Source organism: Nerophis ophidion, linkage group LG21 (assembly GCF_033978795.1).
Source record: "Nerophis ophidion isolate RoL-2023_Sa linkage group LG21, RoL_Noph_v1.0, whole genome shotgun sequence".
In the NCBI taxonomy this organism is placed as follows: domain Eukaryota; kingdom Metazoa; phylum Chordata; class Actinopteri; order Syngnathiformes; family Syngnathidae; genus Nerophis; species Nerophis ophidion.
This window is the reverse complement of record NC_084631.1, coordinates 1,669,351-1,813,529: the sequence shown is the minus strand read 5'-3', so window position 1 is coordinate 1,813,529 and position 144,179 is coordinate 1,669,351. Positions and strand designations below refer to the sequence as shown.

General features: G+C 40.7%; 5 protein-coding genes and 1 long non-coding RNA gene across 13 annotated transcripts in view; 2 read left to right on the top strand and 4 right to left on the bottom strand.

The window, feature by feature from the left end:
• Nucleotides 1-1,233: 1,233 nt before the first annotated feature.
• On the bottom strand, nt 1,234-15,691 carry LOC133539441 (uncharacterized). The gene is made up of 4 exons (XR_009803381.1): nt 15,500-15,691; nt 14,056-14,097; nt 4,314-4,383; nt 1,234-1,301 (listed from the first exon to the last, which is right to left on the bottom strand). It is a non-coding gene; the product is annotated as an uncharacterized LOC133539441 (long non-coding RNA).
• Nucleotides 15,692-40,377: 24,686 nt separating this feature from the next.
• cdca8 (cell division cycle associated 8) lies at nt 40,378-60,708 on the bottom strand. Its single transcript, XM_061881602.1, has 11 exons — nt 60,553-60,708; nt 57,691-57,777; nt 57,473-57,601; nt 51,129-51,169; nt 49,000-49,072; nt 47,810-47,868; nt 47,647-47,729; nt 42,380-42,478; nt 42,128-42,257; nt 40,861-40,947; nt 40,378-40,726 (listed from the first exon to the last, which is right to left on the bottom strand). Exons 2-11 carry the CDS (start codon nt 57,773-57,775, stop codon nt 40,691-40,693), a joined length of 822 nt encoding a protein of 273 aa, XP_061737586.1. The 5' UTR covers nt 57,776-57,777; nt 60,553-60,708; the 3' UTR covers nt 40,378-40,690.
• Nucleotides 60,709-64,100: 3,392 nt separating this feature from the next.
• On the top strand, nt 64,101-83,415 carry LOC133539579 (AFG2-interacting ribosome maturation factor-like). 2 transcript variants are annotated; one of them, XR_009803434.1, is made up of 5 exons: nt 64,101-64,498; nt 68,703-68,882; nt 68,951-69,069; nt 72,616-72,726; nt 82,507-83,415. XR_009803434.1 is itself a non-coding variant. In XM_061881601.1 (4 exons), exons 1-4 carry the CDS (start codon nt 64,230-64,232, stop codon nt 72,654-72,656), a joined length of 609 nt encoding a protein of 202 aa, XP_061737585.1. In that variant the 5' UTR covers nt 64,101-64,229; the 3' UTR covers nt 72,657-76,465. The 2 variants fall into 2 exon arrangements, 1 of the variants encoding a protein (XP_061737585.1); XM_061881601.1 differs by lacking the exon at nt 82,507-83,415 and having other exon boundaries at nt 72,616-76,465.
• LOC133539578 (claudin-7-like) lies at nt 74,480-76,024 on the bottom strand. The gene has a single exon (XM_061881600.1). The coding sequence runs from the start codon at nt 75,881-75,883 to the stop codon at nt 75,194-75,196; it is 690 nt and encodes a 229-aa protein (XP_061737584.1). The 5' UTR covers nt 75,884-76,024; the 3' UTR covers nt 74,480-75,193.
• Nucleotides 83,416-84,811: 1,396 nt separating the features above from the next.
• ago4 (argonaute RISC component 4) lies at nt 84,812-138,956 on the bottom strand. 6 transcript variants are annotated; one of them, XM_061881596.1, is made up of 20 exons: nt 138,731-138,956; nt 124,374-124,548; nt 124,118-124,238; nt 122,371-122,552; nt 121,950-122,086; nt 120,814-120,948; nt 119,632-119,673; nt 119,238-119,325; nt 112,348-112,495; nt 112,150-112,269; nt 106,272-106,433; nt 101,574-101,722; nt 96,946-97,130; nt 96,705-96,864; nt 96,289-96,460; nt 96,062-96,205; nt 94,620-94,754; nt 94,441-94,542; nt 91,660-91,859; nt 84,812-87,949 (listed from the first exon to the last, which is right to left on the bottom strand). In XM_061881596.1, the coding sequence occupies exons 1-20, from the start codon at nt 138,747-138,749 to the stop codon at nt 87,841-87,843; spliced, it is 2,685 nt and encodes an 894-aa protein (XP_061737580.1). In that variant the 5' UTR covers nt 138,750-138,956; the 3' UTR covers nt 84,812-87,840. The 6 variants fall into 6 exon arrangements, with proteins under 6 accessions (XP_061737580.1, XP_061737577.1, XP_061737579.1 ...); XM_061881593.1 differs by having other exon boundaries at nt 119,632-119,692; nt 120,815-120,948; XM_061881595.1 differs by having other exon boundaries at nt 101,574-101,707; nt 119,632-119,692; nt 120,815-120,948.
• A 4,820-nt stretch (nt 138,957-143,776) lies between these two features.
• LOC133539576 (claspin-like) overlaps nt 143,777-144,179 on the top strand; it is a 21,725-nt gene continuing 21,322 nt past the window's right edge. The window contains exon 1 of one of the 2 annotated variants that reach the window (XM_061881592.1): nt 143,777-144,051. In XM_061881592.1, coding sequence (XP_061737576.1) covers nt 144,025-144,051 — 27 coding nt within the window. In that variant the 5' untranslated portion in view covers nt 143,777-144,024. The remainder of the gene's footprint in view (nt 144,052-144,179) is intronic. The other variant, XM_061881591.1, reaches the window with a different exon arrangement.

The window sequence follows — 144,179 nt, the reverse complement described above, 5'->3', positions numbered from 1 at the left end:
GATTATTGCAAACTGCAAAGACTTTCAAAATATGCACTTAGTTTTTTCTAATACTTATTTTCACCACATTTTTAACCAAATCAACGACTTGCAGTTCAGTAAAATGTTTTAAAAATGTTCCTACATGACATTCTGACTACCAAATTGCCTATATACCGTATTTTTCGGACTATAAGTTGCAGTTTTTTTTCATAGTTTGGCCGGGGTTGCGACTTATACTTCGGAGCGACTTGTGTGTGAAATTTTTAACACATTACCGTAAAATATCAAATATTATTTATCTCATTCGCGGAAGAGACGAAATAAATGTCAGCAATCGTCCCACACACGTCAGCAATCGTCACACACACTTCAACCAATAAGAATTTGGCGGGGGAGGGTCGTGGCAGAAGTGCATTGTGGGTAATGGAATGCTAACTGCTATATGCTATAGCTGTAGCTGTAGCTATTAAAATGGATCATTTCATCGTTAGCGGTAACTTATAAAAACTGAGAAGGGCTGAACAAAAATGGCACTGAAAGGGAAATGATGTACTGCAGATTACAGGCTGGATGTAGTGAAATATGCAGCAGAAAACGACAGGAGGAAGCGGCGCATACCTTTGGAGTTGGCAGAGTTGTTTAGAAGAGACATCGAGGAAGAAGATTTCATGGGATTTAGCGATTAGGAGTGACATATTGTTTGGTAAACGTATAGTATGTTCTATATGTTATAGTTATTTGAATGACTCTTACCATAATATGTTACGTTAAAGGCCTACTGAAATGAGATGTTCTTATTTAAACGGGGATAGCAGGTCTGTTCTATGTGTCATACTTCATCATTTTGCGATATTGCCATATTTTGCTGAAAGGATTTAGTAGAGAACATCCACGATAAAGTTCGCAACTTTCGGTGCTAAGAGAAATGCCCTGCCTGTACCGGAAGTAGCAGACGATGACGTCACATGTTGACGGCTCCTCACATCCTCACTGTTCTTAATGGGAGCCTCCAACAAAAAGAGCTATTCGGACCGAGAAAACGACAATTTCCCCATTAATTTGAGCGAGGATGAAAGATTTGTGTTTGAGTATATTAATAGTGACGGACTAAAAAAAAAAAAACAATGAATAAAAAAAACGCGATTACATTGGGATGGATTCCAGACTTTTTTTAGACACATTTACTAGGATAATTCTGGGAAATCCCTTATCTTTCTATTGTGTTGCTAGTGTTTTAGTGAGTTAAATAGTACCTGATAGTCGGAGGTGTACGTCCACAGGTGTCTTGACGCGCAGTGTCTCAGGGGAGTCGACTGCAGCTGTACGGAAGGCACAAGCTCAGCTGATATCTGGTAAGTGGCGACTTTTTAACCACAATTTTCTCACCGAAACCTGCTGGTTGACATTCGGTAGGGATCCATGTCCGCTTGACTGCGCTCTGTTCCATAGTAAATTTTCACCTCCAGGAATTTTAAACAAGGAGTCACCGTGTGTTTGTGTGGCTAAAGGCTAAAGCTTACCAACTCCATCTTTCTACTGTGACTTCTCCAATATTAATTGAAGAAATTGCAAAACATTCAGCAACACAGATGTCCAAAATACTGTGTAATTATGCGGTTAAAGCAGACGACTTTTAGCTGTGTGTGTGCAGCGCTCATACTTCCTAAAAACTTGTGACGTCTTGCGTACACGTCATCATTACACGACGTTTCCAAGACGAAACTCGCGGGAAATTAAAAATTGTAATTTAGTAAACTAAAAAGACTGTATTGGCATGTGTTGCAATGTTATTATTTTATCATTGATATATAAACTATCAGACTGCGTGGTGGCTAGTAGTGGCTTTCAGTAGGACTTTAACATACCTGGCACCTTCTCAGTTTGTTATTTATGCCTCATATAATGTACACTTATTCAGCCTGTTCACAATTCTTGATTTATTTTAAATTGCCTTTCAAATGTCTATTCTTGGTGTTGGATTTTATTAAATAAATTTCCGCAGAAAATGCGACTTATACTCCAGTGCGACGTATATATGTTTTTTTCCTTCTTTATTATGCATTTTTGGCCGGTGCGACGTATACTCCGGAGCGATTTATAATCCGAAAAATACGGTACTCAAATGTAGGGGTATGTTCTTCAGCAAATGTTGTTTTAATCATTATTAACAGGTTTAGAGTGAGATTAATCTGATTAAAAAAATAACTTGACAGCAATAATAAAAAGAAAACACTAAAAAGTATTTTAAGTCCCAGCATTTTTTTTGACAGTGTACACAAGGTCATGTCTAGTAAACATATGAACTTAGGGATGGACTCTGTAATTTCTGTGTCTGCCGAACTACTTCTCATAAATGGTGCCTTTACACAACAAATGTGTGAGGCTTGTTCAGTGTTTTCTCCTCATCACACCGTGCTTTTGAAGTACCATTAGTATTTTGTCTCCTTTTAACAGTTTCTGTACTGTTCAAGTCCTGTCTTCAAGTGATAGAAAATAGACGTTTTCAAGTCGCTACCAACGACTTATGGCGGCGTGTTTTGCAGCTAAGCCTCCTCTCGTTTGGTCAGTGTCTGACTCTTTTAAATCTAAACAGAAGAGTTCCTCTTTACGGCACAATTTTGTCTTCGGGTTTCGTTGGTTTATCTTCCATCGTGGAGTCTGTCTCTGCAATATTGTTGACATCCACGGTCCCGTCGGCTCTTCTAACGTTCTTTCAAGGGACATAGAAATGTTCTGCAAATAGTTGCAACCCAGATGTTTAATTACGATGTAAACAATAGAAATGCATATTGTACTAGGTGTGCTAAAAAATACATCGGTTAAAAAAAAAAAACGTGACCTTTACTTATTACAATTCTAAATTGAGTAACAATTTAAGAATTTATTGAGTGTAAGCTTTTAATTTATTATATATATTATAATAAAATTATTTTTTATACATGTCTTTGTTAACACATTCTTCGAAAATATGTTTTTAAGGCCATTTCCGTGTTTACTCGCATGTACAGTCGTGGTATAAAGTTTGCATCCACTTGTAAAGAACAAAATGTCATGGCTGTCTTGAGTTTCCAATAATTTCTACAACTCTTATTTATTTGTGATAGAGTAAATGGAGCACATGTTGGTCTCAAAAATCATTCATGAAGTTTGGTTCTTTTATGAATTTATTATGGGTCTACTGAAAATGTGAGAGTCAAAAGTATACATACAGCAATGTTCATATTTGCTTACATGTCCCTTGGCAAGTTTCACTGCAATAAGGCACTTTTGGTAGCCATCCACAAGATTCTGCTTGAATTTTTGACCACTCCTCTCGACAAAATTGGTGCAGTTCAGCTGAATGTGTTGGTTTTCTGACATGAACTTGTTTCTTTAGCATTGTGCACACGTTTAAGTCAGGACTTTGGAAAGGCCATTCTAAAAAGTGAACTCTAGCCTCATTTAACAATTCCTTTACCACTTGACGTGTGTTTGGGGTCATTGTCCTGTTGGAACACCCAACTGCGCCCAAGATCCAAACTCTGGGCTGATGATTTTAGGATGTATTCCTCCTTTTGTATTGTCCCATTTACTCTGTAAAGCACTAGTTCCATTGGCAGCAAAACAGGCCCAGAGCATAATGCTACCACCACCATGCTTGACGGTGGACATGGTACTCCTGGGATTAAAGGCCTCACCTTTTCTCCTCCAAACACATTGCTGGGGGTTGAGGCCAAACAGCTCAATATTTGATCGCAACTCTATGACATTGAAGAGCTTTTGTAACCTGTTTTGAAAAGTTTTTTCTAAAATAATTTTTATACCAAATAAATTGTGATAATCAGTTTGAATCACACCAAGAATCTGGATCGAAACGTGAGCTGGTGATATTCAGATTGCAACATCAAAACTGCCCCGTTTTGCAAAACAAACGTCCACAATGGTTCTCAGGAGGATGAGAAAACAATGATTTGTTATGTGTACTAATCTGAATAAAATTAAAATCCACAAATTGAGGAAAAAATCTTTCATTTTTGAAACATTTAAGAAAAGGTATCAATACTGTCCTATAGTCACTTGATTTGATATCGATACAAAAATTTGGAGAATCCCCAAAGTCTAAAATTGAGCTCTTATGAAAAGACAAGGTAATTTTACAAAAACAAAGGGTATTTTGTCTGCAATTTTACTTCTTTTTTTTTAACTTTTCAACATTCTCTCTGCTTACATCCCTCTTTTCCTCCATCTTAGTTACACCCCACGCCCTTTGGTGTAAAGCCTATAAATCATATGGTGATAGATTAGCCCCGCTGGGGATGTCCCAACCCGAGGCTTGTGCAGGGCGTGCTCACCTGATACACTTCTTCTTTGTTCTGAGCCCACGTCACCGGGGGATATTTACATGAAGGCCACTGATACCAGCTTGGAAAAAGAGAAAAGAATAGGTTATATTCACAGGAGCACTCCAAGGACAATAAAAAAAAAAAAGACGACGATAACAGGTATTTCCAAGGGACGAAATTCCAGGTTATATTCAGACTCTGTACTCTGGTGGGACAAAAAGATATGGTTGTCTCTATTTATATTACAGCTTTGCAACAAAGGATGGGTCATCAAATTAAAGACGGTATAACAGTGAAAGCGAAGCAGGTTGCAATGTGAATGTGACCTCAATCTGTATTTTTTGTTGAGTTCCTTTACTACGGACGGACATGACCTTCATCCTGACATACGGTCTGTCGCCAGGGTGTGTGAGGGGCCTCGCACCAGCCATCACACAACTCTACCTGAACAGTGGCCATGGTTTGTTTGATTTCAACATTCCTTATGAGATACATGAAAGTGTACCTATCCCGCTCATTTCAGGGTTTTAGAAATTTACTGTATCCCAGTTGGGCACATCCATCCATTTTCTTCCACATATGTAAAGTCAGGTCGCGGGGGCAGCAGCGGAAGCACAGAAGCCCAGACTTCCCTCTCCCCAGCCCAGTGAAGGTACCAAACCCCACCAGTTTCATATGTGCATTCGCCGAAACCTTCTTTAGTCAAAAATAAAATGTTTTTTTTCTCAAATTCTAGACAAAGTTATATGTTTGTTTTACTGTTGCACAAAATGAACCGTGCATGAACATCATCTTGTTCAAAGAACAAAACCAACAGTGCATGAACGCACAACAAATTTTACAACTGTAAATCCGATGGAAAATTAGAGGGAATATTGTTTGGGGGTGTCCATAATACGGCAATAGGGAGAAGTTTTTATTTACACGATGAGTCGGGTGTGTCTTGACCTCTGGAACTGAAGCTACGCTGAACCCCTGAGGCCGACTCACCGAACCCCTAGGGTTCGATCGAACCCAGGTTAAGAACCACTGCCCCAGTCAATTCGTCCAGCTCCTCCCGAGGGATTCCGAGGCCTTCCCAGGCCAGCCGGGAGACATTGTTTTCCCAACGTGTCCTGAGTCTTACCTGTGCTTTAAACACCTCCCTAGGAAGGTGTTCGGGTGACATCCTGACCAGATGCCCGAACCACCACATTTGGCTCCTCTCGATGTGGAGGAGGAGCGGCTTTACTTTAAGCTCACCCCGAATGACAGAACTTCTCACCCTATCTCTAAGAGAGAGTCCCGCCACCCGTCAGAGGAAACTCATTTCTGCCGCTTGTACCGGTGATCTTGTTCTTTCGGTCACAACCCAAAGCTCATCACCATAGGTGAGGATGGGAACGTAGATTAACCGGAAAATTGAGAGCTTTGTCTTTTAGCTCAGCTCCTTCTTCACCACAACAGATTGACACAGCGTCCGCGTTATTTAAGATGCCACACCGATCTCGATCTCATGATCCACTCTTCCCTCACTCATTAACAAGACTTCGACGTACTTGAACTCCTCCACTCGGGGCAAGATCTCCTCCCCAACTCAGAGATGGCACTCCACCCTTTCCCAGGCGAGAACCACGGACTCGGAGGTGCTGATTCTCATCCCAGTCGCTTCACACTCGGCTGCGAACCGATCCAGTGAGAGGTAAAGATCCTGGCTAGATGAAGCCATCAGGACCACATCATCTGCAAAAAGCAGAGACCTAATCCTGCAGCCACCTAACCAGATCCCCTCAACGCTCCGACTGCGCCTAGAAATGCTGTCCATAAAAGTTATGAACAGAATCTGTGACAAAGGACAACCTTGGCGGAGTCCAACCCTCACTGGAAACTGGTCCGACTTACTGCCGGCAATGCGGACCAAGCAGGGGGGCACAATGGTATGTTTATTTTAATAATATATACGCCATAAATCTGTACAGAATAACCCTGTATTCTTCCCCTCTTGGTCATTTTTCCCCCCCTTCCCATTTCCAGCCTCCTCTTTTGCGATTGGTCAGAGAAGAACGAAAGAGATCAGTCTTTCGCTCCCCAGTAAACAAACATTTCCATTGCTACCATACCTTTGTTTAGATTCTATGGATATTCGGACCCGGGTATTATGCTGCCAATTCTAATACTGAGCAATCATGAGTGTGATTAGCCGATCCCAATATCAATACGGTGAATTTACATATGGTGATTGCTACTGACAGTTTAATAATATCAACAAAATAAAATAATTCCTTGTTGTCTTATATTACAAACAATTGTTTTAACAAAAAGTCAACAGTACACAATACCTGAACAAAGACTACAGTTTACTTTTTAAATCCTTTGGCGTTTCCCCTGAAAGTTCTCTAAATCCAGAGCAGGTAAGGTGGTTCCATCTACACTTTAACTTTACTAAGCACTCATTTCTTGCTTTTTAAAACTAGTTTAGCAGTTAGCTTAGCTATTAGCATGCCTGGTCCTGGCTTGCTCTCGGTTTGTATCATGTTCAGCCTCGTTTTCCAGCGATAATTATACGTGATGATACTTAAAATACTAAGAAATGCAGTTTATTTGCTGTAATGGAGATGATTACTAACAACTTAGGGGAGCGTCTCCACATTATGTGGAGACACATAATTAGCTGATAGCCGCCTGTCATCTGAGTGACTCAAAAAATAAATACCCTGTCAGCCAGAAGGGGTCAGCATTTGTGATTGGCATCAAAAGGCATTAATCTGGAATGGCAATCACATACTTTTTGCCTAAAATTGGCTGATACTGATCGATAAGCACATCTTTATTAAAACACACAATTTAAAAATAAACACTTTCTGGCTGCAATTTTCAAGAAAAATGACCAACAGTCATGGTGCTGCTCGACACCTAGCAAGCTGCCATTTTTGGACTTCTCAAAGTTGGGATAAGTCGAAAGATCTTTTTGAAATGTCGTGAAGTACACAAGCATTGAAAGTGGCATGACAATTAAATCATGCATAACTTAAAAAAAAACACACCGCGCTTAAATTGTTGAGTGCGGATTCCTAACAGGCCTTGAGGCACCGTAAGTACATAGTTGCTAAAAACTGTATACCGTGGAACGCCCATTTATGAACCTCTCATTGTACAAACATTTTGATTTCCGAACCACAGGCCGAATAAAAACATGTTATGGATTACGATCCTTGTCTCAGTGTCCGAACAAAATGTTGTGCTTGACGTCACAGGCATTGCGGGCGGGTTTATCGATCTCCGGGGCTCATTGTTTGTCCCCCGAGCAGCGTTGCTGTAAGCTACTGTGCTAATTGTTACTATGTGTCTTTTTTTACATGTTCTTTCGACATGTTTTGCCAGACATCACAGCCATTGCGGGCGGGTTTATCGATTTCCGATGCTCATTGTTTGTCTCTTGAGCAGCGCTGCTGTTAGCTACTGCGCTAATTTTTACTTTCTTTTTTTTATGTGTTCTTCTTTCAACATGTTTTGCCAGCTCATGAGTCCAAAGAAAGAAATGGACAAGCAATGTGTGGTTTGAAACATGCAGAAAGCATCCACAGCATTGTACAACAGTGCCTCTTCCCCCTGCACGCAAAGGTAAAGTGTGATTTTATTTTTAATTCTTATTCATTGTAGTAACCTGGCTGTTAAAGTTAAGGAGTTATTTTTATTTTAATATAACGATTGTAGCTGATATAGGCACCAGCGCCCCCCGCGACCCCAAAGGGAATAAGCGGCAGAAAATAGATGGATGGATAATTAGGACAGATCGGACAGTTATTGGGTTGTCATAAAATAGAAAGTTGATCAATCAAGCCCTTGTTATGTTTGTTTGATATGTAGTCCTGTATAGTGCTTGTATTGTACAAATTGTACAAATATTTACTCAAATATAGAGACTTTTGTAATGGTAAGAACCAACAATTAATATTTACTTTGTTTCTTATGGAGAAATTTGCTTCACTGTACGATTTTCTTCTATTTAAGATCAGTGTTCAAGAACCACTTGACATTCGTAAAGCGAGGTTCTACTATAGTCGATTCCCATGTGCTTAACTCGCCTGTTCCGTGTTGTCATTTTTGATCGCACCGCAAGTCGGTGTTTGCTGTTGATTTAATGGTGTGTCTCGCAGCTTGTCAAAGTTTTCCAGGTCCTGATTGGTTATTGCTTGGTCAAATACAATATCATCTTACACAAGAAAAGCTGAAATCCCATTGACCGTCTCTTGTTGGCAGGATGACACTTCCACATCATGTAAGACATACAGTACAGGGCAAAAGTTTGGACACCTTTTCATTCAACGCATTTTCTTTATTTTCCTGACTATTTACATTGTAGATTGTCACTGAAGGAATCAAAACAATGAATGAACACATGTGGAGCTATGTACTTAAAAAAAAGGTGAAATAAATGAAAACATGTTTTATATTCTAGTTTCTTCAAAATAGCCACCCTTTTGCTCTGATTACTGCTTTGCACACTCTTGGCATTCTCTGGAGGAGCTATCATGAATTGATTAACGTGGACCCCGACTTAAACAAGTTAAATAACGTATTCGGGTGTTACCATTTCGTGGTCAATTGTATGAAATGTGTACTGTACTGTGCAATCTACTAATAAAAGTTTTAATCAATCAATCAATTAAAAAAGCTTCAAGCACACCTGTGAAGTAATAAACATTTCAGGTGACTACCTCTTGAAGCTCATGGAGAGAATGCCAAGAGTGTGCAAAGCAGAAGTCCGAGTTCAGGAACTAGAACATGTTTTCAGTCATTTCCCTTTTTTTTGTTAAGTACATAACTCCACGTGTGTTCATTCGTAGTTTGGATGCCTTCAGTGACAATCTACAATGTAAATAGTCATGGAAATAAAGACAACGCATTGAATGAGAAGGTGTGTCCTATATTTTGGCCTGTACTGTATACAACATTTCAAACACGTAGTATAAATGGTTCAGATGTTCAACACAATATCCAACATCTATTACGGTCAATTCCTTCACAACATATGTTCAACATGTTGACACATACAATAATTTATGTGTTTATATCTTTTCAGTGCACTTATACGCGATCCCCTAATACACCGATGATAAAGCGTCAAGGTCGCTGGCTGACATCATAATTTGAGATGCTTGTCATAAGTCACTCACCATCAATTTTACCCTTAGACGGCTCTCACAATAAGATTAAATATTTATACCACACAGCGAACGTTTCACTGTTTCAACAGCACAAGTAGCAGCGTTTAACACAATGTCAGGTAGTTGTAACCTTTTCGTTAACGACTAATGACAGCCATTACAAGGACACTTGGCAGGTTGTTAAGGCTTGCTAGTACCTCTACACTCAATTATAACTTAACAATTACCAGGGTGCTCATCCAAATTCTAATGATAGGATTTATTGCTTGGCTCAGTCAAATAAGTAACCCCATGTTATAAAAAGTATATAAATGTTATTCAATATATTTGGGTTTTTATAGTAGTATTTTGGAACAGATTTAAATACATCTTATATGAAAAAAAAACTGGCCCTAATGCAACAATTTAGAAAAGTTCTACTACAACTACTTTATACATAAACACTTAAGATCTACAGTACAGGCCAAATGTTTGGACACACATTCTCATTTCAATCAGTTTTCTTTATTTTCATGACTATTTACATTGTTGATTGTATCTGAAGGCATCAAAACTATGACACCTGTGAAGTGAAAACCCTCTAGAAGCTCATCGAGAGAAAGCCAAGAGTTTGCAAAACAGTAAACAGAGCTAAGAATGACTATTTTGAAGAAACTAGAATACAAAACATGTTTTCCTTTCGACATATTGTACCATATGTCCCGGCAAGAAATCTGCGTTCAAAGGACTCCGGCTTATTAGTGATTCCCAGAGCCCAAAAAAGTCTGCGGGCTATGGAGCGTTTTCTCCTCGGGCTCCAGTACTCTGGAATGCCCTCCCGGTAACAGGTAGAGATGCTACCTCAGTAGAAGCATTTAAGTCTCACCTTAAAACTCATTTGTATACTCTAGCCTTTAAATAGACCGTCTTCTTAGACCAGTCTCTTTTAGACCTTATGGAGGGAGGGCAGGGGGGACAAGTCTGGTGGCCATGGATGAAGTACTGCCTGTCCAGAGTCGGGACCCAGGACGGACGGCTCTGTCACTGATGTCCCACTGGGGTGAGTTTTTCTTTGCCTTATGTGGGCTCTGTACCGAGGATGTCGTTGTGGTTTGTGCAGCCCTTTAAGACACTTGTGATTTAGGGCTATATAAATAAACATTGAGTGTGAATGTTGTCTGTCTATCTGTGTTGGCCCTGCGATGAGGCGGCGACTTGTCCAGGGTGTACCCTGCCTTCCGCCCGATTGTAGCTGAGATAGGCGCCAGCGCCCCCCGCGACCCCGAAAGGGAATAAGCGGTAGAAAATGGATGGATGGATGTTTTCAGTTATTTCCCCTTTTTTTCGTTAAGTTCATAACTCCACATGTGTTCATTCAGAGTTTTGATGCCTTCAATGACAAGCTATGATGTAATAGCCATGAAAATAAAGAAAACACATTGAATGAGAAGGTGTGTCCAAACTTTTGACCTGTACTGTATATCCCCACAAATTATTAGACGAACAATATTGCCAACATTTTGATTACTTTAGCACTATTAATCATAATGTATAATAAATCATGCAAGTAACCCTTTAAAACACAAGCTTATTTCTCATCAGTATTTAGAGACAAAGATTGTGGATGACTGACAAGAGGGTTTACTCTGTTGATTTAATTCTATTAAATAACGTGCTCAGGTGCTGAGAGTGATGCACAGACTGACCCTTTGCATCCTGTTTGAAAGCGAGAGAAAAACAGCAGTTTATCGACGCATAGAAAGTTAGAGATCATTTTCATTTATCATTCGGTTAATTTGTTTGTTTTTGGGTTTTTTTTAATCATATTGTCCCAAGCCTACATGTATTCCGTATTTTTTACAACTTTTTCCACCAATGGCCAAAAACAGAAAAAAAAATCTCAAACAAAATTTTGTATTAAAAAAAAAATATTACTTTTTGAATGAATAATAATTTTAGTTATTTCATGTAGTCTTTTGGAATTAATTTATAAAAGATATTTAACATCACTCTAACACAGGTGTGTGGAACACAGTTACACATCGCCACATCACAGTTACGGCTACTCACAGAAGGCCGCTTGTAACAATATATAATTTATGAATATAAATGTAGAAGAATTCACTTCATGAAATATAATTAATTGCTGTGCATTTGATTATTATATTTATATTTCATACACTGTAGCAAAAAAATCGATTTTGCAGTTAAGAAAAAACTGGCAGATGTCGTCACAACTTCACTGTAAAATGTACGATGTTTTACAGCGTATTACTGTAAATGGAAAAACGGTATCAGTTTATTATTTTACTGTAAAATCCTAGCAAATGAGCTGTCAGTTTTTTACTGTAAAATCTATTGTCATTTCTACAGTGTACAATTTGATGAATAATATATGAATAATAATATCAAGTGTATATTGTGGAGAGGCGGAGCCGGCGAACGAGCAGCGGGGCAGGGCACGTCTGAGCCCGGCACAAGATGGCGGCGGGGAAGCGGGGACGGCTCTTCAGTCGGCCGCGTCTCCGTCTCTCGTGTCTTGCTCTCTGTTGCTTCCGCTCTTCAGGCACTGCTGCGGCCTCTCCAACTCCTCCTCCCCTTTTATACATTGAGAAGAGATTCACCGACTGTGTACAGGTGCGCGACCCATGCACCTGAACTCGATCGTGTCGTCGCTCCCGGCACGCCCCGCCTCTCCACTCGGTCGCCGTCCCTGCCGCCATCTTGGGCTCCGACGTGCCCTGCCCTGCTGCTCGTTCTCCAGCTCCGCCTCTCCACATATATATTTGCACATATGTTATATTGCTATATTTAGTCCATTTATACCTGCATTGTCCTTTTCATCATTGTAACTGAGCTACTGTGTTGAACAATTTCCCTTGTGGATCATTATATTTTGTCTAAGTCTATAACTTGCTTTAATATAACTCAAGCAGATATTTTTTTTTTGATAGAATTTTGAAATTAATGATAGTATTATATTTGTTGCATCATTAGATGATACTGTTTAAATATACTAAATAGCATGCAGTACTTGCATTTCTGTCCGTCACAATGAAAATATTACATTTAATAAATGACTAAATGCATTATTGACTCATATTTCGCGGGCCGCATTTAATGTGGCGGGCTTAATCTGGCCCCCGGGCCTAGAGTTTGACACTTGTGTTCTAACATGATGAAACCCATTTATTCTGTCTCCTTGTTTGGCAAACTTTCCAATAATACTAACCTTTTTAAAGTCGGTAAAGAGAGTTGATATTTTGAATGTCGGATTTAACAACACAGGTGACACTTAAAATCTTACGCTTTGACTTAAAAGGAAGTTGACCATGAATTTAGCTTAAAAATGCATAACTTTCTTTATAATTATCACAGGAATGATCTTAATAAAACCAGTTCCATATAAATCAGGGGCCGGCAACCCAAAATGTTGAAAGAGCCATATTGGACCAACAATGCAAAAACAAATCTGTCTGGAGCCGCAAAAAATTAAAAGCCATATTACATACAGATAGTTTGTCATGAGATATAAATTGAATTAAGAGGACGTAAAGCATGGGTGTCAAACTCTGGCCCGCCGTGTAATTTAATTTGGCCCTTGAGGCAATATCAATTCAGCATTAGAGCTGGCCCGCCGGTGTTCTACAGCGTCGGTGCCGCTGTAACACCGCATTCACCGCTAATACTCATACTTGCCAACCCTCCTAATTTTCCCGGTAGACTCCCGAAGTTCAGTGCCCCTCCCGAAAATCTCCCGGGGCAACCATTCCCCCGAAGTTCTACCGATTTCCACCTGAACAACAATATTGGGGGCGTGCATTTAAGGCACTGCCTTTAGCGTTTTCTACAACCTGTCGTCACGTCCGCTTTTCCTCCATACTAACAGCGTGTCACATAATATTTGTGGCTTTTACACACACACACACACACACACACACAAGTGAATGCAATGCATACTTGGTCTACAGCCATACAGGTCACACTGAGGGTGGCCGTATAAACAACTTTAGCACTGTTACAAATATGCGCCACACTGTGAACCCACACCAAACAAGAATTACAAACATATTTCGGGTGAAAATCCGCACCGCAACACAACAGAACAAATACCCAGAAACCCTTGCAGCACTAACTCTTCCGGGAAACTTCCAGCAAACTGACCAATAATTAACTTTTTATTCATGCATTTTCTCTTGCTACTTCAAGGCTTGAATGTTTGGTTCATTCTTTGTTATTTTTTTTTCAAATGTTTCTATTAGCCTGTGGAAAAAAATTGATATTTACCTCAGAAGATTGCAAATAGAAAAAAGGGCATTAAATTTAAATTTTATTTGATATGCCATTGATATTTTTGTAATTATTATTATCATTATTTGAAACTGGATTTTGCATGTCACTAAAGTTATATAAGCCTTGATTGTTCAATATCCAATGCAAAACTTGTTTGGGTCCCTAGTAAAAGGTTAATTTGTTCGACCTTGGCCCGCGACTTTGTTCCGTTTCAAATTTTGGCCCACTCTGTATTTGAGTTTGACACCCCTGACTTAAAGGAAACTAAATGAGCCGCGGGTTGCGGACCCCTGATATAAATCGTCAATTTTTTAAAAAAATTACACAAATACCTAGTTATGGACTTTGCAGCTCATTTGCCCATGTCAGCCACCCTAGGAAACAGACAAAAATACAATCAAAACATTACAACAAGCAAAATAAAAACAGAGGTAAAAATAGTTATACATCCATCCATTTTGTACCACTTGTCCAGTTCATTTATTAGTAAATCACAGAGCAGTGTAAAATACGTATTATAATATAGAATATAAGAGAGTGGTGAGGACGGCGGGAAAGATGATCAGGACTCCTCTTCCTATATCCAGGAGATCGCAAAAAGCTGCTGCCTGACCAGGGCTCAGAAAATCTGCAAAGACTCCTCCCACACCCACCAAGAACTGTTTTCACTGCTGGACTCTAGGAAGAGGTTTCACAGCCTCAGAAGCAGAACCTCTAGGTCAGGGGTCGGGAACCTTTTTGGCTGAGAGAGCCATGGAAGCCAAATATTTTAAAATGTATTTCCGTGAGAGCCATATAATAATTTTTTAACACTGAACACAACTAAATGTGTGCATTTTTATGTAAAACCAAGATTAGGGTACAACACGTCTGTTATTCTTTTCAATAACATTTTTATTCTGAAGCTAACTAATAATGAATAAAATACTTCTTACCATACTTGACTTCTTGAACAGGTGAGGTAGAAAATGGATGGATGCATAAAAATGCATGAGAATTTTTTATATTTTGAATGTTATTTTTAACACTGGTTACCAGTGGAATTATTCATTACTTATTGTGTTAATCAATGTTAGCTAAAATTAATCTGAGAGCCAGATGCAGTCATCAAAAGAGCCACAGGTTCCCTACCCCTGCTCTAGGTTCTGTAACAGCTTTTTCCCTCAGGCCAAAAGACTCTTGAACGCATCATAATTAAAATATCTCCTCAATTACCCCCCAAAATGGATTAATTGGCTGGAATAAAAAGACAATATAACATACATCCATAAACCTGGATGCATATGCGAAAAGTGCAATATATTTATCTGTACAGTAATCTATTTATTTAGATCTGCACCTTATAGCTTTTTTTATCCTGCACTACCAAGATCTAATGCAACGAAATTTCGTTCTTATTTGTACTGTAAAGTTCAAATTTGAATGACAATAAAAAGGAAGTCTAACTCTAATAATGACAACCAAAAAGCACAGTCCTTTTTTTTTTCTTTTTAAGGGGGGAAAAAAATCATTTTCTCAGCACCTGTACTATGATTTCCCTATCAATTTAATAAATGAATATTTAAAAAATATTAGCAGAGTTAAATGAGCTAGCATTACTTCCACTGCTAAATTAGCATGTACCTTGTGGAAGGGATACTATATCCGCGTGTAGATTATCCCTCAAAAACGTACACCGAACTCATCCCATTTCTTATTTTTTTTATGTTTTAAAGACAACATTTGACAAGTAAAAAGACGTTTTTGACCACAAGTTAGGTGAGTAACTCTACTTACCTTGCTAGCTAGCTAGCTAGCTGCTGTTAAACTGCTGTAAATGGAATCTTCTGACATTTTACAGACTATTTATGATTCTTAATCCGGTAAAATTAATAAAGGATGATTACATTTTTTCAAGGTATGTCTAGCAACTTTACTAAAACGAGTGACGATGTATAAAACTTCAAAAGATGCAAACTTACAGCTCCAGTGCTTAACTGGCTTCAGGTGGCCAAATAACAACAGCTTGAATGTGATTGGCTGCTGCCTTGCAGGTGGGCGTGGCGAACTTGAAAAAAGCCAAATGATTGACAGGCGCTTCACATGAAATAAAGTATAAAACTCCCCTTAACAGCATGCATTAAGGATTTTATTGTTCTTTAAAGGGCAATAAAAAGAAACAAGGCATGTAATTGCATGCATAGTTAAAGGCCTACTGAAATGAGATGTTCTTATTTAAACGGGGATAGCAGGTCCATTCTATGTGTCATACTTCATCATTTTGCCATATTGCCATATTTTTGCTGAAAGGATTTAGTAGAGAACATCGATGATAAAGTTCGCAACTTTTGGTCGCTAATAAAAAAGCCTTGCCTGTACCGGAAGTAGCAGACGATGTGCGCGTGACGTCACGGGTTGTGGAGCTCCTCACATCTGAACATTGTTTACAATCATGGCCACCAGCAGCGAGAGTGATTCGAACCGAAAAAGCGACAATTTGCCCAGTGGGAGAGTGGCCGTGCGCAACCCGAGGGTCCCTGGTTCAATTCCCACCTAGTACCAACCTCGTCACGTCCGTTGTGTCCTGAGCAAGACACTTCACCCTTACTCCTGATGGGTGCTGGTTAGCGCCTTGCATAGCAGCTCCCTCCATCAGTGTGTGAATGTGTGTGTGAATGGGTAAATGTGGAAGTAGTGTCAAAGCGCTTTGAGTACCTTGAAGGTAGAAAAGCGCTATACAAGTACAACCCATTTATTTATTATTTATTATATTAATTTGTGCGAGGATGAAAGATTCGTGGATGAGGAAAGTGAGAGTGAAGGACTAGAAAAAAAAAAAGACGAGGGCAGTGGGAGCGATTCAGATGTTATTAGACACATTTACTAGGATAACTCTGGAAAATGCTTTTTGTGTTACCAGTATTTTAGTGAGATTATATGGTCGTACCTGAAAGTCGGAGGGGTGTGGCCACGGGTGTGAGACCGCCAGTGTCTTCAATGGAAGCCACGTTTCTCGACGAGGCAAGGCAGCCGGGCTGAGATTTATTTTTTTTCCCCCTCCTCCACGGTGTAAGCGTCCGACGGTCGGGGGCGGCCGTTGGGAGGAGGCAAGAAGAGAGTCCGCAGCTGCAGTAGGCGAGGCACGACGCAAGCTCTCCGCTCATAACTACGGTAAGAGCCGACTTAATACCACCATTTTCTCACCAAAACCTGCCGGTTGACAAGTGGTAGGGAACCATGTTCGCTTGACCGCTCTGTTCCATAGTAAAGCTTCACCATCAGCTTTCGGGAATGGAAACAAGGAAACACCGGCTGTGTTTGTGTGGCTAAAGGGGCGGCATGGCGTAGTGGGTAGAGCGGCCCTGCCAGAAACCTGAGGGTTGCAGGTCCGCTTCCCACCTATTGACATCCAAAATCGCTGCCGTTGTGTCCTTGGGCAGGACACTTCACCCTTGCCCCCGGTGCCGCTCACACTGGTGAATGAATGATGAATGAATGAATGATAGGTGGTGGTCGGAGGGGCCGTAGGCGCAAACTGGTAGCCACGCTTCCTTCAGTCTACCCCAGGGCAGCTGTGGCTACAAATGTAGCTTACCACCACCAGGTGTGAATGAATGATGGGTTCCCACTTCTCTGTGAGCGCTTTGAGTATCTAACAATAGGAAAGCGCGACATAAATCTAATCCATCATATTATTATTATTATAAAGGCGGCCGCTATACACCACTTCCCACCTACATCGTTCTTCTTTGACGTCTCCATTATTAATTGAACAAATTGCAAAAGATTCAGCAACACAGATGTCCAGAATACTGTGTAATTATGCGATTAAAGCAGACTACTTATAGCTGGGATCGGGCTGGAAAAAAATGTCAGCTACAATCCGTGACATCACGCGTGACGTTTTCAACAGGATACGTCGCGCGAAATTTAAAATTGCAATTTGGGACGGCGTGGCGCAGTGGGAGAGTGGCCGTGCGCAACCCGAGGGTCCCTGGTTCAAATCCCACCTAATACCAACCTCGTCACGTCCGTTGTGTCCTGAGCAAGACACTTCACCCTTGCTCCTGATGGGTGCTGGTTGGCGCCTTGCATAGCAGCTCCCTCCATCAGTGTGTGAATGTGTGTGTGAATGGGTAAATGTGGAAGTAGTGTCAAAGCGCTTTGAGTACCTTGAAGGTAGAAAAGCGCTATACAAGTACAACCCATTTATCATTTAATTTAGTAAACTAAAAAGGCCGTATTGGCATGTGTTGCAATGTTAATATTTCATCATTGATATATAAACTATCAGACTGCTTTCAGTAGGCCTTTAATGGCCAAGCACACACCCTTACATTTAATAATCTGGGGTTGCATTCCTCTTTTCCTCTGCAACTTTCCTCCTTCTGCAGCACACGAGGCGGTCGGGGGGGGCGATTTCCTCCAAGAGATCACCTGCAATCATGTACAATTCTCCGTGACAAGCTATAAGGCTTTTAATAAATGAAAATAAGAGGACATTTCTACCTGCAGACAGCAACCCGGAACCTTTTTGCGGGCTGCCTGTTAAAAGTGTCTCGCTCTGTATTATACTGTGGAGTTTTGCAGGGACCGCTCCAGATAAGAGTAAATAAAGTCTTTTATTGCTTTGATTCCTTCAAAGATAGGCCCGGCTGTGTAATATATCCACCTGGATATCAGGGGATTGGTGAAAAATAAGATCGGGAACCAAGGAAAGATGGTTTTTTTCTGCACTGTTGAGCAAAAAAAAAAAGCAATGTAGCACGTTATTTATTACACAAAACCTACAACAAATGGGGTTGTCGAATTAAAAATAAAATCGAGAAATGCATGGAGCTGTGTGGTGAACATGTTTTATCATAACCTGCACACCCCCGATAAAAGGGTCAAACTATTACTGCTCACAAACTGTAGAGTGCAGACGACATGTATTGATCTTGTATTAAAACTGCCAAATCCATACTTTTCCACACCTTTAAAAAATCTCTTTGTGCAGCACAGAGAACTGAAGTGCTTCGATTAATTTCTGACAGCACAGTATTTCGCCCTTTTTAAATGACTTTTTTTTTTTTACATATCCAAAGGGAGGAAAAGTCATTTATTAATCCCATATCAAATATATTGTTGATACTGATACTTTTTTCTTGTAAAGGAGAAAAACGTGTAAAGTTTAGTTTTTATTTGAAGGGACAATGCACAGAGAACTTAAGCTCAAAGACAGATTTGTTTGTGGAAGGGGGCGTGGCCTGCGGGTGAAAGACATATATATATATGCATCCATCCATTTTCTACCTCCTATTCCCTTTTTGGGGTCGTGGGGGGCGCTGGCGCCTATCTCAGCTACAATCGGGTGGAAGGCAGGGTACACCCTGGACAAGTCACCACCTCATCGCAGTATACAGTATACATACAGTGGGGCCAAAAAGTATTTAGTCAGCCAGCGATTGTGCAAGTTCTCCCACTTCAAATGATGACAGAGGTCTGTCATTTTCATCATAGGTACACTTCAACTGGGAGAGACAGAATGTGGAAAAAACACATCCAGGAATTCACATTGTAGGAATTTTGAAGAATTTATTTGTAAATGATGGTGGAAAATAAGTATTTGGTCAAGCATTCAAAGCTCTCACTGATGGAAGGAGGTTTTGGCTCCAAATCTCAGGATACATGGCCCCATTCATTCTTTCCTTAACACGGATCAATCGTCCTGTCCCCTTTGCAGAAAAACAGCCCCAAAGCATGATGTTTCCACCCCCATGCTTCACAGTAGGTATGGTGTTCTTGGGATGCAACTCAGTATTCTTCTTCCTCCAAACACGAGGAGTTGAGTTTATACCAAAATGGATACATGGATGATACAGCAGAGGATTGGGAGAATGTCATGTGGTCAGATGAAACCAAAATAGAACTTTTTGGTATAAACTCAACTCCTCGTGTTTGGAGGAAGAAGAATACTGAGTTGCATCCCAAGAACACCATACCTACTGTGAAGCATGGGGGTGGAAACCTCATGCTTTGGGGCTGTTTTTCTGCTAAGGGGACAGGACGATTGATCCGTGTTAAGGAAAGAATGAATGGGGCCATGTATCCTGAGATTTTCAGCCAAAACCTCCTTCCATCAGTGAGAGCTTTGAATGGTTGACCAAATACTTATTTTCCACCATCATTTACAAATAAATTCTTTGAAATTTCTACAATGTGATTTTTTTTTCTACATTCTGTCTCTCACAGTTGAAGTGTACCTATGATGAAAATGACAGACCTCTGTCATCATTTGAAGTGGGAGAACTTGCACAATCGCTGGCTGACTAAATACTTTTTTGCCCCACTGTATATATACATACATACATACATATATACAGTATACACATATATATATATATATATATATACACACACATATATATATATATATATATATATATATATATATATATACATATAGATATATATATAGATATAGATATATATATAGATATACCGGCCCCTAGACACATTATTTTCTCTAAATTTGGCCCCCCGTGTCAAAATAATTGCCCAGGCCTGCAGTAGAGAAGTTTGAAGTAGTAACACTTTTAACAGTTTCAAGGCCCAAATCCTTGGTTCTGATCAACTTGAGTGGAATTGTTTCATGCAACATTTCGCCAGCCTTGTCCTTGTCAATTAGCCGCGTACATTAAAGGCATCCTCTTGTTGACTCCTGACTCCAATTTGCACATCAGTGGGTTGTGATTTTCAAGCTCTGCAATTTCCTGAAGGCACTTGAGAGGCTAAGAAGGCGGCCATCTTTCAAACTTGTTTCAAGGCGGCCTCAGGCTGAGAGTCACCGCGGTACGACGTGAAGACTGTCAGTCGTGTTTTTATAGCTCTGCTGTGTTCGGGAAGATTTTGTTATCCACGAGGAACGTCTGTCCTTGCCGGAGAAGGGAGGTGTGTCTGTCTAAGACCGGGGTCAGCAACCCGCGGCTCTTTAGTGTTGCCATAGTGGCTCCGTGGACCTTTGTCAAAAATGTATGAAAAAGGAAAAAGATGAGGTAAAAAAGTGTGTTCTTTGTTTCAATATGGTTTCTTTAAGAGGACAAACATGACACATATCTTACTAATTGTTAAAAAGTCCACTTTTTATATTAAAAGGGGAACATTATCAGCAGACCTATGCAAGCGTCAATATATACCTTGATGGTGCAGAAAAAAGACCATCTATTTTTTTAACCGATTTCCGAACTCTAAATGGGTGAATTTTGGCAAATTAAACGCCTTTCTGTTTATCGGTCTTTTAGCGATGACGTCAGAAGGTGACGTCACCGAGGTAACACACCCGCCATTTTCATTTTCACATTACAAACACCGGGTCTCAGCTCTGTTATTTTCCGTTTTTTCCACAATTTTTTGGAACCTTGGAGACATCATGCCTGGTGGGTGTGTTGTCGGAGGGTGTAACAACACTAACAGGGAGGGATTCAAGTTGCACCACTGGCAAGAAATCTGCCGCCAGACCCCCATTGAATGTACCAGAGTGTCTCCACATTTGAGCGGCGATGCTAAGACAGACATGGCACAGAGATGTATGGATAACCTGCAGATGCATTTGCAACCATTAGGTCAACGAAATCACAAAGGTGAGTTTTGTTGATGTTGTTGACTTATGTGCTAATCAGACATATGTGGTCACGGCATGACTGCCAGCTAATCGATGCTAACATGCTACGCTAATCGATGTTAACATGCTATTTATGCTAGCTGTATGTACCTTGTGAAACTAGATACCCACATTTAATGCGAAACAAACACTTACCAATCGACGGATTTAAGTTGCTGTAGTGTCACAAGATGCGAAAGTCCTGATCGTTTGGTCCGCACATTTTACCGGCGATGCTAATAAGGCAGCCATTCTATGGGCCACTTCATTAGGTACACCCTTGCTATTGCCGAATAGCGTCAATAGCTATTCGCTCAATAGCTTGAATTTCTTCTTCAATTTCGTTTTCACTATCTGCCTCCATACTCCGACCATCTGTTTCAATACATGTGTAATCTGTTGAATCGCTTAAGTCGCTGAAATCAGAGTCTGAATCCGAGCTAATGTCGCTATATCTTGCTGTGGTAACCGCCATGTTGTTTGTATTGGCAGCCCTGTATGACGTCACAGGGAAATGGACAGTCGCATCGCAAATAGCGAAAATCAAGTACTTTAAAGCTTTATTTAGGGATATTCCGGGACTGGTAAAATTTTGACAAAAAAATCCAAAAATACAACAAGCCACTGGGAACTGATTTTTATTGTTTTTAACCCTTTTGAAATTGTGATAATGTTCCCCTTTAAACATGCATCACTGATGAGAGTATTTCGCAAGTACCGTTTTGTCCTACTAATTTCACGGTCCTTGAAGTAACCCTTGTTTGTTTACATGTACGACTTTCTCCGATGCTGCCGCAGAATGACGTGTTTTATGCCACTCCTTTATTTTGATAGTAGGCTATTATAGCTAATATAGACACTTACATCATGTGTTGCCTTCATTATAACACTTATATAAAACTTTTAGATAGTAGAAAGAAGGAAGAGGAGAGGATGAGACGACAAGAAGTTTATGTTGAAGAAGAAGTTGAAGATGAAGAAGTTTATATTGAAGAAAAAGAAGAAGAAGTTTAAGTTGAAGAAGAAGAAGAAGAAGTTTATGTTGAAGAAAAAGTGTAAGAAGATTATGATGATGATGATGAAAACGACAAAGAAAAGGGTGAAGAAAAAGGCAAAGAAATGGTTGTGGCTGACTCGCCAACTGAAGAGGACCACACAACGCCAGCAGAGGGCGAGGATGCTACTTCTCCACCAAAGGACAAAGACGAAAGGAAGGAAGAAAATGAAGAGAAGACAGGTGGGAGTCTTCACTTCCCGCCCCTTCAAAAAAGGGAGGGGGGAGTTGGCTTAGCCGGTTGGAGTTCCGGCTAGCGTCTGGCGATGGAGGTTTGTGGGGAGGCGCAGTCGACAGGCTGACGGCGGGGCAGTGCATGCTGCAGCCCTGCCCAAAATGGCGGCAAGGAGGCGGGGAATGCGGCGGAGCCGCGATCTAATTCAGGTGCGTGGCTCACACACTGGAAAACTAATAACCTTTCTCCTGATGCTGCATAAAAGGGGAGAAGGAGGAGAGATCCGGGCGGAAGGTGTTGGAGAGCCTGCAAGAACTGACGGAGAGCGGCAGCAGCGAAAGAGAGAGAGAACAGCGCACGAGAGACGACGACACGGCCGGCTGAAGGAGCGACCGAAGAGCAGGCAGCGGAGAGGAGCTGAAAGAGAGATACAAGCTGCAGAAAAGCTTTATTGAGAAATAAACAGTCAAACCTTGTGCAAAAGTGATGTCCTTCCTGGGTGGTCAGTGGAACCCGAGCGGCGACAGGGAAAGTCGTTCACACACTTATATAAGACTTTTACAGTCATTTTGATAGTAGACTATCATAGCTAATATATACACTTACATCATGTGTTGTCTTCATTATAACACTAATATAAGACGTTTAAAGTCATTTTGATAGTAAGCTAATATAGACACTTACATCATGTGTTGCCTTCATTATAACACTTATATAAAACTTTTAAAGTCATTTTGATAGTAGACTATTATAGCTAATATAGACACTTACATCATGTGTTGTCTTCATTGTAACACTTGTATCAGACTTTTAAAGTCATTTTGATTCTAGGCTAATATAGTTAATATAGAAACTTACGTCATGTGTTGCCTTCATTTCAAAACCTATAAAATATATATTTTTTTTTTGCTCCAATATGGCTGTGTCAACATTGTGGGTTGCCGCCCCCTATCCATCCATCCATTTTCTACCGCTTATTCCCTTTTGGGGTCGCGGGGGGGGCTGGCGCCTATCTCAGCTAAAATCGGGCGGAAGGCGGGGTACACCCTGGACAAGTCGCCACCTCATCGCAGGGCCAACACAGTCTAAGAAAATATAAAGGTGTCATGTTGTTATGAATGTGTTTAAAAAAAAAAAAGTTTGTTTATTTCACCGACGGCATTTATCTCACTTCCATCCGCAGCGACCGTCCTTTTTCCTGCATAAGCAGCCGCTGACGCCCACTGATTACAGAGGAGGGAGCAAATCAGTCCTGCTAATTAATGAACAAAATAGCATTGCGTTCATTTCAGCCGTGTTTCCCGTCCAATCAAAAACGGGGACTGACGATGATGACGGGCTTGAGTGCGAATAAACACTTTCCGTGTTTCAGTGGTGGCCGCCACGGGATGTGAAGGTCGACAGCTCTGTGATGCATGACAGCAGAAGAGCCGCTTCAGCATTTTTTTTTACACACACACACACACACACACACACACACACACACACACACACACACACACACACACACACACGCGCTTCAGCTTCCAAGAGCACAGATACACATCAGGAAAATGATGGGACCATCACCTTGACTCACACGTGTCTATTCATCTTACTGACACTGTGACACTGGATCTTATTAACGTCAGTGGGGGGGGTTTGGTTTTGTTATCGGCACAGAAAACATCTTTTACACACACGGTTCTAAGACAACAAGCAGACAATAGCTTGCATTTATTTATCAATTATATTCACCAGAACTACTCATTTTGTTTTGTCAGAGTTACACAATTCGGACAAATATGGCGATGTTCTGAGTATAAAGTACCAAAATATATGAATCTGCATTAGCTAAATAAAAAATAAAAAATAAAAAAATAAAAATTTTAAGCTAATATGCTAACGCTGACATTCCAAAATGGTAACGTTGGCATGCTAACAGTTAAATTATATCAAGTACCAAATTAAATGACTCTGAGATGTATACCTTTAAAATTAGGTTTAAAAAAAATGTAGCATGCTAACGTTAATATGCTAAAAGTTAGCACGTGTCAAATACCAAATTATGTGACTCTGAGGTTTTTCAAATTAGCTGAAAAATTTGGCCAAATAGCCAAAACATGTGCCAAATTAGCTACAAAAAAAAACTAGCATGTTTAAGTGCTAATGTTGGCATGCTAACCGTTGAAATGTGTCAAGTACTCTTAAGTTTTTTGAATTTGCTGAAAAATTTGGCCAAATAGCCAAAATGTGATTTAGGGCTATATAAGTAAACATTGATTGATTGATTGATATGTGCAAAATTAGCTTAAAAAACTAGCATGCTAACATTAGCATGCTGAAGTGCTAATGTAGGCATGCTAACAGTTGAAATGTGTCAAGTACCACATAATACAACTCTAAAATGTGAACGTGTAAAAATAACCATAAGAAAGTAACATGCTAATGTTAGCATGCAAAAGCTAAAGTGTGTTAAATACCAAATTATATGACTGAGGTGTATACTTTCAAACTTAGATGCAAAAAATGGAAAAAATAGAAAAAGTACCTGCCAAATTAGCTAAAACAAAACAGCTAATATGCTAACGTTGACATCCTAAAATGGTAATGTTGGTATGCTAACAGTTAAAATGTGTCAAGTACCAAATTACATGACTCTGAGATGTATGTCTTTAAAATTAGGTTTAAAAAAATGCAGCATGCTAACGTTAACATGCTAAAAGTTAGTCTGTGTCAAATACCCAATTATGTGACAGAGGTTTTTTAAATTAGATGGAAAATATCTACAAATAGCCAGAATATATGCCAAATTAGCTAAAAAAAAAAAAAGCTAGCATGTTAATTGTAGCATGCTTAAGTGCTAATGTTGGCATACTAACAGTTAAAATGCGTCAAGTACCAAATTACATGACTCGGAGATCTATACCTTTAAAATTAGGAGTAAAAATGTAGCATGCTAAAAGTTAGCATGTGTCAAATACTCTGAAGTTTTTAAAATTAGCTGGAAAATGTTGCCAAATAGCCAAAATATGTGCTAAATTGGCAAAAAAAAAAAAAAAAAGCTAGCGTGCAAATGTTTGCATGCTAATGGTGAAAAATGTGTCAAGTACTAATAAACAGTCAACACGTATTATTGTGTTTAAAGCCAAAAAGTCAGTGTTGTTTGCCGGTGTACAATTGTGATGTCATCAAACGAGGACAAAGCCATAACTCACCGTTGTCAACGCGCTGAAGACACTTTTCGAAGGTACCGTCTGAGGTCCGTCTGTACCGCCGAAGACTGATTAACGTCACATCGGTTGTGGCCTCGGCGCCGGCTCAAGCGCTTGACCTGGAAACAAGCGGTCAAGTACTCAGATCGGACTCTACGTAATGTTACAATACTCAATGGCAACAAAGCAAGAAGAAGGTGCTCGGAAGCAAAAAGCTCCATATTAGAAAACCAACTAGCTCGATGCTAATATACACTGGAATTGCCATAGACATGCTAAAGATTAGCTTTAGCGATTTTACACGTCGGCTTCAACGCCTCCAAATCTGGTCATGAAAACTCCAAATAAGAAGCACGTAATAAGAACAATACTTGCTGTGGAAAACATTTGCAGAGCTCAACACAAAAAAAAAAGATTGTCTGCCCTGAGATCGGTATGTTTATATACATATAATCCATATATAAATATATTTGTTTAATAAAACTTCCCAGTAAGGTTTATTCAGGTGTACTGGAGAGGAGGCTACGCCGGATAGTCCAACCTCAGATTCAGGAAGAACAGTGTGGTTTTGGTCCTGGTGGTGGAACTGTGGACCAGCTCTATACTCTGGGCAGGGTTCTTGAGGGTGCATGGGAGTTTGCCCAACCAGTCTACATGTGCTTTGTGGACTTGGAGAAGGCATTGGACCGTGTCCCTCGGGAAGTCCTGTGGGGAGTGCTCAGAGAGTATGGGGTATCGGACTGTCTGATTGTGGCGGTCCGCTCCCTGTATGATCAGTGTCAGAACTTGGTCCGCATTGCCGGCAGTAAGTGGAACACGTTTCCAGTGAGGGTTGGACTCCGCCAAGGCTGTCCTTTGTCACCCATTCTGTTCATAACTTTTATGGACAGAATTTCTAGGCGCAGTCAAGGCGTTGAGGGGTTCTGGTTTGGTGGCCGCAGGATTAGGTCTCTGCTTTTTGCAGATGATGTGGTCCTGATGGCTTCAGCTCTCACTGGATCGGTTCGCAGCCGAGTGTAAAGCGACCGGAATGAGAATCAGCACCTCCAAGTCCGAGTCCATGGTTCTCGCCCGGAAAAGGGTGGAATGCCATCTCCGGGTTGGGGAGGAGACCCTGCCCCAAGTGGAGGAGTTCAAGTACCTAGGAGTCTTGTTCACGAGTGAGGGAAGAGTGGATGGTGAGATCGACAGGCGGATCGGTGCGGCGTCTTCAGTAATGCGGACGTTGTATCGATCCGTTGTGGTGAAGAAGGAGCTGAGCCGGAAGGCAAAGCTCTCAATTTACCGGTCGATCTACGTTCCCATCCTCACCTATGGTCATGAGCTTTGGGTCATGACCGAAAGGATAAGATCACGGGTACAAGCGGCCCAAATGAGTTTGGGTCTCTCCCTTAGAGATAGGGTGAGAAGCTCTGCCATCCGGGAGGAACTCAAAGTAAAGCCGCTGCTCCTCCACATGGAGAGGAGCCAGATGAGGTGGTTCGGGCATCTGGTCAGGATGCCACCCGAACGCCTCCCTAGGGAGGTGTTTAGGGCACGTCCAACCGGTAGGAGGCCACGGGGAAGACCCAGGACACGTTGGGAAGACTATGTTTCCCGGCTGGCCTGGGAACGCCTCGGGATCCCCCGGGAAGAGCTAGACGAAGTGGCTGGGGAGAGGGAAGTCTGGGTTTCCCTGCTTAGGCTGTTGCCCCCGCGACCCGACCTCGGATAAGCGGAAGAAGATGGATGGATAATAAAACTTCTGCCTTGTATTAATGAATACTTAAGCTTACCACGCTACTGTACTTTAATGTTGGTCATTATGGTGGTACTTTGAGGGGAAAAAAGCTTGCGAACCACTGATCATGACGTTGTGTGTGTGTGTGTGTGTGTGTGTGTGTGTGTGTGTGTGTGTGTGTGTGTGTGTGTGTGTGTGTGTGTGTTTGTGTGTGTGTGTGTGTGTGCACGTTCCTGGGTCTGGGTTGTGTTGCAACTGTTGAAGCACAACCCCCTAATCATATCACTCACCACTGCATCTAATAAAAAAAAGGGCCTGGAAATGAAGATAAATTGATCCCCCAACATATTTCATCAGAGTTGGTCTGCCATGAATCCAAGAGACATGTGTTCATCAAGCCTTCCAAGAGGCCCCCTCGACCAATAGAAGTGTTACATGCCGTCACATGACTTTGTGTCCAAGGGAGACATATATATATATATATATATATATATATATATATATATATATATATATATATATATATATATATATACACACACACACACACACAATACATAATTTAGTTTATATGCCCGTGAAAGCCCATCCATCCATCCATTTTCTACCGCTTATTCCCTCTGGGGGCGCTGGTGCCTATCTCAGCTACAATCGGGCGGAAGGCGGGGTACACCCTGGACAAGTCGCCACTTCATCGCAGGGCCCACACAGATAGACAACATTCACACACTAGCCGATTGCACCTAAAGCATTAGATTGAGCGCCCTGGACTACGTGACGGTGGACAGACATTACTCGGCTTTGCAGTTGTCACCTTTGAGGGATAAAGTTTTTGATAAAAAGAATAGCGCCATCGCTCACTGGAAAATCTAATTGTTGAATCTATATGCAATTAAATGCACCGCTGACCATCTTGATGATTAATAGTTTAAGGTTGCTGACGTTGACGTTGCTTTTTTTTGTGCGGTGCAGTCTTTTACAAGCACAATAATAAACATGTGGACCATGCTACTCAATACATGCATTTTGTGTTTGACATACAGTAGAACAATTAATTACACCAAAAAAGATGGTCGTCATGAACAACCTAACTTTTGCTAATGCTTCAAGTAATTCATTAAGTTGAGTTCATGACGCGGTAAGTTTAGTTTAACATGTGGACATGTTTGTTACTGGATACTTTCTAATACTCTTCTGCTTTGGAGACTTGGTATGTGTAAGTAAGATGCAACTATAATTATTTGATACTTGTTTATCATGACAAATATCCTGATTGTTCCAAGACTCTTTTTGCATAGGCAGCTGATTGGGATTATTATTACAAATGGATGGATGGTGGAAGTCAAGGTGACAAGCACATATTTAAGTATTTATTTCTGATGACCAAAATAAAACGCTTGGAACATCTTGTTGCATGTTCCAATAATATTCAAATGGATGTATCGCGTATATCACCCAACCCTATGGGGGTGGCCACTTTAAATATCGTGGCGGACTACATAAAATTATACGGTAGACCACATTGAATATTGTGGGTGGCCACATAAAATTAAGTTAGGGGCCCAGATTTAATATGGTGGTGGACCACTTAAATGATGTGGCATGCCACGTAAATGATATGGGGAGCCACATTGAATATTGTGGCGGACCACGTAAAATGATATGGGGGGGCCACATTTATTATTGTCGTGGCCTACATAAAATGACGTGGCAGACCACATAAAATTATATGGTGGACCAAATTGAATATTGTGGCAGACCACAAAATTATGTGGGGAGCCACTTTTAATATTGTGGTGGACCACATAAAATTATGTGGGTGGCCACATTAAATACTATGGTGGGCCACATAAAATTAAGTTAGTGGCCCAGATTTAATATGGTGGTGGACCACTTAAATGATGTGGCATGCCACGTAAATGATATGGGGAGCCACATTGAATATTGTGGTGGACCACGTAAAATGATATGGGGGGGGGGGGCACATTTAATATTGTCGTGGTCTACATAAAATGATGTGGCGGACCACATAAAATGATATGGTGGACCAGATTGAATATTGTGGCGGACCACAAAATTATGTGGGGAGCCACTTTTAATATTGTGGTGGACCACATAAAATGATGTGGCAGACCACATAAAAATATATGGTGGACCACAATGAATATTGTGGTGGACCACATAAAATTAAGTTAGGGGGCCAGATTTAATATGGTGGTGGACCACTTAAATGATGTGGCATGCCACGTAAATGATATGGGGAGCCACATTGAATATTGTTGCGGACCACGTAAGATGATATGGGGGGGCCACATGTAGTATTGTTGTAGCCAACATAAAATGATGTGGCAGACCACATAAAATGATATGGTAGAACACATTGAATATTGTGGTGGACCACATAAAATTATGTGGGTGGCCACATAAAATTAAGTTATTGGGCCAGATTTAATATGGTGGTGGACCACTTAAATGATGTGGCATGCCACGTAAATGATATGGGGAGCCACATTGAATATTGTGGCGGACCACGTAAAATGATATGGGGGGGGGGGGCACATTTAATATTGTCGTGGCCTACATAAAATGATGTGGCAGACCACATAAAATGATATGGTGGACCAGATTGAATATTGTGGCGGACCACAAAATTATGTGGGGAGCCTCTTTTAATATTGTGGTGGACCACATAAAATGATGTGGCAGACCACATAAAAATATATGGTGGACCACAATGAATATTGTGGTGGACCACATAAAATTAAGTTAGGGGGCCAGATTTAATATGGTGGTGGACCACTTAAATGATGTGGCATGCCACGTAAATGATATGGGGAGCCACATTGAATATTGTTGCGGACCACGTAAGATGATATGGGGGGGCCACATGTAGTATTGTTGTAGCCAACATAAAATGATGTGGCAGACCACATAAAATTATATGGTAGACCACAATGAATATTGTGGTGGACCACATAAAATTATGTGGGTGGCCACATAAAATTAAGTTAGGGGCCCAGATTTAATATGGTGGTGGACCACTTAAATGATGTGGCATGCCACGTAAATGATATGGGGAGCCACATTGAATATTGTGGTGGACCACGTAAAATGATATGGGGGGGGGGGGCACATTTAATATTGTCGTGGTCTACATAAAATGATGTGGCGGACCACATAAAATGATATGGTGGACCAGATTGAATATTGTGGCGGACCACAAAATTATGTGGGGAGCCACTTTTAATATTGTGGTGGACCACATAAAATGATGTGGCAGACCACATAAAAATATATGGTGGACCACAATGAATATTGTGGTGGACCACATAAAATTAAGTTAGGGGGCCAGATTTAATATGGTGGTGGACCACTTAAATGATGTGGCATGCCACGTAAATGATATGGGGAGCCACATTGAATATTGTTGCGGACCACGTAAGATGATATGGGGGGGCCACATGTAGTATTGTTGTAGCCAACATAAAATGATGTGGCAGACCACATAAAATGATATGGTAGAACACATTGAATATTGTGGTGGACCACATAAAATTATGTGGGTGGCCACATAAAATTAAGTTATTGGGCCAGATTTAATATGGTGGTGGACCACTTAAATGATGTGGCATGCCACGTAAATGATATGGGGAGCCACATTGAATATTGTGGCGGACCACGTAAAATGATATGGGGGGGCCACTTTTAATATTGTCGTGGCCTACATAAAATGATGTGGCAGACCACATAAAATGATATGGTGGACCAGATTGAATATTGTGGCGGACCACAAAATTATGTGGGGAGCCTCTTTTAATATTGTGGTGGACCACATAAAATGATGTGGCAGACCACATAAAAATATATGGTGGACCACAATGAATATTGTGGTGGACCACATAAAATTAAGTTAGGGGGCCAGATTTAATATGGTGGTGGACCACTTAAATGATGTGGCATGCCACGTAAATGATATGGGGAGCCACATTGAATATTGTTGCGGACCACGTAAGATGATATGGGGGGGCCACATGTAGTATTGTTGTAGCCAACATAAAATGATGTGGCAGACCACATAAAATTATATGGTAGACCACAATGAATATTGTGGTGGACCATATAAAATTATGTGGGTGGCCACATAAAATTAAGTTAGGGGCCCAGATTTAATATGGTGGTGGACCACTTAAATGATGTGGCATGCCACGTACATGATATGGGGAGCCACATTGAATATTGTGGCGGACCACGTAAAATGATATGGGGGGGCCACTTTTAATATTGTCGTGGCCTACATAAAATGATGTGGTGGACCACATAAAATGATGTGGCAGACCACATAAAATGATATGGTAGACCACATGGAGTACTGTGTTGGACCACATAGAACAATGTGACAAGCCACATAAAATAAGTGACAAACCACATAAAATAAGTTAGTGGGCCAAATAATATAATGTTATGGCAGCACTTTGAATACTGTGGAAAACCATTTGAAATATTGTGTCAGGTCAGATCTGGCACCTGTATGGTTGAGATAAGTAACACAAACATTTTCCATTTTCTACCGTTTATTCCCTTTGGGGTGGCAGGGGGCGCTGGTGCCTATCCCAGCTACAATCGGGCGGAAGGCGGTGTACATGCTGGACAAGTTTCCGCCTCTCTCGCAGGGCTCACACATTTTTTTTTTCTTTTTAAATGATTATATTTCATGGACGTGTATTTTTAGGAACTATTTCTCCAGCGTTTAAATCAACATATTTTAAATTGTATTTATGAAATATGCAATTAGATCAGGGTCTTTATTTAATTGTGCATTTTATATGCAAATCTCACTGCTTCGTACATGACATTCGTTTCCTATTGGAGGTGGAATATTGAACGCGGTCCTTTATTTGGGTTTAGTGGGTTTTATCCGAGCGTGTCGTGTCAAAGGCGATAAAATGACCGGAAGCTGGATAACACAAGTTACTTGTGAAGTTGAAAAGAGGGAGTGTTTTGTTCAAGGACAGAGTGGAACCCTTTGTCTCCTTCCCGCTGTCCTAATGAATTGGTTTTAGCCTGTTTCGGAGCAAATTATCCATCCCTCCCCTCCTAATTTTCCAATTTGCTGTGTCATTTATAGCTAATTGAGGGCCGCACAGGGCTGCATTACTCTCACAAATAGGGCGATATAGTTTATCGGAGGTCTGCTTGATACAGAGGAGCCGGTAAAGCAAACATCAATTGTGAGACCATATAGAAGATGGGGATTTTCCCCGGAGGCTTTTTTTTGCAAAGAGGCTTTAATTATTTCTCAAAGGCAATCCCGGCCGTTGCTACTTGCTCCTCATTTTATGGCCTCTCCTCCTCGTCTGTCCTGTAATGGAGATAATTAATGAGGTGAGAATTCACTTTATTTCATCCCTGCTCTGTTGCCTCTTCCTGGAATTTACATCACATAAGAAATGAGAAGAGGTCCAGAATGAGGAGGAGAAAGGAGCAACTTTTAGGCGTCGGTAGACTTTGTAGATCATGATTATAACCAGAAAGGTAAAGATTGAAGCAAACTATTCTTGGTGGAACATCACGAAACTGTGTGTCCATTCTAACAAACTGTAATTATTATACATTTTTGATCCGTATACTTATTTTTTTTAAATCCATTTGACACAGAAAGACCACTCAACTGTTCACTTCACACATGGTCTCAAGAGTGGATGTGTGTAACAAAGTACCCTAGCTGTCTTCCCGGATGCAAATGCTCAAATATACATCCATCTTTTTCCACTTATCCGAGGTCAGGTCACGGGGGCAGCAGCCTAAGCAGGGAAGCCCAGACTTCCCTCTCCTCAGCAACTTTGCCCAGCTCCTCCCGGGCAACCCTAGGCATTCCCAGGCCAGCCGGGAGACAGTCTTCCCAACGTGTCCTGGGTCTTCCCCATGGCCTCCTACCGGTTGGACGTGCCCTAAACACCTCCCTAGGGAGGCGTTCGGGTGGCATCCTGACCAGATGCCCGAACCACCTCATCTGGCTCCTCTCCTTGTGGAGGAGCAGCGGCTCTTCTCATTGAAACACAAAGTTTTGTGATAATTTAAGATACGATTACTCTGACAACCACATTTCTAAGAAACAAATAAATAAACAAACATCCCCTGCAGAGGACGCTGGTTCTCACATTTACATTTCTACATAAAGGTTTGCATCACACAACAAATATCTTAGTGCTGAGGGCTGATCAGGAAGACCTCGAGCAAGTTTGTCACGGTGCCGTCAGCAAACCTGAGTTTTTATCTAACTTTATTTACGGCAGTAGATGTTTCCCTCCATCAGAACCCGGCTGGTCACCTGACCAACACAAGTCCACAAAGCAACATTGCGCCACTCACTCCTATTTACCAGTCAGCCGTTTCGCTTCGGCGACATTTTTCCCCGGCAAAAGGTGGGTGTCGACCCCGTGGTTGTTCTGGGTTGAATTGAGTGAGAGACAGTGGCAGGCGGCGGCGATGTAAGTACGGGAATAAATCGATTAGGGGGCAGCACTTGACGGATGGGGGTCTATAGGAGGCCTCGGCGCGCCGGAGAATTAATTTCTCCGGGAGAACATGCCCCCGCCAGGTTCATCTGTCTTGGTGGGAAGTTTGGCAGGTTCCCCAAGGCTGCCGGCTCAATTAACCAAAGGGCTCAGGGAGAAAATGGCGTTGTTGGGGAAAACCTCCTTGGTGGTTACAGGGGGAGCCAAGCAACCAACACTTTGGATGAGGGGGGTCTAATTGGTTTTCATTGAGGGGCCACATTGCAGTTCTGGCTGCTCTCAGAGGGCCGATTGCTACAGTGAATATATAAGAATTATATTATGTAATCGCCTCATTACGTTATTACACAATTCCCTATGGATCTCTATTGTTGACATACAAATTGATGGATAGCGTACTTGCTTTAGAAATCATAAACAAGGGAGATAAGGATAGAAAATGTTTCAAATAATATGTTACGAATACAGTGGCATCGCACCTTTTTCCAACAGAGACCTTATAATAAAAAGTCAAACAATGTTGATATTGGTGTTGTCCCGATACCAATATTTTGGTACCAGTACCAAAATGTATTTGATACTTTTCTAAATCAAGGGGACCACAAAAAATTACATTATTGGCTTTATTTTAACAAAATATCTTAGGGTACATTAAACATATGTTTATTATTGAAAGTTTGTCCTTACAATAGTTAACATACAAGACACCTTGCCTTTTATTAGTAAGCAAACAAAGGCTCCTAATTAGTCTGCATGCTAGTATTTTGTCAACATTATGAGGGACAAACTGTAAAAACGGATTATCAATCCACTTGTTCATTTACTGTTAATATCTGCTTACTTTCTCTTTTAACATGTTCTATCTACACTTCTGTTAAAATGTAATTATCACTTATTCTTCTGTTGTTTGACAATTTCCATTAGTTTTGGACGATACCACAAATGTAGGTATCGATCCGATACCAAGTAGTTACAGGATCATAGATTGGTCATGATTTAAGTCCTCTTGTGTCCAAGGACGTATTTCCTAAGTTTATAAACATAATACACATTTAAAAAAATAGAAGATGTTGCAATGCCCAAAAATATCGACGTAATCAATTAGTCGTAACGACCAGAATGTGCCTGTGCTTGGTATCATTACAGTGGATGTCAGGTGTAGATCCACCAATGGCGTTTGTTTACATTGTGATGTCGGTGAGCTACGGTGTGTAGTGAAGCATGTTTAGCCGTTCCTCGTCCTGCAGGGATGATACTTGCAAGAAACTTACTTTATTTGTCGCCATGGAGCAGGATTAGAGACTTACAAGTAGCTAAAACACTGCCGACGGCGGACTGATGTTAGCTGCTAGCTAGCTAGCCGTGTCTTAATGCACCTTCTCCTGAGGGCGTGTCAGTGTTGTAACTTCACCCTTATCGTTCGTTTTTAAGCCAATTGCGTCCATTCTACCTTTTCTGTCTACACACCGTGTCTGCTTGTAAGTACTCTGTGATTGTGCGCTGCCGAACATGCTCCTCTGTTGGTAAAACCAGCAGTGACAAGACGTGACTGACGCGGGATCGGTACATTTCAGAGACGGTATCGTAATTAAAAAATTATTCATTATTATCGGGGTACTATACTGGTACCACTACACTGTACAACCCTAGTATTGGAATTAAGCGATTGTTTTGTTGCGGTCCCCCCATTCACCATGTACAGAAATAGCATTATACAATAATGACTTTGTTGGCTTGAAACTAAAATATTGTCTTGAGTTTCATGTGTTGACGTAACGATAAAAATGAGTGATCCAGTTGTTGTCCGGACGAGTCGTTTTATTATACAGCTATTCAGAGTGCTAACTGCAAGCGACGGGCAGGTACACGGAATGTCGCAACTTGAAAAGGCCAACCTGAACACATTGCCACAGAGCAACTCCATTTTAAAAGGAGAGATAAAACAAAAGTAGTTAACAGAAGGAAAAATGATACCATACCATCCATCCATCTTCTACCGCTTGTCCCTTTTGGGGTTGCTGGAGCCTCTCAACTGCATTCGGGCGGAAGGCTGAGTACACCCTGGACAAGTCACAACCTCATTACAGGGCCAACAAAGATAGACAGACAACATTTACATTTACACACTAGGGCCAATTTAGTGTTGCCAATCAACCTATCCCCAGGTGCATGTCTTTGGAAGTGGGAGGAAGCCGGAGTACCCGGAGGGAACCCACACAGTCACGGGGAGAACATGCAAACTCCACACAGAAAGATCCCGAGCCCGAGATTGAACCCTGAACTACTCAGTACCTTCGTATTGTGAGGCAGACGCACTAACCCCTGTAGCAACGTGCTGCCCAGAAGTAAAATACATATTGAAAAAGTAAGTACAAATTACCCTTAGAACAATTTGTTAGATAAAACGCAGTTAAAAACAGTTTAAAGTCTCTCGCTGGGTTAAAAGCCAGTGAATAAAAAACGGGTTAAAGAAGGGTCTTAAAAGTAGCCAAAGAAAGGGCCTGTCTGACGTGGAGAGGGAGATGTTTCTAGAGTTTAGGACCCGCAAGCTTGTGCTTTGATTTGAGGACCTCCAGGATCACCTGACCTGAGGGACCAGGTGGGAACATAGAGGTGGAGCAGCTCAGAGACGTGGCAAGGCCACGTAAGGATTTAAAAAAGAGTAAAATAATTTAAAAAGACTCTAAAAGACACAGTCAGCCAGTGGAGGGAGGCTAAAACAGGAGTAATGTGCTCTCTTTTTCTTGTGTTAGTTAAAAGTCGGGCAGCTGCATTTTGGACCAGCTGACGTAAATACAAAATAAAAAAAGCTGGCTTTCACCACTGTACCAATCTTACAGTCCAATTTAAAAATCCCTGTCAATGCAAAAGCCCAGGTTGGTGACCGTGGACTTGAGCTGCAAAGTCAAGGAGCCAAAGTCAACAATACTGACATCCTCGGACAAGCAGAAATGCACAAAGCACCTGTAGTGACCAAAGGCGTCCAAAGGATGGCGCCACAGCACAAACAATAATAGTGTGAGAGTCCAGTCCATAGTGGATCTAACATAATAGTGTGAGAGTCCAGTCCATAGTGGATCTAACATAATAGTGTGAGAGTCCAGTCCATAGTGGATCTAACATAATAGTGTGAGAGTCCAGTCCATAGTGGATCTAACATAATAGTGTGAGAGTCCAGTCCATAGTGGATCCAACATAATAGTGTGAGAGTCCAGTCCATAGTGGATCTAACATAATAGTGTGAGAGTCCAGTCCATAGTGGATCTAACATAATAGTGTGAGTCCAGTCCATAGTGGATCTAACATAATAGTGTGAGAGTCCAGTCCATAGTGGATCTAACATAATAGTGTGAGAGTCCAGTCCATAGTGGATCTAACATAATAGTGTGAGAGTCCAGTCCATAGTGGATCTAACATAATAGTGTGAGAGTCCAGTCCATAGTGGATCTAACATAATAGTGTGAGAGTCCAGTCCATAGTGGATCTAACATAATAGTGTGAGAGTCCAGTCCATAGTGGATCTAACATAATAGTGTGAGAGTCCAGTCCATAGTGGATCTAACATAATAGTGTGAGAGTCCAGTCCATAGTGGATCCAACATAATAGTGTGAGAGTCCAGTCCATAGTGGATCTAACATAATAGTGTGAGAGTCCAGTCCATAGTGGATCTAACATAATAGTGTGAGTCCAGTCCATAGTGGATCTAACATAATAGTGTGAGAGTCCAGTCCATAGTGGATCTAACATAATAGTGTGAGAGTCCAGTCCATAGTGGATCTAACATAATAGTGTGAGAGTCCAGTCCATAGTGGATCTAACATAATAGTGTGAGAGTCCAGTCCATAGTGGATCTAACATAATAGTGTGAGAGTCCAGTCCATAGTGGATCTAACATAATAGTGTGAGAGTCCAGTCCATAGTGGATCTAACATAATAGTGTGAGGGTCCAGTCCATAGTGGATCTAACATAATAGTGTGAGAGTCCAGTCCATAGTGGATCTAACATAATAGTGTGAGAGTCCAGTCCATAGTGGATCTAACATAATAGTGTGAGAGTCCAGTCCATAGTGGATCTAACATAAAAGTGAGAGTCCAGTCTATAGTGGATCTAACATAATAGTGAGAGTCCAGTCCATAGTGGATCTAACATAATAGTGTGAGAGTCCAGTCCATTGTAGATCTAACATAATAGTGTGAGAGTCCAGTCCATAGTGGATCTAACATAATAGTGTGAGAGTCCAGTCCATAGTGGATCTAGCATAATATTGTGATAGTCCAGTCCATAGTTGATCTAACATAAAATTGTGAGAGTCCAGTCCATAGTGGATCTAACATAATAGTGAGAGTCCAGTCGATAGTGGATCTAGCATAATAGTGTGAGAGTCCAGTCCATAGTGGATCCAACATAATAGTGTGAGAGTCCAGTCCATAGTGGATCTAACATAATAGTGTGAGAGTCCAGTCCATAGTGGATCTAACATAATAGTGTGAGAGTCCAGTCCATAGTGGATCTAACATAAAAGTGAGACTCCAGTCTATAGTGGATCTAACATAATAGTGAGAGTCCAGTCCATAGTGGATCTAACATAATAGTGTGAGAGTCCAGTCCATTGTAGATCTAACATAATAGTGTGAGAGTCCAGTCCATAGTTGATCTAACATAAAATTGTGAGAGTCCAGTCCATAGTGGATCTAACATAATAGTGAGAGTCCAGTTAATAGTGGATCAAACATAATAGTGTGAGAGTCCAGTCCATAGTGGATCTAGCATAATAGTGAGTGTCTAGTCCATAGTGGATCTAACATAATAGTGTGAGAGTCCAGTCCATAGTGGATCTAGCATAATATTGTGATAGTCCAGTCCATAGTTGATCTAACATAAAATTGTGAGAGTCCAGTCCATAGTGGATCTAACATAATAGTGAGAGTCCAGTCCATAGTGGATCTAGCATAATAGTGTGAGAGTCCAGTCGATAGTGGATCTAGCATAATAGTGTGAGTCCAGTCCATAGTGGATCTAGCATAATAGTGTGTGAGTCCAGTCCATAGTGGATCTAACATAATAGTGAGAGTCCAGTCGATAGTGGATCTAGCATAATAGTGTGAGAGTCCAGTCCATAGTGGATCTAACATAATAGTGTGAGAGTCCAGTCCGTAGTGGACCTAAGATAATAGCGAGAGTCCAGTCCATAATGGACTGGACTCTGTATTAAATATAAATAAAAATATGCAAATATTTTGATGAAATTAAATGAAAAGAAAAAATATTTCAACAATACATTGTATTGTAATAATAGAGCTTCACAGCTTTTATTTTATTTACGGGGAAAATGTATTCGATTTGTGTAGAAGTCAGTCATCTTTAGCCATTTTGGGACAGGTTACCAACAAAAACAATGGTTGGAAGTATTAATGTTAACGTTTAATTTTCTTACACACATGGCTGTATTGTCTGGGCGTCCAATACCTCAAGTTGCAGTGCCTCATCCTGCACATCTCGGCGGGTGATTTATGGGCCGGCGTTGCTCCGTGACCTCAAAATCCGCCCCATCCATACCGCACCTGTCACTGCACCGCTACCCGCGTGCCGAGTGCAAACCGAGCCATCCGTGCAAAATGGCAATTTTCCACCCACCCAGGGAATAAGAAAAAGGATCCGACCCATTCACAGGCAAAACTGGATGGATCGGGGTATGTAGAGCAGGTGTGCAGGCTTTGCTAACAAGGGAGATGAACTGCATGCACTGCCGACCACAACATCTGTCGTTTGTGGGAATATGGAGGAGTTGTTTTTTTTTTGTAGCAGTTTGCACAGTGAGCGACAGCAGATGATGAAGTGCTTAATAGAGGTACAGATGGAAGGGGACAGGCTTTGTCTCGGTTTGGGGCAGAGTTGCGGTCCCGTGTCTTTTAGTAGCATATGACGCATTAGAATTTAGATGAAAGAGTTATAGTAGGCTCACCTATGGAGGCCCAAGGTGAGGCCTCGGCTGACCCACCCGGCTCTTTAAGGCGTAACGAGCGTCTAATTGGCAGTGTAATGTGCACCTGTAAGTCAGAGTGCAGCTTCCTCTGCCAGCAGCAGGACGGGCTGCCACTTTCCTGCCAAACAGCCATGTCACGCCATTCACCAACGTCCCTCTGTGCAAACAAAGTCATGAAAGGACAAGATAACTTCTGAACGTCAGCAAGAGTTGACTTATTTTTAAAGAAAGACTGTACAGACAAAAGCATGCCAACAGTAGTATTGTTATTCTCTTCCATAATTTAAAGATGGGAAAAACATTGACAGCAACTGCCCTGAAAAGAAAGCATGGTCAGCCACATCTAAATGCTGCCATCTAGTGGCCCTTTTCTGCGGAACAGCTGATACCTTCTTGCATGGACACAAGTTTTAATAAACACATTTTTTAAGTTGAATTTTTTTATCTTTTTTTATGTACATAAGTAAGAGAGCACATACAACCAACATCCAAAAGCAGCAGAAAAACACACAGTTTAAGATAATGAACCTTAAAATCCAATGCAGAACACAAAATCCTAAAATGGAATTAAAATGAGTTGATCACAAGCAGAGTGCCTCTATGGGTGAGGTTTAAAGAAAAGTGAAAGTCCTTATTTTGACAACATTTTCCAAAAAATTATAAAAATTTAAAAAAAGGTACTCAAATCAAGGAGCGATCTTGGTCAGTTGAATGCTTGACTCAGTGATGTGACTCGAGTCTGTGGGGAAAAGAGTGGAAGGGGTCAATTAAAATGAAACTCATGTTTACGTCTTCCTGTGCTTCAAATAAAACAAAAATCATGCTTCTTCTTTGCAAAGCTGATACTCTCAAGTGTTAGGGCATAAACCGTACCACCAAATGGCGAATGCTCTTCATGGCGCTTTCATCCAGCAAGGAAAGGTCCAGCGAGTCCATCTGACTCGCCAGCAGCGGCATCGTCTGAAACACCACATGACTGTGAATAACTATCTATTTTTTTTTAAAGGCCTACTGAAAGCCACTACTAGCGACCACGCAGTCTGATAGTTTATATATCAATGATGAAATATTAACATTGCAACACATGCCAATACGGCCGCTTTAGTTTACTAAATTGCAATTTTAAATTTCCTGCAGAGTTTCTTGTTGAAAACTCGGAATGATGATGCGAATGATTACGAGTGCGTGTGACGTCTCGGGTTGTAGCGGACATATTAGCCCAGCACCATCACACGGCTAAAAGTCGTCTCTTTTCATCGCATAATTACACAGTAATTTGGACATCTGCGTTGCTGAATCTTTTGCAATTTGTTCAATTAATAATGGAGACTATAAAAAAAGAATGCTGTTGGTGGAAAGCGGTGGATTGCAGCTGCCTTTAGCACCGAGACACAGCCGGTGATTCTTTGTTGTGAAGCTTTAACACAGAGCGGTCAAGCGAACATGTTTCTCTACGTCAACCAGCAGGTTTTTGGATGGGAAAATTGTGATATCAAGTCAGGTCTTACCGGAGACTTCAGTGGATTATGGGACCTCTGCCTGTAGCTGTCAAAATGGCATCTGTGATCTTGGCTCCTCCAGTGGCTTCTCTCTGAGACACTGGCGTTCACCGCAGCCATCCGACTTTCAGGTATGACTTTAGAATCTCACTAAAACACTATTAAAACAATAAGCAGATAAGGGATTTTCCAGAATTATCCTACTAAATGTGTCTAATTACATCTGAAACGCTACCACTGCTGCCGCCCGGAGCCGTCGCTTTTTCTTTTGGTGCCTCTCTCTAACTTTCCTCATCCACGAATCTTTCATCCTCGCTCAAATTAATGGGGAAATTGTCGCTTTCATGGTCCGAATAGCTCTTGCTGCTGGTGGCTATGATTGTAAACCATGTGAGGAGCCCTGCAACCCGTGACGTCACGTGCACATCGTCTGCTACTCCCGGTACAGGCAAGGCTTTTTTATTAGCGACCAAAAGTTGCGAACTTTATCGTCGATGTTCTCTACTAAATCCTTTCAGCAAAAATATGGCAATATCACAAAATGATCAAGAATGACACATAGAATGGACCTGCTATCCCCGTTTAAATAAGAAAATCTCATTTCAGTAGGCCTTTAAAACAACAATAGAGGGAGCACTTACCTCTCCGTTGCCGAGCGGGACGTTTATGACAACTTCCTGGCTGGGTGCCGCGATTGGCGAGCCGTTGACTGAAATGCTGTAGATTCTCTCCTTGTGGCGAGGGATTCTCACAGCGGGGGTCATAGGCAGCCTGAGGGGAAGAAAAGCACGAAATATGAGTGACCCAATATATTTAAAAGACCATTCAATGCAACTACAAGCTTAACTAACAGATCTAAACTGCTATCTCAAAAGTGGGGCTGTGGAGATTACCTTGGGTCAAAGCGTGGCGTGACAAGGGGAGTTGGGCCCATCAGATTTGATGCATCAAGCTGTGTCCTAATGGGGGTGACCAAGGCCAGCCTTGATGATCTAAATAAATAGACAGCACAAATCCAGCACACGCCATTTTGTTTTAGAGTTCCAATGAAAAAAGACCCCAACTGAATAATGTATAACTGGGGTTTCCAAACTTTTTCCAGTCTGACCCATTTTATACATTAAAAATGCAAACAACAATGTAGGTCTATGTATGCTAAGCTGTGAGTAACCACAACTTGACTATTTAGCTTGTTAGCTTTCTTTATCATAAACCAATGGGGTGTTATTGCATCAGGAACTAATTGATAGAACAGTAATTTTAATTATAAATGTGGATCCAAAATTGGAGCAGGAGACATCTGCGCAGGTGGACTGTACACCCTCTGAACAAGTCGTATACACACGAGAAGTAATGTTCCAAAGATCAACCAATAAAAAAACAATGCAAGGTTTGATTTGGAGGTGCACACAAAAACTCGGTTTGCAGGATCTGTTTGATTGATTGAATCTTTTATTAGTAGATTAAAGTTGGTACAAAATGCGGCTGCTAGACTTTTGACAAGAACAAGAAAGTTTGATCATATTACGCCTGTACTGTATATACCTTTATATACATATATACATACATATATACCTATACTGTATATACCTTTATATACATATATACATACATATATACCTATACTGTATATACCTTTATATACATATATACATACATATATACCTATACTGTATATACCTTTATATACATATATACATACATATATACCTGTACTGTATATACCTTTATATACATATATACATACATATATACCTGTACTGGCTCACCTGCACTGGCTTCCTGTGCACTTAAGATGTGACTTTAAGGTTTTACTACTTACGTATAAAATACTACACGGTCTAGCTCCATCCTATCTTGCCGATTGTATTGTACCATATGTCCCGGCAAGAAATCTGCCTTCAAAGGACTCCGGCTTATTAGTGATTCTTAAAGCCCAAAAAAAGTCTGCGGGCTATAGAGCGTTTTCCGTTCGGGCTCCAGTACTCTGGAATGCCCTCCCGGTAACAGTTCGGGATGCTACCTCAGTAGAAGCATTTAAGTCTCACCTTAAAACTCATTTGTATACTCTGGCTTTTAAATAGACCTCCTTTTTCTCCTATGTCCCTTCCTCCCTTGTGGAGGGGGTCTGGTCCGATGACCATTGATGAAGTACTGGCTGTCCAGAGTCAGGACCCAGGATGGACCGCTCGCCTGTGTATCGATTGGGGACATCTCTACGCTGCTGATCCGCCTCCACTTGGGATGGTTTCCTGTGGACGGGACTCTCGCTGCTGTCTTGGATCCGCTTTGAACTGAACTCTCGCGGCTGTGTTGGAGCCACTATGGATTGAACTTTAAAGTATCAAGTTAGACCCGCTCGACATCCATTGCTTTCGTTCCACTAGAAGTGTGTGGGGGGGGAGGGGGTGCCCACATTTGAGGTCCTCTCCAAGGTTTCTCATAGTCATCATTGTCACTGGCGTCCCACTAAATGTGAATTCTCCCTGCCCACTGGGTGTGAGTTTTCCTTGCCCTTATGTGGGTTCTTCCGAGGATGTCTTAGTCGTAATGCTTTGTAAAGTCCTTTGAGACATTTGTGATTTAGGGCTATATAAATAAACATTGATTGATTGATTGATTAATAGATTGCACAGTACAGTACATATTCCGTACAATTGACCACTAAATGGTAACACCCGAATAAGTTTTTCAACTTGTTTAAGTCGGGGTCCACATTAATCAATTCATGGTACAAATATATACTATCAGCATAATCATACTATATACATTGAATTATTTACATTATTTACAATCCGGTGGGGCTTCACGGTGGCAGAGGGGTTAGTGCGTCTGCCTCACAATACGAAGTTCCTGCAGTCCTGGGTTCAAATCCAGGCTCGGGATCTTTCTGTGTGGAGTTTGCATGTTCTCCCTGTGAATGCGTGGGTTCCCTCCGGGTACTCCGGCTTCCTCCCACCTCCAAAGACATGCACCTGGGGATAGGCCCCTCCCACTTCCAAAGACATGCACCTGGGGATAGGTTGATTGGCAACAATAAATGGTCCCTAGTGTGTGAATGTGAGTGTGAATGTTGTCTGTCTATCTGTGTTGGCCCTGCAATGAGGTGGCGACTTCCGCCCGATTGTAGCTGAGATAGGCGCCAGCGCCCCCCGCGACCCCAAAAGGGAATAAGCGGCAGAAAATGGATGGATGGACAATCTGGGGGGTGGGATGAGGAGCTTTGGTTGATATCAGTACTTCAGTCATCAACAATTGCATCAACAGAGAAATGGACATTGAAAACAATGTAGGTCTTACTTAGTAGGATATGTAGGAGGTGTTCTTTTAGTGACGTTTTGAAGGAGGATAGAGATGCACTTACTTTCACACCTGTTGGGAGTGCATTCCACATTGATGTGGCATAGAAGGAGAATGAGTTAAGACCTTTGTTGGATGGGAATCTGGGTTTAACGTGGTTTGTGGAGCTCCCCCTGGTGTTGTGGTTATGGCGGTCATTTACATTAAGGAAGTAGTTTGACATGTACTTCGGTATCAAGGAGGTGTAGCGGATTTTATAGACTAGGCTCAGTGCAAGTTGTTTTACTCTGTCCTCCACCCTGAGCCAGCCAACTTTGCAGAAGTGGGATGGAGTGAGGTGTGATCTGGGGTGGAGGGAAGTAGCTAGACACAGGAGCAGAATGCAGGGTTTTGGGACTGAATTCTAAACAGAAACCATTGAAAATATAATTTTTGGGCCTAAGAGCAGGGCTATTCAACTGGTGGCTCGGGGGCCAAATTCGGCCGGGGAATCAAACTATACCCTCACAAGTTTAGTGTAAAAGTTGGGAGACAAACATTTTTGCAACAATTTTCTTGTTGCAAAACATTAAATGTTTTGTATACCGTAAAAGCAGGTGAGCTTTGTTGGATTGCAAAAAAGAAAAACGTAGCAGCAAAGTTATTATTAACACACAAAAATAAGGTCTCTTCTAAAATGTTAAAACTTTGTCATTCATTTGTTTGTAGTGGCCCCGCCACATATCGCAACAGATACTTGGCGCTAGGGCTGGACGATATATCGATGTACTCGACATATCGTGGGTTTGTCTCTGTGCGATACAGAAAACGACTATCTCGTGATAGTCGAGTGTACGTTCTCACGCAGTTGCTTTTAGCTGCGGGCATTACACTACAGACTCTTCCCACTCTTTCTTGTGTCTCCTTCTCACAGACAGCAAGCGCACCTTCTCAAATACTGTCACATCATATGTCACATTCGTATATGCCCTCGCGGAGCCCAAAAGGTAGCAACATGGGTAACGTTAGCTGTGGTGTGCCAGTGGTAATACGAGAGAAAGAAGATGCCAATCTGGTAACAAATGAAGGAATAATTAATTCCCAAGAAAAACAGCAGGCGGTCCATCGTCTGGCTTCAAGTGGGAATATGTTAAACAGACTACAGTAATATGTCACGTGTGGGGCAAAAGTGTTGCTATAAAAAAGTAGCATTCCTGCTAATGTGTAGCATCATTTGAAAAGTCACCTGCTGGAGAATGAGGAGTGCTTGAAACTCTGCATGTCAACATCTCCGTTTTGTGCAACACTAACAAAATGCCGAGGCAACCATATCCACATCAACACCGTATGAAAAAAAAATAGTGAACATCATAAGGAGATCACGTCCGCAGTAGTAAGTATAGGGACGGCGTGGCGCAGTGGCCGTGCGCAACCCGAAGGTCCCTGGTTCAAATCCCACCTAGTACCAACCTCGTCACGCTCGTTGTGTCCTGAGCAAGACACTTCACCCTTGCTCCTGATGGGTGCTGGTTGGTGCCTTGCATGGCAGCTCCCTCCATCAGTGTGCGAATGTGTGTGTGTGAGTGGGTAAATGTGGAAGTAGTGTCAAAGCGCTTTGAGTACCTTGAAGGTAGAAAAGCGCTATACAAGTACAACCCATTTATCATTTATTTATTTATTTAACCCACCACATAGCGATTCAATTTCCTATTTTGCAGCTCATTTTTATTTGACAGTTATTGAAATATCTTGTGTGACATCATGCACAAAAGTGCACTTTATTTGTTTTAAACTATTGTAGTAGCGCTCTGTACAAAAAGTGCACTTTAATTTAGTGTTGTTTTGATGTCATCTTAGTGACATCATGCACAAAAGTGCACTCATAGCTATTTTTAAAATGTCTCTGACAATCTTGCACTTTCTGTGTTGAAATGACATGAATGTTTGTGCCACTGCTTAATAACTGTTTAATAAATAAAGTTTTGGTAAATTGACTTAATTGTTGTTTCCCTCTCTGCTTGAAAGTTTAAAATGAGCAAGTATGCAGTATGAAGAAGAATGTTTAAATGTAGACACACAGAATCATCATACTGCTGTGATTATATGCATCAAGTGTTCATTCAAGGCTAAGGCAAAATATTGAGATATTGATAAAAGTCCATATCGCCCAGCCCTACAGGTAACTGTTTTGATTTTGCACTTTAAGACTAAGAATAGCACTAAAACTAAGATGACTGCCAAAAAAAATGTGATGAAATCTGCTGAGATGAGTTTAAAGGAAAACTGTTCAAATAGTTAAGAATGTAAACATAAAATGGTCCGTAGTTCTGTAGTTTTATGAAAACGATGGTTTGACATGGAACAGATAATCATCCTTATTTTCTATTGGTAAAATCCATCCATCCATCCATTTCCTACCGCTTATTCCCTTTCGAGGTCGCGGGGGGCGCTGGCGCCTATCTCAGCTACAATCGGGCGGAAGGCAGGGTACACCCTGGACAAGTCGCCCCCTCATCGCAGGGCCAACACAGATAGACAGACAACATTCACACTCACATTCACACACACGGGCCAATTTAGTGTTGCCAATCAACCTATCCCCAGGTGCATAAATGTAAAATATATGGCACTTTAAAAATACCAACTGATGTCAGTTATATATATTTTGTTGAAAAGCCTGATTAGTCACCCTTTTAACAAGGTATAACTTGAAAGGATTGTGCATCTGTGAAATGAGCAACACAGGGACTCGTTCCTCCAAAAGTGGCACCTAAATCCCCTCAAATATTCTCCTGGGGGGTGTCTGTGTGGTCTCACTTTGCCAAAGTAGTTAAAACATTTTTTAAAAAGCAGAAAAAATTAAAAAGTTGAGGTGTCCTACCTTTTAATGGTGGTGTTCTGCTGGCAGATGGACACAGCCTTTGCTCGTTTTGACGTAGTTGGTGGTTTCCTTGTAGTTTTGCCCTGCATTGACGTGAAGGGGTTACACACACTGCACAGTGACGACTTGGACGTTTAGATTGTGCATAAAGTAAAACCTTTACCTTCCTCGAAGTCCTTGGGTTGTTTTCCTCGTCTTTAGCTGCACCCTTTTTCTTTTTAACTTTGGCTTAGAAACAAGAAAAAAAAACGTGTAATGAAATCCTTACTTTTTCTATAGAAAGCAGTATGCCACAACATGTCTTTTCAGAACACCTTAAAGGCCTACTGAAATGAGATGTTCTTATTTAAACGGGGATAGCAGGTCCATTCTATGTGTCATACTTCATCATTTCGCGATATTGCCACATATTTGCTGAAAGGATTTAGTAGAGAACATCCACGATAAAGTTTGCAACTTTTGGTCGCTAATAAAAAAGCCTTGCCTGTACCGGAAGTAGCAGATGTGCGCGTGACGTCACCGGTGTGAGGGCTCCTCACATCCGCACATTGTTTACAATCATAGCCACCAGCAGCTAGAGCGATTCGGACCATGAAAGTGACAATTTCCCCATTAATTTGAGCGAGGATGAAAGATTTGTGGATGAGGGTAGTGAGACTGAAGGACTAGAAAAAAATAATAATAATAAAAAAAGTTTTTAAAAAAAATTAAAAGGCGAGGACAGTGGGCCGACTTATTACCACAATTGTCTCACCAAAACCTGCCGGTTGACATGTGGTCGGGAACCATGTTCGCTTGACCGCTCTGTTCCGTAGTAAAGCTTCACCTTCGGGACTTTTAAAGAAGGAAACACCGGCTGTGTTTGTGTGGCTTAAGGCAGCCGCAATACACCGCTTCCCACCTACATCTTTCTACTTTGACGTCTCCATTATTAATTTAAATGTAAAAGATTCAGCAACACAGATGTCCAGAATACTGTGTAATTATGCGATTAAAGCAGACTACTTATAGCTTGGATCGGGCTGGAAAAAAATGTCAGCTACAACCCGAGACATCAAACGCATGCGTCATCATACCGCAACATTTCCAACAGGACACTTAGCGGGAAATTTAAAATTGCAATTTAGTAAACTAAAAAGGCCGCATTGGCATGTGTTGCAATGTTAATATTTCATCATTGATATATAAACTATCAGACTGTGTGGTCGCTAGTAGTGGCTTTCAGTAGGCCTTTAAAATCTGAGCCGAGGATGTCGGTGTGGTTTGTGCAGCCCTTTGAGACACTTGTGATTTAGGGCTATATAAATAAACATTGATTGATTGATTGAAAAAGACAAGCCAATGTGGTCATACATTTCCGGGCGGGGGTCTTGGCTGCATGGTCCTCGGCTACGACATTCTCCACAATGGCTGCCTCCGCTTCTCTCTGGGAACGAACAATAGAGATGAAAAATGAAAAAAGTTAAGAATATTAATTGTCACAACTGTGGACATAGTGTGTTGTTTAGGTGGGGTCTACATGTTAGCTTTAAGTTTCAGCAAGCATGTTTTTTTTTGTCTGTAATAAGGCCACGTGGCGCCACTGGCTTCCCTGATCGGGACCATACCAAACAGCGAGAAAAAGCTTACCATCAAGTGTTTGTTCCGCGCGTGTGTTTTTAATTTAATTTTAATTTTCCTGAGGGAACTCTACTGAAGAAATCAATTAAGTACTATCCATCTATCTCTTTAATTACAGTGGAACTTCACTTTAGGAACTAATTGATCTTGAACAGGGTTTGTAAATCAAGACGTTTGTAGAGTAAAGCAAATGTCTCTATAAGAAACAATGTAAATATAACTACCAGGTTCCAGACTCGACAAAAGTCTCTATATTAATGGAGGTTTGTACACTTTGAACCAAATATAAAGTGCTATACAGTACTGTATCTCCAACAAAGATGTGATGAATCAGTCTGTTTATTAACAAGCTGACCGTATTTGTAAGAAGGCCAATCAGAGGCTGTTTTTATTGAGGAAACTGAGGGTTTTTTAGGTTGATAAGACACTAATGAGCATGTTCTATTCATCTTGTATCGAGTCCATTTTAACACACAGTATTCTATCACTTCCTGGTTTGGTAACCTCAGTGTGGCCAATAAAAACAGACTAGGTGCTATAACCAAGGTGTGCCAAAAGACCATAGGCTCTACCTTGAAACCCCTGGCACCCTCTCTTCGTAGAGTTTAGACTCTTGCCCTCAGGATGTAAGTGCGCCCCTAGTAATAGAAAGGCCAAAAACAACCGGTACATAAGATCCTTTCTTCCCTCAGCTGTTGTTTTTATAAATGAGCTCCTTAAACAAGCTTAGCTGCTATGTAGTCACTTTAGTGGGATGCGATGTGTGATCACTTTTTATTGTATTACAAATGTTTTTTTGTTTTTAGCTCTATGATGTTTTGTATGTTGTATGTATTTTATGTATTTGTACCTGGTTTTTACTGCTGTACCTGGTTTTTACTGTTGTACCTGGTTTTTACTGTTGTACCTGGTTTTTAATGACTACCGCTGCAAGCCAAATCACCCCTCGGTGACAAAGATTTTCTAAGTCTAGATCTAAGCTAAAACAACAACAAGCTGAACTGTCTTGTATGCGCTGCTCTGCCAATAAGCGCACACACAGAAGTACCTTTAGTGCCCTCACAAACAATCAGAAATAACAAAAATCCTTAACTTTAACAACCACATTGCTACAATAACTCTAAAAACTAAAATCCACTTAAAATATATCAACATCGGCAAAGTTATATGATGAACTGCTCCTCACAAGAGTAGAGAAAGGAGCAGAGAGAGGTAAGGGGCAATGTGTGTGTGTGTGTGTGTGTGTGTGTGTGTGTGTGTGTGTGTGTGTGTGTGTGTGTGTGTGTGTGTTTTGGAAGAGGTGCTGCTGAACGAGAGGTCATCTTCTCCGCTGTGAAATAAGTCCGCTTTTGTTCATATTTTTATAGTAAAGTCTGTTCTCATCACAATTAAAAACATGCTGTGGTATGGAAGTGGCTTCCACAATCTCTTCAGAAGTGCTGCCAGCTGGACTCAGAATTAATGAACGAAGCATTTGTACATAGAGACATGGTTCGCACGCATAGGCATACTTGGCAGCTTCGTAAATCAAAAAGTTTTCAAATAGGAGGGTTTGTAAATCGAGGCTCCACTTTAGTGTTGATACATATTTTCTTTGGATTCATTTTTCTCCTGTTTTCAAGTAACAAGTTAAGAAAGTCCCTATATTCGTCGGTTAGTTTGACTTTACTTTCCTATGATGTTTGTTTTTTGAAAGGACTTTTTTGGTAGGTGTAAAGACTGCAAAGTAAGGCTTTTTTGAGTAAGGGATATAAAAAATACTGTTTGGGCCATGAGGGAAATATCTCCAACATGTGCTGCGCAAAAGTTGTAAACTATGAAGAGTAAATGATGATACGTGAAAGGATAGACGGTCATCTTACCTTTGCTTCGTCCACTGGCGGAGATTTGGCCTTCTCAGTCCCTGCACAGATTACATTTTTGTTTAAATTTGCTTAACCCCAATATTATCAGCAATCACAAGAAACATGTACAAAAAAGATGATTGGCGCTAACAAACAGGAGCGTCCGAGCACTCAAACACAGGAGTGATTCAAAAGAACAAACATTATACAATATGGAATCATCTCATTTGCATAATTGGCCTCTTGTTTTTTTGTGTTTTTTGTCTTTTGGTGCGGGCCCTTTAGGAACTGCGCAACAAGGAGTGGCACCTTCATGGCTCCTACGCTCATGTCATCGTGGTTTGTGCAGCCCTTCGAGGCCCCTGTGATAAACGGCTTTAAAATGGAAATTTGATTGATTGATGTACGATATCGGAGACTTATGTCTCCCTGGACGGATTCTTGCTCATCCACACGAATTGGACATTGGCCAGAGGCTGGTGGGCAGGATAGGACGTCTCTAGGTTGGTTTTTCTTGGATCCGTTCAGGTCGCTGAATGTTTTTTTTTCTTGCCTTACTTTTTAAAACAGCACTGCAATCACATCATTTCCCCATTGTGGGATAAATAAAGTCTATCCTATCCTACATTCCAACCTATTTGTTAGCATATAAATTACAGGTGCTGTTCATATTATTAGAATATCATGAAAAAGTTGATTTATTTCAGTAATTATATTCAGAAGGTGAAACTTACATATTATATCAATTCATTACACACATAGTGATATATTTGAAATATTTATTTCTTTAAATTTTGCTGATTAGTACAGACAATTACTAAAATTCCCAAATTCAGTGTCTCAGAAAATTAGAATATTAGTTACGACTAGTACCAAAAAATATTTTTTTGAAATGTGGGCCAACTGAAAAGTATGAACATGGAAAGTTTCAGCATGTACGGCAATCAATACTTAGTTGCAGCTCCTTTTGCCTGAATGTCTGCAGCAATACATGGAGTCCAGCAGTCTGTTGCACCCTCAGGTGTTATGAGAGCCCAGCTTGCTTTAATAGTGGCCTTCAGCTCTTCAGCATTGTTGGCTCTGGCATCTGGCATCTTCCGCTTCACAATACCACATAGCTTTTCTATGAGATTAAGGTCAGGGGAGTTTGCAGGCCAATCAAGAACAGGGATACCATGGTCCTTAAACCAGGTATTGGTAGATTTGGCACTGTGTGCAGGTGCCAAGTCATGTTGGAAAATGAAATCTTCACCTCCATAAAATTGGTCGGCAGCAGGCAGCATAAAGTGTTGTAAAACTTCCTGCTAGACTGCTGCATTGACCCTAGACCTCAGGAAACCCAGTGCACCAACACCAGCAGATGACATGGCACCCCAGACCATTACCCATTGTGGAAATTTGACACTGGACTTCAGGCAACGTGGATTCTGTGCCTCTCCTGTCTTCCTCCAGACTCTGTGATCTTGATTTCCAAAGGAGATACAAAATTTACTTTCATCTGAAAACATAACTTTGGACCACTCAGAAGCAGTCCAGTCCTTTTTGTCTTGAGCCCAGGCGAGACGCTTTTGACGTTGTCTCTTATTCAAATGTGGCTTTACACAAGGAATGAGACAGCTGAAGCCCATATCTTGCATACGTCGGTGCATGAAGGTTCTCTAAGCACTGACTCCAGCTGCAGTCCACTCTTTGTGGATCACCCCCACATTTTTGAATCGGTTTTGTTTGACAATCCTCTCCAGGGCGCGGTTATCCCTCTTGCTTGTACACTTTTTTCTATCACATCTTTGTCTTCCCTTGGCCTCTCTATTAATGTGCTTGGACACAGAGCTCTGGGAACATCCAACCTCTTTGGCAATGACCTTTTGTGTCTTGCCCTCCTTCTTTAAAGTATCAATGGTCATCTTTTGGACAGTTGTCAAGTCAGCAGTCTTCCCCATGATTGTGTGTTGTACAGAATCAAAACCAGAGACCATTTAAAGGCTTTTCCAGGTGTTTTGAGTTAGTTAGCTAATTAGAGTGTGGCACCAGGTGTCTTCAATATCTGACCTTTTCACCATATTCTAATTTTCTGAGATGTTGAATTTAGGGTTTTCATTGGTTGTCAGCTATAATCATCTCCTTTTTGGCAAAAAACACTTGAAATGTATCAGTCTGTTTGGAATGAATGTATACATTCGACAAGTTTGACTTTCTAAATGGAATTAATTAAATCAACTTTATCATGATATTCTAATAATATGACCAGCACCTGTATAATGGAACCATATAAACACTGGTTACAGGGTTTTTTCTTTTGACATATGCAGTAACATATTGCATCATTTGTTTTTTTCTGCTCTGTTACGCTATTTCATTATTCTCTCACTGGACTCTTATTTATCTACTTGCTAATTTCCTGTTGTCTGCAGTTCAAGTGTGTTGACTATACAGAGTAACAATGCCATCTAAAGGATGGTTTTGTAACTACACCTTAGAGTTAAAAGGGGAACTGCACTTTTGGAGGGGAATTTTGCCAATCGTTCACAATCATTATGAGAGACAAAAACACACGTCTTATTTTTTGGGATTTTAAAGATAATTTTTAAAAAAGATGCGGCTAATGGGAGACACTTTTGTAGCCTTCAAAGCCCTCGAAAACAACTTCAAAACCCCCTCAGCAACGCTTTATATACACACTGCTACTATATATAATGTAGTACCACACACCTTCATAACTAAATGTATTATGTAAAATATTTACCCTATTTTTCAAATGCAGCTGGGATAGGCGACCCCGAGATGGACAAGCGATAGAAAAATGAATGGATGGATGGATGATCATTTCCGGGATTTATTTCTTCCACGCATTGATTCTGTTTCCATAGCAGCGCACACCTGACTTCTGTCAACAATGTATGTTCCGACTGTAATCAAACACGCATGTGTATTTTAATCATAGTACACTTGGCATCAGACAACAAAGACGACTATTTTTACACAAATGAGGATTAACAAGCTTATCTTTTTGAAGCTAAATATACAGAGGATCAAAAAACGAAAAAGACGGTGAAATGTTGGAGCAGACGGAAGCGGAATAGTTTGGAGACAAACTAATTTAACATTAATGGAATGATTACCCAAAATCAACCGGAAATATCCCGGGCCAGCTGGACCAGACGAACGAAAGTCCGTCGAGTGAGTCACACTTTATATTGTAAATGATACACGCTTCACGTCATGCGTGTTATTACAACTACAGTACATATGCTCTCTCGCTAGCTCAGCTGTGTACAAACAAAATATGAAATGTGGGCTAATACTTTGCAGATACTGGAATATGTTCATGTTTTTCAGTCAGTACAGCTTGGTGTTCTATTGCAGTGCATTGTGCATTACAAACTCAAATGCGTTTCGTGCTGACGTAGAAGCTAGCTTAATACTCGCCGTAGTTAACTTTTACGGCTCTTACAATAGCACGCCGATGTGTTACTACGATAGAAAAAGAGTTCTGTGTTCGCTCTTGCAATAACAATGTTGCTACAGTTTGGTTATTATAGAGATTACGGATGTATTGTTGGCGGTTTTTGAATGTATTTTTTAAAATAATTTAGAGGTAGAATTGATTGCTCCCATTAGCCACCTGGAAGGAGACGGTTTTACATGTTAGAATGCAAAAGAAGAAAAACCGTTTGTCCCTCACAATGATTATTAAAGATCAAAACAAAATTCTAAAAAAAAAAAAAGTGCAGTTCCCCTTTAAGCTGCAATGTGAAAGTGAGGGTAGCGACAATTTTGGGGCGGCATAGCTCGGTTGGTAGAGTGGCCGTGTCAGCAACTTGAGGGTTGCAGGTTCGATTCCCGCTTGTACCATCCCAGTTACTGCCGTTGTGTCCTTGGGCAAGACACTTTAGACAATCAGTGCACAACAGAACAAATATCCCGACGGCATCCACATCATAGCGGGGGACTTTAATCATGTCGACCTGAAAAAAGTGCTCCCCAAACTGTGCTACGAGGGGAGCTAACACACTGGACAAAGTCTATTCCAACATAAAAAAAGGATATAGAGCCAAACAACTTCCCCAATTAGGCAAGTCTGACCACATATCCCTGCTCCTTTTGCCAGCTTACACACCAATAAGAAAAAGTGCTCCTATCACAACCAAAACGGTCAAAACATGGCCGGAGGGAGCCATGGAACAGTTGCAGGACTGCTTTGATACAACAGACTGGTCAGTTTTTGAAAACCCAGACTTGGAGCAGTACACAGAAGCAGTCCTGGGGTACATCAAACACTGCATAGACACTGTCACAGTGGACAAGCGCATCCGAGTCTACCCCAACAGGAAGCCCTGGATGACAAAAACAGTCCAGGGCTTACTCAAAGAGAGAGACAGTGCCTTCAAAGCGCAGGACCTGGCACTCTACAGTACTGCCAGAGCCAATCTGAGAGATGCATCAGAGAGGCAAAAGCCGAACACAGGAGGAAATTGGAAGCCCACCTGCAGAGCAACAACACCAAGGAGGTATGGAAAGGAATAAAAGACATGACCAACTTCAGACCCAGTAACCCTTCGGCTGACGGCGACGCCTCTCGAGCGGGGGAGTTAAACAGCTTCTTCGCCCGATTTGAGAGAAAAACACCTGCAGCCGTCACAACACTCCCACCCAACACCCACAGCAGCTGCACCCTTATACTGGAGGAGCATGAGGTGAGACGCACGCTGAAGGCAGTGAACCCGAGGAAGGCTACGGGCCCAGATAGAGTCCCGGGACAGGTACTAAGAGACTGTGCAGACCAGCTGGCCGGAGTATTTACGAAGATCTTCACCCAGTCCCTCTCCCAGGCCGTCATCCCATCATGCCTGAAGACCTCCACAATAATCCCGGTGCCGAAGAAGAACTCTGTCAGATGTCTGAATGACTACCGTCCAGTTGCACTTACACCTATAGCTATGAAGTGCTTCGAGAAGCTGGTACGGACCCATATCATCTCAGTCCTCCCTCCCGAGCTCGACCCACACCAGTTTGCCTACAGAGCCAACAGGTCCACAGAGGACGCCATCGCCACAGCCCTACACTCCTCCCTGGGTCACCTGGAGACGGGGGGAAGCTACGTGCGGCTGCTTTTTGTGGATTATAGCTCGGCATTTAACACCATTATTCCTGATAGACTGGTGTCCAAACTGTCAGACCTGGGTCTCTTGAACTCCATCTGCATGTGGATTAAGGACTTCTTATCCAACCGCCCCCAGAGGGTGCAGTTGGGTCGCCACATGTCATCAAGCCTGCACCTCAGTACCGGCTCTCCACAAGGCTGCGTGCTGAGCCCCCTTCTCTACTCCATCTACACATACGACTGCACACCTGCCCACTCCAGCAACTCCATCATCAAATTTGCGGATGACACCACCGTAGTGGTGCTCATCTCGGAGGGAGACGAGGCTGCATATCGGGATGAGGTGGAGAAGCTGTCGGATTGGTGCAAAGTCAACAACCTGGCCCTGAACACCTCCAAGACCAAGGAGCTGGTCATAGACTTCAGGAGGAAAAAAACGGACATCCTGCCCCTGATCATCAGTGGTGACTGTGTGGAGAGGGTCTCCGACTTCCGCTCCCTGGGAGTCCACCTGGCCGACGACCTATCCTGGAGCACCAACACCACGGCTACCATCAAGAAGGCACACCAGAGACTGCACTTCCTGAGAATACTCAGGAACAACCACCTCTCACAGGAACTGCTGGTGTCCTTCTACCGGTGCTCCATTGAGAGCATCCTGACCTACTGCATCTGCGTGTGGTTCAGCAGCTGCACAGCCGCAGAGAGAACGGCGCTCCAGAGAAGTTAATCGGATGCCCCCCCCCCACTATGTAAGGCGCTTTGAGTCACTTGAGAAAAGCGCTATATAAATATAATTCACTTCACTTTTTTTTTTTTTTTTTTAAATAGCGCCAAGTATCTTTTGCGATATGTGGCGGGGCCACTACAAATAAATGAATTACAAAGTTTTAACATTTTGGGAGAGACCTTATTTTTGTGTTTTAATAATAATTTTGCTGCTACGTTTTTCTTTTTTGCGATCCAACAAAGATCACTTAATTTTACAGAATACAAAACAGCCACGTAAAATGCATTCACTGGCAGCATGGTTGTTGAAACACTTCCAAACTTGTGGCCAAGATTGTCTTGGAAAATATTACAACCAAGTTTATGTAATTGCAGTACTTTTTTAATTAGCAGCATTAACCCATTGCAAGCGTTTTATAGTGTTTGTGTGTTTTTGGTTTCCTAATCAGCGTCTGGAACGCTCGGACGCTGCCTCAATTGGGTACAATTTAGAGAACAGCATGCAAACATGAAGTGTTAAAAACATACTTACTGAAAATTTCCAACCAATTCATTTGCCTGACAGCCTTTGGGAGATTGATGATGGTCATATTGTAGTGGTTGTCAATATCTTTCAGCAGCTGCTTCTCCTTCTCCTGCATTTGATCAAGTATTGTCTTGACTGGGAAAACAATGGCAAGTATGTCAGGGTATCGTAGTAAAACACAAAAGGACTTTAAAAATTGTGGTGGATGACCGTGACATATTTACCCTCGCTGTCAAAATCCTCCAGAAATACTTCGAGTTTGGCATTCTTGACATTGTTTTGCCTGCGGTTTTTTTTTGAGGGAGCCATAACTGAATATAGGAAAAAACAGCAACATCATTATGAGTACAACAAACCTTTTTTTCCGTGTAGTCGCGGAACTGAAATTTTCAAGAACATTGATTTGACGAATTCAGGGCAATCAGTTTTATTTCTCATAAACCAAACTCAACTTCCGTTTTATGGGATTTAGAAAAAATAAATTGCTTTATTTAAGAGTTATGCTTAACTAGGTTTTCTAATTTAAATGAACTACCAGCCTTGCCATCTGCATTTTAAAACATTCAATATTACTGTACAGCCCTTACCGTGTTGACCAGTTTGACGCGTGTAAATGATAGAATGTCCAGTACTGTAGAACTGTGATTGGATATGACAATGCGTTTATTTTTAAGCTATCAAATTAAATCAAATTTATGCTATAACAGAAACGGTATGCTGACCTTTTAATATCTGTAACATCGCAAAAATGTGTTCCATTTTGTCCACTAACGACACCAAAGATCATTATCCATGCGTTCGTTACGTCTCGATTTCAGGTCTCCCTATGTCTCACATTAAAAGATTACAGTTGGTACAAAATGCGGCTGCTAGACTTTTGACAAGAACAAGAAAGTTTGATCATTTTACGTCTGTACTGGCTCACCTGCACTGGCTTCCTGTGTGACTTTAAAGTGTTACTACGTACGTATAAAATACTACACGGTCTAGCTCCATCCTATCTTGCTGATTGTATTGTACCATATGTCCCGGCAAGAGATCTGCATTCAAAGAACTCCGGCTTATTAGCGATTCCCACTAAATGGTAACACCCTAATAAGTTTTTCAACTTGTTAAAGCCGAGGTCCATGTTAATCAATTCATGGTACGTGTTAAAGTGTTAAAAACAACGTTGAAAATATAAAACGTTCTCATGTATTTTAATCTATCTATCCGTTTTCTACCCCACCATTTCAAGAAGTTGCATTAAGAAGTATTTTATTTATTATTGGTTAGCTTCAGAATAACAATGTTATTGAAAATAATAAGAGACTTATTGTAATCTAAACATGTTGGTCTTACTTACAAATGCATGCATTTAGTTTTATTCAGTGTTAAAATATGATATGGCTCTCACAGAAATACATTTTAAAATATTTGGCTTTCATGACTCTCTCCGCCAAAAAGGTTCCCGACCGCTGCTCTAGCCTTTAAATAGACCCCCTTTTAGACTAGTTGGACTGACGTTTCTTTTTTGCTCACAGGTTCAGTAGGCAACGGATGAAGCGCTGGCTGTCCAAAGTCGGGGTTCGGGGTGGACCGCTAGTCTGTGCATCGGTTGGGGGCGTCTCTGCGCTGCTGACCTGTCTCCACTCGGGATGGTCTCCTGCTGGCCCCACTATGGACTAGACTCTCACTATTATGTTAGATCCACTATGGACTGGACTCTCACTATTATGTTGGATCCACCATGGACTGGACTCTCACTATTATGTTGGATCCACTATGGACTAGACTATCACACTATTATGTTGGATCCACTATGGACTGGACTCTCAAACTATTATGTTAGATCCACTATGGACTCGACTCTCACTATTATGTTAGATCCACTATGGACTAGACTATCACTATTATGTTAGATCCACTATGGACTGGACTCTCACACTATTATATAAGATCCACTATGGACTGGACTCTCACACTATTATATAAGATCCAGTACGGACTGGACTCTCACACTATTATGTTAGATCCACTATTGACTGGACTCACACTATTATGTTAGATCCACTATGGACTGGACTCACACTATTATGTTAGATCCACTATGGACTGGACTCACACTATTATGTTAGATCCACTATGGACTGGACTCTCACACTATTATGTTACATCCACTATGGACTGGACTCTCCCTATTATGTTAGATCCACTATGGACTGGATTCTCCCTATTATGTTAGATCCACTATGGACTGGACTCTCACAATATTATGCTAGATCCACTATGGACTGGACTCTCACACTATTATGTTAGATCCACTATGGACTGGACTCTCACACTATTATGTTAGATCCACTATGGACTGGACTCTCACAATATTATGTTAGATCCACTATGGACTGGACTCTCACACTATTATGTTAGATCCACTATGGACTGGACTCTCACAATATTATGTTAGATCCACTATGGACTGGACTGTCACAATATTATGTTAGATCCACTATGGACTGGACTCTCACACTATTATGTTAAATCCACTATGGACTGGACTCTCACAATATTATGTTAGATCCACTATGGACTGGACTCTCACTATTATGTTAGATCCACTATGGACTGGACTCTCACAATATTATGCTAGATCCACTCGACTTCCATTGCACCGGTAGCCTTAAGGGGGGGTCCCCACAACTGCGGTCCTCTCCAAGGTTTCTCATAATCCCATTGGGTTGAGTTTTTCCTTGCCCTGATGCAGGATCTGAACCGAGGATGTCATCGTGGCTTGTGCAGCCCTTTGAGACACTCACATTGATTGATGGATTGATTCTTATAGCCTGAATTGAAAGAGTTAAACTATTATGGAATCTTTTTCGAACTTTATCTCGGACAAAAAGTGAAGTTATTGTACAAATACAAACTTTACAGCACGCTGGGCAAGACTGGAGTTAAAAGTGCCCGTACTAGCTAACATGCTACAACGCTTAACGACATGTTAGCCGTACAGCAGGACGAAGCCATTTTAAGTTTGGAAAAGCGCATTCTATAGCGAGTCTATAGCTACTTTGATACTTTATATACACGTGTTGACCATGTATTACCTGCTGTTTGGCCTTTCTTCGAATGCAACTCTTGTCGAGTTGTCGTCGCCTCCTTCTTCTTTGGATTGATGTAGTCGTCGACGATTTTTTTCAAAAAGCCTTTTCAAACCTCCGCGCAAATATCTTCTCCAAATCAGCCAATCACCTCGCGTCTTACTTCTGCGTCACTTCCTACTCCGCTGGACCAATAGGAGTGTTCAACGTCACATGTTTATATGACGTGTACGAAAATTGGTTTCAAGTAAAAGGGAAATAGTGGAAAGTAAGTTAGCGAAAGGCAAGATTAGGTTAGCAGTGGGAGATATTTTAGGATTGCATTCAAGACACATAGGTTATATAAAGCATTAGATACATATTTAAAAAAAAACACTGGGTTAAATAAAAGAACATGGAGTAGGGCAGTGGTTCTCAAATGGGGGTACTTGAAGGTATGCCAAGGGGTACGTGACATTTTTTTTTAAATGTTCTAAAAATGGCAACAATTAAAAAATCCTTTATAAGTATATTTATTGAATAATACTTCAACATAATATGAATGTAAGTTCATAAACTGTGAAAAAAAATGCAACAATGCAATATTCAGTGTTGACAGCTGGATTTTTTTGTGGACATGTTCCATAAATATTGATGTTAAAGATTTATTTTGTTGTGAAGAAATGTTTAGAAGTAAGTTGATGAATCCAGATGGATCTCTATTACAATCCCCAAAGAGGGCACTTTAAGTTGATGATTACTTCTATGTGTAGAACTCTTTATTTATAATTGAATCACTTGTTTACTTTTCAACAAGTTTTTAGTTATTTTTCTATCTTTTTTTCCAAATAGTTCAAGAAAGACCACTACAAATGAGCAATATTTTGCACTGTTATACAATTTAATAAATCAGAAACTGATGGATGGATGGATGGATGGATGGATGGATGGATGGATGGATGGATGGATGGATGATAGATAGATAGATAGATAGATAGATAGATAGATAGATAGATAGATAGATAGATAGATAGATAGATAGATAGATAGATAGATGGATAGATTACAGGGAGACAGAACAGGATCGCTGACGGGTCTGCCAACTTCCGGCGCCCCTTACAAAAAAGGTGAGATACAGGTAAATAAAATAAAATAAAATAATCGATCTAAGCCTGAGGCCAAGGGAAAAAAACAACAACAACTCATAGCCATAGTACACATCCCTCTTACATTTGTGTAAGAGGGAAACATCAAAGAAAAGGAAGGACATGAAAGACATTAAAGCAGGGGTCCACCTTCATCAATTCATGGTACAAATATATACTATCAGCATAATACAGTCATCACATAAGTTAGTCATCATAGTACATACATTGAATTATTTACATTATTTACAATCCGGGGGGTGGGATGAGGAGCTTTGGTTGATATCAGTACTTCAGTCATCAACAATTGCATCAACAGAGAAATGTGGACATTGAAACAGTGTAGGTGTGACTTAGTAGGATATGTACAGCCAGCAGAGAACATAGTGAGTTCACATAGCATAAGAGCAAGTAAATAGATAAGAAATACATTTGATTATTTACACTAGGTTATTTATAATCCGGGGAGGTGGGATGTGAATGGAGGAGGGTGTTAGTATAGGGTTGAAGTTGCCTGGAGGTGTTCTTTTAGAGCGGTTTTGAAGGAATATAGAGATGCACTTACTTTCACACCTGTTGGGAGTGCATTCCACATTGATGTGGCATAGAAAGAGAATGAGTTAAGACCTTTGTTAGATCGGATTCTGGGTTTAACGTGGTTTGTGGAGCTCCCCCTGGAAGTAGTTTGACATGTACTTCGGTATCAGGGAGGTGTAGTGTATTTTATAGACTAGGCTCAGTGCAAGTTGTTTTACTCTGTCCTCCACCCTGAGCTTTGGGTTAGGGTTAGGGTTAACCCTAAACCCTGAGCCAACCCACTTTGGAGAAGTGGGGTGGAGGGAGGTAGCTCGACCCAGGAGCAGAATGCAGGGTTTTGGGACTGAATTCTAAACAGAAACCATTGAAAATATTATTTTTGGGCCTAAGAGCAGGGCTATTCAACTGGCGGCCCGGGGGCCAAATTTGGCCGGGGAAACAAACTATACCCTCACGAGTTTAGTTTAAAAGTTAGGAGACAAACATTTTTGCTACAATTTTCTTGTTGCAAAAAATTTAATCTTTTGTATACTGTAAAAGCAAGTAATTTCTTTAAGGAAGTAGTTTGACATGTACTTCGGTATCAGGGAGGTGTAGCAGATTTTATAGACTAGGCTCAGTGCAAGTTGTTTTACTCTGTCCTCCACCCTGAGCCAGCCCACTTTGGAGAAGTGGGTTGGAGTGAGGTGTGATCTGGGGTGGAGGTCTAAAAGTAACCGGACTAGCTTATTCTGGGATGTTTGGAGTCTAGATTTGTCCGTCCAGTCCGCACGGTTGAGCGAGGATATGTCCAAGAAGACTGAGGTGTCCAATACCTGCTCTTTCAGCCAAGACACTGTGAAGCTTGTCCGTCCCGGTGCTCAGTGCCAGGTCCGCAGCCCAGTCTCTCCACACTGACTCTGGTGTAGCAGAGTAAAATACAGCACTATGATGACATAGTGCTGTATTTTACTTCTTTATCTTTTTTTTTCCAACCAAAAATGCTTTACTCTGATTAGGGCAGGGGTAAGGAACCTATGGTTCTAGAGCCAGATGTGGCTCTTTTGATGACTGCATCTGGCTCTCGGATAAATCTGAGCTAACACTGCTTAACACAATAAGTAAACACTAATTCCAGTTGTAATCAAAGTGTTAAAAATAACGTTCAAAATATTAAACATGCTCATGCATTTGAATCCATCCATCCTTTTTTCTATCGCACTTGTTCAAGAAATTGCATGATTTATTTATTATTGTTTTTTTTAGGGCTTGCCCTCTTGGGGGTTCTTCAGACCACCAGGCACCGACATGAAAGCCTTTTTCAGGGTTACAATGTTTTTTTATCTTTCAATAAGTCTCTCAGTTGCTTTCCAGCAATTGTCTTTTTCTCTTTCGTTCTCGCTCGCACTCTGGCTACAGCTCCAACCCTGTCTCTCCTCCCGGCTGCTGCTTATAACAGAGCGACAAGTGATTAGATAACAAGGCCCAGGTGGGCCATCTACGCACCTGTCGCTGATTTTGAGGCCGGTCCTGGCACACCCTGCTTCGCTGCAGGCCCGCAGGCCACACCCTCCACAGTTAGCTCCAGAATATCAACGTTATTACAAAGAATACGGGACCTATTATACTCTAGTAATGTTGGTCTTACTTAAAAATGCACGCGTTTAGTTGTGTTCAGTGTTGAAAAAAAATGATATGGCTCTTACGGAAATACATTCTAAAATATTTGGATTCTTGGCTCTCTCAGCCAAAAAGGTTCCCGACTCCTGGATAAGGGGGTAATTGAATTTAAAAAAATGTTCACAGGCGGTACATCACTGAAAAAAGTTTGAGAACCATTGGAGTGGGGATCCATTCCAGTAGGTGGCGGTAATGCAAACTAGAAGGGTGCTTGCCAACTGCAATTTAACAAACGAAGAAGAAGTAGTTTCAAGTCCAGGAAATGGAGGCATTTTGAAATATGATTGGACTATTGGCACGTGTTTGTTGTTTTGAATTCAATTTCAATTTGAAATCGGTTCATTTTCAATATTCCTTCACGCAATGTCGAAACCGGCACTTTTAAGCCTCCATCAAGTACTGAGGAGGAGCTTCCGCAGCGTGGCAAGCAGCCAAGAAGTATGGAGGAGCGTGCTGGCCGAGTGCGGCCCTCTGCTGTCTTCCCTGGACAACCTGGCCGAGCAGACCCGCGCACTGTGCGGCCTCCACGTCTCCCACACGCCGCTAGCAGACATCCCGGACCTGGAGGAGCTGCTGCGTTTCAAGCTGCTGCAAGCCATGGACACTGTGCTGTGTCAACTCTACGAGAAGTTGTAAGTCAACACCTGCTTAACATTGTCAACCATTTTACATCATTTTGTACACCTTTAATATCAAAATTGTCACCATCATTATGAAGTGCAGTGTTGTTTTTAAATTACCGTAAGTCAGGAACTAAAGAAAGTATTTCAAAGGTCGAAATCTGTGTTTTGGTGTGGTTTACGAGCTATTACGGTAATCCAGGTCACAGCCGTACCAAGCAGAGTGGGCGGGTTTTGTAGCTTTAGTAGTATTCATTGTTGCAACAAGTTTCTTTTTTCTAAATAAAAATACTTAACTTTACAGCCAACTACCCACTAAATCAATAAATAACATACATTTTACGCTGTTCTATACAGCATTTTACTGTAAATTTGAAAAAAAACCAAAAAAACTACTGTTTTTTGCGTTAAAATTCTGTTGTTTTTAAAGGCCTACTGAAATGAGATGTTCTTATTTAAACGGGAATATTAGGTCCATTCTATGTGTCATACTTGATCATTTTGCAATATTGCCATATTTTTGCTGAAAGAATTTAGTAGAAAAAATCGACGATAAAGTTCGTAACTTTTGGTCACTAATAAAAAAGCCTTGCCTGTACCGGAAGTAGCAGACGATGTGCGCGTGACGTCACGGGTTGTGGAGCTCCTCACATCTGAACATTGTTTACAATCATGGCCACCAGCAGCGAGAGCGATTCGGACCGAGAAAGCAACGATTTCCTCATTAATTTGAGCGAGGATGAAAGATTCATGGAAGAGGAAAGTTTGAGTGAAGCTCTCGAAACAAAAAAGGCGACAGCAGTGGGAGCGATTCAGATGTTATTAGATATATTTACTAGGATAATTCTGGAAAATCCCTCATCTGCTTATTGTGTTAATAGTGTTTTAGTGAGATTATATAGTCATACCTGAAAGTCGGAGGGCTGCGGTGACCGACAGTGTCTCTGAGAGAAGCCAATGGAGGAGCCAAGATGACAGCTGCTGCAGGAGGATGCTAACTCCGCACAAGTCTCCGGTATGAGCCGACTTAATATCACAATTTTCTCATCCAAAAACTTGCTGGTTGACATGTGGTAGAGAAACATGTTCGCTAAAGCTTCACAACAAACAAAGAAACACCGGCTGTGTTTCGGTTGCTAAAGGCAGCTGCAATCCACCACTTTCCATCAACAATATTCTTCTTTATAGTCTCCATTATTAATTGAACACATTGCAAAAGATTCAGCAACACAGAAGTCCAGAATACTGTGTAATTATGCAATGAAAAGAGACGACTTTTAGCCGTGAGTGGTGCTGGGATAAAATGTCCCCTCCAACCAATAACGTCACAAGCACGCGTCCAAAAAAGCGTCATCAAACTTATAATTGCAATTTAGTAAACTAAAGCGGCCGTATTGGCATGTGTTGCAATGTTAATATTTCATCATTGATATATAAACTATCAGACTGTGTGGTCGCTAGTAGTGGCTTTCAGTAGGACTTTAACATCAAAAGTGTCGCCGCCATTGTGATGTGCAGTGTTGTTTTTAAATTACCTTAAGTCTTAAACTACAGAAAGTATTTCAATGTTTGAAATCTGTGTTTTGGTGTGTTTTATGAGTTATTACGGTAATGTAGGTCACAGCAGCAACAACGCAGAGTGGGCGGGGTTTGTTTTCAATGCAGCCAGCCTGAAAAAACACGTGTCAGAACGGATGCGGAAGTAGATTTTTACGCGATATCATATTGTATGTGTTTATTACACTTGGCATTCATATTTTGCTGGGTTTTTTCTGTTTTGTTGTGTTTTGCTTAATTGTAAAATGAAATATATGTGTCAGTAAAGTACTCAATATTTTCTAACTTGAATGTAATTTTTTTTTGGGACAGAAAAAATTTGTACTGCTTGAAATTGCCTACCTTTTTTAAACAATAGTAGTATTCATTATTATAACAAGTTACATGTTTTTGTTTAAATAAAATACTTAACTTTACAGCACACTACCCTTCAAATTAATAAAAAAAAATAACAATACATTGTACTTGTTCTTTACAGCAAATTACTGTTAATTGAAAAAAAAAACTGTTAGTTTTTTGCGTTAAATTCTGTTGTTTTTAAATTACCGCAAGTCTTAAACTATGGAAAGTATTTCATTGGTCGATATCTGTGTTTTGGTGTGTTTTACGAGTTATTACGGTAATCACGGTCACAGCAGCTCAGAGCAGGAGCAAAGCAGAGTGGGCGGGGTTTGTTTTCAATGCAGCCAGCCTGAAACACACACGTGTCAGAAAGGATGCGGAAGCTGATTTTTACATGATAATACAGTATATCATATTGTTGTTGTTTATTACATTTGGCATTCATATTTTCTTGTGTTTTGTTTTATTGTAAAATATATGTGTCAAAGTACTTGAACATTTATCAATAAATGTTTTTTTTTTTGTACAGCATGTTATCATGCTGTACAAACAAACATCCATGCATCCATCCATTTCTACTGCTTGTCCCTTTCGGGGTCGCGGGGGGTGCTTTGTCTAAATAAAAATACTGAACTTTACAGCAAACTACCAAAATATTTAACTTTAAAGCAAACCACCCATCAAATTAATAAAAATAACAATACATTTTATGTTGTTCTTTACAGTATATTACCGTAAATAGAAAAAAGAAATGCAAGTTTTTTGCGTAAAAATTCTGTTAACTTAGCCGCCAGTTATTGACTGTAAAATCCACAGTTGTTGTTTTTGATGATGTATTACTGTAAATAGAAAGACTGTACATTTGTTTTTACGGTTTTACAATATATTTGTATTTATATCATGCGTTTTTGATATTTTTGTCATTTTCTCTTTTTAAGCAAATAATTATAAAAACAAATTCAATATATGAATATTACTGTACAGCGAGACCAAAAGGGACAAGCGGTAGGAAATGGATGGATTGGTTGGATGTACAAACATACTTTTTTGGGGTTTATTATATTTACAAATATTTTTATTGATAAGTGTACAATTTTATGTTGATTTACTATACAAAATACAATTAATTACTCTAAAGAAAATATATTGTATATTTATTTTACATTATTTTACTGGTAGTTTAAATCAGTGGTCCCCAACCTTTTTGTATCCGTGGACCGGTCAACGCTTAATAATTTGTCCCGCGGGTGGGGGTGTCCTTTTTTTTTTTTTTTTTTTTTCTTTGTCATGAAAAAGGGACGTTTTTGTCATTAAAAAGGGAGTTTTTTTGTGGTCGGTGCACTAATTGTAAGTGTATATTGTGTTTATGTTGATTTAATAAAAAATAAAATAAAATAAAATAAATATATATATATATATATATATTTTTTTTTAAATAAAAAATTATTCTGCGGCCGGGTACCGGGCCGCGGCCCGGTGGTTGGGGACCACTGGTTTAAATGATTCATTTGACCATATTTTGACATGCAACACTATGCATGCATGCTATTTTTATGACTTTTTGACATTTTTAAGATTTATTGAAAAACCAAATGTCAAAATTGTTTGTTAATTATCAATTAAATTAAAAAAAAATTGTATAAGCTATGGATGTAGTATGGAAATATTTTACCTCCAAAAATGAGGTCTGCAAAAAAAACTGGCAGCTAAGTTGCGAGAATAAAAAAAACAAAACCTTTACTGTTTTTCCATTAATACTATAATGTTGAAAAAACTTAAATACAAAAATGTTGGCAACTAAGCTTTTAGCTTTTTCCATCAACCACCCCAAAAAAGTGGTACAAATTTTCCTTTGACCATAAAATGTTGTAATTAAAAAAATTATTTTAAAGAAAATCACCATTTTAAAGTAAATGTAAAGTTTTTACCTAAAACAATGTATATCATTAGTAATAAAATCCAGAGGCAAATTAAAGTAAAAATACCAATGATTGTCAGACACACACTAGGTGTGGCAAAATGATTCTCTGCATTTGACCCATCACCCTTGATCACCCCCTGGGAGGTGAGGGGAGCAGTGAGCAGCAGCGGTGGCCACGCCCGAGAATAATTTTTGCTGATTTAACCCCCAATTCCAACCCTTGCTGCTGAGTGCCAAGCAGGGAAGTAATGGCTCCCATAGAGCCTTGATCAATTATAGTGTTACAAGCGGCCCTCTGATGGCAGTCATAACTGCCATGTGGCCCTCAATGTAAACCAGTTTGTCCTCCATGTCTACACACAAAAACCACACCAGTAATCATCTTTTCCCTTACAGGGCTTCGCTCCAGTCGGTGAGAGACACCATCAGCAACCAGGTTACGACGGCGGTCCAAGTGTACGAGCAGAACGCCGACAGTCTCGATCTGGTCACCGTGACCCAGCGCTCGGCGGTCATCCCGTCAGTGGCCGACATGCTGGAGTGGCTGCAGGATGCTGGACGTCACTATCAACAGCAGTATCCTCCCTCCGCTCTTCATGTGCGTCCATGTCTTTTTGTGCTCTGTCCTCAACGCCTGTGTTCAGGTTCTTGAGAAGGAAGACTCTCCTGCACACGCTCAGTACAGACGACCTCTCCCTGCTGGAATCTTCTACCAAAAGATGGAAAGAGATGGACGCTCCCAATCAAGAGGATCACATCCAAGGTGAATTCATACTCAACACTGAAGGCAGAGTCAATATATTTTTATTTAATAAGCATATGTTGCACCACTTTTTGGTATTTGACCTTAAATAACAGCTGCAAATTCTAACTATCTACTGTGGGCTGCTTTTTGTATTATTGTAGTTACCAAGTGAAACGGCAGAGGTCGCTGTTTCACCTGTAAAAAGCACCAAGTCAAATCCACACTTTGGCAAAAATGCTTATACATTTTTTTCTTTTTTTTTAATCTAAATGTATAATAAATATCTTTTCAACATTTATTTATTGTGATAAATTTGTATTTTTAAATACATTTTCCTGTTGAAATTTGCATTTTTTAGGAATATTAGATTAAAAAAAAAAAAAGTATACAATATTTCAATGCATGAGCCAACATTTGGCTTCTTATAGTTTTATTATTTTAATACATGTTTTTTATATTATTGAAGATTTTTACTTTTGACGTCCATCCATCCCTTTTCTACCGCTTATTCCCTTCGGGGTTGCGGGGGGCACTGGAGCCAATCCAAACTGCATTCGGGCGGAAGGCTAAAAAGATTTCACTTTTTTTCAAACATTATCTCTTCTGAGGCCGTTTGTCGTTTCGGCTTCAAACTACCACAGGAGAGAGATGGAACCCCCTCTGATTAAAAGTTGAAGAAATACTTATAATTAGTGCTACGGTTTTGATTTGATCAGCCTTCAAAGAACCACTGCGCTAAAAACCATTTCAAAGCTGGCCGCTGTGCACAGACACAGTGAGGGAGACGTTTTTTTTCCCGTTTTTTTCCATACCGTCTGCTGCTGTTGCGCACGCACCAACATTAGTGGGGGAGGGGCTGTGATCGTCTATACCAGGGGTGTCAAACTCAAATACAGAGTGGGCTAAAATTTTAAACGGAACAAAGCCGCGGGCCAAGGTTGAACAAATGAACCTTTTACTAGGGACCCAAACAAGTTTTGCATTAAATATTGAACAAGCAAGGCTTAAATAACTTTAGTGACATGCAAAATCCAGTTTCAAATAATAATAATTTAAAAAATATAAATGGCATATCAAATACAATTCTAATAAAAACGTTATGCCTTTTTTTCTATTTGCAATCTTCTGAGGTAAATATCAAATTTTTTCCACCGGCTAATAATAAATTTGAAAAAAAAAAAAAAATTATGAATGAACCAAACATTCAAGCCTTGAAGTAGCAAGAGAAAATGCATGAATAAAACGTTAATTATTGGTCAGTTTGCTGGAAGTTTCCAGGAAGAGTTAGTGCTGCAAGGGGTTCTGGGTATTTGTTCTGTTGTGTTACGGTGCGGATGTTCACCCAAATTGTGTTTGTCATTCTGGTTTGGTGTGGGTTCACAGTGTGGCGCATATTTTTAACAGTGCTAAAGTTGTTTATATGGCCACCCTCAGTGTGACCTGTATGGCTGTTGACCAAGTATGCATTGCATTCACTTGTGTGTGTGTGTGTGTGTGTGTGTGTAAAAGCCACAAATATTATGTGACACGCTGTTAGTATGGAGGAAAAGCGGACGTGACGACAGGTTGTAGAGAACGCTAAAGGCAGTGCCTTAAATGCACGCCCCCAATATTGTTGTCCAGGTGGAAATCGGTAGAAATTGGGGAGAATGGTTGCCCCGGGAGATTTTCGGGAGGGGCACTGAACTTCGGGAGTCTACCGGGAAAATTAGGAGGGTTGGCAAGTATGAGTATTAGCGGTGAATGCGGTGTTACAGCGGCACCCACGCTGTAGAACAGCGGCGGGCCAGCTCTAATGCTGAATTGATATTGCATCAAGGGCCACATTAAATTACACGGCGGGCGTGATTTGGCCCGCGGGCCAGAGTTTGACACCCATGCTCGATACCAAGATGGCTGCCAGGTGCCGTAGTTAAGCCGGTATGTTTTAAAGTTGTGGTTTGCCTGCATATCATAAAAAGAACTGTCCGACATTCTTTATTTTAGGTACTTGTATACGGTGCCTGACTGTTGTGGCGTTTTAAGGCCATCTGCACTTTTTATGCTACGGTAAAGACAATGAATGATCTGGTTTTGATTTTATTAGCCTTCAAAGAACCGCTGCGCTGAAAAACATTTCTAAGATGGCCGCCGTGCGATCACACAGAACTAGACGTTTTTTTTCTTGCTAGCGGTCCCAGTATGTAATCTTATAAATGGCATAAACGCGCCAGTGACACAACATCTGATATTACTAGGAGACTGATGTATAACACGTGTATACAACTTGTTCTCTGTGTAATTATCCATCCATCTATCTTCTACCACTTATCCGGGCTTGGGTCGCGGGGGCAGCAGCCCAAGTAGTCTCGTCCATCGCTGCTTGCAGCATTAAAGGCCTACTGAAAGCCACTACTAGCGACCACACAGTCTGATAGTTTATATATCAATGATGAAATATTAACATTGCAACACATGCCAATACGGCCGCTTTAGTTTACTTGATTGCAATTTTAAATTTCCCACGGAGTGTCCTGTTGAAAATGTTCGCGGAGTGATGACTCATACACGTAACGTCTTGGATTGGAAAGGACATATTATCCCAGCACCACACACGGCTAAAAGTCGTCTCTTTTCATCGCATAATTACACAGTAATTTGGACATCTGTGTTGCTGAATCTTTTGCAATGTGTTCAATTAATAATGGAGACGTCAAAGAAGAATGCTGTTGGTGGAAAGCGGTGGATCGCAGCTGCCTTTAGCACCAAAACACAGCCGGTGTTTCTTTGTTTGTTGTGAAGCTTTAACACAGAGCGGTCAAGCGAACATGTTTCTCTACGTCAACCAGCAAGTTTTTAGATGGGAAAATTGTGATATTAAGTCGGTTCTTACCGGAGACTTGAGTGGATTATGCAACCACCTCCTGTAGCTGTCAAAAAGGCAGCTGTGAGCTTGGTTCCTGCATTGGTTTCTCTGAGAGACACTGACGTTCACCGCAGCCCTCCGACTTTCAGGTATGACTTTACAATCTCACTAAAATACTATTAAAACAATAAGCAGATAAGGGATTTTCCAGAATTATCCTAGTAAATGTGTCTAATTACATCTGAAACGCTACCACTGCCGTCGCCCGGAGCTTTTTTTTTTTTTTTTTGTGCTTCACTCTAACTTTCCTCATCCACGAATCTTTCATCCTCGCTCAAATTAATGGGGAAATCGTCGCATTCTCTGTCCGAATTGCTCTTACTGCTGGTGGCCATGATTGTAAACAATGTTCAGATGTGAGGAGCTCCACAACCCGTGACGTCACGTGCACATAGTCTGCTATTTCCTGTACAGGCAAGGCTTTTTTATTAGCGACCAAAAGTTGCAAACTTTATGGTGGATGTTCTCTACTAAATCCTTTCAGCAAAAATATGGCAATATGGTGAAATGATGAAGTATGACACATAGAATGGAGCTGCTATCCCCGTTTAAATAAGAACATCTCATTTCAGTAGGCCTTTCATTAGTCTTAGATTTCAGTTTTTGCAGTGCTGCTAGCAGGATGTTACTTCAAAATAAACTTTTTGTTCTGATTTCAGATATACTCTGCAAAGTGTCCTTCTTCATGGAGTCTGACTAGGTGGGAGGACAGGGAACATGCTCGCTGGGACTGGACTGTGATGACGAAAAGAACGCTGAAGGAACATCAAGTAAACCTCACATTTTTTTAACCCATAAAAACTCATTTATCCCTTTTTTTATTTTTGATGGACAAAATATCCCAGCACTATCAATCAATCAATGTTTATTTATATAGCCCTAAATCACAAGTGTCTCAAAGGGCTGCACAAGTCACAACAACATCCACGGTACAGAGCATACATAAGGGCAAGGAAAAACTCACCCCAGTGGGACGTTGGTGACAGTGACTATGAGAAACCTTGGAGAGGACTGCATATGTGGGCAACCCCCCCCCACCCCCCACCCCCCCGGGGAGACCGAAAGCAATGGATGTCGAGCAGGTCTATTGGGAACTTTACACAAAATAACACTTTTAGTCGGTTCATGCTTTAACAAATCCTATTTATTTCAAAGTTTAAGACAGGAAGTAGTCCTAGAGGAGTCATTCAAGCCAAAATATGTATGAATGGAAATCTTGGTGGATTGTGCTCTCCTCCTAGACCAGGGGTGTCCAAGGTGCAGCCCGCAGCTAATTGTTGACTGGCCCGACACACATTCTGGAAATGCTATTGCAAAAATAAATTAAAAAACACCAAAAAAGTAGAGTGAGGTGAAATCTATTGAGGGAAAAGTTGCAATGTTGACACAAAGCTGCCATGCAGGCTGTTTGTTTCTTTTGTTTTTCTTTATTTTTCTCCTATTGCCAATGCTAAAAAAATTTTTTTTTTATAATTATCGACCTATTTAAAGCTCCTATTACTTCAAATATTTCCCTTTATAATGTTTTATGTGGACAATATTATGTACATATACCGTGTGGTTGCCATGTAAAAACTGTTTTCTTTGACAAAAGAGCTTAAAACCAACAAAATAATAGTTCAAACGTAAAATCGACAAATATAGTTGAAGTTGATCTGGTAACTTAAGTGTGGAAAGTAAAACAAATAATAATAAAAATGTATCACTTTATAAATGGTGGACCTTTTGGATCCCAAAGATATTTATTGGGATTTTATTTATCTTTTCACTGTGATTACTCAGAAATAATAATACATTAAAATCAATGGTGTCCTGGATTATTGATCTTTTTAGGGCTCCAATTACTTCAGATCAAACATTGCTTTCTCAATGTTTTGGGCGATGGGGGAAATACTGCATACCGTATTTCCTTGAATTGTCGCCAGGTTGTATAGTATGTACCTGCCTTGAATTACTCGCTTTGCAAAATTATTAGCGCATGCTTAGTATTACCGCCGGGTCAAACTCGTCACGTCACGAGTGACACTTCCCCTGTCATCATTTTCAAAATGGAGGAGGCTGATTTCAATCATTTGAAATCGCATAAAGGGAAGAAGATTAAGAGCTATTCAGTAGGATTTAAGGTCCAAGCTTACATCACACTAAAATTTTTACTGCATACCTTTGGTAAGTGCCGGAGTGAGAAGAGGTTTTTGAATAATTAGCGCATGCTTACTTTTACCGCATGCCTTTGGTAAGCGCAGGAGTGAGAAGAGGTTTTAAATTAATTAGCGCCCCGGCGGCAAATCAAGGAAATATGGTACTCAGAAATAATAATACATTAAAATCAATGGTGTCTTGTATTATTGATCTTTTTAGGGCTCCAATTACTTCAGATCAAACATTTGAATGTTTTGGGCGATGGGGGAAATACTGCATACCGTATTTCCTTGAATTGTCGCCAGGTTGTATAGTATGTACCTGCCTTGAATTACTCGCTTTGCAAAATAATTAGTGCATGCTTAGTATTACTGCCGGGTCAAACTTGTGATGTCACGAGTGACACTTCACCCGTCATCATTTTCACAATGGAGGAGGCTGATTTCAATACCAGTAATTTGAAATCGCATAAAGGGAAGAAGATTAAGAGCTATTCAGTAGGATTTAAGGTCCAAGCTTACATCACACTCACATTTTTACTGCTTGCCTTTGGTAAGTGCCGGAGTGAGAAGAGGTTTTTGAATAATTAGCGCATGCTTACTTTTACCGCATGCCTTGGTAAGCGCAGGAGTGAGAAGAGGTTTTAAATTAATTAGCGCCCCGGCGGCAATTCAAGGAAATACAGTACTCAGAAATAATAATACATTTAAATCAATGGTGTCTTGTATTATTGATCTTTTTAGGGCTCCAATTACTTCAGATCAAACATTTGAATGTTTTGGGCAATGGGAGAAATACTGCATACTTCAGATTTACTGTAAAAAACAAACTTGTCTTTGACTGAAAAGGCATAAAACCTTTTTTTTTGTACTTTATATCAACCTGAAGTTGATATAAAGTACTGTAAGCCTTACATAAAAAATGAAAATAATGACTTATTTTTAACATGTTAATGACAGAGACCCTCTATGGTCCCTGGGAGCCCTAAAAGTAAAAAAAAAAAAAATCCATATGTTTTATTATGGTTTGAAAATGAAAAATATCCAAACGATGCCCGCATGGTTTAATTGGTTGGTATAAAGTTTGGACACCCCTGCCCTAGACGTACTCTTTAAGCGGCAGGCTGCTGGGCGTGATGGTTTTGGGTAAATTGGGAGCAGAAGTGGGGGAATTGGCAAAGCTGCGGCCCACGTAGCCCCGGCGGTACCCGCCCCGCCTCTTGGCGAGGGGACAGGTGCTGCTCAGCACCGCCCCGCCGATCATCAGAATGACGGCGGCGGCCCAGCCCAGGAAAATGGCCTGACCCAGCTCTCGCTTGTGCATGGAAGGCACGTTGGGGTTGTAGAAATCCTGCACCACGGTGTGCGCCGTCCAGGACACGGGCACCAGCACGCACAGCCCCGTCACCACGAAAAGGATGCCGCCGGCCAGGGCGATGCCCGCCTTGGCCTGGCGGTCGTCGCCGGCGCAGGTGGTGCACTTCATGCCGCAGCAGGACACGGTGCAGGAGAGCCAGCCCAGGAAGATGGCCACGCACATGAGGGCGCGCGCCGCCTGGACGTCGGGGGGCAAGGCCAGCATGGAGTCGTAGGTCTTGCACTGCATGTGGCCCGTGGTCTGGTACACGCAGCTCATCCAGATGCCCTCCCACTTCATCTCCGACGTCAAGATGTTGCCGCCGATGAAGGCCGACACCTTCCACTGCGGCAGGGCGGTCGCCGCGATGGCCATGATCCAGCCCGTCACGGCGCAGGTGAAGCTGATCAGCTGCAGCCCCGTGTTCACCATGGTTCCGGCCAGAGTCCACTTCACGGGTCCCACTTTCTCTCGCCGCCAGACATCCGCCACACTTTCTCCCGGGCTTGACTCACTGCATTATTGAGGAGCCGCGCAGCCGCCTGGGACCGGCCAGCTCCGGTAACCTCCAGAAAAAACCAGTCCACCAATCACTCAGGGATCCCGGCCACTTCACCCTCCTTGCCTTCAAATCAAGCGCCTCCTTTGCCGACGGGCCAAAACATCAGACGGCATGGCTTTATTCCCCTCGGTTTTGGACGCTGAAAGAGCCCCAAACACACACAGATGTCGGGGTGGGGAGGAGAGTGGAACAAAAGGGGAGGCCAGGATGGATGGATGGTGGTAGAGTGGTTACCATAGGTGGGTGGATCACTTGACACAAAGACAACATAAGGGGGGGCTCCACGATGGGGATTACACGGGTTTGTCCCCCCCCGCACAAAAAAGTTGCCCTTTTCTCGGACAAAGTCCCGCAAAATGGTTTTGTTTTGAGGCAACATAATGTTTAGTATGCATTCTGCATAATGGATACTAAACCTCAACGTGCTAATGAATTAAATATGGTGGAATCAAGATCTTTGTTTCAGGTTGCCTTTCTCCTGTGGCGCCGCTCGCCTAGGTAACGGTGGCCATGGCGACACGTCGGGACACCGGAAGCAGGACGGGGGGGGGGGGGGGGGGGTGCGGTGGGGAGGAAGTGCAGTAAACCGCTTTCCAGCGTCAGATTGTTGGGAAATAATTGAATCCATGAGGGAAAAAAGTTAAAAAATTATGGGAGTGTCGAAATGATTAGATTGTCAAAATAACAAGATTGTGAGATTAAATGTAATGTGGAAATTATGAGATTAAAAAGGCATAAATATAAAGTTAAAATTATGAGATAAAGTCAATTATAAGATGATATAAAAAGTAAATATTTACTTCAGTTTATTCATTTATATAGCACGTTTAAAAAGAACCCCAGTTGGCCAAAGTGCTGTACTGACATATGAAAATATTTTTAAAAAAGTCTTAATTATGACCCATAATTCTGACATTTTATCTCATAATACAATTTAATAATTATGACTCACAAGTATCACATTGTATCTCATAATTTGAGATAAAAACATCCCAATTATGATAGATTTAATTATAAACATGTATACAGTTGGGATAAAAAAAAAATGTATGAAATGAAATCAAAATTATGAAATAGTCTATATTTTGACATTGTTATGAGATAAAACGTCAGATTTTGAAAAAATTAGATAAAATATCAAAATTAAAGGGTTAAAATTAGGAGATAAAAAAGGGATAAAGTTATAAGCTGAAGTCAAAATTATGAGATGGGCATAATTATAAGATTATGATATAAAAAGTAAAAATGTTTAGTTCAGTTTATTCATTTATATAACATGTTTAAAAACAACCCTAGTTGGCCAAAGTGCTGTACTGACATATGAAACTATTTGAACAACAAAAAAAGTCTTAATTGTGACTCTTAATTCTGAGATTTTATCCAATAATAAAATGAGATAATTATGACTCAAGTATGACATTGTATCTCATAATTTATGACATTAAAAGTCACAATTATGAGATAGATTTAATTATAAACATGAATAGAGTTGGGATAAAAAAAATATATATGAAATAAAATCGAAATTATGAAAGTCTAAATTATGAGATAAAACGTCTGAGATTTAAAAAAAGATAAAACGTAAAAATTACAGTTAAAATTATGATTAAAAAAAGCATAACTATAAAGTAAAAAGATGAAAAGTAAAAATGATAAAAGTCATAATTATAAGGTTATGATACGCCCGATTGTAGCTGAGATAGGCGCCAGCGCCCCCCGCGACCCCGAAAGGGAATAAGCAGTAGAAAATGGATGGATGGATGGATGATATAAAAAGTAAAAATGATGAGATAAAATGTTTAGTTCAGTTTATTCATTTATATAACATGTTTAAAAACAACCTTAGTTGGCCAAAGTGCTGTACTGACATGACAATATTTTTTTTTTAAAAGTCTTACTTGTGACTCATAATTCTGAGATTTTATCTCATAATAAAATGATATAATTATGACTCACAAGTATGACATTGTTTCTCATAATTTATGAGATTAAAAGTCACAATTATGATGGATTGATTTAATTATAAACATGTATACAGTTGGGATATATATATATACATATATATAAAATTGAAATTATGAAAGTCTAAATTACGAGATAAAACGTCTGAGATTTAAAAAAAAAAAAAAACGTCAAAATTACAGAGTTATATTTATGAGATAAAAAGGCATAACTATAAAGTTATAAGATGAAAAGTAAAAATTATGAAAGTCATAATTATAAGATATAAAAAGTAAAAATGAGATAAAATGTTTAGTTCAGTTTATTCATTTATATAACATGTTTAAAAACAACCCCAGTTGGCAAAAGTCCTGTACTGACATATGAAACTATTTAAAAAAAAAAAAAGGCTTACTTGTGACTCATAATTCTGAGATTTTATCTCATAATAAAAATAGATAATTATGATTGGATAATTATATTAGGCGGTATCATCATTTATGAGCTAGAAAGTCACATGAGATAGATTCAATGATGTACATTTATCCAGTTGGGATTACAAGTAAAAATTATGAAATAAGCACATCTAAATTGAGATTTTAATAATTATGATATTAAACGTCGAAATTATAAGATTAAAAAAAATAATTAGATAAAACTTCAAAGTTAAAGATTCAGTTGAAATTATTAGATAAGAAAATCGAAATTATAGGATAGGAAAGTCAAAATTATAAGACTTAGACAAACATTAATCAGAATCAGAAATACTTTATTAATTGGGTGAGAGAGAGAGAAAACATGTCTGATCCAGAAGGGAGATTGTTTTGCACAGTATCTCAGTCACAAAGGATGGAAAGGATGGAGCACACAAGGACACAAAAAGAAGGCAAAAATAATCAATTGTATGAAAGTCAGAATGATGAGAAAATCGTATTTTTAAAAAACTTTTTATTAAAAAGTTCCAATAACGAGATATAAAATTAAATTATGTGATCCAAAAATCCTATATTTGAAATACTTTATATTTTTGCTCCTAAAACAAAGAAAAAAAACATCACAACCTCCACTTTGTAGCAGGGCTGCAGCCTCACGACAGTGTGACGTAATGTGCCGTAAATCACTATGTCGCGCATGCGTACGCCGCATCAGGGATGTAAACAAAGTCGTCATTCACACATTCTTGGACGCATTAAAAGTTGACAGCGAAATCATGAAAACATGTTTTTAAGCTAAAATTCTAAATAAATAAATTAGGTTATTTTAGGATGACTCGCTGTTATGTGCACGACCGAGTTTTTATTTTATTTGTATAAATGTTTATAAATTTCAACATTAACAAACAGAAGAGAAATAATAATTAAAATAGTTCAACAACAATATAAAACAATAATCGAAACGTTAATATTGTATTTACAGTGAAATTATCGCAGCAATGTTGTGGGGGAAACTGGCACAAGAGCGCCCCCATCTGGCTGCAAAGAGGCAACGCGCCCATATGATCCTGTTTGTTTGCTAATAATGTATTGAAGGGATCCTGCCATGGAATATTTAATCATACAGAGGGTGAAACACTACTTATCTCACATCTGGCAACATGTATAGTCACTTGGTGGACAGCAGGGGTGTTCAAAGTGCAGCCTGCCACACATTCTGCAAAAACTGCAAAATTGATAGTATTGCAAAAATGAAAAAAAACATTTTAAAAAAAAGTGGAATGAGGTGAAATCTAATGAGAAAAAGTGGCAATGTTGACACAAAGCTGCTATGCAAGCAATATTTTTTGTTCCTTTTGTCTTTTTCTTTTTTTTCCATTGCTCAAAAAAAAGGACAAAAAAATCTGTTATAATGAATTGTTTATTACTTAAAAATTATCACTTTAAAATGTTTTATGTGGAAAAAATATTGCATATGTTGTGTGGTTGCCATATAAAAACAAAGTTTTGACAAAAGAGCATAAAACAAACAAAATAATAGTTCAAACTTAAAATCGACAGATATATGGGAAATTGATCTTGAAATTTAAGTGTTAAAAGTAAAAAATAAAAATGCAGCACTTTGGGTGAGGAACCTTTCAGATCTCAAATATATTTAGTAGGATTTTATTTAACTTTTCACTGTGATTACTCAAAAATATTAAATAATTAAAATCAATGGTGTCCTGCATTATTGATCTTTGAGGGCTTTAATTGCTAAATGAAGGAACTCTCCTGAAGGAATCAATAAAGTACTATCTATCTATCTATCCATCCATCCATCCATTTTCTACCGCTTATTCCCTTCTGGGGTCGCGGGGGGCGCTGGCGCCTATCTCAGCTACAATCGGGCGGAAGGCGGGGTACACCCTGGACAAGTCGCCACCTCATCGCAGGGCATACTGCATATTTCAGTTTTACTATAAAAAACAAAGTTGTCTTTGACAGAAAATCTTTTTTGTTTTACTTTATATCAACCTCAAGTTGATAGAGATTTACTGTAAGCATTAAATAAAAAATAATAATTTGACATATTTTTAACATTTTAGTGACTGAGACCCTCTATTCTCCCCAGGAGTCCTGAGGATTAAAAGAAAAATCCATATAATTTGTTATGGTTGGAAAATGAAAAATATCAGAATGGCCCCCGCATGCTTAAATGGAAAAAGTTTGGACACCCCTGGTCTACCGCTTTAGTGAACGATTTTAAAATGTCAGCCATATACTGTCATAATTGTTTTTAGAACTTTAAAACATGGCTTTTAGTCGAGTCCCCCATAATCTGCTTAGCGTCAACATGTTTAATACATGAAATAAAAGCATGTATGCGAATTATACGCTAAAAACTGTGACGGGTCAAGTGAGTGAGTGTATGGTGCACTCATTAGCTGTATGGACCTTGCACTGTCTGACATCATGTTGCCATTAGTGATGGGTCAAGTGAGTGAGTGTATGGTGCACTCATTAGCTGTATGGACCTTGCACTGTCTGACATCATGTTGCCATTAGTGATGGGTCCAGCAACACAGATGCGTCGAGCTCATAGAGCAAAACCCTGTGTCGGTGCGCACACCGCTTTTAGAAAGTCACGTGACTGAACATGAGCTGTTTGTCACGTGACCGATACACGAACTGTGTTGAACTGACGCCTGCGCGCCAAACTGTTTATAAGGAAGTGCATCTGTCCAAGATGCTGCTGCCTGTATGACTGTTGACCAAGTATGCATGGCATTCGCATGTGTGTGTGACTTGGCCAGCACATAATAGAGGACGTGACGACATGTTGTAGAGGACGCTAAAGGCGGTGCCTTTAAGGCACGTTCCCAATATTGTTGTCTGGGTGGAAATCGGGAGAATGGTTGCCCAGGGACATTTTCGAGAAGGGCACTAAACTTCGGGAGTCTCCCGGGAAAATCAGGAGGGTTGGCAAGTATGAGTATTAGCGGTGAATTTGGTGTTAGTGGCAGGCCAGCTCTAATGTTAATTTGATATTGCCTCGAGGGCCAAATGAAATTAAACGGCGTGCCAGAGTTTGACACCCTTGCTTTCTGCTATGAAAATGAAATGAAATGTAGGCTGTATAAGAAAGTAAGCTGACCTGGAATGACACATTGTCACATTGTTGCCACAACACGGTCCAAAACTGTTTGTCCTCCAATCACCCTGCCCGTGTTCACACCTGAACCCATTTCAACAGGAGGCTACCATGGTAACCGCACCATAGCAACAGTCCCATCCCTGTCAACACTTCCTGGTTCTTAACAGGAAGTGGGCGGAGCAATCTGCCAAAAAGGAAATTCAACATGAACTGAGGCCAGCAATCAATTAGAGAAAATAACATAAAAACAAAAAAGGACATTTGGCTCCAACATGACATCAAGATGGTCCCACACTTTGGAATTTTACATACACTACATTGCCAAAAGTATTTGGTCACCCATCCACATGATGAGTCACAATCACTTGGCCCCATGTATCAAATCAAGCACTTAGGCATGGAGACTGTATCTACAAACATTTGGGAAAGAATGGGCCGCTCTCAGTGATTTCCAGCATGGAACTGTCAAAGGATGTCGTCACCTGTGCAACAAATCCAGTCGTGAAATTTCCTCGCTCCTAAATATTTCAGTTAACGCTTTTATAAGAAACTGGAAGAGTTTGGGAACAACAGCAACTCAGCCAAGTGGTAGGCCACGTAAAGCGGATGCTGAAGCGCATAGTGCAAAGACTTTCTGCACAGGCAGTTGCTACAGAGCTCTAAACTTCATGTGACCTTCCAATTAGCCCACGCACAGTACGCAGAGAGCTTCATGGAATGGGTTTCCACGGCCGAGCAGCTGCATCTAAGCCTTACGTCACCAAGTCCAATGCAAAGCGTGCAGTGGTGTAAAGCAGGTCGCCACTGGACTCTAGAGCAGTGCAGACGGCTTCTCTGGATTGATGAATAAGACTTTTCCATCTGGAAATCTGATGGACCAGTCTGGGTTTGGAGGTTGCCAGAAAAACGCTAAATTTCGGACTGCATTGTGTCGAGTGTCAAATTTGGTGGAGGAGGAATTATGGTGTGGGTTGTTTTTCAGGAGTTTCCTGTTCCACTCAGGATTGAAGACAAAGTCTCCCTACTAACTCACCAGTGCCTCCATGGAAATGCCCCCCTCTACCTCAAAGAACTACTCACCGCCAAATCCTCCACACGACATCTCCGCTCCGGACAGGCTAACCTCCTCCAACCTCCGAGGACAAAGCTACGAACAATGGGAGACCGGGAATTCTGCTCCGCCGCTCCCAGTCTGTGGAATGCTCTCCCTGACCACCTGAGGGCACCACACACTGTCAATGCTTTTAAAAAAGGCTTAAAAACCGTTCTTAAAAAATAAAAACTTTTTTTTTTTAGATATATGCATACTAGTTTTAGCGATTAGGCTGTTATAGATTTTATTTTTATTTTTTAAATTATCTTTTTAATACACTGTAGCACTTTGAGGTTATTTACTCAATGTAAAGTGATTTTTACAAATAAAATATTACTATTATTATTATTATTAAACTAGGAGTTTGGCTTGGCCCCTTAGTTCCAGTGAAAGGAACTTTGAATGTTCCAGGATACCAAAACCAAGACAATTCCATGGCATGTGGCCCAATACTTTTGGCAATATAATAAATGTTCTTTATGTCATATGGTTGTTCAGTTTGAAGGAAAATGGGCTGAAATTTGCCAAAGTGGTATTTTTTTTTTTTTAAATTTTAGATAAAATTGCATTGTGTTTTTGATTGCAACTTTGTTAAAATTAGATATAGAATTAAAGTACACAGTTTCTCTTAAGACCTATTTGGGCCCCATTATAACTGCTATTTACCAAGAAAATGTTTTGGTGTAATTGCACCCCTTGACCACCGGATAGCGCCAGAAAACCATGATGCATAATTCTTAGAGCTTTGATGAACATAAAAGAGTTAAACTGCCATTAAACTGCTGAAATTCCATGAAATTATTTTGTCATGACTAAATTCGGACATGCTTGAACTTAAGTATGAAAAGCATTGTTACTTGATTTGGGAGTCAATATTACGGCATAAAGATCTGGAATCCTCAGCCTTCCCGGTAAGGTTTATTCAGGTGTACTGGAGAGGAGGCTACGCCGGATAATCCAACCTCGGATTCAGGAGGAACAGTGTGGTTTTCGTCCTGGTGGTGGAACTGTGGACCAGCTCTATACTCTGGGCAGGGTTCTTGAGGGTGCATGGGAGTTTGCCCAACCAGTCTACATGTGCTTTGTGGACTTGGAGAAGGCATTGGACCGTGTCCCTCGGGAAGTCCTGTGGGGAGTGCTCAGAGAGTATGGGGTATCGGACTGTCTTATTGTGGCGGTCCACTCCCTGTATGATCAGTGCCAGAGCTTGGTCCGCATTGCCGGCAGTAAGTCGAACACGTTTCCAGTGAGGGTTGGACTCCGCCAAGGCTGTCCTTTGTCACCCATTCTGTTCATAACTTTTATGGACAGAATTTCTAGGCGCAGTCAAGGCGTTGAGGGGTTCCGGTTTGGTGGCCGCAGGATTAGGTCTCTGCTTTTTGCAGATGATGTGGTCCTGATGGCTTCATCTGACCAGGATCTTCAGCTCTCACTGGATCAGTTCGCAGCCGAGTGTGAAGCGACTGGGATAAGAATCAGCACCTCCAAGTCCGAGTCCATAGTTCTTGCCCGGAAAAGGGTGGAATACCATCTCCGGGTTGGAGAGGAGACCCTGCCCCAAGTGGAGGAGTTCAAGTACCTCTAAGTGTTGTTCACGAGTGGGGGAAAAGTGGATGGTGAGATCGACAGGCGGATCGGTGCGGCGTCTTCAGTAATGCGGACGCTGTATCGATCTGTTGTGGTGAAGAAGTAGCTGAGCCGGAAGGCAAAGCTCTCAATTTACCGGTCGATCTAAGTTCCCATCCTCACCTATGGTCATGAGCTCTGGGTTATGACGGAAAGGACAAGATCACGGGTACAAGCGGCCCAAATGATTTTGGGTCTCTCCCTTAGAGATAGGATGAGAAGCTCTGCCATCCGGGAGGAACTCAAAGTAAAGCCGCTGGTCAGGATGCCACCCGAACGCCTCCCTAGGGAGGTGTTTAGGGCACGTCTGACCAGTAGGAGGCCACGGGGAAGACCCAGGACGCGTTGGGAAGACTATGTCACCCAGTTGGCCTGGGACCGCCTCGGGATCCCCCGGGAAGAGCTAGACGAAGTGGCTGGGGAGAGGGATGTCTGGGCTTCTGCTGCTGCCCCCGCGACCTGACCTCAGATATGTGGAAGAAAGTGGATGGATGGATCTGATATCAATATTCCAGTATCGACCCGCAGATTACCATCAGAAACATGTTGATAAAAGAAATGGACACAATCAATGTTAGAGGCATAAAATACCACTTTATTACTTTGCACATGAACACAATATTTCCCTGCAGGCTAAAACAAGAAGTATTGGAGCATTTTTCTTAATAGCAATACCGTGAGAATGGCCCAACGCATGGGACGGTCTACAACTTGCCCCACTATACTGGTCAGAAAGGATTGGAGCGGCCGAACATTGAACAAGCCTTCCAATCCTTTGTACTGCTATTACAGAACAAAAACTGTGGTGCGGCTCGAGAAAAAAAAAAAAAAAAGACAAAATACTCAAAAACTCCGCAAGTCCATCAAGATAGTGATATATCAAAGTGTAGGGAATTTAGAAGTTCATTTCATGCTCCCCTCGTTGAGACTTTTATATTTAAAAAGAGGTAACTCCTTTGAGATTTGTTAAAAAGACGGGAAGAACCCTCCCCCCGAAAGAGAGGCTTGGCCACAGGTAGAAACCAGGAAGAAGGAGACAATATGGACGCTCACTACACTGGAACCGGGCTAAGAGGCGCTGGGTTCCGTCTTACGTCAACGCGGGGTGCATGTTTGAAGAAAGTACCTCGTTTGAATGTGAACATGACGCCCCCGCCCAACACAAGATTGGAGCCCTCCGCCTCTTCGCCTGATGACTACATTACTGACATTGGTGTGGGAATCCTTTAAAAACACATGAAGAGATATTGCTAGCCTAAAACAGTCATCAACATTTACACCCAAAAAAAAGCAGTTCTACTTTTTTCCTTTATCGTAATAAATATTATTCCGACTTTTTTTTTTGTTTGTTCCGTTTACTATATAATCTGGCATGCAGGCGAGCAAAGGAAAAATCTACAAAACTACACCACCGAATGCACGTCCCCACTGATTGATACAAGCAAATTAAAAACACAAGAAAGAAAATACGCCAGGAAATAAAACAATACAGCTTCATCTTTTCCACAACAGCAGAACTGGAGTTCGTTGCTATGCACGGCAGATATTCCACTTTGCAGACCGGATGAACGTCAAACCGCTCGGCTTCACGCATGAAAGACGCCCGCCCCGCCCCCTTTCGCCAACGCGCACGCCTTCGACAGGTAGGTGCTCAAACTCATTCATGATAAACCTGCTGCTTTACGGGTGGTTTATTACAAAAGGGCTTTTATGCTGAGCTGTGCCCCCCTGAGGAGGCGTGAACGCCGGCCGTTTCCTCTCCGACCCTCGTCTATCCCGAAGCGGCGCCCCCAGCCACGGTGTGTGTGTGTGTGTTTAATGATTGTTCAATCCAGTGTTTCAAAAAAAACACTTAAAAGGGGATGGGGGTATACATCAAATACACACAGAAATATAAACCATTAGAAAATTAATCTTATTGCCTATTTGCAAACTGCTTGAAAATCAAATCAGCCCAACAATTACGATCCCTGATTGTCTCCATCTATCTGGTCAAAACCAACAGAGTGACACACACGCACGCACGCACGCACGCACGCACGCACGCACACACACACACACACACACACACACACACACACACACACACACACACACACGGGTCACTCCGGAGTGCTACACAAAAGCCCACAATCTGACGCCGTTAGCTTGGATGCTACAACAAAAAAAAAACCTCCACCTGCAGCCAATGAAAAGTTACTTCGGGAAAAATTCCAAAAATCACAAGAGTCACAACACGGACGACGTTAACGATAGCACGGAAAAAAATTCCGAAACAGGTTTTTTCTTTTTTTTTTTCTTCTTCTTCTTTAAAGATAACCACAAAACATCTTATATTAAAACTTTACAAATCTGCTTTGTTGATCCGTATGTATAAATGCATAAAGGTAATAAGAGTGCCCTCTGTTGCTTGCCGAGCGTCCCGGGTCAGTGCAGTGAATTGGCCGGTGCGACTGTACAAAAAGGAAAAAAACTGGGTTGCGGTCCTTGAATTACAAAACAAACTGTTTTTTTTTTAATATAAAATCTGTTTGGATACTAAAATATCCAAAGAAAACGCTAAGTTTAATGCCTTCAACCACGCAACACATGAACAAGCCAAACATCGCCGATCATAATAATAAAAAAACAAAAAAAAACGTACAAGTGACCCGGGACCGCTGGAAATCACCACCTCACGTCCTCCATGAAGCCCCGTTTAAAGTCTCTCAAAAGCTGCTCTGGAGATGTAAATATACATTTATATGTACTGTATGTGTGAATAGAAAAACAAAACAAAAAACAACAAATCTGAGGCATTTACAGCAGTTATCTCCTCAATGTCCCTTTGCAATTCAGTGGCCTGCCATGAAAGCACGTGCACGCACAACAAAAATGTATATACAGAGATTCTCTCTCACACACACACACACACACACACACAAACAAACACACACTTTCATAAAAGGCGGGAGGGAAAGTAGTAGCGGGTATGAACACCCAGGTCACCTCATTTGTAAAAGACTGAAGGAGGAAAAAGGTTAAAACACACGCTCGTAAAAAGGAAAAAAATATAATATATATTTATATATTTCATTCTCAAAAGGTCGACCCACCCCCGCGTCCCCTCCATCGCTTCGTGGAGTCCCCCCAACCCCCCACCCGATAAAACCCAAGACCTTGTGACAGATTTTGCCCTGGTAGGCTTTGAGGTAAAAGTAGATCAGAGTCCTGCTTAGCTGGGAGGGCGAAAAAGAGGTGCTGGGACACACCCTTCGTCGCTCAGTGTATGTTCAAAACACGAGTGCAGACATTCAGATAGAAAAAATTAAAATGAAAAGAAATGAATGGCTCAACTAGTAGTATGCGTGTTGTTCGTTTTCTTCTGTGCGTGGGGAAAAAACCTCAGGGTTCGCAGTGCTTAAGATTGCTGGTTAGAGAGGCGGCTCGACGGGGGAACGTTGGAGCTCGTTCCGTTTATAAAGCTACTGGACGTCGGATCCCGTCAAAGAGCCGCTTTGGTGAAGATTTCGGAAAAATGAATGAAATGAAATAAAATAAAAAGACAAGAAGGAAAGACTGGCAAGGAAATGATAAGAGGATGGAGGACTGGCCTGGTCAGGCGAAGTACATGGTGTGCTGGGTGTCGTAGTGGATCTGGACCGCCTTGGCCAAAGCTTGAGGGTCGCGGCCGTTGCTCTGGCCGGACACATGGCTGCCCTCAGCACTGTGGAACAAAACAACATATTTACTTGGCTTTTGTCGGTCCGTTCATGCTGTTAAAGTTCCTGCTCAGTGGCCTTGTAATTACAGCAGTGGTTCTTAACCTGGGTTCGGCCTCAGGGGTTCGGTAAGTCGGCCTCAGGTGTTCGGCGGAGGTCCAAACACACCAGACTCATCGTGTAAATATAAACTTCTCCCTATCTGCGTTCGGATCTATTTTTCCCCACACCTCTAGTTATTAGTTATAATGAAATGAAACAGAACAGTAATTCAAAGAGTTCTGAGTATGTGCTTTTACTGCCATCTAGTGTTTACTTTTAAGTCTGTTGATATAAAACAAGGGTCGGGAACCTTTTTGGCTGAGAGAGCCATACAAGCCAAATATTTTTTTAAGTATTTCCGTGAGAGCCATATAATGTTTGTTTTTTTAACACTGAATACAACTATATGTGTGCATTTTTAAGAAAGACCATCGTTTTTAGAGTATAATAAGTCTCTTATTCTTTTTAATAACATTATTATTCTGAGTCTAATCAAAAATAAATAAAATTCTTCTTACCATTAATGCGACTTCTTGAACAGGTGCGGTAGAAACGTAGAAACCGGATGGATGGATACAAATGCATGAGAATGTTTTATATTTTGAACGTTATTTTTGACACTGATTACCAGCGGAATTATTCATGACTTATCGTGTTAAGCAGTGTCAGCTAAGATGTATCTGAGAGCCAGATGCAGACATCAAAAGAGCCACATCTGGCTCTAGAACCACAGGTTCCCTACCTAATATAAAAGAAGTAAAGCAATGCAGTATTTGTTTTCCCATACTTGTTGCAATCCTGTTCTTTTTTGCATGTACTTCATAGTTCATTTATAAAATCAAGAGTTAATTTAATATTATAAATAAAAGAATAAACCTCCAAATAGTGCAACTCTTGGGAGACTTTTTGAAAAAGCTGACGCAAATTCAGACATTTTACACAATCAATTTTTTTAAAAAGCCTGCGAAATCAGAGGGTCTGATTCAATGTCACTGGGACAACGGAATTTAAAAAGGAAATTTGCACTTTATTTTTCATCCACAATTTGAGACAAGAACACGCGGCTTTGCCTTTTCGGTGCGTTCTCAATAGTGAAAAACTGCCAGCACGAGGCAGCTAAAAATGCAGGTCATGGGGATACGATCGGTGGTGCCTATAAAGCCCTCTAAAACCACCCAAACACCTTCAAAACTGTTTTATATACATGCTGCAAGTATGTATGTAATGTAGTAACATTCATGATAAGATGTAATATTTACAGTATTTGGTTTCCTGGGTGCATTGACTGCATAGTGCCACTTTCCTCTACAACCACAACAAAGACCACTGTCTGTGTTTGCTACCTTTATTAGCAGACTTTATGGGAGCCTTGGAGCGTTACCACGTAGCACCATTGCTACAGTTTAAAAAAAATAATATAAAACTGACTTACAATGTAGGCTCTCGCCAGGATGGTTGTAGCTTTCAGCACTTGTGAGCTGCTAAATTCGGTATAATCCTCACTCCGCAAGTAAAAAGTGTTTTCTAGCGATGTCGGCTTTAATGCCGTGTTCCATTCTTTGCGAGCCATGTAGCATCCTGTTGGTCCCATGTGACCCAAAATCCCCATTTTGTGCAAAATCTTCTGGTACACAGGTGAGACGCATGATGTATGACATATAATTAACTTTTACTAACTCAAAAGGCAACAGCAACAGAGGCAGCTCAATTTTAACATGGCGGGTCGTAACCAATGTTATAAGTGTCTTGAGAAATGTGGGCACGGTGATCTGTCACTACGCCAAAAAAGTACCGTATTTCCTTAAATTGTCGCCAGGCATATAGTATGTACCTGCCTTGAATTTCCACCGGGTCAAACTCGTCACGTCACGAGTGACACTTCACCTGTCATCATTTTCAAAATGGAGGAGGCTGATTTCAATCATTTGAAATCACATAAAGGGAAGAAGATTAAGAGCTATTCAGTAGGATTTAAGGTCCAAGCTATTGAATATGCTAAAAAGAACAGTAAGCAGCTATGTTTTATTAATATACCGTACCTGCGTGTGTCAAATATGAGTCATTAAATGACTCCCGCCTCCTGGTGGTAGAGGGCGCTAGTGATCCTTCTTGCGACTACTCGGCTGCAGAAGAAGTGACAACAAGTGTCGTGATATGTGCTGAGAACGGATATGATGCGGGGGGTGCACGACGGACCTTTTAGGATGTAACACCACTACTCTTATGCTGGCTATGTAAACAACCGGGCTGAAATGAAGCATGTTCCAGTCCTAAATACCCAGTGTATTATTTATACAATAACACTTCATGGTGGCAGCGGTGGGATAAAGAGAACACCCACGGAGCAGAACGAGAGGGGGAGTTGTCCTAGGATAATTCTGTCGTCGCCCGCACTACACGTGAGGAGCCGAGCTAACTGATAGCAGCGGTCTGCGCATCGGGAGCAACCCAAACGAGAGCGTGCTATGGCTACACACTGACCGATTATGAACTGGACCAGCAAGAGTGAGCAGCATGTGTTTATTTTTTCCTCTCGCTTGCACTTTTAACATGGAGGATTACATATCAAAAATAAAACTGTTTTCTAAACTGGACTTTCAATCGAAGCAGGAGGTAAGAAAGGAAGATCTGAAGAAAGATAAGGAAGACTTCTATAAATAAGTTATCGATGCTTTTGATCAGAAGGAGCTGCGCATGGACTTCATTTATAAGTAAAGGTAAGAACATAATAACGTTTTTTTTAATTAAATGTGCTTTCCATGATGGTATCCTTACATCACACTCAAACATTTTAAAGAGCAGGCCTACATTTACCGTAATGCCTTTGGTAAGTGCCGGAGTGAGAAGAGGTTTTAAGATAATTAGCGCATGCTTGCCTTTACCGCATGCCTTTAGTAAGCGCCGGAGGGAGAAGAGGTTTTACATTAATAATTCAAGGAAATACAGTAGTTCCTACATGTAAGTTCCTACAATAATGTCAATATAGCTTGGCTAATATGCAGGTCACAGCATGTATTAAAAAAAAAAAGTTTTTTTTTTTAAGTTAAAGTACCAATAATTGTCACACACACACTAGGTGTGGTGAAATTATCCTCTGCATTTCACCCATTATCATGTTCACACCCTGGGAGGTGAGGGGAGCAGTGGGCAGCAGCGGTGGCCGCGCCCGGGAATCATTTTTGGTTATTTAACCCCCAATTCCAACCCTTGATGCTGAGTGTCAAGCAGGGAGGTAATGGGTCCTATTTTTATAGTCTTTGGTATGACTCGCCCGGGGTTTGAACTCACAACCTACCGATGTCAAGGCGGACACTCTAACCACTAGGCCACCTACTCAGAGGCCTGGTGGGTTTTAGAGCACTTTGTAGGCAGAATAGATGAATCCCAATTTTCCGCATTGTACTAGCATTTGTTTTCACCAATTTAAACACACAAAAGAGAAAGACATGTGGTCTTGTCTCACATTGGGACGGTCGATAAGGGCATAATAAAAAAAGAAAAAGTGTAGTTTACCTTTAAAAAAACACAACAGAAATCATCCCTTTAGATCTCAAATGTTATGTCAACCAACACCTGGACTTTTCAGCCTTTAGAACACGGTCGACTGAGACTTACTGGGTTGTAAGATGGGCCGACTGCAAGCATAAAAATGGTCAAGGTCTCGCCTCCTCACCTGTCGTGGTCTTTGTCCACCAGATGGTATCGGGCACGGAAGGCCACCAGCCTGGCGTAGTAGGCCGGCGCCGGGATGGAGACTGAGCGCGTGCAGCGGACGTAAGTGTGGCACAGCTGGTAGGTGAGGAGCTGCAGTTCGTCGGCAGTGAAACAGTTGTCATCCCACAAGACGTGGTAGTGAGACGGACGACTGGTTCCCTGAAGAAATGTGCAAAAGAAAAATTCCTTCATTTCCCCTGACACCATGATTAAAAAGTCATCTAAAACTTGCATATTAATAATGCAGCACGTGTGGCAAAGAAATTTAAAAAGAATCTAATGATTCCATTGAGTTATAAATTACTTTCATGCCAAGCCACATAATAGCTTGTCGTTAAATTATATATTTACTCTGGAGTACACTTAAGGAGTATCACTAGGGACGTTCGATCAGGGTTTTATGGAGTCGATACGATTTTCCATGAGGGAAATCGATCATGTACTGTGAACGTTTATTTTATATATTTTTTTTGAGTGCTCTTGACTGTTTAACAATATCAACTCAATATTTAAACTATTTCCCTATTCTCTTGAATTATAGGTACAATATTTTGATCAACAGTAAAGAACCGGCATGGGAAAATATTTTGACTCAGGAGTCAAATTTGGAGAAAACAATGTGTCTGGGGGCCGGTATAGCTCGGTTGGTAGCGTGGCCATGCCAGCAACTTGAGGGTTGCAGGTTTGATTCCCGCTTGTGCCATCCTAGTTACTGCCGTTGTGTCCTTGGGCAAGACACTTTACCCACCTGCTCCCAGTGCCACCCACACTGGTTTAAATGCAACTTAGATATTGGGTTTCACTATGTAAAGCGCTTTGAGTCACTTGAGAAAAGCGCTATATAAATATAATTCACTTCACTATATCTATTTTTGGGAATACTCATAGAAAACCTCACAATAATTTCTGATTGAATGCTAAAAATGTGATGACAGACCGCCTTAAAAAACAGAATGGAATTTTAATTTTTTTACTGAATGAGAAATCCAGAATTTACATGTAAATAAAGAATGTGGGATTTACAATATTAACTATGAACGATAAAACACTGAATATTGACAACATGTTGGAGCCACTATGGATTGAACTTTCACAGTATCATGTTAGACCCGCTCAACATCCATTGCTTTCGGTCTCCTAGAGGGGGGGGGGGGGGGGGGGGGGGGGGGAGGCGGGGGGGTTGCCCACATTTGAGGTCCTCTCCAAGGTTTCTCATAGTCAGCATTGTCACTGGCGTCCCACTGGATGTGAATTCTCCCTGCCCACTGGGTGTGAGTTTTCCTTGCCCTTTTGTGGGTTCTTCCGAGGATGTTGTAGTCGTAATGGTTTGTGCAGTCCTTTGAGACATTTGTGATTTAGGGCTATATAAATAAACATTGATTGATTGACATACGAATGTCACACACCCTTTCGATCAACGTATTTTACAATCAAGCAAAACAACAAAAATGCAACAAACAGCAAAATATGAACGCAAAGGGTAAAAAAAACACCTAGAATCTGATATACTGGACATATCACTAAGCTTTAAAACTTTGTTGTAAAATTATTTTTCCGCGTCTGTCCCTGACACCTGCATTTCAGGCGGACCGCTCTGGAAACACTCTGTGGAAACAAACCACTGATTGGCGCCGCGTCTGAGATGCTGTGACAGATTACCATAATAACTTGTATACAATGAGAAAGCTCAGGTTGCAATGATTTAAATACTTTGTATAGTTCAAGACTTACGGTCATTTGAAAACGTCACTGCACATCATAAGGGCAGCAACAGTTTCCGTATTAAAGATCTAAAAAAAATTATTTGAGAATGTCCAGCGGGTCAGATTGAAAAGGTTAATGTGCCTTACATTGCCCAGACTTGGTATAGAACAACAAAAACTGCTCTCTACTAATCATTTTGTATTTAATTGTTTTGGTCTTCCAGTTTAGGGATTTTTGTAAACATAAAAAAAATTAAAAAACATTTTTGAGAAACTATAAAGTTATCGACCTTATCACTTCGGTATCAATCATATACTGATACTACCGGGACGGCGTGGCGCAGTGGAAGAGTGGCCGTGCGCAACCTGGTTCAATCCCCACCTAGTACCAACCTCGTCATGTCCGTTGTGTCCTGAGCAAGACACTTCACCCTTGCTCCTGATGGGTGCTGGTTGGCGCCTTGCATGGCAGCTCCCTCCATCAGTGTGTGAATGTGTGTGTGAATGGGTAAATGTGGAAGTAGTGTCAAAGCGCTTTGAGTACCTTGAAGGTAGAAAAGCGCTATACAAGTACAACCCATTTATTTATTCACCCTTGGTGTCGACACCACCAATTTATGGAAGGTATTTAATTAATCTCCTTTTAATTTCCTGTTAGTAACAACTTACTTCCTGCTTTAACTTGTTTCTATCGACACTTCTTAAACTTTACTAACACTTATTTCTTGTGCTGTTTCAAGCAAGCTTAGCAGTTTGCTTAGCTATTAGCATGCCTGCTCCTGGCTTGCTCTCTGGATGTGTAACACGTTTAGTTTCGCCCTCCAGCTATCGTGATACTTAAAATACCAAGAAACGCAGATTATTAGGGGAGCAACTTCACACTATGAATGGACATAATTAGCTGCGAGTTTGTAAACTGGGGGACTAAAAATAAATAGTGTAAACCAGAGGGTATTGGTTACTTTTTTTAGGAAAATTGGCCGATACAAGTCAGTGGCAGATTTCTCAAAGTATCTTTAAATGGAAGAATCTCGCACCTGAATCCCAGCATGGCTGCACAGGTAGAAGTCAAACTCGGACGGATGTGTAATGGTGCTGTCCACTGTGGTGCCAGCTGGTACGTTACCACTCTTCCCAACCTGGAAGCCACACATATACAGTAGGACGGCTTTTAAAACCAAGTATATGAATACGTGAACATTTTTGCCATACAGACCCTCTCAGCCTTATCGGAACAGAAAAGTCGGGTGTGGTGACGTTTCTGAACCACAATGTAGGTGATGCCGGGCCGGTAGTCCTCCTCCAGACTGATGCATGCCTTCCTGATGGCTATAAGCTCTGGCCACGCTACCTAAAAAAAAACATAACAAATAACAAAAAAAGACCACACTTTAATGAGGTAAGCTGAAAACACCATATTTTTCGGACCAAAGGCGCACTACCAACGATTGGTCTATTTTTGATCTTTTTTCATATAAGGCACACCGGATTATAGGGCGCATTAAAAGGAGTCGTATTATTATTATCTCTTTTTTTTTAAAATGCAAAACACTTCCTTATGGTCTACATAACGTGTGATGGTGGTTCTTTGGTCAAAATGTTGCATCGATGATATTTTACAGATCATCTTCTAGTCGCTTTCTGACAGTCGCTTCAGGATGCGCCATTTTGTGGGCGGTCTTATTTACGTGGCTCACCTTCGACAGCGTCTTCTCCCTGTCATCTGTGTTGTAGCGGTGTAGCGTGCAAGGACGGGAGTGGAAGAAGTGTCAAAAGATGGAGCTAACTGTTCTAATGACATTCAGACTTTACTTCAATCAATAACGGAGCAGCATCTCCTCATCCAGAAACAACATGGGAAATGTGTCCCGTGAAAATCGTCTGACCAGAACTCTCTAATAACTAAAGTTCTTTGGGTGAATAATGTAAACTCACTACACCGGTATGTTTTAGCGCTTTCATTGAGAGTTTACTGACATATAAGTAAGAACTTTACACTACTTTATATTAGAAACGGCAACAGCGGAGGATGAATGTCCCATAACAAAAAGATATCGACTTTGGCGTCGGAATAGACTACAAAGGCAGACTAGTGCAATTTTTCAGGATTTATGCAGATCCCAAATACAGATCAGCCAGTACCAGAAGGTAAGAAAAGTTGCTTTTGCATGATATTGCGAAACAAAAACGCCAGATATTATGTCTTACCTTATACACACACACCATAATACTTGTATGTTTAATGCGCAGACAATCCATTAAGCGGTGCGGCTTCATAGCTTACCAAAATGGTATTAAAACATTTTGATAGTTTTTTTAACGCTGTGTGTAATGTTCTATATTTTCAATGGAACATATGAAATGTTGGTGTTTACTTGAGTCATATTACCATCATATTGCAGTCTACATGTATCTCTTATGTTTGACTGCCATCTACCGGTCACACTTATTACACCATGTACCAAATAAAATAGCTTCGAGGTCGGTAAGCAAAACCAGAATTATTCTGTACATTAGGCACACCGGGTTAAAAGGCGCACTGTCGAGTTCTGAGAAAAAATAATAATTTTAGGTGCGCCTTGTAGTCCGGAAAATATGGGTAGTGAAATAGTCAAATAAGCAAAACCTTATTCCCCAAAGATGAATATAATTTGTCACCTGTTTCATCTGGCCCTCGGAAACGCCACCGCGGTAATAAATGATGCGTGTAGGCTTGAAGCGTGTGGACTTGTAAAATTGGATCAGCAGCTCCCGCACCATGTTGGTCAGATCTTGAATGACCTCCTGACTGAAGAGTTGCTCCTACACAGACCACAGAGTCAGGTTAGCTTTGGAAAAGTTGACCTTTTTTCCCCTCAAGTTGCAAAGTAACAAGCCATAGAAACCTGGGACATGTCTTGCCGGGACGTCTGGACTCGCACTGTAGCACAATAACGGCTGGGGTGGCCGTCCATGCTGCCCACCACCGCCGCAATGGACGGCTTCTTCCCGTCACCCGCTGGAGGATGCGTGACATCTGCACCCAGGAAGATGACAGGCTGCTGGAACACGGAGGGCCTGAAAAGAGACAGGAAACACAGAATGAATGCTGTTTTGACCAACAGTGTCACATGATGCTTATTGCTCTGTGGAATAAAAAAGATTCCATGAATTGATTAACGTGGACCCCGACTTAAACAAGTTGAAAAACTTATTCGGGTGTTACCATTTAGTGGTCAATTGTACGGAATATGTACTGTACTGTGCAATCTACTAATAAAAGTATCAATCAATCAATCAATCAATCCAAAAGGATACTAACCTCTGGTGAGGCACCAGGACGTTGTTGATGCCTCCTAACTTGGCATTGATTTTGAGGCAGAGGTTGGAGAGAGTTTGGGGGGAGGTCTTGACTACGTTCTTCACCTGGACACACTGGGTGGCCATGCCGAGGAGAGTGTCGCCCACCCGCTTCACCTCAGCTGTATATAACGATGACCAAATCATCACTAAAGACAAACGGAACGGACGTTTTTTGCCTCATGCGCCATGTTTATGCTTACCATAGACGGGTGTTTTGCCAGGCAGGATGACCACAATAAGCTGCAGACCGACATAAGACATCTTGAGGTGCTTAAACATGGGCTCCACGCTGTCCGCTCCCTGGGCGTATTTACAAAAACATGGCTGGCCTTGAATAGGCATCCCGGCGTCCTTTGAGATCTTACGCAGTTGATCAGTGAAGCTCCTAAAAAAAAGAACCCAAGCTCATTAAAATCAACAACAAACTATGTAGATAAATCTGCACGGGCGCATTAACAAAAAGGGACTAAATGTCTCCAAGGGAAGTAGTACCTCAACCTACAGCTTTTTGTTATGCTTAAAGGCCTACTGAAATTAGATTTTCTTATTTAAACGGGGATAGCAGGTCCATTCTGTGTCATACTTGATCATTTCGCTATATTGCCATATTTTTGCTAAAAGGATTTAGTGGAGAACATCGACGATAAAGTTTGCAACTTTTGGTCGCTAAAAAAAGGCTTGCCTTTACCGGAAGTAGCAGACGATGACATCACCGGTGTGAGGACTCCTCACGTCCTCACATTGTTTATAATGGGAGCCTCCAACAGCAAGAGCTATTCGGACCGAGAAAACGACAATTTCCCCATTAATTTGAGCGAGGATGAAAGATTCGTGGCTGAGGATATTGATAGCGAAGAACTAGAAAAAAAATGTAATAAAAAAAAGGCGATTGCATTGGGAACGATTCAGATGTTTTTAGACACATTTACTAGGATAATTGTGGGAAATCCCTCATCTTTCTATTGTGTTGCTAGTGTTTTAGTGAGTTAAATAGTACTTGATAGTCGGAGGGGTGTGTCCACGGGTGTCTTGACGCCAGTGTCTGAGGGAAGTCACGGCAGCTGCATGGACGACGCAAGCTCCGCAGATCTCCGGTAAGAGGCGACTTTTTACCACAATTTTCTCACCGAAACCTGCCGGTTGACAAGTGGTCGGGATCCATGTTCGCTTGACCGCTCTGATCCATAGTAAAGCTTCACCTCCGGGAGTTTTAAACACGGAAACAAAGTGTGTTTGTGTGGCTAAAGGCTAAAGCTTCCCACCTCCATCTTTTTACTTTGACTTCTCCATTATTGATTGAACAAATTGCAAAAGATTCAGCAACACAGATGTCCAGAATACTGTGTAATTGCGCGATGAAAAGAGACGACTTTTAGCTGCAAGTGGTGCTCGGCTAATATGTCCCCTCCAACTCGAGACGTCACGCGCACGCGTCATCATACGCGACGTTTTTAACAAGAAACTCCGCGGGAAATTTAAAATTGTAATTTAGTAAACTAAAGCGGCCGTATTGGCATGTGTTGCAATGTTAATATTTCATCGTTGATATATAAACTATCAGACTGCGTGGTGGCTTGTAGTGGCTTTCAGTAGGCCTTTAAGTTGTGATCATTCATTTTGGATTACGAGTTTCGTTTTGTGTTTTCGACCTTGCCCTCCAACCATCGGAATGGTGAAAGCGACTGCGAAGGAGAGCACCAAGGAGAAGAAGCAGCAGACTCCACCAAAGACAAACAAACCAATCAAAACATGTCTGACAGTTGCATCAGCAAACAAAGCATTTGATAACTCTCCACCAGCGGCAGTTGCGGCAACGCCAACTACCGGAGGTAAATAACCAAGACTGCCGATTCCTATTAACTGTAGACATAAAATAATGCTTCTCATGCATTACAGTACATGACGACATCGGTGCCTGACTGACTCAGAGGCTGCACGCCTCCTCCCTGTCTGAGAAAGGACCATAATTGGTCAGAAAAATCGCTTATCCCACTTGAAAAAGCACATATGCTAATTTTTCTGCAAAATAACGGATCATTTTCATAATTGATGGTTGCAAAATCGCACAATGCACAGTAAATATGTTATATAATTTCATAGCTGGTTAGAATAAATAAATACAATGTATAAATAAGTTCATATTTACATATAATGTGATTAAAAATGTATATCCTTTGGCAATTTCATGCAAGTATATGTATACTTTATTTTTTGTTACAAAACCCATGTAAATTGGAGAACATATTTTTTGTTCCGGTTTAGTTACATTGTTGGGGGGACAATTCATTTGTGACAGAATAAGGGAAGCAGCATGAGACAGCAAGCATTTGATGGAAGAAGTTAATTGAGTCTTGGCTTCAAAAGAAACTTTATTCCCTCCGAGTTTGTGAGGCCAGTGAGGTATTTTCTGATAATTTAAATGAAATCAATGTGTTTTCTTTTACTTGATGTCAGACTAATTGTAAGTTCTGTTTTTCTTATTTATTAGTTCTGACGGCATTATTTTGGCATCGTTAACGAGACGAAGGCGTGGCTGGAATAAATGTCTGTGTGAGAAAAACAAACAACTTGACCTTGATTAAGACCTCGGAGGGACTAACATTTATGTTACCAAAATGTTGCTGAAAAGTCTTTGCTAATTGTCAGAATAATCTGTTGTATTTTGTTAACAGTACAGCAGAATATTTATTATATCATCAGCTGAAATAGTTACTTTCAAAGTCAAATATTTTTCTGGGGACCACCTTTTACCCCATCAAGGAGTCCTATGCTGTGGGTCTCTGAAGACTTCATGTTTCTTCGAAACAAAACAAAGGTGATGCTTAACATGTTTGTTAACCTTTTTTCCCCAAAAATAAGAATGGGTAAGGAAATGGATAAAGAACCGAATTGTTAAGCAGAATCGAAAATGGGATTGGAGTCGTTAAAATCTCATCACTTCCCATCCCCGTCAACGTGTTTCAGTTTGTTCGGTCTCCGGACTCTACAAACTGGACGATCGAGCATTACCCTTAGTACGCAGACATATATTGCTCGCGGTCAACTCTGACCTCCGGGCCGTCACACAAAAATATCCGTTCAACATGAACATTCATTTCAATAGCTACACAACGGAGAAGCACCCCGTAGGAGACATCTGCAGAAGCCCTAAAGTAAATATTGTACATTATTTTAAAAAATTACTCTTGTCGTACATTCTATTCAAGTGTTTTTTCACAACAACACTTATCGAATACAATAATAACTGTTAACTGTTTATTGTTCTTCGGTCGATGATCAACAAGGCAAACAAACAGTTGTACATTCATAGATTGAAAATAAAAAGTTGTACATTCATAGATTGAAAATAAAAAATGTTGCAGACCGAAAGGGTTTAGGCTGAAGTTAAACACTTATTGCACCCAACCCTATAAACAATTTCAAGTACAAAATAAACTTCCGAAAATTATTAAATGTCCTTTGCACAACTTATTATAAATACACATTATAAACAACATGAACGTAGTTCAATTTTATACACAGTACAGGCATATGAAATATCCCTGTGTACATATAAGACCTTTGCACTAATTATATATACAATATATACAAACAATTGTACTTCTATTATTATTTATATCTCATGTTTCATTTTTAATTAACATTAATCATAGTATTAACTACAATGTTGATTCAAGAGTGATATATTTTTTCAAGACATTGGTCTTAAAGTGTTTTTTAAATGTGTGAATGGAACTGGAACATTTGAAGGAATCATCCAAGCTGTTCCACAGTTGAACTCCTCTAAAAGAAACACATCTACTTTTTAAGCTTGTTCTTATTTTTGCTTTCTGAAAGAAAGCTGAACATCTGAGGTCATATGGATTCTCTCTGGGTTTGAACCCCTCCTGTAGACACCCAGGCAGCATGTGGTTATGAGCTTTGAAAGTCACAATAGTAGTATTGAGGTCAACAAGATCGTGCAGTTTTAATGTTTTTAATTTAATGAACAGAGCATTGGTATGGTCATGATAATTCGCATAATTTACAATTTTAATCGCTTTCTTTTGAAGTAAAAATATAGAGTTTATGTTTGATTTGTAATTGTTTCCCCAGATTTCAACACAATAATTAAGATATGGGAGTATGAAAGAATTATATAACATGATAAGAGCATTTTCATTCACAGAGTTTTTAATTTTATGTAACATAGCAATATTTGTTGCCATCTTTGTCTTAAGTATATTTATGTACAGTTTCCAATTTAATTTATCATCTATATAGAGTCCCAAAAATTGTATTGAATACACCCTTTCTATCTCCATATCATCAATTCTTATATGACGCTGTATGTTATTTTTCCTGTTTCCAAAAATTATATATTTAGTTTTATTTAGGTTGATTGATAGTTTATTGGCATCAAACCATTGCTTTAGTATGTGGACTGCAATATTGTGACAGGGCAATACGGGGGAGTGTAATGTGTGATCTCCTAACTAACTGATATACCTGCGCACTGTTTATGGTCGTCACTGTATTGTCTGATGAACTGTATGTGTGTATGTATGTATATATGTATGTGTGTATGTATGTATGTGTGTATGTATGTAAGTAAAACGCTGTGTCTTGATGTCCAAGACCAATTTCTCCTCAGAGAAATTATTAATATTATCTAAAAGTTTGTTTTTCTTTTTCAAAGGCTTGTTAAAATGGTGGTGTTTAGGAAAGCACAGAAAAATAGATTTCAGTTCATTTCAATGAGCGGCGCTGAATTTAGATTCAAGTGTTCTGAGTTCAGAGCTCGGTCGTAAGTGGGTGTACTTGCTGTATGAGGGTTTTAAGGACTCACTTGAGCAGGTCTTCTCTGCACTGTTTCTGTGGCGCAAAGCAGGCCACCGCCCAGACCTTGATCTCGATGCCGGCGTAGAACTGCTTGCCTCTCATGTCCCACACGCCCTGATTGGGCGTGGCCACCGTTTTATTCTGCGGCGAGAGTCCCTACACTCTTAGTCAACTCACCGATTAGAGGAGCCAATACACAAGGTACATTTACTGTGTCTCCAAATACTGCACAAAAATTGGCAATAGGAAATCCACATGCTACCCTTGAACACATCTAGCTTGGAAAGTCACTTTGTAGGATTTCCTACAAAATGTAAAGCACTGTTATTTTGTGCAAGGACATAGTACTTTTTGCTTCTTCTTCTATGAAAGAAAATATTCTACAACCCTTTTATAGTTACAAATACATTGATTCATTTACAGTACAGGCCAAAAGTTTGGACACCTTTTCAATGAATGTGTTTTCTTCATTTTCATGACTATTTACATTGTAGATTGTCACTGAAGGCATCAAAACTATGAATGAACACATGTGGAGTTATGTTCTTAACAAAAAAAGGTGAAATAACTGAAAACATGTTTTATATTCTAGTTTTGTCACAATAGCTCAGATTACTTTTACGCACACTCTATGCATTCTCTCGATGAGCTTCAAGAGGTAGTCACCTGAAATGGTTTTCACGTCACAGGTGTGCTTGAAGCTCATCGAAGCATTAATCAGAGCAGAGGGTGGCTATTGTGAAGAAACTAGAATGTAAAACATGTTTTCAGTCTTTTCACCTATTTTGTTAAGTATATAACTCCACGTGTTCATTCTGGTTTTGATGCCTGCAGTGACAATCTACAGTGTAAATAGTCATGAAAATAAAGAAAAGCAAATAAAAAAGGAGAAGGTGTGTCCAAACTTTTGGCCTGTACTGTATGTTTGCACAGAACTGGCAAGTCATCAAATTTGAACAAGGTATAGTGCTTAGCTTTTTATATGAATTGCTACGAACTTAGTGTGAAATTCACAGCATATATCAGGGGTGTCCAAATTGTCGCCCAGGGGCCATTTTCAGCCAGAAGCAGCCATTTGTTTATCCTTTTTAATTAATCATAACATGCATACATTCTTAATTAAATAGATATTACACCAACTTGATTCGTAACATGTAGCTCAAACCTAAGATGTCAATGTTTTGTGCAAATCTCTTAGCATATATTGCCTGCTTCCTTTCTTTCTCTGTATGTGAGCCTCTGCGGAAAAGGTTTGGAGACCCCTGGCATTCATAACCAAAGCTGAACACAATCTCTTGAATGAGATGCAAGTTCTCCAAAATCCAGTGTGGCTACACATCTACAATAAATCCCAAAGGGCAGAAGGTTTCTCTTCAGTTAACAAGCTTTACCAAAGACTATTAGCTGCCTCCTAGGCCCTCTAAGCAACTACTCAGGTCACATGGTAACAAATAATGAGCTTCTAAAAATCGTAATGGATAGATTCTAATTACTCGATTTAAATTTAATTCAACACAGGGGATTTTAGTCCAGGTTTAGGTCAGGAATAGGGGTGTGACGATACACTGCTCCTGGGTTGACAAGGATAGTGGAACTTTACAGGCTTTAACTGTGACCAGATAATGTTTGTTTCCACCATGTTCAGACACTATAAGTAAGACTTTCCTCATCACAAAACAATGTGGTGGCTGTAGCCTTTTCTAACTGGACCAACACATTTGACTAACCCGCCTGGGTAAACAAGTAGCCTGTTTAACTCCACAGACAGGTTGCAAACCTTATGGTATGCACAAAGCTTTGTTTGGCACCTGAGTGACACTCAAAATGTTGGGCAGGCTTCGGTCCAGTGCCTTTGAGAGCGCTTTTCACCTAAATATTACGTTTTAATCTGGATAGATCTCGTCACACCCTTAGTCCGAATATAAATCACAGAGCATGTTACAAACAAGCCAGACACGAAGCCTTCCCCATCATTATTGCATATTAAGCATTGCAGTTTTACAATGAGGCGTATGTATTCCATTCATTCAGCGTGAGGAGAGAAATGGGGAAGGCTTCAGCTGTCATACATTTAAAAAGGTATTTCACTGGAAGCCGATTAGACTTGCTGTCCCAGGAGACAAGATGTCCAACTGTTTGATTGAGCTCTGTTGAACTTTTGGAAAATCAAATGTGAAACAGCACATGGAGTGCAGAACAAAGAATGGGACATTTGTGAAAACACTGATACAAAACAGGGATTTCAGCAAGTGTCAGCAGAATTGCAGGGTGTTGTATTTCCTGTATGAAAGCCAACTTGCTACTCCACTAACTTTACAGCGGGACACTCATTGTGCCGGTTACTACAAGTCTCATCGGCATCCCAGTGACAACACATTCATCTCTCCTTCCGCACAATCCTTGAATCCCTATTCAGCCTCTGCCACCAGAAAACAGGGTGATGTGAAACAGATGTTTTGATCAAAATTTTATGCTGCCGAACCGATACCGATCATCCAGGAGTGAGATGGGCCAATACCGATCACATGTATTTACTGTACATTTTCAATTTATGTTGTTTCATTGACAGTTTAACAATATCAACACAATATTTAAAATTGTTCCTTATTCTACTTTATTATACAATAACTAAACAAAAGCATAAACTACTATTACTCATTGAAAAAATGTTATCGTGTCCATTAAACTATTTTGTTTCTAAACATCAACAAAAACAAACAAATTATATTGAACAAATTTAAATATTGATCTGCTCTTTCTAGTAGTGATCATATACCAATATTACGTTGGTATTGACGCAACCAATTTATGGATCAATTTGATCCTCTTATTAAGTGTTGTGGACTGACTCTGACAATGCAGACCCACAAATATATTATCCTCTCTGTAGACCAGGGGTAGGGAACCTATGGCTCTAGAGCCAGATGTGGCTCTTTTGATGACTACATATACCTCTTTTCTCTAGTGACTCAAAGCGCTTTAAAAAGTGACACCCAATATCTAAGTTACATTTAAACCAGTGTGGGTGGCACTGGGGGGCAGGTGTGTAAAGTGTCTTGCCCAAGGACACAACGGCAGTGACTAGAATGGCGGAAGCGGGAATCGAACCTGCAACCCTCAGGTTGCTAGCACGGCCACTCTACCAACCGAGCTATGCCGAGTAACCGTGTAATACTCTTCCATATCAGTAGGTGGCAGTCGGTAGCTAATTGCTTTGTAGATGTGGGAAACAGCGGGAGGCAGAGTGCAGGTAAAAAAGGTGTCTAATGCTTAAACCAGGGGTAGGGAACCTATGGCTCTATAGCCAGATGACTGCACCTGGCTCTCAGATATATCTTAGCTGACATTGCTTAACACGATAAGTAATGAATAATTCCGCTGGTAATCACAGTTTCAAAAATAACGTTCAAATTATAAAACATTCTCATGCATTTTAATCCAACCATCCGTTTTCTACCGCACCTGTTCACGATGTCGCATTAATGGTAATTAGTATTATATTTATTATTGGTTAACTTTTAGAATAACAATGTTGTTAAAAAGAATAAGAGATTTATTATACTCTACAAATGTTGGTCATACTTAAAAATGCACGAATTTAGTTGGATTCAGTGTTGAAAAATGTTATATGACTCTTACGGAAATACATTTTGAAATATTTGGCTTTCATGGCTCTTTCAGCCAAAAATGTTCCCGACCCCTGCTGTAGACTCTTAATATTCCACTTGTTAATTTCCTGTAAATATCTGCTTACTGCAGTAACACACTTCATCTAAACTTCTTAAACTTTACCAAGCACTTATTTATTAGTGTTGTTTCCTACTAGGTTAGCTTAGCCATTAGCATACCTTCTCAAGGCTTGTCATTTTTATTGTCTTGTCTTCCAGTGATAGTGCTACTTTAGACACTAAAAAAATGTAAATTTGCCATCATAGTTTGGGGGAGCCGCTCCACTCTGTGTATGAAGACATAATTAGCGGTTAGCAGCTTGTAAGCCAGAGAGAGTCTGCACTTGTGATCGGCATTAATCAGCAATGTCACATACTTTTCCTCGAAAATTGGCTGTTCGGTGGCCAATTGATCGGCACGTCCCTACTTTAAAATATGAATAAAGGCTGCAATGTTCCAACACGGATAAAAATGACCCAGTGTTACCATTTCCAAATGAGCCAGCAGGAAACAGCTGTTTTTGGCATCAATCACCCAAGTTTCCTAATGGCTGAATTAAGATTCGGTGCGAGTCAGCAGTCTTGCGTGATTAGACATTCATCTCAGCCACTGTGTATTATAATTGTATTTTCACACAGGGAGTATTAGAATGTTTGCACACAGAGACTGCTGAGCTGCACCATAGGATACACACTCGGGGCTAGTTCCAGGTTCTATAGGTCTATTTAAACACAAAAAGCAGGACAAATTGCAGAAGTGGTTAATTTGTATGAAACAGTTAGGCCTTAACACATCTTCTAACACTTGTTAATTTGTATGAAATAGTTGCATGCTGTTAGGCCTTAACACATCCTCTAACACTTGTCAAATTAATCAACAATAGCACAAATTTTAGAGTGTGCAACCATTAACAAATTGATTAATTTATTAACGAACCTGGAAGAGAAAACCCCAGTGGTTCAACATTCATTCCGATGACCCCAACCCCCGCCCTATGCTGGTGACCCCAGTGTGTGACCCCTTGTTCGGTACTCACCCTGCCACAGTCTCTCCCTGTATCTGTACTCACCCGGCCCCCATACTGAAGCATGGGCGCTGGGAGCACACGCCCTGTAACCTCGGTCATGTCATTGTGAACCACAATGCCAAATTCCTTCAGATATGGGTCCGGGCCCCCAACCATGCTGTTGCTTTTGACCTGAGCAAAGAAGAGAAGATCAGAACAAACCCAGAAAGCCAAGAAAAAAAAGAGTAAAAGGTGTGTCGTTAGGAGTGTGACATAACATATCATAAAAACATTTAGGTTTCAACAATATTGTCAGCTAGGGGAAACAACTATAGCTTTTATTAAGCCCTAATACAAACTATAGCTGGGCTCCAAGAAGTGCTATTGTGCACGTTATTCACTTTTTATATACAAACGATAAAAAATCAAAAGCAAAATGAAAAAAAAAAAAAGAATACATAATAAATAATCTATTGTGTTAAACTAAGGATAATATTAAGCAAAAAAAAAATAAGTTTGCATAAGTGGCGACATTAAATACAGTAAAACAATGATTAAGTAATTTCTGTATGTAAATTTGAGTTTCATTTCGAATATGCATGCAACATGATACATCACAATTTCCAGTTTTTCATTTTCATCATGTTCGAAAAGGAGTAGGAAGAAGCATAACTTATTTAATCTTACCCCTTTTCCTTTATATAGCAGTTGCTAACAAGTTTATTCAATTCCTGTTCTCAATGTATTCACAATATACTCCATAAATAATAAATAATTAGTGAAGTAATTTGTATTTCATATGGTGAGATAAATAAGATTATCAATAAATTCTGAATGTTTATCATGGTTTTTATTCTTTGTACTTTGTAAACACTTCAAGTTTGAAGAGTTTCTTGAATTAGATCATATTAGTGACCGTGTTTGATTTATTTGCTTAATCCATTCCATAATTGAATTCAACATGCCGATAAACTAAAGGTCTTAAAGTTTACATTTTTCTTCTCTTTTGTTTAGAAGAATTGTTGTACATTCTTCAGTAGCAGGTTAGAGTTTGCTTTGTGCATAATTTCAGCTGTTTGCAAATTCACTATATTGTGGAATTTCAGTATTTCCTATTGAATAAATAAAGAGTTTGAATGTTCTATCTCCAACATTATGCATTATGATATTTTTTGTCACACAGTTAATGAATGAAGTGTACATTTATAGTTAAATCCCCATATTTCTGAACAATTAAGGTGATGATAAAGTGAAATGTGTTGAATTTTGCACGATGTGTTTTTTAAATGTTTTATTGTAGTTTTTATTTGTTGTGCACTTCAAGCTGCGTCCAGTCTTTGTGAGTTGTGTCTTTTATTTCCTTGTAGACAAGAGGATGTCATCCTTAGTATTTGTCCAGTTGTTGTCTTTGACAAGTACGTTGGCTCTTGTTCTCTCTGAGACTCGGCAGCATGAAGTGAAGCAAATCATATTTATGTAGTGCTTTTTCTCTTCAGACTCAAAGCACCTTTACATTGTGGAACTTATTAGCTACATCTTTATACTACATTAATATAGGTGACACTGGCAGCAAGGTGTGTGAATTATCTTGCCCAAAAACACAACGGCAGTGACTAGGATGGCAAAATCAAACCTGGAACCCTCCAGTTGCTGGCACCACCGTACAACAATCTCACCACGCCACCTCGACCAGAACATTTTCCCCTGCTGCATTAGGTTCCGTGCTAACTTGGGTGATATCAGCAGTGTGCTTTGTCAGATGCTCACTAGCTATGTGCAGATGAACACAATTAATCAGACATTAATCATGCATTTGATGTCAGCTATACTTTGGTGGTGGAGGGGACTAAATTGAATAGTCTTGGAATTAAATTGTTTTCCTGCTGTCTCCCCCCCATTCACAATGTACAGAAGTAGAGTTCTATACTGTTGAGTTTGTTGTTCTAAACAAGCTGTTTGATTCGCGACTTTACAGCTACTCCAAGTGCTTACTGCTAGCGTCAGGCACATACACAATGTCGTAATATGGAAACACGCGGTAACCTGCACATATCACAACATGGAGGGCACAGAACAGCTCCATTTTAAAAAGAGAAATAAAAGTAGCAAACAGAAAGAAAATTTGATGAATAAATAACTACGTCAGACAAGCAGATCTGCACAGAGTAAAGTTTGTTTACAGCAGTAATCACTGCTTCTTCTTCTGCTTTTGTTTACAGTATGTGCTACGCATTTCAAAATAAAGTATTCCGATTAGAGATAATGGCTTTTTTGCCGATATCCCGATATTGTCCAACTCTTAAGTACCGATATAGATGTATACAGTCGTGGAATTAACACATTATGATGCCTAATTTTGTTGTGACGCCCCGCTGGATGCATTAAACAATGTAACAAGAAAACGGAAATGCTGTTTATCGGTCCTGCTGTACACAGATATCTATTTAATAATACCACTTTAACATTTGACCAATAAACAATTAAACAAGGCGATTCGGTAAAGAATATGGGTTTTATCTTCGACCCAACTCTCTCCTTTGAGTCACACATTAAGACTGTTACTAAAACGGCCTTCTATCATTTCCATAATATCGCTAAAATTGGCTACTTTGTGTCCACTAGCGACGCGGAGAACATTATCGATGCGTTTGTTACGTCTCGTCTCCTGTAACGTATTATTTTCGGGTCTCCCCATGTCTAGCATTAAAAGATTACAGTTGGTACAAAATGCGGCTGCTAGACTTTTGACAAGAACAAGAAAGTTTGATCACATTACGCCTGTACTGTATATACCTTTATACACATACATATATACCTATACTGTATATACCTTTATATACATATATACATACATATATACCTATACTGTATATACCTTTATATACATATATACATACATATGTACCTATACTGGCTCACCTGCACTGGCTTCCTGTGCACTTAAGATGTGATTAAGGTTTTACTACTTACGTATAAAATACTACATGTTCTAGCTCCAGCCTATTTTGCAGATTGTATTGTACCATATGTCCCGGCAAGAAATCTGCGTTCAAAGGACTCCGGCTTATTAGTGATTCCCAGAGCCCAAAAAAAGTCTGCGGGCCATAGAGCGTTTTCTATTCGGGCTCCAGTACTCTGGAATGCCCTCCCAGTAACAGTTCGAGATGATACCTCAGTAGAAGCATTTAAGTCTCATCTTAAAACTCATTTGTATACTCCAGCCTTTAAATAGACCCCCTTTTTAGACCAGTTGATCTGCCGTTTCTTTTCTTTTTCTCCTCTGCCCCCCTCTCCCTAATTATTGGGGGGTAGCAGGAGGTATATATTGTAGCGTCCCAGAAGAGTTAGTGCTGCAAGGGGGTCTGGGTATTTGTACTGTTGTGTTACGGTGCGGAAATGCGTTTGTCATTCTTGTTCGGTGTGGGTTCACAGTGGGGCGCATATTTCTAACAGTGTTAAAGTTGTTTATGCGGCCACCCTCGGTGTGACCTGTATGGCTGTTGACAAGTATGCCTTGCATTCACTTGTGTGTGTGAAAAGCCGTAGATATTATGTGATTGGGCTGGCACGCCCCCAATATTGATGTCTGGGTGGAAATCGGGAGAAATTCGGGAGAATGGTTGCCCCGGGAGATTTTCCTGAGGGGCACTGAAATTCGGGAATCTCCCGGGAAAATTGGGAGTCTTGGCAAGTATGACTGGGAGACGCAACTGCTCTGTTTTTCTCCCTACGTCCGTGTACCACTCCGTACAGAGGCGTTTTAAAAAGTCATACATTTTACTTTTTGAAACAAATAACAATAATTACAATTTACCATGAATTGATTAACGTGGACCCCGACTTAAACAAGTTGAAAAACTTATTTGGGTGTTACCATTTAGTGGTCAAGATAGATAGATAGATAGTATTTTATTGATTTCTTCAGGAGAGTTCCTTCAGGAAAATTAAAATTCCAGCAGCAGTGTACAGAGTTGGGATCAATTAAAAAAAAAAAAAAAAGTAAATAATGGGGGTTTAAATGGAAACAAAATAGAGAAATATTACAACAAGAATAAAAAATAAAAAGCAACAATGGGAATAAAAATATAACAGCAAAATAAGAATATAACAAGAGAAAGTAGGCAGTAGTGACCATTTTATTGTTTTGCATCCCCTGTCATCCTTATACACCCCGCCCCCGCCCCAGAGAGGAGTTGTACAGTCTAATGGCGTGTGGGACAAAGGAGTTTTTGAATCTATTAGTCCTGTACTTGGGATGAAGCAGTCTAGCACTGAACAGGCTCCTCTGGCTACTGATAACACTATGCAGAGGGTGACTGGCATCAACCATGATGCTCACTAGTTTGTCAACAGTCCTCTTCTCTGCCACCGTCACCAGTGAGTCCAGTTTCATTCCCATTGTAGAACCGGCCCGCCTGATCAGTTTCTGAAGTCTGGAGCTGTCCTTCTTAGATGTACTGCCCCCCCCCAGCACACTACCATCTAGAACAATTGTACGGAATATGTACTGAACTGGGCAATCTACTAATAAAAGTTTCAATCAATCAATCAATCAATCAATACATTTTAAAGCATTTATCCACCGATAATATCGGCATTCCGATATTATCGGACATCTCTAATTCCAATGTAAGGTGCGATGCATGTCATAATCGGATTTTTTTTTCCAGGGGCCATGTCCACAGTCACAAAATAATCCGAATTATGATCATTTACCCATGTACACATAGCTATTGATGTCAAAATCTCTTCTCTTTAGCTTGCTGCTCTGCCTCAGCAATGACACCTTGCTTTTTTTTTTTGTTGGTGACATTTCTGACGATGACAGGTGTGGTTTGGTTTTTTTCCAATAGTGTCAATGTTGTTGACATCCACATCCAACCACTTTGATTGCAGATAGTTACCCAAATGCTAACATCATCCTTTTCTCTTTGGTTATCAGCTGCTCTGGAATAAGAGCTTCAAGTTATGTGGAGCCCAGTAACAATCATTAAGTGTGTTTGTCATGTTCCACCTGAACAATGTGCGCTTTTCATCATTTTGCTTCTAGAAAGGCATCCACTTTTTCTTCTCGCCTATTAATTTGTTTGAGATGCATTATCCTTCTTCAATTCCTTTACATGTTTTCATAAGTATTTCATGTCAGAGTTCTCCTTCCTCGCGTCATTCAACACCACCATTATCTCTCACAGTGTGCCTGGTTCCTGGCTCTACTCCTCTTCATTTTCTGCAAAGGAAAATCTATATTCTGCTCATTACTACCGCTGGTAGTCAACACCTTTGAAGTTCGGACATTAGCTTATCATGTTAGCGATTATCGGAAATGGCTCTTCTTACGCCAGATGATACTCGAGCCAACGGCGTCTAACAGATCTGTAATTATGGCCTCGGTCTGTAGTAAGGAAAAATGGGCCAAAAGGTCAAAATCAGTGGAGAGCAACTTTCCGTTCACTCGCAGAAGCCGTTTCTCTCAAAAGTGGAGCAAACAATTGAGCGAGATAAAACGATTCTAATGTATGGTGCCGATAATCAGGCCCTTGATATACATTTTTACTGTTAAAATATTTTTGCCTAATAGGGTATGTTTTATAAAAAATGCTGAATAAAATAAATAATTTGGCCATGCTGACATATAGCCAAAAATTACATCCATGCTGACATATAGCCAAAAATTACATCCATTACCTAGTCAGTGGCCTAGTGGTAAGAGTGTCCGCTCTGAGATCGGTAGGTTGTGAGTTCAAATCCCGGCCAAGTCGTGCCAAAGACTATGTGACAATCTTTGGTATTTTAACTTTTTAGTAAAAACCTAATCTGCTTTCTTGAAACCCTGATTGAATAGATCCCATAAAGTGCTTGGTAAAAAGTCAAATATCAACATCAAAAGACCGCTAAGATCTTCGCTCACCAATCTGCTGATCTCTTCCTGTCTGTCAGGGGCAGAGCGAGCTGTAGCTTTGATCATGGTGGATGTTTGGTTGTCGGTCAGTTTCTTGATGCAGCGTTGGCCTGCAACTATGTTACAGACCTACAAAAGTAATAAAGTCATTAAGTTTTGACTTAAAGAGCAATTTTGGAGGAGTACGGAAAAATGGTCTCTTCTCACCTCTAGGGGCAAGTAAGTGTGCTTCTGTTCCTGCCCTACTTGCAGACAGGGTAAATGTGGATACTTGAGCTGCAGATTATACTTCTGCTTGAAATACTGAGCGACGGTGCACTCCATGGCCTGGCCGTTCTCGAGTTGCAAGGGGAACCTGTGAACAAATTAACAATACAAATAAACTTCTCAGAATTATTTGTGGTACAAACTAGATGTCCGATATTATCAGCCGATAAATGCTTTAAGATATAATATCGGAAATCGGTATCAAAAAGAACAATTCAGGACTTTTTAATACGCCGCTGTACGGAGTGGTACACGGACGTAGGGAGAAGTACAGAGCACCAATAAACCTTAAAAGGCACTGCCTTTACGTGCAGGCCCAATCACATGATATTTACGGCTTTTCACACACAGAAGTGAATGCAAGGCATACAGGTCACACTGAGGGTGGCCGTATAAACAACTTTAACAATGTTACAAATATGCGCCACACTGTGAACCCACACCAAACAAGAATGACAAACATTTCGGGAGAACATCTGCACCGTAACACAACATAAACAATCCAGAACAAACACCCAGAACCCCTTGCAGCACTAACTCTTCCGGGACGCTACAATATACACCCCCCCGCTACAGCCTCCACACCTTAACTTCCTCATGCTCTCTCCCAAATTCCAAGCTGCTGTTAAAAAGAATAATGCACTTTGTGACGTCAATAATAAATATGGCAGTGCCATGTTGGCCTTTTTTTTCCATAACTTGAGTTGATTTGTTTTGGAAAACCTTGTTACATTGTTTAATGCATCCAGCGGGGAAATCACAACAAAATTAGGCATAATAATGTGTTAATTCCACAACTGTATACATCGGTATCGGTTGATATCGGAATTGGTAATTAAGAGTTGGACAATATCGGAATATCAAATATCCATTATCGGACATCTCTCGTACAAACTACAGTTGCAAAAATAGACGATATAAATGTGTCCGATGACAGACTAACAGTATTGTTACATCATGATAATGCATGTTGATGACACCTACTAGCTGTGTCCTCACTAGCAAGCTAGCTGCTAAAGTCTGTTCAGAGTGCAAAACCTGTTCTAAGTAAGCAAACATTGCCTCTTTGGCGGAAAATGTACTCTGTTTCTTACAAGTATTATCACTGGAGGAAGTAGAATAGCTAAGCATGCTACACTATATACACACCACCAGCTAGAGCTCTTGAATGTAAACAAAAGGTGGGCGGATGAATACCTCCACAATATCTATACCAAGTATAGTACCACCATATGTTGAAACTACAGTGGTTACATTTATATTATCAAAAACAAATTGTAATTTTTACTAACTCAATAAATTATTGAATACTTAAATCAGAGGCAATAGTAGAAAATTATTTAAATACCGTAAATTCCGGGCTATAAACCGAAAAAAAATGTCTTACACTTTGAATACTGTTGCTGAAAATGATGCGGCTAATTATTGGATTTTTCTTCGCTCACGGCCATAATGCAGATAGTTTTCATCAAACACAAGCAAAAACATTGAAGTGTGTTTATTTGTACTATAGTGACATCTTTTGGATGAGTTCATTCACTGCAGGTGCTGCTGTGTGAACGTCTACGGTATTTCCTTCTGTTTCGTGCTTTAAACTGGATGTACAAGAGCTGTTCAGTCTTTTAGTCATCCATAGTGTTTTTACACTTATGGATTCTTCAACACTCCAAGCAACGTCTGTAAGTTTTACAATATAACAAACTAGTCGTACTTACTAAACCGTCCCATGTGTGATGTCTTTAGGCGTGTTTTGATGCATATTTGTATTAGCCATCGTAATGTAATGACGCTAGCGTTGTTAGCATTAACTATTAAGCCAACGCGTTCACAAGTGTCTGTGTTGGTACTTTTAACTTACAATGGCATTCTATTTGTTTCGTTTCAGTTTCACAAATTCTCTACTACAGTGGTTCTCAAATGGGGGTACGCGTACCCCTGGGGGTACTTGAAGGTACGCCAAGGGATACGTGAGATTTTAAAAAATAATTCTAAAAATAGCAACAATTCAAAAATCCTTTATAAATATATTTATTGAATAATACTTCAACAAAATATGAATGGAAGTTCATAAACTGTGAAAATAAATGCAACAATGCAATATTCAGTGTTGACAGCTAGATTTTTTGTGGACATGTTCCATAAATATTGATGTTAAAGATAATTTTTTTGTGAAGAAATGTTTAGAATGAAGTTGATGAATCCAGATGGATCTCTATTACAATCCCCAAAGAGGGCACTTTAAGTTGATTGATTGATACTTTTATTAGTAGATTGCACAGTACAGTACATATTCCGTACAATTGACCACTAAATGGTAACACCCCAATAAGTTTTTCAACTTGTTTAAGTCGTGGTCCACGTTAATCAATTCATGGTAAATGATGATTACTTCTATGTGTAGAAATCTTTATTCATATTTGAATCACTTGTTTATTTTTCAACAAGTTTTTAGTTATTCGTATATCTATTTTTCCCAAATGGCTCAAGAAAGACCACTACAAATGTGCAATATTTTGCACTTCTATACAATTTAATAAATCAGAAACTGATGACATAGTGCTGTATTTTACTTCTTTATCTCTTTTTTTCAATCAAAAATGCTTTGCTCTGATTAGGGGGTACTTGAATTAAAAAAACGTTCACAGGGGGTACATCATTGAAAAAAGGTTGAGAACCACTGCTCTAGTAAATTCACCAAAACGTCAGAGCGGAGTTATTGAGCCTGTTTAGATGATTGAAGAGCTAACTTTCGCATCTAGTTGGTCCATGACGATGACGTTTTGTTTGATCAGCTGTTTTACTTCCATATGACAGACACCGTTTGGAAGTAATTAAGGTATGTAAATAAAAAAATTTACAGAATTTTGTGTAAATAACTTATTTCACAACGTGTATACCTGCGGCTTATTGTCCTGGGCGGCTGATACATGGAAAAAAATATATATATTCTCAAATTTAATGGGTGCGGCCTATGCACCAATGCCCTCTATAGTCCGGAAATCACAGTATGTTATATTGTTGCACAGTCATGCGTTTTTGTCTTATTGTAATTACGAAAAAAAATATATATATCAATGAGCTTGGAAATTTGAGGTATGCAATGGTATGACCCGTACTACACCTGTAACTACTTGGTAGTGTTGAAGTGAATTATATTTATATAGCGCTTTCTTCTAGTGACTCAAAGTGCTTTGCACAGTGAAACCCATTATCAAAGTAACATTCAAACCAGTGTGGGTGGCACTGGGAGTTGGTGGGTAAAGTGTCTTGCCCAAGGACACAACGGCTGTGACGAGGATGGCTGCAGCAGGGATCAAACCTGGAATCCTCAAGTTGCTGGCACGGTCGCTATACCAAACAGAGCCATGTCGCCCCGTCGAATTCCAAATTTGTACTACTCGCCTAAAACTAATTTGAAGCAGTAGCCATACAAAATAATAAGTCCTTATTACATTAACAGAAATGTAGATAGAACAGGAAGTACCCAGATGTTAAACTGTAAATTAGCAAGTAGATGAATAATTATTTTCAACCGAAAATTACGCAACGTGTTACAACTAGAGATGACCGATAAATGCTTTAAAATGTAATATCGGAAATTACCGGTATCGGTTTCAAAACGTAAAATTTATGACTTTTTAAAACGCCGCTGTACGGAGTGGTACACGAACATAGGGAGAAGTACAGAGCACCAATAAACCTTAAAAGGCACTGCCTTTGCGTACCGGCCCAATCACATAATATCTACGGCTTTTCACACACACACAAGTGAAAACAATTCATATTTGGTCAACAGCCTAACAGGTCACACAGAGGGTGGCCGTATAAACAACTTGAACACTGTTACAAACATGCGCCACACTGTGAACCCACAACAAACAAGAATGACGAACACATTTCAGGAGAACATCCGCACCGTAACACAACAAACAAAATATATACCCATAACCCCTTGCAGCACTAATTCTTCTGGGACGCTACAATATACACCCCCCGCTAACCCCTATCTCAAACTCACCCACCTCAACCTCCTCATACTCTCTCAGGGAGAGCTTGTCCCAAATTCCAAGCCGCTGTTTTGAGGCACGTTAAAAAAAATAATGCACTTTGTGACTTCAATAATAAATATGGCAGTGCCATGTTGGCATTTTTTTCCATAACTTTTGGAAAACCCTTTTACATTGTTTAATGCATCCAGCAGGGGCATCACAACAAAATTAGGCATAATAATGTGTTAATTCCACGACTGTATATATCGGTATCGGTTGATATCGGAATCGGTAATTAAGAGTTGGACAATATCGGATATGGGCAAAAAAGCCATTATCGGACATCTCTAGTTACAACATACATCATCCGCTTATCAAGGGCCTTTGTAACCCGTTCTGAATTATTTCTATTATTAATTACTAGGGGTGTAACGGTACGTGTATTTGTATTGAACCGTTTACGTACGGGGGTTTCGGTTCGGTTCGAACGTGTACCGAACGAGTTTCCACACAAACATATTAGGTAGCGCACGGCAGGTTGTGTAAACAATGAAGAGCGAGGCACAACACACGGCTGGCTAGCATCGACCGGGCTAGGACAACATGCAAAATCCAGAGCTGGAAGACCCTCCTGCTTGTCAAGATCTTCCGTTTGGGAACACTTTGGCTGCGCGGTGCGATACAACAATGGAGGACAGAGGTTTGCCGACATTGTTCAGCAGCAGTAGGGTACGCTTCTGCCAACACGTCAAACATACTAACCCCTTTGAAGCTTCACCACCGCATTTAAGCAGCCTCTTCTTGGCAAGTCAGACAGGGCTGAAGTCATAACAAATGTTTTTATAGCAGCAGATTTAAGACCATCCATCCATCCATTTTCTACCGCTTGTCCCGTTGGGGGTCGCAGGGGGTTGCTGTATTGCATTAAAAACTAGATTTTGACCTACTTCTATGTTGGAACAACAATAAGCCCATATATCCTCTTACTACCAAAATTAGCCAGGCTGGGGTGGGGGGTGTTTGCATTCAGTGGTCAGTTATACGGAATATCCATCCATCCATCTATCCATCATCTTCCGCTTATCCGAGGTCGGGTCGCGGGGGCAACAGCCTAAGCAGGGAAACCCAGACTTCCCTCTCCCCAGCCACTTCGTCTAGCTCTTCCCGGGGGATCCCGAGGCGTTCCCAGGCCAGCCGGGAGACATAGTCTTCCCAACGTGTCCTGGGTCTTCCCCGTGGCCTCCTACCGGTTGGACGTGCCCTAAACACCTCCCTAGGGAGGCGTTCGGGTGGCATCCTGACCAGATGCCCGAACCACCTCATCTGGCTCCTCTCGATGTGAAGGAGCAGCGGCTTTACTTTGAGTCCCTCCCGGATGGTAGAGCTTCTCACCCTATCTCTAAAGGGAGAGCCCCGCCACACGGCGGAGGAAACTCATTTCGGCCGCTTGTACCCGTGATCTTATCCTTTCGGTCATGACCCAAAGCTCATGACCATAGGTGAGGATGGGAACGTAGATCGACCGGTAAATTGAGAGCTTTGCCTTCCGGCTCAGCTCCTTCTTCACCACAACGGACCGGTACAACGTCCGCATTACTGAAGACGCCGCACCGATCCGCCTGTCGATCTCACGATCCACTCTTCCCTCACTCGTGAACAAGACTCCTAGGTACTTGAACTCCTCCACTTGGGGCAGGGTCTCCTCCCCAACCCGGAGATGGCACTCCACCCTTTTCCGGGCGAGAACCATGGACTCGGACTTGGAGGTGCTGATTCTCATTCCGGTCGCTTCACACTCGGCTGCGAACCGATCCAGCGAGAGCTGAAGATCCCGGTCAGATGAAGCCATCAGGACCACATCATCTGCAAAAAGCAGAGACCTAATCCTGCGGTTACCAAACCGGAACCCCTCAACGCCTTGACTGCGCCTAGAAATTCTGTCCATAAAAGTTATGAACAGAATCGGTGACAAAGGACAGCCTTGGCGGAGTCCAACCCTCACTGGAAATGTGTTCGACTTACTGCCGGCAATGCGGACCAAGCTCTGGCACTGATCGTACAGGGAACGGACCGCCACAATAAGACAGTCCGATACCCCATACTCTCTGAGCACTCCCCACAGGACTTCCCGAGGGACACGGTCCAATGCCTTCTCCAAGTCCACAAAGCACATGTAGACTGGTTGGGCAAACTCCCATGCACCCTCAAGAACCCTGCCGAGAGTATAGAGCTGGTCCACAGTTCCACCACCAGGACGAAAACCACACTGTTCCTCCTGAATCCGAGGTTCGACTATCCGGCGAAGCCTCCTCTCCAGTACACCTGAATAAACCTTACCGGGAAGGCTGAGGAGTGTGATCCCACGATAGTTGGAACACACCCTCCGGTCCCCCTTCTTAAAGAGAGGAATATGTACTGTACAATCTACTAATAAAAGTCCATAAATCAATCAATCAAAAAAAGCACCTTATATGTAGAAAGGTTTTGTTAAGAAACCATTCTGCGTCTTATCTTTTGTTTTTATTTTATATATGTTGACCACATTAACCTTGGCAATGGGCCGTGTGTGTATATTTATGTTATGCCATTGTTTACAAATTTGGTAAATAAATAACCAAAAAATGTATACTTTGTTGTTTTCTTACTGTACCGAAAATGAACCGAACCGTGACCTCTAAACCGAGGTACCTACCGAACCGAAATTTTTGTGTACCGTTACACCCCTATTAATTACATACAAAATAATATATTGTCTTGCAATATATGCCACAATATAGATATTAGTAAGTGCAAACTCAAATGAAAAAATTTAAAAATAGCGGTGGAAGAGAGTACACTCACGTTTGGTGGCTGGCTGGTCGGCGAGTGACATTGCACACCCGGTACTTCCTTTTCATCTGACCACAGTGTGTCACCTCCACTTTCAAGCCTGTCAAAACACAACAAACAAAAGTTACAAAATGATGCAGGATTCGAGTTCAAGTTTTCTTAAAAAAAAAATTTAAAAAATCAATAAAACTGTGTACTAAACTCGACAGTGACTTATGTGGTGTCAAGCATTCAGCAGTGTTAGTCTCCGTAAACACCTTTACTTCTACAACCCGTGGACAAAATTATGGAATCACTCAATTCTGAGAAAATTATGGAATCACCCTGTAAATTTTAATTTCCAAAACTATCACCTGCATCAGATTAAATCTGTTCATTAGTCTGCAGTTAAGAATAGTGTTCACACCTTGGATAGCTGTTGCACCAGGTGGACTGACATGATTCATGGCTCCAACACGAGAGACGTCAATTGAAACAAAGGAGAGAATGATCAAATTTCTTCAAGAAGGTAAATCATCACACAATGTTGCAAAAAATGATTGTTCACAGTCAGCTGTCTCTAACATCGGGACCAAGTACAAATAACATGAGAAGGTTGTAAAAGGCAAGCACACTGGTGGACTAACAAAGAAATATGTCTTGAAAACAGAAAATGCACAGCTAAACAAATTAAAAACACATGGGCAGCAACTGGAGTCGCCATCTGTGACCTAACTGTAAGAAACTGCTTGAAGGAAATGGGATTAATGTACACAAAATTTAAAATGAAAGTCGTCATTAAGAAATAAACAAGGTTCCAAAGGACTAGGTAAAAGCAATCGTCAGCTATGGATGAAAGTCATTCAGTGATGAATCGTGAATCTGCATTGCGCAAGGTGGTGATGATGGAACTTTTGTTTGGTGCTGTTCCAATAAGCTCTATGAAGAAAACATGTAAATGTCCACAGTCATTGATGATATGGGACGGCATGTCAGGTAACGGCACTGGAGAAATGGCTGTCATTACATTTTCAATAAATGGACACGTTTATGTTGACAATTTGAACGCGTTTGGGTATGACATAATTTAAAAACAACTGTAAAAACCTTATTTGAAGAAAGGTACATAAGGTCAATGTCAATGTCTAGTAGTCAAATAGTGAACATCAGTGGTGGAAATTGAAGAAATAGTCCATGACTGACAAAACTAGAGTACAGTTTGTCACAAGTCCACACCTCAGAGACTGCTAGCTGTTAAAAAAGCCAGAGATATTGCAACAAAGTACTAGTAGTGTGTTGTAGTGTTTGTTTTTCATGATTCCATAATTTTTCACTCCGATCTAAAAATGAAACCGTCACTGACTATCACAATATATACTCTAGATTTCTTTTTGCGTTTGTTAAAGCCAGCAAGTTTCCATTTGAAATGACTATAGTTGTGTGTCACGCTTGTCATCTGCATTTTTTCTACAAAATCAAAACAACTGTATGAACATCCTCCAAGACTGGTGATTCCATCATTTTTTCCCCCAGGGGTTTTATGCTGCACTGTATCATACGGCCCCTCAATGAGAGGACCGAATATAATAAAACACATACAAATACTCACCTCTTATTTCCTTGGTGAATTTGACCCGCTGCGAGTCAGTCAAAGGTTTGGTCTGTTCATTGATGTTCTGTATATCCAACACCTCGCACATGAACTCAATCACAGGCTGAGCACGGTAGAAAGCAGTGGCCGACACTGGGGGTTTGGAAGGAGGGAAGAGAAATGCCACGTGATTTGGTTTTACAGTATATGGCGGAACAAAACACCAGATAATATGTCTGCTAATGGGTGCCATTTTGCGGTCCTTATACACACACCATAGTAATACTTGTATCTCTGACTACGGTAGCCGTAATGGGCCAACAATCCATCAAGCGGTGCGGCTTCAAAGTCCTACTAAAACATTTTGACAGATTTTTGAGTGCTGTGTGTAATGGTCGTTATTTTCAATGGAACATTTAAAGTTTTGGTGTGGTACCTACTCAGGGGCTTAGTAGTTAGAGTGTCTGCCCTGAGATCGGTAGGTCATGAGGTCAAACCCCAGCCGAGTCTATAAAAAGACTATAAAAATGGGACCCATTACCTCCCTGCTTGGCACTCAGCATCAAGGGTTGGAATTGGGGGTTAAATCACCAAAAATTATTCCCGGGCGCGGCCGCTGCTGCTCACTGCTCCTCTCACCTCCCAGGGGGTGATCAAGGGTGATGGGTAGAATGCAGAGAATAATTTCGCCACACCATGTGTGTGTGTGACAATCATTGGTACTTTAACTTTAATTTTACTGGCATCATATTGCAGTCAACACTTATGTCTTTGGTGTGACTACCATCTACTGGTCACACTTATAAATTCACCATGTACCAAATAAAATTGCTTTGAGGTCAGTAAGCACAATCAGAATTATTCCTTACATTAGGCTATAACGTGCACTGTCGATTTGAGAAATGTAAAGGATTTTAAGTGCGCCTTATAGTCCGAAAAATATGGTAAGCATAATATAATAACATAATACTGATATACTCTACCAATTAAGACTGAATGAAATACTATATTAGCAACTGCAATTTTCACAAATAAAAAAAACACACCAATTATTTAATATGATCTCCCCCATTGGTGTATATGACAAGTGGTAATATTTTTAAGTGAAACAACAAAAAGACTGCTTTTTTTTTTTTACAGTTCTGTCGTCCTACCATCGATGTTGAGCATCATGTTCCACATGGCAGGACGGACGGACTGATGGAAACCAAACCACACCTCCCTGCCTCCGCCCAGAGGATGGTAGTAGCCCTCAGGAGGGGAGAAGAATGAACGGCCCACCGGAGTGTATCTGTGTGCATTGACACAAAGGAAATCACAAACCACTTTCTTCTTGAATGATGAACTGTTTGTATCAGTATGTAAATGTGTAGTAAATTAGGAGCAGAGGTGCATTTTTAATAAAACTTCCTAATACGCAGGAAAAGCCTTTCAAAAAAACATCCATTCGGGCGTGTAATCTAATTTGATGAATGCAAGACGGCAGGAAATTCAGTCAAAGCTTCATAAAATGTGAAAAACAATAATCCAAGCATGGATCTTGAAAACAAGTGAAGAATAGACGTTAATAAAGACCTCATGGAAGGGAGATGCCGTGTGATAACATCCAGGGCCTGAACGGAGTCCTCCGGGACCTCGTTCAGGTGACCGGACAATGCTTCCAGCAGCATCTGAAGACTGACAACAGACACCCATTGCAAGGACACCTTAAACGTCTGATCTTTCCCTTCGCCAGGTAGGGTCACCTCCAGGTCCACCTGCAATTCATGGACATAGATTAGAAGGTGGGAATTGAGGATCAGTAAACAAATTGAGTAGGTGACCCAAGGAGACGGTCAATGAAAGGTTTTGTGAAATAGTTGACAAACTACAAGTTCATTCTGAAGAAAACAAACCTACACTGCGACTCTTAGAAGTGTGGAAAGTTGAGGTAAATGTGCCTGAATGGCCCTCTCTGGCAACGGATAAGCTATGTTTCTTATAATAGCTGAACATGCTACACTATATACCATAAGGGGATACTAACTGCTAGGATAGAGCTTTTGGAAGTAAACCTGGATGGGCGGATCGATACAAGTATCAACAGTAACGATTCCTCGTAACTTTATTATTACATCAATATTTATGATCACAACAGCTTTGTCGTTTTCATTATTTATGAACTCAGGAAAAAAGAGCCAAAAGTATTTGCATTTATTTAGTTATTTTGCACTATGAACTACCGGTATATTAAAAATATAGTATGTCATAAAAGGGAATAAGGAAATAATTTACATGTTAATTGATATTAATACACCCTTATCCAATGTTTTTGTCGCATTACAGTTGTGATAAAAAAATGTAAACATTTTATGATCCTGAAAAATTTTAAATATGAAAATTGTTACGGCCAATTCTGCCCCTGTAACCCATTTAGTATTGGATCGGTACCCAAATTTCTAGTATCGCCCAAAACTAATATAAAGTACCCAAACAACAGAAGAATATGTGCTTGGTACATTTTAACAGACTTGTAGATGTACCTGTGTTACAGTAAAAAGTAACCATCCATCATCTGTAAATTAAATATATTATTAATAGTTTTCAGAACCAAATACAACTTGAAACGCTGCAATGTTTCCACACGTCAGCAGCCAATTGGAAACCTTTGTAACCCGTTTTGAAAGTATCATTTATAAATGTAGTGATATACATTGTTATCACAAAAGGCTGCAATATACATCATGATACGGATTTTAGGCAAAAGGTATTCAACGTTGTCCAGGCCAATGACCCCCAAACTGATGGAATGAGGCGAGGGGACTTATCATATATTGTCATAAATTGTGTTTCAAATTAAACTGGCACCAGCCAACCAGCGATCCTGAAAGGGACAAGCGGTACAAAATGGATGGATGGATAATAAAAGGTACCTTGCTATTGTGCAATACTGACATATCCCCAAAAAAAATAGTAGTACTGCTAACAGCTAATAAGCAAATAACACGCTAATCACTAGCTGGTTAACTAAGGCGCTGATTGCTAGCTATCTTAAATTCTAACAAATACAGTAATAGTTTAAGTTTTTAAATTTAAAAACTGCAAAGTACTGTGAGCAGGGTGTCCATGGCAATGCCATTTATAAACAACACTACAGTGTGTTAAACCAATGTTTATGTATTTAAAAACATTTAAATTTGAGGAAAAATAATATACATGAAAAAGTCCAATGAACTAAATATTTTAAGACCCCTCTGCAGTAATTCTGCGACCCCTTGTTAAGACCTACGGCTAATCAAGACAATAAAAAAATTAAAGTGATTCAGCGAATGTATATACCAACCCTGTCTCTCCCGATTGGCAGTGGATGTGCTGTATACATGTTCCTCTTCCCATCATAACCAGGCTGTCGATCTCCAAAGATCTGCATCTTGAAGTGCCGCACCATGGTGTCCACCACCTCCCTAAAAAGACCAGTATACAGTTGCTGAGGTGCTCATACACTTAAATTGTAAATGTACAAATGCAATAAATAAAGCCTCGCTTATAAATCAACCTTCATGGGGAGAAGGAAAGAAAAAAAACGTTGGTAGATTTACCTGTTGACCCTCCGTGGCCGTTTCTCAGGCTTGATGTCGATATCATAGTGATAGACATCAATCTTGGGAATCTGCACTTGGAAGTGGTTGGCCAGGAGACGGATGGGTTTCCCCACCGTGCCAAGGCCGGGACGCCGTGGCGGCTGGAACAGAGAGGGAGGGGCAGGAGGAGGGCCTGGAGATGGAGGAGAACGGCGATCAATTCACAATTTGTCAAATACCGACTACCGAAAACAGAATTGTCTCAGGGTCCACCAATAACAAATGCGTCACTTGGCACATGTCACAATATCGGAAAGTGAGAATTTATCGCATTCGGCCAATGTCAGGCTTCTTAATTTCATCAGCGTCACCTGCATGAATTTACTGAAACACAAAGACACCCTGATTGATCCACAACGTTGGCCCCTGACCCACATGGGTCAACCAGAGGCTGACGAAACAATGACCCCCAATTATCCCTCCCACCCCCAGCTCCACCCAGACATACAAGGGCGTCCACCCCAAACATTGAGACAAAGCCCAAGCTCCTCTCAGACAGACAGCAGCAGCGCCATATGGAGGGGTGCCGCGCCGAGTCTGGGATTACCGTTACACTCGGTACATATAGCGCAGACCTCTCACAATGCATAAGACAACTATTCACCTATGCATACAATCCTAATCAGGCTTGTATAGCTTCCAGTTTTAAGAGCGCTGTCATCCTTTTTGCAGGGATTGGGGAATATTGCTTTTAGTAGAACCCCCCATCATTACATCATTATGCCTACCGGCACTGTGCCACAAAAATGACAAGATGTTGCCCTAAATTGTGTGATGTTAAACAACACGTCCCCAATCTTTGTTTTATTCATATTTTTTAGAATTATGCAGGGATGAATACCAATTCTTATGTGGACATTACCCAGCTCCCTCCACCAGATACTCACTCATCTATCTCCAATCAATACTCATTAATATTTAAATGGTAGGACGATGGAATAATAATTCGTAATTCTGTCTCAATTGTTTTGGACTGCTCTGTATAGAATTAGTCTGAATCCATTGGCACCACATGCACATGTCGTCATCGGCGTAGGTGGTATTAAAGGAGGCTGGGGAGATGCTTTTGTCAACTGACAGCTCAAAGGACTGTGGGGGTCCTACAGAACTCCATGCGGCCGCACGCTCCAGTTAGCAAGTGAGGCGCGAGAGCACAGACAATCGGGACCCCATTGCTTCTTGAAAACACATTTGCCTGCAATGCCCCTATCAAGCCTGGGCCCCAAATGTCCTCCCCCCTCTCCCTACTACCACTCCTCTGTCGTAATAGCGGTAGTTTGAGTGCCGTCTTCCTATTGTTAGCTTTGTGTGAATGTCAGCTTGTCTATGTGTTTGCATACATTTGCCCTGGTTCTCAATTAAGCATTGAATCGGTTTGTCAATCAAAATTAGGAATGGCCAATATGGCCTAAAATCTACATCGCGATAATTACATTGCGAAAATGTATATCACGATACTTTTTTTGTTAGGGTAAAGATAAAATATTAATTCAACGGGTTACAAAGGCTCCAAATTAGGCTGCTGACATATTGCATCATTTCCGGTGGGATTATTTTGTCAAAACCATTATTAATCTACTTGCTAATTTATTGGGGCGGTTTAGCTCGGTTGGTAGAGTGGCCGTGTCAGCAACTTGAGGGTTGCAGGTTCGATTCCCGCTTCTGCCATCCTAGTCACTGCCGTTGTGTCCTTGGGCAAGACACTTTACCCACCTGCTCCCAGTGCCACCCACACTGGTTTGAATTTAATTTAGATGTTGGGTTTCACTATGTAAAGCGCTTTGAGTCACTAGAAAAAAAGCGCTATATAAATATAATTCACTTCACTAATTTACTGTTAATATCCGGTTACTTTCTATTGTAACATGGTTCTATATACACACATGTTAATATGTAATAAGCATTCATTCTTCTGTTTGGTAACTTTACATTAGTTGAGCTATAATAAAAATATGGGTATTAATCCAGTACCAAGTTAGTTTAGGGCCAGTATTGGCCATACCAATGCTGAAACTTCAAATTTTAAAGATCATTGAATATCAATTTTTGATTACAGTTATAAATCAGACAATAACACGGCATTGCAATTAAATATTCAAATTATTTCTGACTTGGTTCTCATTTAAATTTGGTTTTTGATCTGAAAGCCTTCTTTACGTCCAGGAACTAATTTTCAGAGTTTGTAAACGACAAAAACATTTTTTTTTTTTAAATGCTAAATTATTGATCTAACAAGTACTGATAGTATACTTGGCATCGTTACTGTCGATAGTTGTATCGAGCTGCCCACCTGCGTTTACGTTTAAGAGCTTTGACTTATCAGTTGGCATATCCTCCTCACGTGTGTCATGTAGCATGTAATGATACTTGTCAGAAACATATTTCTTCAAATAGAGGTTTTGTTTTGAAGAGACGTCATGCCTCAATTAATTTGAATAAATAAACTGGTAGCACCCACCGTGACCTCAGAGGGACAAGCGGTAAAAAAAAAAACACAGACCAAAGCCAGGCTTTTAACAAGCAGTCATCTGGTTGTTTTTTCCATTATAAAAATGTGTGTAGGCGGAACTGAGAGAGCCATGTAACGAGGTGACATACTGTAGTATAACCTAATGGAATAATAAACACATGACAACAATGGAGAACATCTAGCCCTGTATGTTCTTTCCACCAGCTTCAAAACGCACTTGCCACTTTACAGAGCAGTTATTTTGGTACCGTCACCGGTTTTCCGATTGCGTGGACACGCCATTTGATTTTTGGCCATCGTAGCTGTAGAAAGTCTACTAGGCGTTAAATGTGTCCCTGGTAACCACAGCGTGATCGAGCAGTAGGGCAGTTAGGATTGTATCGAGGATGAGGATGATGGCTGGGCCTGATGACTCAGGGACTGACAGAACTGAGCGGTGCACTTACGCCCACACCTGCAAATACCTGGATTAAGGAACTGCACTACACCATTCACTTGTTTGCATTGAAGTTTTGCATGTTCACTCATAACCACTACATTTTGTTAATTTAGTCCTCAATTGTAGAAATAGGATAGACTTAATTAATCACATATTGGGGGAATTTCTACTCGGTACCTGAGTGCGAGTTAATAAAAAAGGTACCTGTACATCTCTGCAGTGCTATGGAAAATTACGTTTTCCTGCTTGCATTTATAAAGAAATCCTAGATAGTGAGAGAGTGGGATGTCTTGCAAGCTTGTGTCAGTGTCACTTCCTGACAAAGCTACATAACCACACAATTTCTGTAGAAGTCAGAGCATTGGTTACAGCTGCAAAATCTAGAGCTTTGCAAATCCATCCATCCATTTTCTACCGCTTATTCCCTTTTTGGGATCGCGGGGGGCGCTGGCGCCTATCTCAGCTAAATATTATCTACTATTCTATTCAGCCAGATAAAAGACCAAAATATTAGAAACACCAGTAAACATTATATTTCTAGGGCGTACATTATAGACAGTGTGAACTACAGTCACAGTAAAACACGTGATCAAAGCAATATTTTCTTTGTAGACTCAAAATGATATGATCACTCTGAGTAGAAAGATTAGGTATACCTGATAAAGTATCCTGATAAAGTGTGTAAATTAATATACATTAAATGGGAAGGGACATTAAATAAAATATATACTATGTTATCCACATATTTTTATTTTCTCCAGTTCTCTCTATCTGGATATTAAATGTATCCCCCTCACCTCCACAGTGAATGAATGTAAATGCTCGGTCGCTCTATTTTTCAAAGTGATGTCCTCGTTTACATGCACAAAATAATTTCCTTCCCCAAAGGCTGTTGGCTCCAAAATGCTAGGGGTGGGTTTTAACAGGGGTTTAGTTTAGTTCTTCTAGTTATGGTGCTCTAAAAGGCATAGGAGAAAATACAATTGTGATGGCTTGCATTGACATAGGTATTTGAAAACAAACTTTACCACTACGCTATAAATGATTTTTAATTCATGAATTTCTTTCTCAGGGCATTCAATCAATCACTGAACTTTCCATTTTGTCTTATTTTCGCCTTCCATCCGAGCAGGCTTAAATCAGTTTATGTTTGGACTCAGATCCGACCATCTGAGTCTGACTCAGATTCGACCAATCTTAGTGAAGTGTGAGATTAAGTGAATTATATATATAGCACTTTTTCTCAAGAGTCTTAAAGTGCTTTAATTTGTTAAACCCAATCTACATCTTTAGGCTACATTTAATCCAGTGGGGATGGCACTGGGAGAAAGGACTAGGGTGGCGGAAGCTGGAATCAAACATGGAACCCTGAAGTTGCTGGTACAGCCACTATACTAGCTGAGCCACGCCGCCACAGTCAGACTCAGATCAGAGTAAGACTCAGATCCAACCAATCGATCGAGTTATGCATGCAAAAATCCTAGGCTGTTTCCATTTCCAATACAAATAAGTGTATATGTCCACTTATCTGTCAGTGGACTCGATATGGAAGCGCTAAAAACTACAACAGAGTCGAGATGCAGTCGAAGGAGGCTTGGCCTGGAGGGAAAGCTTCAAGCACGTAAATAGGACCGATTACAAAACAGCGTGTTTTGAAGAGACAGCCAGAAAACAGCTTTTAGATGGTCTGTTACATTGCAAAATTTTGATCAAAATGCCACATTACCTGTTATATATATCACAAGTGTTTTAAAAGTAGAAAAAAGATCTATAATACGACACATTTAAAAAGGCATTGACAGGCAGGGATTGTTCTTAACCCTGTTATTGATATCTACTTATCACTGACGAACAAAATACAGACGTGTTATTTTCAGGATATTTTAATTTTCAATAAAATCATTTTATTTTGAAAAGGGTGTTTGTTACGTTTCTACCCACAGGGGATGTGTTGTCGTCATCGAGAAAGTTCTGCCATTTATTGAACGGGTAGAATGTCTTGTGTCCATTAAAAAATGTACTTATTGGAGAGAGTGTAGCTTAAGTGTGGTGTATCAAAGTGGGACACCCTCTCCCTCGCATCGTTACAGTGTTCTGTTTGGAGACCACGGAAGTAAAAGAGTCTCCCTCCATTTGGCTTCTCTTCTTCTCCTGTGAACTTAATGTTGCAGAGACCGGCGCTTACGATCGATCGATCAATCAATCAAGTGTACAGACGCTAGAGGGGTCTGGTTTCTGATGACATAGTCAACACGTCAGTCGGTTCGTCAGAACACAATCCAATTAACAAGTGTTTTAGAAAGCTGGTTTCGAATCAAATCACGTAATAATGTCAGATGTTCTTTGTGGTGCATGAAGACGCAGATACTCCGGCAGAAAAAGATGATGTGATCTCGTCAAAGGCCTTGTTTACACAGGACGCCAAATCTGATTTTTCTGCACTCAAGTGGCACACATCGGATCTGTTTTGCCAGTCTAAATGCTCGAAAGTGCTTCGAATCTGATCCTTTCACATCAGATTTGTGCCACATCAGGAGATAGTCTGACTTTGTTTGAAATTTGATCTTTTCAAATATGACTGCAGTCAGAAGGCCAACGCGACCTGTTAGTGACTTTTATGGCATCTTTGGTCGAGCTGTATCATTCGTGTATGCAAGACAAGACTAAAAGACAACCTCTTTCCTTTTTGCAATTCTGTTCTTCCTCCTCCTGCAGTTGTTTTCGGTCTGTGTATGTCGCGGACATCTGTTTTTTGTGTGGAATAGAACAATTATTTAACATAAAAATCAATGCTTCCTGTTTTTTTGGTTTTAAAATAAAGAAATAAATATTCTTTTTTTTAAAAAACAGAAAACAGATTGTTTACAATTATCCGATTTCATTGAGGTATATGAAAATCGAAAATGGAAAAGTATTTTCTCTACTGACTGTTTAAATTGTTTGGACATATGGGTAGATTGCACATGCACAGGCCCATTTTAAATATTTTTATTCAGAAAGGCCTTTTGATTGCTAATTACAAATATGTTTTTTAATCTCGTCTTTGTAGCATGAGATCTTGTTTGATAAAAAGTGCATTAGAAATTAAATTTTTTATCATAAGATTATGCGCATTGTCTCTTCTGAATCCTTGTCAGTGAATAACCCGGAAACACAACAACAGAAGACGTCAACGGCGACGTCAAAACAAGTTTGTTGGGGTCAAGAGTTCCCTCTTCTACTTTTTAAATGTCCAGAGACAAGGAAAGTAACACATTTTATTTCTTCTCTATCGAGCAGGAAAACGGGTCCGTGTACATTGGTCTTCTTCTGTTGTTGTTGTTCCGGGTCACTTCTTATTCCATTTAACTTTCGGTTTGTGTTCATTTTATCAAACTGAGCATGCTAGTGACGTCTAGGCAACATTAAAAGACTACGTTTACACTACATGCCAAAGTGGCCCAAAATCTGATGTGTTCTAAATCAGATTCTTTCCAGCAGACTGTTTACATTGCAAGTAAAATGTGATCTTTATCAGACTCCAGAACAAACAACAGGTCAAATGTGGCCACAGCGTCACTTGCCTGTGCAGTTTGATAAAGTGCAGACAAAGGAGCTTCATCTGTCAAAATGTGCTTGTAGATAAGAGTGGACTTGTCAGTAGCACTACAAGTAATTGTTTCATTAAATATTTCATTTGATATCTAAATCCGTTTTGAAACGTGAGTCTTTGATGTGGCAACAGCGCAAATCTTTCTTTGACGAGACAACTCATTTCGACAGAATACCGGATTCCGTAAATGAGAAAGTTGCTACGACACGTAAAAACATGGACGCCACGCATGTTAGTGGGTTCGTGCGATGGCTGTTGTGTAGAAGAAGGCAGCAGATGACGGAAAACAACTGCAGGCAGAGGCAGAAGAGAATTTCAAAAGGGAACATACAGCTACAAGTTTTACGTAGCTGACCAAAGATGATGTATAAGTCGCAATCAGGTAGCATTTCCATTTAAACTGCAGTCACTTTTGTAACATCAAATTCCAAACGGATTCAGACTACCTCCTGTTGTGGCCCGCATCTGATGTGAAAAGATCATATTTGAAGTACTTTGGAGCGTTCCAACTGGTAGAAAAAAAAAACATCCAATCTGTCACTTGAGAGGAAAACAATCAGATTTGGTATATCGCGTGAAGGGCCATCGCCTACATACACCAGGGGTGCTCATTACGTCGATCGCGAGCTACAGGTCGATCGCGAGCTACAGGTCGATCGCAGAGGGTGTGTCAGTCGATCGCCAGATAAGCATTAAAAAAAAGACCTAAAAATTAGCTATCATAAATCATGACGTCACTTTCATCACTTGATTGTCTTCTGAGATGACGCTGGATGCTGCGAGCTCATTATTAAGAAAAAATTACCAACAGTAAGGCGAGAAGCCCTTTTTACTTCAACAGACTTTCGCGCCATACGTCAAAACTCTAAAGACGGACTGCACATTTGCTGTCTTTACAATAAACTTCATCATGCCTGTACTAACAAAATAGGAGTCTCAGAAAGCTGGCGTGCAACATTGTATATCTTACATTGTATAAAAACTGGACAAATTAAACAAGGCGACTCGGTAAAGAATCTGGGTATTATCTTCGAGCCAACTCTCTCCTTTGAGCCACACATTAAAAGCGTTACTAAAACGGCCTTCTTTCATCTGCGTAATATCGCTAAAATTCGCTCCATTCTTTCCACTAAAGACGCTGAGATCATTATCCATGCGTTTGTTACGTCTCGCCTCGATTACTGTAACGTATTATTTTCGGGTCTCCCCATGTCTAGCATTAAAAGATTACAGTTGGTACAAAATGCGGCTGCTAGACTTTTGACAAGAACAAGAAAGTTTGATCACATTACGCCTGTACTGTATATACCTTTATATACATATATACATTTATATATACCTATACTGTATATACCTTTATATACATATATACATACATATATACCTATACTGTATATACCTTTATATACATATATACATACATATATACCTATACTGTATATACCTTTATATACATATATACATACATATATACCTATACTGTATATACCTTTATATACATATATACATACATATATACCTATACTGGCTCACCTGCACTGGCTTCCTGTGCACTTAAGATGTGACTTTAAGGTTTTACTACTTACGTATAAAATACTACACGGTCTAGCTCCATCCTATCTTGCCGATTGTATTGTACCATATGTCCCGGCAAGAAATCTGCCTTCAAAAGGACTCCGGCTTATTAGTGATTCCCAAAGCCCAAAAAAAGTCTGCGGGCTATAGAGCGTTTTCATTTCGGGCTCCAGTACTCTGGAATGCCCTCCCAGTAACAGTTCGAGATGCCACCTCAGAAGAAGCATTTAAGTCTCACCTTAAAACTCAGTTGTATACTCTAGCCTTTAAATAGACTCCCTTTTTAGACCAGTTGATCTGCTGTCTCTTTTCTTTTTCTCCTATGTCCCACTCTCCCTTGTGGAGGGGGTCCGGTCCGATCCGGTGGCCGTGGATGACGTACTGGCTGTCTAGAGCCAGGATGAACCGCTCATCCAGAGTCGGGACCCAGGATGGACCGCTCGCCTGTGTATAGGCTGGGGACATCCCTGCGCTGCTGATCCACCTCCGCTTGGGATGGTTTCCTGCTGGCTCTGCTGTGAATGGGACTCTCGCTGCTGTGTTGGATCCGCTTTGGACTGGACACTCGCAGCTGTGTTGGATCCATTATGGATTGAACTTTCACAGTATCATGTTAGACCCGCTCGACATCCATTGCTTTCGTCCTCTCCAAGGTTCTCATAGTCATCATTGTCACTGGCGTCCCACTGGGTGTGAGTTTTCCTTGCCCTTATGTGGGCTTACCGAGGATGTCGTAGTGGTTTGTGCAGCCCTTTGAGACACTAGTGATTTAGGGCTATATAAGTAAACACTGATTGATTGATTGACAAATAAGATGCCAAAAACCAACCACTTCAATGTGGTATTGGACAGAAAGGACTTTTTTTCTCCTCCATTTGAAAATGCTGACATTATCACTACTTTCTGATTACAATCAATGCATGTCATCAGAATCAGGTAATACATCACCTTATATTCTTGTCTTCATGAAAGTAAGGAATTTGTGGTAAACATGCTCTTTAGGGCTGGGCGATATTTCGATATAAACGATATATCGCGGGCTTGTGCGTTTTAAGAAAAAGACTATATTGTGATATTCGATTATACGTTCTCACGCGGTTGCTTTTAACTGTTTAACTGCGGGCATTACATTACAGGTTCTTCTTGCACTTTCCTGTCTCTCCTTCTCACAGACAGTACGCACACCTTCTTCCACACGTCACATACGTATAAGCCCTTGCGGAGCGGAGAGGTAGCTGCATGGATAATGTTAGCTGTGATGCTAGCAGAGCCGTGCGAGTGGTGATATGAGAGAAAGAAGGTACGAATGAAGGAAGAATTAATTCCCAAGAAAAACAGCAGGGGGTCCATCGTCTGGCGGTGGTTCGCCTTCAAGCGGGAAGATGTCGAATAGACAACTTTAATTTGTCAAGTGTGGGGCACAAGCGTTGCTACCAGAAGTAGCATTACTGCTAATATGTAGCATCATTTGAAAAGTCACCCGCTAACGGTTTAATAAATACAGTTTTGGTCAATTGACTTAGTTCTGATTCCCCTCTCTGCATGGAAGTTTTAAATGAGCATATATTAAAGGCCTACTGAAATGAGATTTTCTTATTTAAACGGGGATAGCAGGTCCATTCTATGTGTCATACTTCATCATTTCGCCATATTGCCATATTTTTGCTGAAAGGATTTAGTAGAGAACATCCACGATAAAGTTTGCAACTTTTGGTCACTAATAAAAAAGCCTTGCCTGTACCGGAAGTAGCAGACGATGTGCTCGTGACGTCACTGGTTGTAGAGCTCCTCACATTGTTTATAATCATGGCCACCAGCAGCGAGAGCAATTCGGACCGAGAAAGCAAAGATTTCCCTATTAATTTGAGCGAGGATGAAAGATTCGTGGATGAGGATAGTGAGAGTGAAGGACTAGAGGGAAAAAAAAAAAAAAAGGCAAGGGCAGTGGGAGCGATTCAGATGTTATTAGATACATTTACTGGGATAATTCTGGAAGATCCCTTATCTGCTTATTGTGTTACTAGTGTTTTAGTGAGATTATATGGTACCTGAAAGTCGGAGGGGGGTGGCCACGGGTGTGATGACCGCCAGTGTCTCCGGTGGGAGGAGGTAAGAGAGTCCGCAGCTGCAGGAGGACGCAAGCTCCGCTCATGTCTACGGTAAGAGCCGACGTATTAACACATATTTCTCACTGAAACCTGCCGGTTGACATGTGGTAGAGAACCATGTTCGCTTGACCGCTCTGTTCCATAGTAAAGCTTCACCTTTGGGAATGTAAACAAGGAAACACCGGCTGTGTTTGTGTTGCTAAAGGCAGCTGCAATACACCGCTTCCCACCTACATATTTCTTCTTTGACTTCTCCATTATTAAGTGAACAAATTGCAAAAGATTCAGCCACACAGATGTCCAGAATAATGTGTAATTATGCGATGAAAAGAGACGACTTTTTGCCGTGAGCGGGGCTGGAAGAACATGTCCGCGACAACCGGTGACGTCAAGCGGACGTGTCATCATACCGCGACGTTTTCAACAGGATACTTCGCGGGAAATTTAAAATTGCAATTTAGTAAACTAAACGGGCCGTATTGGCATGTGTTGCAATGTTAATATTTCATCATTGATATATAAACTATCAGACTGCGTGGTCGGTAGTAGTGGCTTTCAGTAGGACTTTAATGCAGTATGAACAAGAATGTTTTAATGTACACACATAGAATCATCATACTGCTGTGATTATATGCATCAACTGTTAATTCAAGGCCAAGGCAAAATATCGAAATGTATATTGTGTATTGCGATATGGTCTAAAAATATTGAGATATTTAAAAAAAGGCCATATCGCCCAGGCCTAATGCTCTTGTTATCATTTAACTTGTTAAAAAAACATCTTTCATAAATAAATAAATATGAATTATATAGGGTCTCACGGTGGCAGAGGGGTTAGTGCGTCTGCCTCCCAATACGAAGGCCCTGAGTAGTCAGGGTTCAATCCTGGGCTCGGGATCTTTCTGTGTGGAGTTTGCATGTCCTCCCCGTGAATGCGTGGGTTCCCTACGGGTACTCTGGCTTCCTGCCAGTTCCAAAGACATACACCTGGGGATAGGTTCATTGGCGACACTAAATTGGCCCGTGTGTGTGAATGTGAGTGTGAATGTTGTCTGTCTATATGTGTTGGCCCTGCGATGAGGTGGCGACTTGTCCAGGGTGTACTCCGCCTTCCGCCCGATTGTAGCTGAGATAGGCACCAGCATCCCCCGCGACCCCAAAGGGAATAAGCGGTAGAAAATGGATGGATGGATGAATTATATACATATATAAATATATGAATGGAGGTAGATCCCCTTGACTTGATCAAATGAAAAGTAGCTCCTCAGAACACAACCTAATTAAAATTGTGTTTAAGGACACTAGTTTCAAACCAAACCATAATTCAGATTTTCTTTGCCTGATGTATTTAAATGCAGATATTGTTGAAAAAAATGGTGATATGATCTCCCCTTAAAGGCGTCCAGTTGTTAAGCAATCTCAAACAAGAGGAGGAAGGATGTCTTTGTGTAAAAAAAACATTTTTGAGGGTGTACGCTTCCCCAAGACCACTGAACTCCCGGGAAGTGGCTTTGTTGTCATATGGCAGATGCTGCAACCGTGTGTGATGGCTAAAAAGCTACATCAGTCCCGTCTATTCCCGCTGTGCCCTCCCATGCGCATGGCTACCAGCCACGCAGTCGCAATATAAAGACCGATTCTAAGTCACTGTTAGATTCTCGCTTTGATACTTAAAGGTCTACTGAAAGCCACTACTACCGACCACGCAGTCTGATAGTTTATATATCAATGATGAAATTTTAACAATGCCAAACATGCCAATACGGCCTTTTTAGTTTACTAAATTACAATTTTAGATTTCCCTCGGAGTTTCCTGTTGAAAACGTCGCGGAATGATGACGCAATGATGACGCGTGTTTGTGACGAAATTGGTTGGAGCGGACATATTAGCCCAGCACCACTTACAGCTAAAAGTCATCTCTTTATATCGCTCAATTACACAGTATTTTGGACATCTGGGATGCTGAATCTTTTGCAATTTGTTCAATTAATAATGGAGAAGTCTAAGTAGAAAGATGGAGGTGGGAAGCTTTTAGCCTTTAGCCACAAACACACGGTGTTTCCTTGTTTAAAATTACCGGAGATGAAGCTTTACCATGGATCAGAGCGGTCAAGCGAACATGGATCCGACTACATGTCAACCGGCAGTTTTCGGTGAGAAAATTGTGGAAATAAGTCGCCTCTTACTGGAGATCAGCGGAGCCAGCGACCTCCTGCAACTGCCGTGACTTCTCTCAGAGACTCTGGCGTCAAAAGACCTGTGGCCACACCCTCTCCGACTTTAAGGTACTATTTAACTCACTAGCAACACAATAGGCAGGTAAGGGATTTTCCAGAATTATCCTAGGAAATGTGTCTAATAACATCTGAATCACTCTCACTGCAATGGCCTTTTTTTTTTTTTCTTTCTAGACCTTCACTCTAAATCAGGGGTCGGGAACCTTTTTGGCAGAGAGAGCCAAGAATCCAAATATTTTAAAAAGTATTTCCTTAAGAGCCATATAAAAAAATGTTCAACACTGAACAACTAAATGTGTGCATTTTTAAGTAAGACCAACATTTCTAGAGTATAATAGGTCTCTTATTCTTTGTAATAACATTGTTACTCTGAAGCTAACTGTGGAGTGGGCGTGGCCTGCGGGGTCTGAAGAACCCCCAAGAGGGCAAGCCCCACACTAACCAATATTAAATACATAACTCCTTACCATTAACACAACTTCTTGAACAGGTGCGGTAGAAAAAGGATGGATGGATTCAAAATGCATGAGAATTTTTTTATATTTTGAACGTTATTTTTAACACTGTGATTACAAGTGGAATTATTAATTACTTATCGTGTTACGCAATGTCAGCTCAGATATATCCGAGAGTCAGATGCAGTCATCAAAAGAGCCACAGGTTCCCTACCCCTGTTCTAAATGACCTCATCCACGAATCTTTCATCCTCACACAAATTAATGGGGAAATTGTCGCTCTCTCGGTCCGAATAGCTCTAGCTGCTGCTGGCTATGATTGTAAACAATGTGAGGATGTGAGGAGCCCTACAACAAGTGACGTCACGCGCACATCGTCTGCTACTTCCGGTAAAGGCAAGGCTTTTTTATTAGTGACCTGAAGTTGCGAAATTTATTGTCGATTTTCTCTACTAAATCCTTTCAGCAAAAATATGGCAATATCGCGAAATGATCAAGTATGACACATAGAATGGACCTGCTATCCCCGTTTAAATAAGAAAATGTAATTTCAGTAGGCCTTTAAGCAATCTCAAACAAGAGAGAATGGATGTCTTTGTGTAAAATAAAAACATAATTTTGTGGGTGTACGCTTCCCCAAGACCACTGCACTGCCGGGAAGTGGCTTTGTTGTCATATGACGGATGCTGCAACCGTGTGTGATGGCTAAAAAGCGACATCAGTCCAGTCTATTCCCGCTGTGCCCTCCCATGCGCATGTCTACCAGCCACGCAGAGTCGCAATATCAAGACCGATTCTAAGGTATCAGCCATCCTGGACGAAGACACGCCGTTGCTGATGGGGACGACTCGAGATGAAAGGATGCAAAATATCGGTAAAAAAAAATCGTCAGGTGACCCTAGACGGAAATGTCCTCGTTTTGTCTGAAATGTAAAAACGTGTGTTAAGAAGGTATAGACACACAACGACGCATGTCCTCGTTTTGTCTGAAATGTAAAAACGTGTGTTAAGAAGGTAAACACACTACGACGCATGTCCTCGTTTTGTCTGAAATGTAAAAACGTGTGTTAAGAAGGTAAACACACTACGACGCGGAAGGAAGGAAGGAAGGGAGGGAGGTCCTAGTTAAATCCCCACTCACACAATACCAGCCCCGACACGACGGAGCTGTGCGTGCCTCACATAAATAAAAGCCCACGGACGTACGTGCAATACACGCAGAATCGACGTAAACAGCAAACGTTTCACCCAGCGTCAACATTGTCAGGCTACGATACGACGGGGGTGGGCCTCGGTGTGTTTCGTCGCCAGCTCGCCGGAGGCCTCACTGCAGCCGCGGCCCCCAGTGAAGCGGCACACCTGAGCACACGAGTCGCATGCGCGGCTCACGCCGTCCTCACTCCCCCGCCCCCCTTACTCATTTGTCTCGCTTCCTTACCGGGTCCGAGCGCTTCCATTGCCGAGGCCTCTCTCTCCGACTCTGTCCCGGCCTGGCGGCTCCGTACCGACGCTGAAATTGGGGGCGGTATCGCGAAGCTTAAAGTGGCTAATTTAAGAAAAAGGAATAAAAGACAGCGACGTGTGTGCTGCTGACTGGGCTGCTTGACCCGAACTACTGATACCGTCGCTTCTGGCGCTGGGGCATTTTGTAACTGCGCATGCGCCGGTCCGAAGCCCTCGGTCGCATTGTGCGCATGCGTACAACAATTGAGCGCTAATAAAACTTTGATGACTAACAGCAAATCTGAGTTATATGAGTGATTCCCAACCTTATTTCAGTGATGTACCCCCAGTGAACATGTTTTTAATTCAAGTACCCCCTAATCCAGGGGTGTCCAAAGTGCAGCCCGGGGGCCATTTACGGCCCGCAGCTAATCGTTTACCGGCCCACCACACATTCTGCAAAAATTGCAAAATTGATAGTATTGCAAAAATAAAAAATACAAAAATGTAAGAAAAGTGGAATGAGGTGAAATCTAATGAGGAAAAAGTAGCAATGTTGACACAAAGCTAGAAAAAAAAAAGAAAAAAAATGTATGTTATAATAAATTATTACGGCGTGGCGCAGTGGAAGAGTGGCCGTGTGCAACCCGAGGGTCCCTGGTTCAATCCCCACCTAGTACCAACCTCGTCACATCCATTGTGTCCTGAGCAAGACACTTCACCCTTGCTCCTGATGGGCAGGGATGGGAATTTTCCACGGATCCTAGGAATTCTGACGATTTTGGCGCCGCCAGGGTCATTTATATAATATAATGCCAATGTATGAAGGCACCAGATTGGCTAGCTCTACTGTCAGCTGACGACATCAACCAATGACATTGCCCGTTACAGACGTCTGCACCAATGACGTTGCCCGTTACAGACGTCTGCACGCGTCTGCACCGATGACATTGCCCGTTACAGACGTCTGCACCAATGACGTTGCCCGTTACAGACGTCTGCACGCGTCTGCACCAATGACATTGCCCGTTACAGACGTCTGCACGCGTCTGCACCGATGATGTTGCCCGTTACAGACGTCTGCACGCGTCTGCACCGATGACATTGCCCGTTACAGACGTCTGCACTCGTCTGCACCAATGACGTTGCCCGTTACAGACGTCTGCACGCGTCTGCACCGATGACATTGCCCGTTACAGACGTCTGCACCAATGACGTTGCCCGTTACAGACGTCTGCACGCGTCTGCACCAATGACATTGCCCGTTACAGACGTCTGCACGCGTCTGCACCGATGATGTTGCCCGTTACAGACGTCTGCACGCGTCTGCACCGATGACATTGCCCGTTACAGACGTCTGCACGCGTCTGCACCGATGACATTGCCCGTTACAGACGTCTGCACTCGTCTGCACCGATGACGTTGCCCGTTACAGACGTCTGCACGCGTCTGCACCGATGACATTGCCCGTTACAGACGTCTGCACGCGTCTGCACGCGTCTGCACCGATGACATTGCCCGTTACAGACGTCTGGACGGGTCTGCACCAATGACGTTGCCCGTTACAGATGTCTGCACGCGTCTGCACCGATGACATTGCCCGTTACAGACGTCTGCACGCGTCTGCACGCGTCTGCACGCGTCTGCACGCGTCTGCACCGATGACATTGCCCGTTACAGACATCTGCACGCGTCTGCACCAATGACATTGCCCGTTACAGACGTCTGCACGCATCTGCACCAATGACATTGCCCGTTACAGACGTCTGCACGCATCTGCACCAATGACATTGCCCGTTACAGACGTCTGCACGCATCTGCACCAATGACATTGCCCGTTACAGACGTCTGCACGCGTCGTCTGCCGACAATATCTAGTCCCTGATCCTCAATTATTGTGAGCGTTTCTGAACTATATTCTGTTTATATTGGTTGTGTTTATCGGCGACTAATCTGGAAAGAAAACACAGTAGCTCTCAATTAACACGTTTCTTTATTGACAAAACAGTTTCAGACATGGTTAAGCATATTCAAGATGTTAATGCTTCATTAGCGAAAGATACCGATAAGGGCGTGGGAAACAAGTGGAACTGGGCATGGCTCGATATATCTATCAAACTGAAGGTGAAGATTAACAACAATATCGTAGAAGTAGACGAACTGATCAGCGATTTCATTGCAAAGTGCGATGAACTGGGACGTGCTCAGTGCTTATGTTGCAAGGACATTGTGAACTATGGATCTCAGGGAAAGGTGGCACACTCTGACCACGCGAAATCGCCAAGGCATCTAAGTAAAGGGAGTTTACGGAGAAGTAATTTTTCACTGGGATCTGCCTTCAAGCAGAAGTCAAACATCGTCACAAATGCAGACTCAAATCAACTATGGAATCCATTTGTAGGCCTATTTTTGTCTATAATCTAAAAGTGTGCAAGAATTTGATATATGTGTAAACTTGTATACATAAATTTCATCACATGATACATTTTTATGAAAATATTTGCTAATAAATGTGAAATTTTGGTCAGGAGAATATTGTTAGATTTTGACTCAAAATAGCAGGAAATGCATCCTAAGCTAACATAGATTTCAAAATTTTTCTGGGGGACCATGCCCCCCGACCCCCCTAGCAGGCAAGTGCACTGAGTGCCCTCGAGTGCGGCCGCTGTGCGGTGTTTTAGGATCAAAAAAATTTCAGATAATTTTGTAAATCTTCATTCCCATCCCTGGATGGGTGCTGGTTAGCGCCTTGCATGACAGCTCCCTCCATCAGTGTGTGAATGCGCTTTGAGTACCTTGAAGGTAGAAAAGCGCTATACAAGAACAACCCATTTATCATTTACTTAGAAATTATCACTTTAAAATGTTTTATGTGGAAAAAATATTGCATATGTTGTGTGGTTGCCATTTAAAAACATCAACGTTTTGACAAAAGAGCATAAAACAAACAAAATAATAGACAGAAAAATCGACAGATATATCGGATATATTGAAATTTAAGTGTTAAAAGTAAAAAAAAAAGTAATAAAAATGTATCACTTTATGAGTGGGGAACCTTTCGGATCTCAAATATATTTAGTAGGATTTTATTTAACTTTTCACTGTGATTACTCAAAAATATTAAATAATCAAAATCAATGGTGTCCTGCATTATTGATCTTTGAGGGCTTTAATTGCTAAATAAAGGAACTCTCCTGAAGGAATCAATAAAGTACTATCTATCCATCTAAATACTGCATATTTCAGTTTTACTATAAAAAACATAGTTGTCTTTGACAGAAAAGGCATAAAACCTTATTTAATTTACTTTATATCAACTTCAAGTTGATAACGAGATTTACTGTAAGCATTAAATAAAAAATAATAATACTTTGACTTATTTTTAACATTTTAGTGACTGAGAACCTCTATGCTCCCCAGGAACCCTAAGGATTAAGAAAAATATCCATATATTTTGATATGGTTTGATAATGAAAAATATCAAAATGGCCCCCGCATGCTTTAATTTTTCCGTGTGTCTCTGTGGAAAAAGTTTGGACACCCCTGCCCTAATCAGAGCAAAGCATTTTTGGTTGAAAAAAAGAGATAAAGAAGTAAAATACAGCACTATGTCATCAGTTTCTGATTTATTAAATTGTATAACAGTGCAAAATATTGCTCATTTGTAGTGATTTTTCTTGAACTATTTGGAAAAAATATATATAAAAATAACTAAAAACTTGTTGAAAAATAAACAAGTGATTCAATGATAAATACAGATTTCTCCACATAGAAGTAATCATCAACTTAAAGTGCCCTCTTTGGGGATTGTAATAGAGATCCATCTGGATTCATCAACTTAAATCTAAACATTTCTTCACAAAAAAGAAATCTTTAACATCAATATTTATGGAACATGTCCACAAAAAATCTAGCTGTCAACACTGAATATTGCATTGTTGCATTTCTTTTCACACTTTATGAACTTACATTCATATATTTTGTTGAAGTATTATTTAATGAATATATTTAGAAAGGATTTTTGAATTGTGGCTATTTTTAGAATATTTTTTTAAAATCTCACGTACCCCTTGGCATACCTTCAAGTACCCCCAGGGGTACGCGTTCCCCCATTTGAGAACCATTGGTGTAGGTCAGTGGTCCCGCCCCAACCTTTTTGTGTCAACGCTTGAAAATTTGTCCCACGGACTGTATCCCTGCAGACTGTATTGATCTATATTGATATATAATGTATATATTGTGTTTTTTTATGATGATTTAATAATAAAAAAAATATATATATATTATTTTCATTTTATTTATTTTTTTTTTCTTGTGCGGCCCGGTACCAATCGGTCTGTGGACAGATAAGTCCACAGACCATAAGACCATAAATGTTTACATTTTGTTTTTTATTTATTATTTTACTTATTTTTTGTCTGGTTTTGTATTTGCTCTGTATCATTCCGTGAGGTGTATATTATATTATTACTATTATTTTCTTGGTTTGGTTTATACTTTATGAAGTTTTGCACTTGTTGTGTTTTTCTTGTGTTTTTTGTTTTTGATTGTTTCATTACATTTGGATATATGTGTCGGCTTAAATGATATTCATGAAGTAAGATGTTTTATGTCAAAGGGGGCAGGAAATTATAAGATTTTCTTCATCCTGCTCCTTCTCAGGAATTGTGTGAATTTAAATTGTATAAATTTAATTTTTAAAATTGTACTGGGCTGCGGGCCGGTAGTTGGGGACCATTGGTGTAGGTAACATCAAGTATCTGGAAATATTTGAATATCTTCTTTTAAAACATTTTATTTTGGAAATTCTGTATCAGCTTCCGTGTTCTGTTTTTTTATTTTTTATTGCTTTCCGTTATGTGCGTTGATCAATTCACACCACGAGGCTTGTGAAAAACAAGTCGCTCCTTTTAACAAGCCTGGTCCCGCTCGTGTGAAAAGGTCAGATAACTAAATCGAGCGCTTGCTCCGTGACGCCAAAATAAAGGCGGGCCCAAAGCGCTCTACCCGCCAATAGAACCGTGAGCCGTGGGTGATTGACAGCTCAGTGACGCAAACTGCTGGCCAGCTGTCACGGCGCGCGAAAGATCAAATTATTCTCCCACAGTGTGTGTGTGTGTGGAAGAGGCGGGAGGACGAGAAGGAACCGAGAAGGTCGCTAATTATTAACGCGACTTAAATGAGCGACTTTGCCGTGTCGGTGTATAATAAGAGTGTACATGTCGTGGCTGCCACTATTTGACAAGGTGTTTTAATCTACGAAGCGGCGAGTGGGACTCCAACAACGAGATGAGCCTGATCGTTGCGCAACAACAGGTGAGCATAAAGTCTCCATAGTCACACAATAACACGTTTCTGGCCTATAATTGTGTTATAAGGCACTATTTGACGGTTTAAACGTCGACTGTCGTTGTCGCTGTTGCCTCACTATTGTTAGCTTTGGC

What these genes read in the sequence shown, in the direction of transcription:
- cdca8 (XM_061881602.1), bottom strand. Translation starts at nt 57,775, where the DNA reads ATGGCTCCCTCAAAAAAAAACCGCAGGCAAAACAATGTCAAGAATGCC. An exon ending in ACCCAAGGACTTCGAGGAAG is followed by an intron (nt 47,730 to 47,809) that starts GTAAAGGTTTTA and finishes ACGTCAATGCAG; the next exon opens with GGCAAAACTACAAGGAAACC. An exon ending in CAGAACACCACCATTAAAAG is followed by an intron (nt 42,479 to 47,646) that starts GTAGGACACCTC and finishes CTATTTATTTAG; the next exon opens with ATCATCAAGGCTGGCCTTGG.
- LOC133539579 (XM_061881601.1), top strand. Translation starts at nt 64,230, where the DNA reads ATGTCGAAACCGGCACTTTTAAGCCTCCATCAAGTACTGAGGAGGAGC. An exon ending in TGTCAACTCTACGAGAAGTT is followed by an intron (nt 64,499 to 68,702) that starts GTAAGTCAACAC and finishes TTTCCCTTACAG; the next exon opens with GGCTTCGCTCCAGTCGGTGA. An exon ending in TCAAGAGGATCACATCCAAG is followed by an intron (nt 69,070 to 72,615) that starts GTGAATTCATAC and finishes TTCTGATTTCAG; the next exon opens with ATATACTCTGCAAAGTGTCC.
- LOC133539578 (XM_061881600.1), bottom strand. Translation starts at nt 75,883, where the DNA reads ATGGTGAACACGGGGCTGCAGCTGATCAGCTTCACCTGCGCCGTGACG.
- ago4 (XM_061881593.1), bottom strand. An exon ending in CCCGGCAAGACATGTCCCAG is followed by an intron (nt 96,206 to 96,288) that starts GTTTCTATGGCT and finishes TGGTCTGTGTAG; the next exon opens with GAGCAACTCTTCAGTCAGGA. An exon ending in CCGAGGGCCAGATGAAACAG is followed by an intron (nt 94,755 to 96,061) that starts GTGACAAATTAT and finishes GTTTTTTTTTAG; the next exon opens with GTAGCGTGGCCAGAGCTTAT.